Source organism: Thamnophis elegans, chromosome 14 (genome assembly GCF_009769535.1).
Source record: "Thamnophis elegans isolate rThaEle1 chromosome 14, rThaEle1.pri, whole genome shotgun sequence".
Classification (NCBI taxonomy): domain Eukaryota; kingdom Metazoa; phylum Chordata; class Lepidosauria; order Squamata; family Colubridae; genus Thamnophis; species Thamnophis elegans.
In genome coordinates this window covers 45,164,891-45,297,390 of record NC_045554.1, presented here as the reverse complement: position 1 = coordinate 45,297,390, position 132,500 = coordinate 45,164,891, and the positions used below count along the sequence as shown (strand labels likewise).

Here is a 132,500-nt window from a genome sequence, read left to right as displayed (position 1 = left end):
AGGACATTGTAGCAGACAATTTTGTGTACTACACTTAGGTCTACCTGTAGACGGCGTAGTTCCAGGTTTTCCAAGCCCAAAATTTCAAGCCTGGTGGCGTCAGGGATTCTGTTGTGAACAGAGGAGTGGAGAACTCTTCTCGTGAAATGCCTCTGGACTCATTCAATTGCATTAATGTCTGATATACAGTTTGTATGCACAATATGAATATGAAGTCGGGGAGATTTGGCCATGTAGATGATAAACCTGAGAACGGAGCTCGCTTGGGAAAGCGTTGCCGAGAACTTCCCATTCTTTCCTTCCTTGATAATCTTGGTGGTCGTAATGTTTTTTAACAGAACCATAAAATTAGTGGCGCATGAAAGCAATCTCCTTTCCTGAAAGTTGGCGGAATGTTTTTAATCAAGTTTTGCTATTTTAAAAAATAATGAGCTAATGTCTCTTCTCATCTAGCCGAAGACTCACACAACTGAAGGCTGCTTTAGATCTGAGATTTCAACGCAAATTTGTTCAGTATCTGCTCACAGGCTGAGTTACCAATAATTGCAAGTGGGGAGCAGTTACTGGGGCTTCTAATGCAAAACTACACAATAGCGGCACAAGGCACAAGGGACAGAATCAAGATCACGCGAAGCATTAATACCACTTTATAATGCCTTGGTAAGACCACACTTGGAATACAGCACCCAGTTCTGGTTGCCACGACGTAAAAAAGATGTTGAGACTCTAAAAAGAGTGCAGAGAAGAGCAACAAATATGATTAGGGGACTGGAGGCTAAAACACATAAAGAATGGTTGCTGGAATTGGATTTGTTGTTGTTAGTTACGAAGTCCTGTCCAACCCATCGCGACCCCATGGACAATGTTCCTCCAGGCCTTCCTGTCCTCTACTATCCTCTGTAGTCCATTTAAGCTCAGTGACTCCATCCAGCCCCCTCATTCTCTGCCGTCCCCTTCTTCTTTTGCCCCCCATCTTTCCCAGCATTAGGCTCTTCCCCAGGAAGTCTTTCCTTCTCATTAAGTGGCCAAAGTATTTGACTTAAGAAATTGGACATGTCTAATTTAATGAAAAGAAGAACTAGGGATGATATGCTAGCAGTCTTCCAATATCTCAGGGGCTGCCACAAAGAAGAGGGAGTCAAGCTATCCTCCAAAGCACCTGAAGGCAGAACAAGAAGCAATGGATGAAAAATAATCAAGGAAAGAAATAACCTAGAACTAAGGAAAAATTTCCTGAGAGTGAAAACAATTAATCAGTGGAACGACTTGCCTTCCAAAGTTATTGGTGCTCCAACACTGGAGGTTCTGAGACCATTTGTCTGAAATGGTATAAGGTTTCCTGCTTGAGCAGAGGGTTGGACTAGAAGACCTCCAAGGTCCCTTCCAACTCTGTTATTCTGTTAAGGCTCCCATATTATCATTATTATTTGACCTCTATCGATTTAGCCTGCGTTTAAGTGGTGGTGTAAATAATCCACAAATCTTAAAGCCCGCCGGAAGTTTCAACTGGTGAGGCTGCTCGATATTTAACTAAGTTACTTATTGGAAATAACAAAAGAACTACTTGGCCAACGATTTCAACCTTGGAGGAAATTCTTATTCAGTGAACTAAAAGATGTAATCCTCTCACTTTCAGGGTTTTTTTCTTCTTCCCTGATTAAGATTCTTCTCCCAAAGGGTTGAATTAAGTATGAAGACACAAGCTTTTCTCCAAGTTCAGTGCCTGACCCCGAAGCCTTGAACTAACTTTATAGAACTTCCTTTCTCGCAAAGCTGGATTATCTTCACAGAAAAAAAGGAAGGCTTTCCAGGACAAAAGAAGCTTTCTTAAATCAGAGGGGCAGCAAGTACAAAACTCTGTGGACATCGGGGGACTTCCAAATTGAGTGAGATCAAAAAGTCACCCCCACACCTCTTTCCCACCCTCCACCCCAGTTTTTGGAATAGAAATTACCAATGATAACATGGATTTTCTGAGGTAAAGGTAAAGGCTCCCCTCACACATATCTGCTAGTTGTTCCTGACTCTAGGGGGCTCCTCTCCGTTTCAAAGCTGAAGATCCAGCGCTGTCTGAAGACGTCTCCATGGTCATCTGGCTGGCATGACTAAATGCCGAAGGCGCATTGAATGTTGTTACTTTCCCACCAAAGGTGTTTCCTATTTTTCTATTTGCATTTTTTACGTGCTTTCGAACTGCTAGGTTGGCAGACGCTGAGACAAGGAACGGGAGCTCACTCTGTTATGCGGCGCTAGGGATTCGAACCACCAAACGGCTGACCTTTCTGCTCAACAAGCTCAGCATCTTAGCCACTGAGCCACCACGTCCTGGATCTTCTGAAGGAGGTGTTAAATTGGCCCTTAAAATTCTAAATATCCCTCCAAATTGTATGCTGATCTTTCTCCATTCACAGTAGACCTCAAGCCAACAAGGATTCTGCTCCCCCAGCTTAAATGCCTCTTATTGGTCTTCCTTTAGCCACTGAACCTTTTCCATGTTTTCTGTTCATCCTGGAGCGCTATGCGTTTTATCCACATTTCCCCAGGCACAATTCTTCCATTTTTATGGCCTTGTTTACCTTAAGCTCCCATTACTTTTAATGAAGACTGTTTTCCTCGAAACTTTTATCTGTTACAAATAATCAGGAAAATGCTTTTGGAGCCAACCAATAAATCCCAATGTTGCCTAAAGCTTGTGACGTCTTTGGATTGCAGTAAGCTTTTTTTTCCGGATCAGTAGAAATTGAACGTGTGTAAATGCTCAGGTCTTCCTGCACTATCAGCACTGTTGAGGTGTCAATAAAATGTTGGCACCTTGAAACGTTCCCAGGGTTATGTGAGAAGACAGTATTGGAAGAAGGAGAGAAATAAGGAGCAAGATTAAGAAGGATTTGTCTTCTGTCCTCTAGGTCGATTCGATTTTAGCTCTCGTCAACCTCAGTCAGGTGCAACCCGTGACAACTATTTGTGGAAAACATTGCATTTGTAATCCCATCGATTGGCCTCGGTTGCCCTGCCATCTGCTCAATCTCATCTTTGGTTGATCTAAATCAGTTTTGTCCCTTTGGCCAACAGTTCAGTTGGGGCAATTCCAGTCCTACTCAATTACAAATGGCTTTGAATTCTTCATATCTAACATGGACTGGAGAACTTGCCTCTTCTGCCTGCTCTGAAGTATAATATATAGGAAGCTCATCCAAGCAGGAAAAGTGGTTGGTTTCCTTCTTAAGTTGTGGCAAGGGACAAAAGAAGAGGCCATCTTTGCTTGACTTAATAGTGACATCCGGTGGACAGTTGGGTGGCTAAGGAGTTTAATTTTAGGGAAAACAGAATTTGATTTGCAATAGCAATAGCAATAGCAATAGCAGTAGACTTATATACCGCTTCATAGGCCTTTCAGGCCTCTCTAAGCGGTTTACAGAGAGTCAGCATATTGCCCCCAACAATCTGGGTCCTCATTTTACCCACCTCGGAAGGATGGAAGGCTGAGTCAACCCTGAGCCAGTGAGATTTGAACCGCTGACCTGCTGATCTAGCAGTAGCCTGCAGTGCTGCATTTAACCACTGCGCCACCTTGGCTCATACGTTTGAAAGCAAGATTTCTTGCCTTTGTGATCAACAACTGGTTGTGTGGATAGCAAAGGCCTAAACCAGTGGCTGTCAGACATTCGAGACATGTCAAGGAGACCTTGTGTGCTTCTCCTCAACCTTTTGAAAACCCTCTCCTAATTCATCAGTTATCTTATGGACATGTGACTGAATCATGAAGTGTTACAAATAACAGAATAGCTGACCTGGCGGTCTTCTACTCCACCCTCCGCTGAAGCAAGAAACCCTATAGCATTTCGGATAAATGATTGTCCAATCTCTCCTTAAAAAAACTCCAGTGTTGGAGCACCCACAACTTCTGAAGGCCAGCTGTTCCATTGGGTCATTGTTCTCACTGTCAGGAAATTTCTCCCTAGTTCTAAGTTGGTTCTCTCCTTGATTAGCTTCCATCCATGGCTTCTTGTCTTGCCTTCACATGATTTGGAGAATAGGTTGACCCTCTTTGTAGAAGCCCATCTGTTTTCAGAATAGGTTCCTCCATTAGCATCAGCTCCAAGTCCTTTCCTATATCATTTTTGTTGTTATTCCTCTAGGCCTTCCTGTCCTCTACCATCCTCTGGAGTCCATTTAAGCTCACGCCAACTGCTTCAGTGACTCCATCCAGCCACCTCATTCTCTGTGGTCCCGTTCTTCTTTTGCCCTCCATTGTTCCCAGCATGAGGCTCTTCTCCAGGGAGTCCTTCTTCCTTCTCATTAGGTGGCCAAAGTCTTTGAGTTTCCTCTTCAGGATCTGGCCTTCTAAAGAGCAGTCAGGGTTGATCTCCTCTAGGACTGACCAGTTGGATCGCCTTGCAGTCCAAGGGAGTCGCAGGAGTCTTCTCCAGCACCAGAGTTCAAAGGGAGTCTTTCTCATTAGGTGGCCAAAGTCTTTGAGTTTCCTCTTCAGGATCTGGCCTTCTAAAGAGCAGTCAGGGTTGATCTCCTCTAGGACTGACCGGTTGGATGGCCTTGCAGTCCAAGGGACTCGCAGGAGTCTTCTCCAGCACCACAGTTCAAAGACCTCCATTCTTTGGCTCTCAGCCTTCCTTATGGTCCAACTTCCACAGCCAACTGGGGAAACGATTGCCTTGACTATACACACTTTTGTTGGGAGGGCGATGTCTCTGCTTTTTAGTATGCTGTCTCGATTTGCCATAGCTTTCCTCCCCAGGAGCTTTCCTCCCTATATCATATAGCACAGAACAAAACCCAACATTTGTTTGGAATTTCAACTGGACCATGTCTTCTCTTAATTCAAGTATGAGAATATCTTGAAAGAACTAGAGCGGGGTGAATTCTAGCTGCCAGCATCCTCCACCCATGGCCACTCAGGAAGTTGAACAAGCTCTGGAGAATGTAACCTTCCCAGCCCATCTTTAATTCAGTGTTAGTTTTGGAGCCGGCAATCTCCCTGGTTTAGAAGGTCCCAGGGTTGTCTGGGAGAGGCATCCAATTAGTTAAAGCTGATCAAAAGAGCTTTATGTATGGCTAATTAAATCACAATGGAGGGAAACAAGCAAAACAGGCAAACAAATCAACCCCACCAGGGTTTTCCCTCAGCTTCTTCTGAATATATATATAGAGAGAGAGCGAGCAGCACAAGTGACTCATGCTTTAACTGTAATCATTTTAAAAACCCTTGCATTCATCTTCCACTAATTTAGCCTTCTTTATAACCCACGGGGCTTCCAACGCCAAAGCAGAGCAAAAAGCTTCCAAATTGTAACCCTAGGGCATCACATCAGATAACCAGCAACTTCCTGTAATGTTTTATTTAAAAGGAAAATATATATATATATATATTTTGCTCCCGCCTTCCCCCGTTTCTAAGAAGGAGGAGACTTTGCTCGACAGATGCTAATCACTTGAGCCTTGGTCAGAATGGCGGGGAAATTGAAACTGACAATATTGACGGTTTCATCCATTTAAAGTCTCCCCTGGAAGATAAGGGATCTTGTCAGCTGGAAATGCTGGGGTTTTTTCCCCCCCAGTGAGGATTTATTTTGAGTCTTACTAATGGTGAGCTTTAGAAATGCAAACTTTGCTTCCCACAGTACAGTCCCACTTGTGAGCGGGGGGGATGGGTGGGGTAAGCCCAAGGAATATTTCATTTATTTATTTATTTATTTTGTCAAACATGTACCAGATAACAGGGATAAGTATAAGCATGGGCATGGACACAGGAAATGAGTGCGGATAATTGGGGACAGTAGGACAGGGACGGAAAGGATGCTGGTGCACTTATGCACGCCCCCTTACAGACCTCCTAGGAATGGGGTGAAGTCCACGGTAGGCAGTTTAAGATTAACGTTATGGGGGTTTGAGGATGTAACAACAGAGCCAGGGAGAGCATTCCAGGCGTTGACCACTCTGTTGCTGAAGTCGTATTTTCTGCAATCGAGTTTGGAGCGGTTTACCTTGAGTTTGCCTCTATTGTTTGTCCATGTTTTATTGTGTTTGACGCTGAAGTAGTCATTGATAGGTAGGACATTGTAGCAGACAATTTTGTGTACTACGCTTAGGTCAGACTGTAGGCCGTGTAGTCCTAGATTGTCCAAGCCCAAAATTTCAAACCTGGTGGCGTAAGGGATTCTATTGTGAGCAGAGGAGTGGAGGACTCTTCTCGTGAAATACCTCTGGACTCGCTTGATTGTATTAACATCCGATATACGGTGTGGATTCCAGGCAGACGAACTGTATTCGAGAATTGGTCTGGCAAAGGTTTTGTATGCCCTAGTTTGCAGCACAGCATCAGAGTTTGGAGCATCTTCCCTTTTTAGTGGTTTGCTGGGGGGGGGGGAAATGTGTAGATTCGAAGGAAGAAAGAATGAATGGTACAGATTGGGTTCCACTACGACATGCAAATCTTATGATCTCATTTACTGCCTGCAAATATTCAAGAATCGGTATGAAACTATTTGAAATCTGATGATCTCATTTACTGCCTGCAAATATTCAAGAATCGGTATGAAACTATTTGAAATCTGATGATCTCATTTACTGCCTGCAAATATTCAAGAATCGGTATGAAACTATTTGAAATCTGTTTCACTGTGTCTTGCTTTTCGGATTCATTCAGCATTGCCTTCCAAGCCTCCTTCGGAATTAATCCTCTCCACTGTTCATTTATTTCCATAACTGTGATCCCAACGTCACAAAGCCGAAGTCAGCAGGAAAAAAATAAGATTTTACAAAGGCCTTCCCTGGGCCTGTTAATTGTTTTCATTCAAGGTCCGTTGACAGTTTCTCATCTTTAGTGTTAATCAAGGTAAGAAGCATAGGAAAACCTCTGTTCCTGCGAGGTTGACAGGATTTCTAAAAAAAATTTTTAAAAAAGAAACGATCAAATCTCACCAGGTTGATAAGGTTTGAAACTGATTCCACAATAAAGGAGCAAATGAACAATTCAGGCCACAATCCAAATGCAATCGTGGGCTAAGTTGAAAGAACTGAAATGGCAAAGGTCTGTCATTTCCTGATTTGATTCCGGCTCATTGTAATGCCTTCCCTCAACCCAAGAACAAATTAAAACCACAATTATTCTCTAGATTGAATGTAAAGGAATGCAATGTAAGATTATGTATTTTTCATAAGAAAGAGGTAAGGAGAGGAGGGTGGAAGGGAGAGAAAGAGAAGCAAAGAGGGGAGGAAAGGGAGGAGGAAGAGTAGGAGTAGGGCAGTGATAAGGGAAGAAGGAAGAGGAAGGAGAGGAGGGAAGGAAGAAAGAGGTAAGGAGAAGGTGGAAGGGAGAGAAAGAGAGAGGGTAGGAAGGGGAAGAGGAGGAGTAGGGCAGTGATAAGGGAAGAAGGAAGAGGAAGGAGAGGAGGGAAGGAAGAAAGATAAGGAGAAGGTGGAAGGGAGAGAAAGAGAGAGGGTAGGAAGGGGAAGAGGAGGAGTAGGGCAGTGATAAGGGAAGAAGGAAGAGGAAGGAGAGGAGGGAAGGAAGAAAGATAAGGAGAAGGTGGAAGGGAGAGAAAGAGAGAGGGTAGGAAGGGGAAGAGGAAGAGGAGGAGTAGGGCAGTGATAAGGGAAGAAGGAAGAGGAAGGAGAGGAGGGAAGGAAGAAAGAGGTAAGGAGAAGGTGGAAGGGAGAGAAAGAGAGAAGGTAGGCAGGGGAAGAGGAAGAGGAGGAGTAGGGGAGAGGTAAGGGAAGAAAGAAGGGGAAGGAGAGGAGGAAGGAAGGAAGTAGAGAAGGGAGGGAGGGAGAAAAGAAAGAGAAAATAAGGTGGTGTTACAACGGGCGGAAAGGATAGTAAATAAAGCAATCCAAACTCTATATTACAACCTATTAGATGGAATAACAAATGTATAAGAATGACAAATGTAAAGAAGAATAACAATTATGTGAATGTATATTTAGTATGTAAGAGAATAAAAAATAAAGATTATGTATTTTTCTCACGGGGTGAGGAGCAAAAAACAAAAAAAAAGAGGTGAGAAAATCTGTTATATTTATGTGTTCTGCAGTTCAGACAAAGAGGTAGCGATCAACAGTACAAGTCAAACACGGCTGAAATATCAGGAAAAGAATATGGCTAGAGATGTTGCCGATACTTAGTTTGTGAAGTGGGATACTATTTGGGCTCTTTGAGAAGGAAACTCAAGTAAACTCTACCCTTGGATAAGAATATAAGAGAGAAGGAAGAGAAAACATTGTCAAGCTTTCAAGTTACTGTCATTATATCCTACTTTAATTTTCCAGTTAAATCTGTGTAGACTATATCCAGGTCTGGTCTATCCCAAGCATAATCTTGAATGCCTGACCACATTTCCCTTGTCTCACTCATATATCTCAGGGTTACTATACCCAGGAAGCCAAATTAATTTAAAAAATTAATTGATACACCCCCTTTAAACAACTCGAGGTGGCAAACATGTTGTGACTCAGCAGCAGTCTTCTGTGAGTCTTTTCGGAATGCAAGATTAACGATGCAGCTGGGGCTCGTTAGTGGGGTTTTGGAGATAAAAGGACGGATGCTGCCACGCCTTAGTTGCAGGAGTCAACGTTCCTTGGTTCGTTCAACATTGATGATCAGTCGTGGTTTATGTAAGATACACTTGGATAAGTGCTTTGTTTTCTGTAACCCTGATTCGTAGAGACTTTGGGAGAAGTGCATTGCTTGTAAGAGTTTTGTTTTGTATTCTGTTATCTAGTCTGAGACTTTATTTATGTTATTTTTGGGCTCGCAGCCAGTTTGAGCCGAGAACTGATAAAGAGAGTCCTTTTAAGTTTGTCTGCCTGCCGTCTGTTAACAAGCGGAGAAGGGGGGACAGAACAGAAACATATATAATGTTCCTCTCTCCTCTTATTTCCCTCACAAAGTTGTCCATTGGCAAAAAGTAAGAAATATAAGGCCAAAATCTCCCAACCAACTTTCATGCCTAAGAAAGCACTAGAACTCACCACCTCCTAGTGAGTGGCCCAAAGTCACCCAGCTGGCTTTTATGCCTCAGGCGGGATGAGAATTCACTGTCTCCTGGGATTGGCCCAGAGTCAACCAGTTAGCTTTCATGTCCAAGGCAGGGCTAGATCTCATTGGCTTCTGTTTTCTGGTATCTTCCCCAATAATGTCTTCCGATTAAAGACATATTTTGCACAGATTGTTGTCTCTGTGGCTTTCTAATATTTTGCATCAGGGAGTAATTGATACCAATGACATCGTTTGCTTCACTTGTGGAACGACATCATGATGCAGGCAACATCACTGGCTATCCCTTAGCTCTCCACTCCAGTATAATCTCGGGGAGTCAGTGTGTCTACACATGTAGAAGATGCCAAGGTTAGAAATGATGCCCTCCAAAATGCAAGGAATTAAGGTCAAAACTAAGCGATCTCCAAGCCATCTCCGGCTTTGGTTGCGCACCAATGTTGAGGCCATTAGTAGACTTGACTTCCCTTGGAATAACCTCCGGGAGCTCTCCAAGGTCCTGACAAAAGCCTCATTTTAGCCAGCTGCTAAATCCCCTCACCTCTCCTCCTCTCTGAATACATCATTTCTTGCTCGCTTTCTCAAAGTTAGCTGGACCAGAAAAGTAATTTCCCCCGAATGTAGTAACAATTTTGTGTCCAAATAACTAATTTGCGGCAGGTGAACTACTTCCATTAAGAAGATTAATAGCTACCTAGCTCTGTTAGATTAGCACACAGACAAAGGATTGCAGACCTATGCAATTAGAATATTTTGAGTCAAGGGATATTCCAATCAATTAGGACTCTCGGCTGGCATTTCCAGGACAGTAGTTTTGTTTGATGTGTCTTTTTTTTATCCCCAGTTGCATTTTTTCCCCCTTTTTAAACCTTGTCAAAAGCTTCCCTGGCCTTAATTATGTCTAGCTTTGAAACCACTTTCAAGCAGTCAAAAGGAGGTTTGTAATAGTGTGACCCAGGTTGCAAGTTCTTCCTTCTTTGGGCATCATCCCACTCCAGATTGCCATATTTTTCAGAGTATAAAATGCTCCGGAATATAAGATGCACCTAGCTTTTGGGGAGGAAAACAAAGGGGGAAAATCTGCCTCTCAACAATTTGCCTCCTTGCAGCAAACAGCAAACTGTACAGACAATATACACTGCTTGAGGTGTTACACTTCAGACTATACTTATACATATGCTGTTAAAATTTATGTGGCTTTCTGGAAGTATACGTTATTCTCTGCTATTTAAAAGAAAATACAATAGCACTGGGCCTCTTCAGATCAAGCATTTATTTTAAAAAGCTTCTTCATTTTGTTAAGTTGTCTAGAACAATAATAAAGAAGTCTTCAAAAAAATAAGTCTAATAATTTGAATATTCTATAGGCATTTATAGTTAATGACTAACCTCCTTGCAGCAAACAGCCTGTTTCAGTTTAGCCTGATTAGCATAAGAAAAAAAAAATCTGCCTCTGCCTCCCAGCAATTTGCCTCCTTGCAGCAAACAGCAAACAGCCCGTTTCACTTTCGATTTCCGTTTCAGCACGGACCTCCAGTTGATCAGCCGTTTCAGGCTGGAGGGATTGTCATAGTCTATTGCCACCTCTGCAAGCCCCATTTTCCCAGTTTGCTGCAAGGAGGTAAATTGCTGGGAGGCAGAGGCTAAAGGGTGGGTGGGGCTACATTTGGTGTATAAGACACATTCAAATTTTCAAGGAAAGTGCATCTTATACTCTGAAAAATACAGTATATTGTATTCCTCCTTAAAATATGAAGGCCCCTGGCAATTTCTGTTTCTCCCCAAGTTCTGAGTGCTGTACAGTCGCTGAAATACATTGCTCTTGATGTACTAAAAGGAACAGCGGATTTGTTTGTTACAGTTGTGCAGCTTCTAACAATTTATCTGCGGGCTGAATTAGACGAAGGAAGAGTATACCAGAGATAAAGCAGAACAAGCGTGGCTGGTTTAATTAAGGCTGGAGCTAAATCTTTATTTGGGAGAGCGGTCATCAGTTCCTTCCACTCCAAGTTAATTCTGAATTTGGCTTCTGTGGTTCGACAATTTAGAACGAATGTGACACGTAGTTTTGCAGTTTCCCTGCTGCTCTTTGAAAAAGTGTTCTAGTATGTTTTAGATCTACTTGAGACCTTGGCATGGGGAGAAAAATAATTGCTTCCCTTCCCAATGCTTTCAAATCACAGGACAAATTAAAACGGAGTTATCGTCTGCTAAAATGTACCCATCCCTGAATTTGCGAAACTTGTAGAAATGTGTTGTGCCCAAATATATCTTTTAAGGAATTGCATTAATGAAAGTAGTCTACTGAAAGCTGTAGGAAACGATCAGGCTAAATCTGAGGGAGGGGTCAAACATGTCATAAGTCATGAGTCCCTGCATGTCCACCAGAGACCTAAGCCCAGCCCACTTTGATTCTTAATCCCTGCTCATTTCCCTTGACCGTTAGTAGAACACAATTCATAGAGAGCTTAAGTTGGCCATAAATCTCTATACTTGTTTGAGCTGTCTTTTTTCTCCTGATTTCCCTGATGCTTGACCAAAACAAAAATATTAGAAATACAAGCAGAAAGTGAATTTGCGAAGGCACACAAGAACTCTACAAATTATAATGGGTTACAATATAGTCCCCAATCAATTATGAGATGGATGGGATATATATTTAATTAACTAACTGATAGGTAACACAACTGAGAGGAAAATGGGTGGACAAATTACTAAAAATGTAAGGCCCCCTATATAATAATAGTTACATTTCTATCATATTGTATAATTATATTATTTTCTTTCTTTTTTTTACAATTTTACAGAACATGCGAGGGGAAAATAGCATTCCGATACAGTCGATTTTCTTTTCAGAATATATTCAGAACTATGTCATAAGTACTAATAAAGGAAAATATTTGTAGCTCAGGGTTCTAGCACTGATGATGTTACCTACTTGGGTAATGAAACATCTGCAAGAAAACAAGAAAGCTCAGAGAGCACCAAGGATCCAACAATCCTCCTTGTCCTCCTCATCCTCCTCTCCTCGAATCCCACTCCCTTCCAGCACTGATGATGTTACCCACTTGGATAATGAAACATGTGCAAGAAAACAAGCAAGATCAGAGAGCACCAAGGACCTTACAGTCCTCCTCCTCCTCCTGCTCCTCCATCATCACTTCCTCCTCCTCTTTCTCCTCCTCGCCTCCCCATGAAACCCAGTTCCTTCTAGCACTGGCGATGCTACTTAGATTGGGTAATGAAACATCTGCAAGAAAACAAGCAAATTCGGGGCATACTAAGGACCCTTAATGTCATAAGTCTTTGGGCTAGTATTTATAGCTAGATATTTTTTTTCCCTCTTTCTCTACCCATCCATCCATATCATGTTTTCCAATGGCTCATCTCCTTCCAAACATCTAGTGAAGCACTTCCATTAACAGGAAAGCAATTTCTGGCTTCCATCAGCCACGTTTGCTCCTCCTTGAATATTAAATGGATGGATTCGCCTCCTCTTCTTTCCCACTCAAAATGCATACCTTGTGTTTCTTTCCTTCCCCTCTTCGCTAATCAGATCCGTTGGATTATCGAAACAAGATAGGACTTGCCTCACCCCCCATTACACAAACACACCCCTCTCTGTTCCCAACGGAGGAACAAAATCCATTAATCCAACTTGGGTTTTGTTTGTTTGTTGACTGCAGATCGGTGTCGAGCATTGTAAAACTTCCCCAGAGCTTCTAACGGGATTTTTTTTTAAAGCAGCAAAAGGCACATTAGTTTCAACTGAGATGTTAATTTGAGGCTTTATTTGACTTGTACAGCTGGATAGTTGGACACCTGGATTAGGGTTTTTTTGACAACCACAAGCTCTGGAAATATTGTTAATCTCTAAAATCAATATCGCATCTAGGAGGCTGCGGGCAAAGTCTGCGCATTTGCAACAATTTGGTCTTCTCCACGTACCATTTTGTGAGTTATTTAACCTTCTGCGATCCTCCCACCTATCAAATGAATTTATTGCAGACCTACGCCAGCATAAGGAAAACGGGACACAATTAATATTTTTTTTTAAAAAAAAACTAAAAACATTAAAACAAAAACGACAAGACATTAATAAACATAAAAAATACAGACATACAATTTTCCATTGGCCGTTCTAGGTTGTCATTATTCTTTGGTTTTATGCTATCTGTTCTATTTACTCTGATTAAAGTCAAGGTTTTTAAGAGGGAAATGCTTCACAGTGAAGTCAGAATTATGAGCCAAGTGCTCGTTAAAAGATACTTTAATTCATGTGATCAATAATGTATATTATTCTCCATATTTGTCTGCTTGAGTAACACTGGAGAAGGAGGATGAGAATTAAAATAGATTTTTAATACCCCAAAGAAAACATAAGTTTGAAAGAGATAACTGCCACTGGCTCGCCATGCGTAGACCTACAACTATTCTTAACAATAGTTAACACACCCACACTCGCAAAACTGTGGAAAATAAGATCATGTCCCTCAATTCTCCTATCGATAAAATGACTCTTTATCACAATCTTTGTTGCCTTACTTAATGCAGAGGAATTAGGCGATAAATGTGGAGATGGTAAAATTGACTGTTCGAAGGAAAGAGAAGAATTGAGCCCGTTTTGTTTCACCGAGGACAATTAACCAGAGGAACAACTTGCCACTAGAAGTTGTGGGAGCTTCATCCCTGGAAGCTTTCAAGAAGAGGCTGGGCTGCCATTGGTCAGAAATGGTGTAAAGCCTCCTGCTTGGGTGGGTGGGGGGTTGGACTAGATGACCTACAAGGTCCCTTCCAACTCTGTTAATCTGTAATGTGTTTCCATTTGGAAAGCACTTCTGGATTTTTTACTTAAAACTAAAATAATGAAGATTAAAAAATGAAACTTTGATTTCAGGTTTTGATGACTGGAATAACCTTGTTCTTGTAGAAGTGGCTTGAAACATTCAGAAAAGCATAGCCAAAACTGAAGGTTGTAAATTTTTTTATATTCAGCCGCATTAAAAAAAAAATCAGAAGTTGCTACTTTTTTTTTGTTTCCCTTTCTTTCTGCTCTTCTTTCTTCTCTAACTTACTCAATTTTTTGTTTCTACTTAAATTGGATCTTATAATAAGTCTTAGTCCGGAGTCCAGAGTCGTCAGATTACTGAGATGAGTCTTGTGTAAATTTAAATAAAATTTAACTAAACAAATACACTTTAACAACATATTTTTTTAAAAAAACATATTGCAGAAAAATTGATTTCTCTTCTTGAAGAGCTAAATATATATATATATATATATATATATATATATATATATATATATATATATATATATATATATATTTATATTTATATTTATATTTATATTTATATTTATATTTCCTCCCATGATTGGGGCTTACCAGGGGTTGTAAAAATCTAATAGATACCTTTCACCCTGGCTTCGCTGATAATGGATAAGAGCCTGTGGCCTAATGGCTAAGATCTCTGCCTAATGTGCCTAGTATGCCATATAGCCCAGGTTCATATAGCTTGAAATAGATCTACACTAGTCTCCCTTTATTTATTTATCAGCACAAATAAAAACACAAATATATATATATATCCTTAAAATAATTGCAAGATACTTGCATGATACTTCAGTTGCAAGAGCTGAAGAAGCTTCTTGGATGAGAAGCAAAACATCTTCAAGGAAAAACCAAGGAAGTCCAGTCGCCTTTTGAAAAAGCACCTTTGGGACCATTGAGCCATAGTGGCGCAGTGGTTAAATGCAGCACTGCAGGCTACTTCAGCTGACTGCAGTTCTGCAGTTCGGCAGTTCAAATCTCACTGGCTCAGGGTTGACTCAGCCTTCCATCCTTCCGAGGTGGGTAAAATGAGGACCCGGATTGTTGTTGGGGGCAATATGCTGACTCTGTAAACCGCTTAGAGAGGGCTGAAAGCCCTAGGAAGCGGTATATAAGTCTAACTGCTATTGCTATTGCATTGCAAGATACATGTGACACACACAAAGATCTATGGTTTAGATTTCTTTAGCTGAAACTTCTAGGAGAAGAAATGATGGACACTGTTGCCTGATTAATTGGGTTATCTTTTAGTACAGCAAAACTTTTTTTAAAAAAAACTCAAGCTTTCAATTAATTTAGGAAGTCCCCCTTTTAATAGAAATTGGACTTATACAAGAGATAAGGGACGCGGTAGCGCAGTGGCTAAGGCACTGAGCTTGTCGATCAGAAGGTTGGCGAAAGATTTATACGATCTGAAGAGAAACCAGAGTATAGAAGAAGGTCGGTCAGAAGGTCAGCAGTTCGGCAGTTCGAATCCCTAGTGCTGCATAATGGAGTGAGCTCCCATTAGTTGTCCCAGCTTCTGCCGACCTAGCAATTCGAAAGCAGGTAAAAATGCAAGTAGAAAAACAGGAACCTTTGGTGGGAAAGTAATAGTGTTCCGTGCACCTTTGGTGTTTAGTCATGCCAGCCACATGACCACGGAGACATCTTTAGACAGCGCTGGCTCTTTGGCTTTGAAACGGAGATCAGCACTGCCCCCTAGAGTCGGGAACGACTAGCACACATGTGCAAGGGGAACCTTTACCTTAGATCAGTGGTTCCCAAACTTGGCAACTTTTAAGACTTGTGGACTTCAACTCCCAGAATTCTCCAGCTAGCTCTTCTGGCTGGAGAACTCTGGGAGTTGAAGTCCACAAGTCTTAAAGTTGCCAAGTTTGGGAACCACTGCCTTAGATTTATACAGAGGTCATCATTAGCAACATCCCCTGAACACATCAACATTTGTTTTCCTCCATACACTCCTAGAAGTGACGCAATGGGTTGAGTGAAAGTTACTCTTAGTGTGGGGGGAAAAAAATAATGATTACCAGCATCATTTGCCTCATTAAGTGGGCTACTTACTAGCTTGTTTGCCCTAATTGACTGATGGGTCCGATTGAACAATTACACTCCCTCGTTTGATGGAAACCAACTGCGTGCAACTAATAATAGTAGTAGTGATCATGATAATCTGATTTCCTGATATATGTTCTTTTTTTTTAGCCCCCGTCCATATGGAAACACCGCTTAGAATGTCCTTCAGGAAGTAACTGTCCGTTGTGCTGGATTTATTATTTCTTGTCTTGGAATTATGTCTGAAAGCTTATTTGGGCTGAGAGCTTTTAGACACAAGTGTCTGACATCATTTTTTTAAAGCTCATCATGCCATTACCCATAATGAGAAAGAACTTCTCAACATGGCGATTGCTTTTCCCTGGTGAGCCATTCCGGAGGCACCAGCAGCATTTATTCGCGGCTACTTGGGTTCAGAAAGGAGATTCAAGACAAGATGACCATCCTCAAATACTTAGAGAAGAGGCTAATTGCTCAGCCCAAGGCAAATGATATGTCTTGAATTCCGGGTGCGATTCAAGGTACTAATTATGACATTTAAAGCGCTCCATGGCTTAGGCCCAGGATACCTGCGAGACCACCTACTGCCACCGGTAGCCTCCCACCGTCCAGTGCAATCCCACACAGTTGGCCTCCTCAGGGTGCCGTCGGCCAGACAGTGTTGGCTAGCGACCCCCAGGGGGAGAGCCTTCTCGGTGGGAGCACCTTCCCTCTGGAATGAGCTGCCCCCGGAGGTTCGTATAATCCCTGACCTCCGGTCCTTCCGACGTGCCCTAAAAAGTTGGCTTTTCCAGCAAGCCAGCCTGGCCTGAACAAAACAAAATAAATTATTGATTATTGTTAATTTTAATTTGATTTTTTTTTTAAAAAAAATGTCATTGTCAATTTTAATTGGGTTTGGGATATTCTATTTAATTTTTTTTAAAACTTTTGTATTATGTGTTTCTTTTAATGTTGTACGCCGCCCTGAGTCCTTGGGAGAAGGGCGGCATATAAATCTAATAAACCTAAACCTAAAATAAAGGTAAAGGTTCTCCTCGCATATATGTGCTAGCCGTTCCCAACTCTAGGGGGCAGTGCTCATCTCCATTTCCAAGGTGAAGAGCCAGCGCTGTCTGAAGATGTCTCCGTGGTCATGTGGCCGGCATGACTCAATGCCGAAGGTGCATGAAGCACTGTTACCTTCCCACCAAAGGTGGTCCCTATTTGCATTTTTTTACATGCTTTCGAAATGCTAGGTTGACAGAAGCTGGGACAAGTAACGGGAGCTCACTTCGCTATGCAGCACTCGGGATTCGAACCGCCGACCTTTCTGATCAACAAGCTCAGCATCATAGCCCCTGAGCCACTCCGTCGCTGACTTGAATTGTGCAGGGATTCTAAATTCCGTTCTTTTGAACAACCCTGCATCACATTTCTTTGTTCCCCCACCTCCCATCTTCTCAAACAAGCATCTTCGCTTTTTTCTCCCTTCTATCTCCATAGCTACAGGGTACAAGAAGATGCAAAATAACATTTCAGTTAATAAAACTTGATTCCTTTAAAAACACACACACGCACACACTCACACTCACACACACCTTCATGCAAACTACTTATAGACCTTAAGAGCTGGGTTTCAGACTCCAACAGGTAACCATGATATACTGATTTATTTATTTTAATATCACATACATGTGATACATGGGAACTGTGAGTCCCAGAAGGGTGCACTAGACTGCCATGTGTCAGAAATGGTGTAGGGTCTCCTGCTTGGGTGGGGGGGTCGGACTAGATGACCTCCAAGGTCCCCTCCAACTCTGCTGTTAAAATGAATAGGGTGACTAAAGTAGGTGCAGGAAGATCCAGAGTCGGCTTTTAGCCATGAAAGGCAGTTTGATCAGCAACAGGCTCTGCCACAAGCCAGCTTCTGAAAAGAAACACCCTTCTAGCATGGGATGTTGATAGCTTCGCTGTGTGAATGAAGCCAAGGCAGGGTAGACTACCAAAATTTGGTAACCCTGCAGCATGCAATGCTCTCGTTTGCTAAATGCTATTTAAAACATACCTTTTCCCCCAATAGAGGGGGAAATTCTACAATGTTTTTTTCAAACTGCAAGATTTCTTTTAATAATACTAAGTTTTGAAGGGGGAGGGGGTTTAGAGCAGGCAAGGCATTCTAGGGATGGAAAAGGGAGAGGGAGGGAGGGAGGACGGGAAGGGAAAGGAGGAAGGAAGGAAGGAAGGAAGGAAGGAAGGAAGGAAGGAAGGAAGGAAGGAAGGAAGGAAGGAAGGAAAAGAAGGAAACCAGAGGCAGAGGAGCCTCTCATAGATAGAATAAGATTTTTAATAAAACTATATAGCAAAGCGATGAGGAACTCAGGTGAATTTAAAGAAGGTGGAACAGTGTGTTAGGTCAAAGAAAAAAAAAACAGGACATTAATAAATAGATTTATCTGGTTTTATAAAACCTACATGTTACAGCTTTCGCTGCCTGGCATCTGTGTTTTATGCTCGCTGAAAATCAATTCAGATTCACAATTCAGATTGGGCAAGCAGTGAGGAAAGTAAATCTGAATATGTCTACAAATATTAAAAGAAAATCACATTTCAGCTTGTCTATGTTTGCATCTCACTTGTTCTGTCTTTCAATGTTTTGGGGAGTGAAAACTTCATGGAAAACGTCCAGACTGCTAGTCAAGATTTCTACTGCACTTGCTTGGGATGGGACCACTAACAAAATTACAGCGGAAAAAGAAGGAGAAATATGGATAGTTTGTTCAACAAGCAGAGGACTGATTCTATAAGGATAGAGAGAGATTGATGTAGAAACAAGTCCTTCTGAATCAGATGGACTGAAAGGCTGTATAAACAAATAGCATGCTGAAATTCACTCTCCAATTTCCTGAAAGCTACCTACCTACCTACCTACCTACCTACCTTCCTTCCTTCCTTCCTTCCTTCCTTCCTTTTAAGGTGAGTGCAACATAGATTTTTGTATGCTAATATAATATGACAAAGATCTCTCTCAAGAAACTTCATGGAAGAAATCTTTTCATGACCTCTGGAACAATATATAAAAATGCAATTAGGAACTTCCATAAAGTCTGAGGAGGAGGAGAAAAAGGAGGAGAAGGAGAAGGAGGAAGAGGAAAAGGAGAATAGCAATAGCAGTTAGACTTATATACCGCTTCATAGGGCTTTCAGCCCTCTCTAAGCGGTTTACAGAGTCAGCATATCGCCCCCAACAACAATCCGGGTCCTCATTTTACCCACCTCGGAAGGATGGAAGGCTGAGTCAACCCTGAGCCGGTGAGATTTGAACAGCCGAACTGCTGAACTGCAGTCAGCTGAAGTAGCCTGCAGTGCTGCATTTAACCACTGCGCCACTGAGAAGGAGAAGGGGGAAGAGGAGAAGGAGAAAGAGTAGGAGAAAGACGAGGAAAAAGAGAAGGAGCTGCTGCTGCTTCTTTCAATATATACAGAATAAATCAAACGAGTAACTTGAAGAACAAAACAAACCAGGTTTGTTATCTTTCTAAAACAAAGTGCAATCATTTTAAAAGTAGTGCTGTTAGCAAATCATATCCTTTGCTCATTAACCAATTGTTGCATCTGTTTCCAGACAGACAACTCGACTAAAGAATAATTATAAATTGATTCAGCTTTCTTTTCCTGTATTGTTTCAAACACCACCAAATAATTTAAGAAGAGATTATTTCACTCCGGATGAACCCTCAGACATAATAGCCAAATCAGTAACTCTGATTCTTCCATTGCAGACAACACTTCTGGAAATGATTCTGCATTATCAAAATGAGGTTTTCGAAATGAGCTATCGTGCCTGTAAAAAAAGGAGGCATAATATTGTTTCACCAAAGCTAATTGGAAATGTAGTTTTGACTAAAGCAGTTATTATTTCCATTAAGAATAGGAAATTCACCTTTTATCTTTCTTCCAGGCTGCTGTCATGTGTTATTTGTTTAAGGTGAAATTAAAAACTTGACAAATACCAGGAAGGTAGTTCATAGCAGTTAAAAAAAATATATTCTTCAAGAATGGCGCTCTTATATAGAAATTCATTATGTTGTTAGAGGTGTATTTATTATGTAAAAAGGAATGAATAATTCAAAGGTGCCTGCTTTATGCTTTATGGGAATATGCAATCAGGGGCTGTGAATGTTATACAATAAAATTGCTATGATCTCAGAAGCTACCTGGGGGGGGGGGTGTTCCCTTCGCCATCATCCACAGCCAATGCATACAATAACCTATTTGGCAGTGTTTATTCATCGATCAGGTCACTCACTTTGCTATTGTATTTTGATCGTGATCTGGATTACTTTAGGATCTTTAACCACAGAGGATCCTAAAGTAAAACTTTCAAAACTGGGCTTCAAATTATTCTAGAAGAACTTCTAGCTGGGTTTGGGAGCTGAGCATTCAGGACAAAGGATAGATCAGCCGACAAGTTATTTTTATGTAATACAGGTGGAACTCAATTTACGACATAATTGAGCCCAGTGTTTCTGTTGCTAAGCGAGACAGTTATGTTTACTCCATTTTACGACCTTTCTCGCCACAGCTGTTAAGTATAATCGTTGCAGTTGTTAGTAACCTGGTCGTTACGTAAATCTGGCTTCCCCGTGGAGTTTGCTTCTCAGAAGGCCACAAAAGTGACCCTCAAAGTTTCCATCCATTACTCCTTGTCTGGCCTTCGGGTGCTTTGGAAAACAGCTTGACCCCCTCCTCTCTGTGGCAGCCCCTCCAATATTGGAAGACTGCTATCATGTCTCCCCTGGTCCTTCTCTTCCCTAGACTAGCCATGCCCAGTTCCCAGTGGTGGGTTTCAGAAATTTTTAGAACCTCTTCTGTAGGTATGGCCTGCTTTGTGGGAGTGGCTTGCCAGCCATGTGACCAGGTGGGAGTGGCTTGCCGGCCATGTGACTGAGTGGGAATGGCTTGACAGTCATGTGACTGGGTGGGCATGGCCAACTTGTAAAATGTGGTGAAACTCACTTAACAATGCTCTTGCTTAGCAACCAAAATGTTGGCTCAGAAACTCTGGCATTGAAGTGTGCAACTCTTAAAGCTGTCAAGTTACAAGACCCTTGCACCCCTAACCCTTTTAAAAAAAAAACCAGGGGTGTTCAAAGTTGACAGCTTTAAGACTTGTGGACTTCAACTCTCAGAATTCCCCCTTTTTTTAATGTGGTGCGTATGCGCAGATCTTTGTAGCTATAAATGTGCATGTGCGTAGAGCGTGCACAATTTTTCAGATGCCGAACCGGTAGTAATGCTGGCAGGAACCCAGAGCCGAGGTGGCACAGTGGTCAAGGTGCAGTACTGCAGGCTACTTCAGCTGACTGTTATCTGCAGTTCAGCGGTTCTAATCTCACCGGCTCAAGGTTGACTCAGCCTTCCATCCTTCCGAGGTGGGTGAAATGAGGACCCAGACTGTGGGGGCAATATGCTGACTCTGTAAAACCGCTTAGAGAGGGCTGAAAGCCCTATGAAGCGGTATATAAGTCTAACTGCTATTACTATTGCTATTGCTAACCCACCTCAGGCAATGTAGCAATCTGCAAATCCCTCTTGGAAGCTGCGGAAGGGGGAAAAACACAAATGTGGTTCGTATAACAAGCGACGGGACCAACTTGGCCTCCGTTGAAAGAAAGAAAGGGGGGGGAACCTGGGATCGGTGCCATCGGCTTAATGGGTTTTGTCCCAATTAAACTTCATTAGCAAAAAAACGAGCGAGTTTGGGTACATTTAGATCTAGATGAAACGTTTCTGCAGAAAAGAGCCAACACATTGGCGGATGTCTTGAAAAGCCTGTCGGAAAATCCCTTCTCCCCCCACCCCCCGCCCCCCAGCTTTCCTCTCTTTTCACCGTACTGTTTGCTGCACAAGAATGGAGGAGCAGGCTGAGAGCGACAGATAACAATGAGTGGAAATTAAAAGTTTTTTTGCTATTAATGATGGCCGAGCTGCCTGCCCAATCAATGGATCCGTACATATTTTAAGGCGAGGAAGAATGGGCATTTGTTCGCGTCAATTATTTTTTTTAAAACGAGGTGCAAAATGGATTTTTTAGGATGGGCAGGAGAAAGTCTGCCACGTCTGATGGTACTTCGGCTTGTTCCATATGTTTGCTGGATCCCTTCCATGTTTGCTAGTGAAAACGATTTTCTGAATCGAAATTCTGAACCTGTTGAATAGGCAAGTGAGCCCTAAATTTTTCTCACTAAACAGTTGTTAAATGAGGTGTACCTCATTTTGTGACATATTTTTTTTTTGGCCACAATTATTTTCAAAAAGGTTCACACCAAGGTCCTTGGGAAGGATTCAAGTGTCAAATCCAATCTAAACATCTGGCTGATGGTGTAATGGATCATAATACAATGCAATTTCATTTTGATGCATGTCGATTAGTCTACAAAGTGACAATATATTCTATGTATGTATGCATGCATGCATGCATGCATGCATGCATGCATCTATCTATCTATCTATCTATCTATCTATCTATCTATCTATCTATCTATCTATCTATCTATCTATCTATCTATCTCCTCTGTCTGTATATCTGCTTCTATTAATCAATCATCTGTCATTTACCCACCCACCTACCTACCCTATTTTTTCTTTCTTTCTTTCTTTCTTTCTTTCTTTCTTTCTTTTTCTTTCTTTCCTATCTATCTATCTATCTATCTATCTCTATTTCTCTATTATCTATCTATCTATCTCCTCTGTCTGTATATCTGCTTCTATTAATCAATCATCTGTCATCTACCTATCTACCTACCTACCTACCTACCTACCTACCTACCTACTCTATCTATCTATCTATCTATCTATCTATCTATCTATCTATCTATCTATCTATCTCTATTTCTCTATTATTTATATATCTATCTCCTCTGTCTGTATATCTGCTTCTATTAATCAATCATCTGTCATCTATCTATCTATCTATCTATCTATCTATCTATCTATCTATCTATCTATCTATCTCCTGTCTGTATATCTGCTTCTATTAATCAATCATCTGTCATTTACCCACCCACCTACCTACCCTATTTTCTTTCTTTCTTTCTTTCTTTCTTTCTTTTTCTTTCTTATCTATCTATCTATCTATCTATCTATCTCTATTTCTCTATTATCTATCTATCTATCTCCTCTGTCTGTATATCTGCTTCTATTAATCAATCATCTGTCATCTATCTATCTACCTACCTACCTACCTACCTACTCTATCTATCTATCTATCTATCTATCTATCTATCTATCTATCTATCTATCTATCTATCTCTATTTCTCTATTATTTATATATCTATCTCCTCTGTCTGTATATCTGCTTCTATTAATCAATCATCTGTCATCTATCTATCTATCTATCTATCTATCTATCTATCTATCTATCTATCTATCTATCTCCTGTCTGTATATCTGCTTCTATTAATCAATCATCTGTCATTTACCCACCCACCTACCTACCCTATTTTCTTTCTTTCTTTCTTTCTTTCTTTTTCTTTCTTATCTATCTATCTATCTATCTATCTATCTATCTCTATTTCTCTATTATCTATCTATCTATCTCCTCTGTCTGTATATCTGCTTCTATTAATCAATCATCTGTCATCTATCTATCTACCTACCTACCTACCTACTCTATCTAGACCCCTTCCAGTCTGGCTTCAGACCCGGTTACAGCACAGAAACCGCTTTGGTCGCATTGACCGATGATCTCTGGAGGGCCAGAGATGGAGGACATTCCTCCATCCTGGTTCTCCTCGACCTCTCAGCGGCTTTCGATACCATCGACCATGGTATCCTTCTGCGACGACTGCGGGAGGTGGGAGTGGGAGGCGCCGTGTTGCGGTGGTTCTCCTCCTACCTCTCGGACAGGTCGCAGTCGGTGTTAGTGGGGGGGCAGAGATCGTCCCCTAGGCCCCTAACTTATGGGGTGCCTCAGGGCTCGGTCTTATCCCCCCTACTATTTAACATCTACATGAAACCGCTGGGTGAGATCATTCGCAGGCACGGGATTAGATACCATCAATATGCGGACGATACTCAACTGTATCTGTCCGCCCCGTGCCAACTCAATGAAGCGGCAGACGTGATGAACCGCGGCCTCGAAGCTGTTATGGACTGGATGAGGGTTAACAAGCTCGTGCTCAACCCAGAAAAGACCGAGTGGCTGTTGTGTTTCCCTCCCAGAGATTCGACCAATATTCCATCACTCAGGCTGGGGGGTCAAATTTTACACCCCTCAGAGAGGGTTCGCAACTTGGGAGTCCTCCTGGATTCACAGCTATCGTTTGACCACCATTTAATGGCTGTGACCAGGGGGGCATTCGCCCAGGTTCGCCTAGTGCGCCAGTTGCGACCCTACCTGAATCGGGAGGCTCTCACAACAGTCACCCGGGCCCTTGTGACCTCTAGGCTGGAATACTGCAACGTGCTCTACATGGGGCTGCCCTTGAAGAGCATCCGGCGACTTCAGCTAGTACAGAATGCAGCCGCGCGAGTGATTGTGGGTGCACCTCGGTTCACCCGCATAACACCTATCCTCCGCGAGCTGCGCTGGCTACCTGTCGATCTCCGGATGCGCTTCAAGGTGCTATTAGTCACCCATAAAGCCCTACATGGCAGTGGATCTGGATACTTGAGAGACCGCCTTCTGCCAATTACATCCCTGCGACCAATAAGATCACATAGATTAGGCCTCCTCCGTATACCATCGGCCAGCCAGTGCCGGCTGGCAACTACAAGGAGGAGGGCCTTCTCAGTAGTAGCCCTGACCCTTTGGAACGAGCTCCCCGTAGAGATTCGCACCCTCGCCACCGTCCAGGCCTTCCGCACAGCCTTGAAGAACTGGCTCGCCCGTCAGGCCTGGGGACAAGGATAGTTCCCCTCCCGAATGATGAATGTATGTTGTCTACTATTTTATTATATGTCTTATCTTAATGTCTGTATTCCCCTTCCCGATTTTATGTGAGCCGCCCTGAGTCCCCTCAGGGAAAAGGGCGGCCTACAAATATTAATAAAATAAAAATAAATAAATAAATAAATAAAATCTATCTATCTATCTATCTATCTATCTATCTATCTATCTATCTATCTCTATTTCTCTATTATTTATATATCTATCTCCTCTGTCTGTATATCTGCTTCTATTAATCAATCATCTGTCATCTATCTATCTATCTATCTATCTATCTATCTATCTATCTATCATCTACCTACCTACCTACCTACCTATCTACCTACCCTATTCTATCTATCTATCTATCTATCTATCTATCTATCTATCTATCTATCTATCTATCTATCATCTATCTATCTCTATCTATTTCTCTATTATCTATCTATCTCCTCTGTCTGTATATCTGCTTCTATTAATCAATCAGCTATCTATCTATCTATCTATCTATCTATCTATCTATCGTCTATCTATCTATCATCTAATGTGGGGAAAATAATGTATCTGAGTAGAAAAGGCTTTGCTACTCGTACGACAATCCTTCTCATTTTTATTTTTAGTGCTAAATTGCCTTAATATAATCCAATTAAATGTTAATCAGGCTGGCTCTGTCAAAATTCCGTGTTAGGTAAAGAAAAAAACACAGATTCCCCCCCACCCCCCGAAAACTTCCATTTGTCTGGCATCGGAAGAGATGCTTCTCACACCTCAGATTGGGATTTGGAAGCCGATATGACAGCCTAAACAACGAGTTGCGGGGCTGCTGAAGAGTCATTTTTAATTATCGCGGCCCTTTGTTGCTATTAATCATAAGTGATGTCTTAAGTTCTCGTGCTCTCCTTTTTTTTTTTTAAAGCCCGCAAGGAACAAACAATAACTTCATTACCATCCCTGTAATGATTTGGAGCCACAGCGCAGAATAAGGTGCCAGGTGTTGCTTCTGGAACTCGTCCCCACCTTGGCTGGGAATCAAGACTTTGAATTAAGGAAGACGGGAGGGGAGTGAAAGATCTGAAGGTTTTAAGCTCAGAAGATGAACAAGGTAGGTTGAATCGAATTGGTTTGTACATGGCTCTGAATATTTAAATACGAGGGATCCCATTGGAGGCGATACAAAGAATGTCTTTATCAAAGATGAAAGTGACATTGGGTGGTGATAGCGTCAATCTGCTAGCCTTTCCAGCAAGTCCAGAGAAGACGTTCAGTATCCTAAGACAATGTTTCTCAACCTTGTCAACTTTAATGATGGGTGGACTTCAACTCCCAGAATTCCCCAGCCAGCATTGATGGCTAGGGAATTGAAACCCACCCATCTTAAAGTTGACAAAGTTGAGAAACAACAGAATGGAGCAGCGATGGATAAACTTTTGTCACTGCATGACAGCGTATGAGTGTGACCACACCTATAACGCAATGCATGTGTCACCTCCCTGTGCCCCGTTTTGGCCCTGGAAAGCCTCCTGCACCAACCTGGAAGCCAAAACGGGCTGCAGAGGTGCTGTGCGAGCAGTGGTGGGTTTCTGCCAGTTTGCACCGGCTCGGGAGAACCGGTTGGTGAAATTTACTGATCCGGTGAGAGGTTTGACCGGTGGACCCGGATGTAACTAAAGAATTCAGTGACATCGTCTTGGCCACTCCCTCCCGGTCACATGGCAAGAAGCCACTCCCACCCAGTCACTGGCCGGCAAACCACTCCCACCCGGTCACATGGCTGGCAAGCCACTCCCACCCGGTCACATGGCTGGCAAACCACTCCCACCCAGTCACATGGCCACCAAGCCACTCCCACAAAGCAGGCCACACCCACAGAGTAGGTTCCAAAATTTTTTGAAACCCACCACTGTGTGCGAGGCTCCAAAATGCAATGAAAGCTCCCACCTGTGCAAGCGCCCCGCCCCGTACATGCCCCCCCCCGGTGCATGCACATGTTACTAATTTAACGCTGCCATGATTTGTTTAACAACAGTGACAAGAAAAGTCATAGAACAGGACAAAATTCATTTAGCAGCTGCCTCACTCAACAACGGAAAATTTGGGCACTCTTGGGGGTTTCAGCCGATCCCTCTGTTTATTTTTATTTTTTTTTAAAAAGAGAAATCTCTAACTGGAGTTTTCTTTTCATTTCGTCTTGTTTCCTAACCTCCTTTCAATTTGCTGTAAATTGTCGATTTGCATGGGTGGGGAAGTGTCCCCTGGGCCTCCTATTACTGAGAAGGAAAACATGCTGCATTTTATTTTTAATTTATTTTCACCCATTTGCAAGGCTCTCCCTCCTGCGATGTAGGAACATTGGATGGCCAGCAAGGTTCAGCAACTCAAGACTACCAACTGCCAAAAACACAACAGCAATAAATATATTCATGCAACACCCCGATACCCATTAATTTGTACCTTTTTTGTCAGATTTTTCCAACAACATCCTCATTATCCATCCCAGAAGAACAGAGGAACGCTCTGCCGCTGCTTAATGAAAGCTAACCTTGAGTTAGTTTTGTTTTATGGCAATACGATTGCTACAACAGGGAGGGGGGGGAGAGAAAAAAAATCCATTAAGTTGATTAGAAGTTGCTTTTTTAAAAGAATAAACCCCCTTCCCTGTCACCCTTCCCCGCCCCCAAATAAAAACCCAAAGACTCTGGCTGCAATTTCCAGAGCCTCTAACTAGCCAAGCGTTAGCAGCTACAGGATTTGCCATGACAGATCTGAGCCGTGATCCATCATAGTGTCTCGCTGCGGTAGTTTTCACATTTAGTAAAGCCGTGTAGTGCAACATCCAATCAATTTTTTTTTTCCCCACAGCAGAAGCTTAGAAAAACAGGAAAAACCGGTGCTCGGTAAACTAGCTCGGGCAACTTAGTTAAAACTTTTAATGCCTTTTGGGGTACCTCTTTTTGGCAGAGGATCTGGATACTGAATCAAAAAGAGGGCTGTGAAAATATCTACAGCGTCAGGGTTCCAAATAACATCCAAAAGTAAATCAGAGTCCGAGGCAAAGTATTGCTCAAAGTTCCAATTTATGAAGAGAGACATGTTGGCACATCTGGGAAAACCCAACTCTGAAAGCTTCCTGGTTTTTCGCCACCCAGTTGAAAGTTCAAGATCTCGCCCTCACACCCACAAGTCCATCCCATGGTTCAATCTCCCACTGTCATGCTGGCAGTTCCACCCATCCAGTTCCGGTCAGGTGCAGAGACAAAGGATGACCTTGGCTTTCTAGAAAGAATTTTGTTATGGCTACGTAGCGTCTAACTCAGTACAATCCCCAAGGCATAGGAGAAGAATAGAAAGTGTGCTAGGCCAAAGATCCAATAGAAATATGGCTGCAGGCCTGACATACAGACTCTTCAGAATGGCAGAGGGTGGGACATGTGACCTGACCGAGCTGAAAGCCCCCCCCCTCCCAAAACAAGGTGAATATAATTAAGATGATTAAAGACTGCCAGATCTGGGCTGCAAATATCTGGATGTCCACTAGATAACAGCATAATGAAAAATTCTTATTCACAGCTTGGATTAGGGTTGTTGTTTTTTTTTGTCTTGCATTCCTTCAGTTAAAAATTATCTGCTGGCTTATTTTCACCAAAGCTGTCTTTTTTAAAACAAACTGCATGGTTAAAAATTCCAGAATTTGATATATATTTCAGTGACTATGGTAAAAACAACAGCACACAAGCGCAACCCCCCAAAAAAGTGAGACAGGGAAAAAAATGACAATTTAATCAATCAGCCCCTATTCCTTCAGGGAGGGAAAATACTTAAAATAACCTATAAACTTTAGAAGCTTCCATCACTCTGAAATAAGCCTGCAGCACCAATGTTTATTAAAGTGACAAACGCAGTGTATTCACTGTAGAAATTGCAAAGCCAGTGGGGCTGAATTCTGGATTGTCCTCAGTCTTAAGGTCAAAAAAATATCTACTTTTCCCCCAATTTAGGATCCCTCCCGAGAAAGATGGCTAGGAATTAAAATAGTCTCAGACCGAAACAGATTGTGATTTTTTTCCCCTCCATCTCTTTTAATATAGCTAACATTACTTGCGCAATATCCTTGAACGATATGAGCAATCCCAGATTGGCTGGAACGAAACCGAAAGAAAGAAGGGGGATTTTAGATTCTTAAATTCAAAAAGGAGCCCTTGACAAAAAGAGGGAGGGAAAAAAAGAAGAAGGAAACACAAAACGAAAGAAATTAAACAAAGGCCATTTATCCATGCAGGGGTTCATTCCTTTATCCATAGCAGTAGTCACCAAACAGTGGTCTATGAGAAAATTTTGGTGGTCCACCGAAAAAATTATTCGCATTTTTTATATTGTACTAAATACTATTTATCTTTTTTTTTTAAAAAAAATCATATTAATGGTCCGTGGGATTTAAAATTATGAATTTAGTGGCCCCTGAAGTCGAAAAGGTTGGTGACCCCTGATCCACAGAATAGAATTCTTCTAGAATAGAATTCTTTATTTATTGATTGATTATTAGGATGACAGCTGTGCTTTTTATAGAATAGAATAGAATAGAATTCTTTATTGGCCAAATGGGATTGGACACACAAGGAATTTGCCTTTGGTGCATATGAGAATTGGGCATCACTTGGATATATTGAGTATGCTCTATAGGTGCCAGCTGTAACTTTTTTTTGCCAACTTTTTTTTTTAAAGGTTCTCCCCCAGGAACATTTTTCATTTTTCATCTGCATTTTACATGCCTTTTTTTAAAGGTCTCATTTACACTTGACTTCTAAGGTAAAGAAAGTAAGGGGCATGTGCCAGGAGGGAGGCATCAGTGGGGACTACTGAGCATGCGCGGGGTATCGCGCATGCTCAGTCACCACCGCCGCCATAAAGTGGCGCTTTCACGACGAGGGACCGCGGCCCGGTGAGCGACAGAAACCCGTGAAAGGCGCTGCGCTTTGAGCGGGATTTCGGCTTCACCTCGCCATGGCTCGGGACGTGAAGAGCAAACTATCCAAGAATCTCCTCCGCATGAAGGTAAGCGTCGTCTGAAGGTACTCGCTCGCTGAGGAGAAAGCGTTCGGAAAAGGGAGGGCCAGCACGACTCTTTCCGAACCGTTTCCGGCGGCCAACTAAGGCAACCCCGATTGGCTTCGGCTGGTGACGTATGTGGAAAGAGCCGCCAATTGGAGCCGGGAGGCGTGGCGCCGAATGCCGCCGAAGAGCTTCGGATACGGACGGCAGGGAGTCGGGGGGAGGAAAGCCGAGGAGCCTCGCAGACGATTCGAACAGAGCCGAGACGCTTCGGGCTGAACGCGTGGCGAACTCCTTCGCCCTCTGCGCATGCTCAGACCTAGAACTGATGCTTTCTAATCTTTTAAAAGAATTAAATTGGATTCTCGGCAAAAAAAATCCTTGTAGGAAAAGAAAGTTTCCACCCCAAATCAACTTTTGCTCGCCTGGATTTCTTAAGGGTGCAAGGAATGCTTACAAGCCTGCAATACTCCCATAGTTTTGTAAGGGGGATGCATGCACGTGCTTAAGCCTGCATTTTAACATTTTATTTTTTACTTTTACATTTTATTATGTATTACTATTAACATTTTTTTGCAGCCTCAAATGAATGCAACGGGGTGGATGCATCACTTTAAGCCAGCGTTTCTCAACCTTTGAGTTCTTTTAAGATGTGTGGACTTCAACTCCCAGGAATTCTGGGAGTTGAAGTCCACAAATCTTAAAAGTGTCCAAAATTGCAAAAAAAAAATATTTAAAAAGCCACACCCTGGTTTAAGCATTGCAGATTACTTAAAAAAAAGTTCACAACCCTTCTCAGGGGTTTTATGTTGCAAGTCCCTCTTTCCCCCAAAGTAGTTGGAGACTTTGCTAAATTGGATCTGTTGTTGGTCTAGGCTAAATTTTTGCTGGGTGGGTGGGTAGGGGCGAAAACCACACTATTTCTCTGTGCCTTTGGAAGTCTCTTTCACGCTTTCTGCTTTTTCCATTTGCTCCTTATTTATTTGTTTGCGTAGTACATGCACGGGGGCCCTGCAATTTGGAAGAAGGACTCTTGGTGACTTCCAGTTCAAAAAAGCATGAAATTACATAGCCAGGCCAGCGAAGAGACTAAAACTGTTTGAAAAGGAATTAAAATGATGCACATAGAGATGAGCCATAATCACAGAGGTCCAAGGCGCACTTTAAAAAAAATTAAGTAGAAATTAGCAGTTGGAGGGATGAAAAAATAAGGGTATTAGAATGTCCCCCCCCCAATTTTTAACTTTCTTGTTTATCTTACCTTTAATTTATTTTTTATTTGCACTTCAGCCTTCGTTCTCGTATAATAAGTATAACTTTGTCTTTGTTTTTGCTTTTTATATGTTTATTTGCCTAGTAAAAAAGAAGAAGCATGAAAACGAGGAATTTTAAATGCAAAGCAATTTAAACAATACAGTAAAACTTTCTAAGGGTTAAGGCACCCAGGCTGGAAACTAGGAAAGAGTGAGTTCTAGTCCTGCCTGAGGTATGAAAGCCAACTGGGTGATTTTGAGCCAATGGCCAGGAGACGGAGAGTTCTAGTCCCACCTTAGGCATGAAAGCTGATTGGGTGACTTTGGGCCAATGGCCAGGAGACTGAGAGTTCTAGTCCCACCTTAGGCATGAAAGCTGATTGGGTGATTTTGAGCCAATGGCCAGGAGACTGAGAATTCTAGTCCCGCCTTAGGCATGAAAGCTGATTGGGTGATTTTGGGCCAATGGCCAGGAGACGGAAAGTTCTAGTCCCACTTTAGGCATGAAAGCTGATTGGGAGATTTTAGGCCAATGGCCAGGAGACTGAGAGTTCTAGTCCCGCCTTAGGCATGAAAGCTGATTGGATGATTTTGAGCCAATGGCGAGGAGACCGAGAGTTCTAGTCCCACCTTAGGCATGAAAGCTGATTGGATGATTTTGAGCCAATGGTGAGGAGACTGAGAGTTCTAGTCCTGCCTTAGGCATGAAAGCTGATTGGATGACTTTGGGCCAATGCCCAGGAGATGGAAAGTCCTAGTTCCGCCTTAGGCATGAAAGTTGATTGGGTGATTTTGGGCCAATGGCCAGGAGACTGAGAGCTCTAGTCCCACCTTAGGCAGGGAAGCCTATTGGGTGATTTTGGGCCAGCCAGCCACTGTTTCTCAGCCCAACCCACCTCACAGGGTTGTTGTTTGTGAAAAATAGGAAGAGGAAACTGTGTTGGATATGTTTGCCACCTTATTTGTAAAAATAATAAAGGTGGGATACAAAAAAATTAAGATAATGCAGTAGCTGAAATAGTAATACCTGAAGTAACCGGGACTATCCAACATAAACCTCATTCAGGTATTTTACATTATACACGGGTTCATCCCATGACCTGGTCCCATTCTCCAGGGAAGAGCCTGCCCTTGTGGAAGGGGGGAAGAATCAGGGCCATCCAAACCTACCCTAGAAGAGAATCTTGGTAGCTCAGAGTTCGACTCTGGAGTCTTTGGTGCTCTCTGAGCTTGGTTGTTTTCTTGCAGACGTCTCATGACCCAACTAGGTAACAGCATCAGTGCTAGAAAAGAATGGGAATTGCTCTGCAGATTACCTACTTGGGTTATGAAATGTCTGCAAGAATACCACCAAATTCAGAAAGGGACCACCAAAGGCACCCCACAAATCTGCAATTTTAAAAATAAATTGTTGGTAATCTGCAAATGAGGTTGGTATGATTTTTTTTCATTGTCCATTGCAAATGCAGGTAATCTTCAATTTAGGACCACAATTGAGCCCAACACGTATGTTGCTAAGTGAGACATTTATGAACCGGGTTTTGCCTCTATTTTATGACTTTCCTTGCGAAGTGGCACAGTGGTTAAATGCAGCACTGCAGGCTACTTCAGCTGACTGCAGTTCGGCTGTTCAAATCTCACCGGCTCAAGATTGTCTCAGCCTTCCATCCTTCTGAGGTGGGTAAAATGAGGACCCGGATTGTTGTTGGGGGCGATATGCTGACTCTGTAAACCGCTTAGAGAGGGCTGAAAGCCCTATGAAGCGGTATATAACTCTAACTGCTATTGCTATTGCTATTGTGGGTTAAGCGAATCACACGGCCGCTATTAAATAAGTCACACGGCCATTAAGTGAATCCGGCTTCCACACTGACTTTGCTTGTCAGGAGGTCGCAAAAGGAAATCACATGACCCCGGGACACTGCCACCGTCATAAATACGAGTCAGTTGTCAAACATCCTAATGTAAATCACATGAACGTGGGGATGCTGCCACAGTCATAAGGGTGAAAAATGGTCGTAAGTCCCTTTTTTCATTGCTGTTGTAGCTTACAACACTCATTAAGCGAACTGTTGTAAGTCGAGGACTGTCTGTATACCTGTTCCTACCAAGGCTTCTCGAGAGCATGAAGCAAACTCCTGGTCCCGACAAAAACCCCTTTTATTAATTGACTGTGAATTCTGGTCAGTCACATCCAGCAAAGTCTTTCAAAGGAGGATTTACAGTCACAGACCTTATCTGGTTTGGAGAGCTGCCAGGCCGATCTCTGCAAAACTTGGCAAAGAGTCTCGGAGAGTCATGAACCAATGCATTGAACTAATTGTCTCCTGCAAACTCCACTCCCCTTTCGCTCCTCTTTTATTTCCTCTGGGAGGGGCCATTCACCGTCCACCTGTGGCCTTACTCCCAAGTCGACTCCTGTTCTTTAGCTGTTCCCTTCGTCTGGCCACTCTGCGCATGCACACACTGGGAACAGGCTCCAGTTGTTCCTCTGCCTCACTGATGTCTGACTCTAAAGGCAGCTGATAACTGTCAGACAGCCCTGGCCCCCTCTCTACCTCCGACACAGAGCCCTCATCAGAGCCTTCCCCAGACTCCAGGACTGGCCCAGGTTCCTCCCCAACCTCCTCACTGTCTGAATCTGCTGCCAGCTTCTCTGGCGTGCCACAACAATACCTTCCCCTCTTCTCCAACTTAGCTATGCAGCCACGTTGCTATTGGGAGCCAGTGAGCGGGGTGTGTTTTAATAAAACCCCGACCTGGCAGTTCTCCTTGGATATGGGAATTCGGTGTTGAGTTCAAAGCCGGATTAATCTCGGTTCAGTGCCTAATGAACTCCACTCCTGCTCTGTAATGTAACACATCATTCAGCCGAAGACACGGCTCTGATCGATGATGGCTCCGTTGGCTTTTTTGTTTTTTTTCCTTTTTCTTTCAGGATAAGAACATCTGAGCCACATTGCCATTAATTTTTAAAAAATATAAATACTCATCAAATATTTACAACTCAATATCGCCGGCCCTTCATGGTTTGTTAGCTTCAAGTTGATGTCGGAGCCATTACATTTTTTTTTTAAATCTCTGTCTCCGAGGCTGCCATTAAGTTGTGGGTGGTTGTTGTTGTTGTTGTTATTTCTTTTATTCCTGAAACATGAAACTCAAGTCAACTGAACATTCAAAAACACATCACAAATACCAGTGACTGGTGCTAATAGTTGATAGGGGTTGCTGCCAGCGTCCTAGGTATCAACCAAGTATCTTCTTAAAATATACGATGTTCCGAGTAGCGCAGTTTTTTTTTGCAGTTCCGCTGGTGTTATTGCAAGAAGCTGCAATTTGTGGATGTGTTTTGCAAAATTCTTGGACATGGAGCCAAGTGCCCCGATAAGAATGGGTATCAGTGTTACACGTTTCATCCGTAAGCGTGTAGTTTTGATGGTCAGGTTGCGGTATTTAGTGATTTTTTTTTCCCCAGTTCTTTTTCTTCGACTCGCATCTGCTGGTGCAGTAGACTGTACGCTTCGGCCCTCTACAACTGTGATATCTGGTGTGTTTTGTTGTTGTTGTTATTACTGGAAGAAAAGGCGAAAGATTTATACGATCTGAAGAGAAACCAGAGTATATGAAGAAGAAAAAAACCAAGGTTGAGAGGGATTTAAGGGGAAAAAAATAAAAATAAACCCCACCATTTATTTATTTTGCTCTCCCTTCTTGGCGGTTGCTTACTTGACGAGACATTTGCTGGTAGATCTGACAGGTGATTTAAAAGGAGTTGTCTGCAAAATGATCCGGGGGGGTGGAGGGGGTTTGACAAAAGGTTGAGAGGCTCAAGTGCTTGGAATTAGCCCTCTCGGAGGGATTTATTCAGGATTGCAGCCCTAATCCCTTTTCCATGGAAGAGGATTTCATTCTGTCCGATCAATGGGTCTTCTGGATAGCCAAGATCGATGAGGATATTCCAGGCTGAGCCACAGAAACATAAAAAGCTGATGCCGGAAAAAGACCTAGGACAGGCAGTCCCCAACTTACAACAGTCCATTTAGTGACTGGTCAAAGTTACACTGAAAAAAAGGGACATATGACCGTTTTTCACACTTACAACCGTTGCAGCATCCCTTGGCAGCTGGTTCATATTTATGATGGTTGAAGTGTCCCGGGGTCATGGGAACCCCCTTTTCTAACCTTCTGACAAGCAAAGTAAATGGGAAAGCCATAGTCATTTAACAATAGTGTTACTAACCTAACAACCCCAGTGATTCACGTAACTGTGGCAAGAAAAGCCACATAATACAACCATGAGAATAGAATAAGGTAGGGTAGGGTAGAAGAGATTTGAAGAGAAGAGAACCATGAGAATAGAGTAGAGTAGAGAAGAGATTTGAAGAGAAGAGAACCATGACAGTAGAGTAGAGTAGAGAAGAGATTTGAAGAGAAGAGAACCATGACAATAGAATAGAATAGGGTAGGGTAGAAGAGATTTGAAGAGAAGAGAACCATGAGAATAGAGTAGAGTAGAGTAGAGAAGAGGTTTGAAGAGAAGAGAACCATGACAATAGAGTAGAGAAGAGTAGAGAAGAGATTTGAAGAGAAGAGAACCATGACAATAGAGTAGAGAAGAGTAGAGAAGAGATTTGAAGAGAAGAGAACCATGACAATAGAATAGGGTAGGGTAGGGTAGAAGAGAATGAAGAGAAGAAAACTATGACAGTAGAGTAGAGAAGAGAATAGATTTGAAGAGAAGAAAACCATGACAATAGAATAGGGTAGGGTAGGGTAGGGTAGAAGAGATTTGAAGGGAAGAGAACCATGATAATAGAGAAGAGATTTGAAGAAGTTTGAAGAGAAGAGAACCATGACAATAGAATAGAATAGGGTAGGGTAGGGGAGAAGAGATTTGAAGAGAAGAGAACCAAGACAGTAGAGTAGAGCAGAGTAGAGTAGAGAAGAGATTTGAAGAGAAGAGAACCATGAGCATAGAGTAGAGAAGAGATTTGAAGAAAAGAGAACCATGACAATAGAGTAGAGTAGAGTAGAGTAGAGATTTGAAGAGAAGTGAACCATGACTATAGAGTAGAGTAGAGTAGAGAAGAGATTTGAAGAGAAGAGAACCATGACAATAGAATAGAATAGGGTAGGGTAGGGTAAAAGAGAATGAAGAGAAGAGAACCATGACAATAGAGTAGAGAAGAGATTTGAAGAGAGCCATGACAATAGAATAGAATGGGGTATGTTATAAGAGATTTGAAGAGAAGAGAACCATGACAATAGAGTAAAGAAGAGATTTGAAGAGAGCAATGACAATAGAATAGGGTAGGGTAGGGTAGAAGAGATTTGAAGAGAAGAGACCCATGACAATAGAGAAGAGATTTGAAGAGAGCCATGGCAATAGAATAGAATAGAGTAGGAGTTGAAGAGAAGAGAACCATGACAATAGAATAGAATAGGATAGGGTAGAGTAGAAGAGATTTGAAGAGAAGAGAACCATGACAATAGAGTAGAATGGAATAGAATAGAATAGAATAGGAGTTGAAGAGAAGAGAACCATGACAATAGAGTGGAGTGGAGTGGAAGAGAAGAGAAAAGAGAGGAGAGGAGAGGACGGAGAAAAGAAGAGAATTCTTTATTGGCCAAGTGTGATCGAAAACACAAGGAATTCGTCTCCGGTGCATAAGCTCACAGTGTACCTCCAAACAGCAAGTCATAGGTCACAGGCCATAAACCACATTTGCAATCATAAATCATAAGAAATCTGCTTAGGGCAGCGGGAGCGACTTGTCTGTTTTTCAAATCCATCCGGCATGCAAATGATATGAAAATGAGCAGTAGCCTTCTGCTCCAGGCCCAGATTCTTCCTACCGCTGCTGATTGCTCGCTGGCGGCTCCTTTCCCTGCAAAAATGGCACCTTGTGTCAAAAGCCAGAGGCTGCAACAGCAACAGCTGAGCTGCGGTTGCAGCACCCCTGGATGGGAGCCTTTGCCAGGACAGTCTTTCCTTTTTCACAGCTTGCGAGGCCGTCTCTTCCTTGCCCCAGATTATGCAACCTCCTGGAAGCACAAACAAATCATCATTTGTTATGTTCTTTCCCCCTCCCTCTCGCTCTTAATCCTTTGCCTCGCAGCTGTTCAAATCAGGAGCGACATATTTTTATCGCAAGGTGTTTTCACGTGCTTACTAATCTTTTTCAGGTGATTATAGCCACTGTTAACGGGATTTTTTTTTTCCGTTGGCGGAAAACAAATATTCACCCAGAATTTTAATTGAACGTGTAAGAAATTCCTTTGCCTTTGCTTGGCATCTTGGCATTTTCTCCCCTTTCCCTTTTTTCTTTTCTCCGGATAAGGGCCAGATGTCTTTAGGGGAAAAAAAGAAAGCTATGTGGCTGTTTTAGTATGTCATTCTTGTCATTCGTCGTGTGTCACCTTCTTGTTCTAGGGGTTTATCATGTTGTTGCGTGATGAATAACGTAACAATGCAGTAGTCCTCAATTTACGACCCCAATGAGAACCAGAATTTTCGGTTGCTAACCAAGGCAGTTGATTTTTTTTAATGTTACTTGTTTGGCAAATCAGTTCAGTGTCAACCCTGAAGCTGACTCGAGCTGTATTGGAGCTTCAATCTTGCCACACTGGAGCGGAGAGATAGGGAGGTGGGGATTAGAGATAGAAGGGGTTGTGTAGCCAAAGCAAAATACTTTCTCTTGAGAACCAAGGACATTCTCACACCTGGAAGGAGGAGGGCATGTCTTGGTCTTGGTTGGGCCGTGTGACTAATTGTTTGGGGTTTAAGGAGAAACTTTATCTTTTAACTACCATATTTTTCAGAGTATAAAGGTTAAAGGTTTATTGCATTTAGATGCCGCCCTATTCCCGGAGGGACTCAGGGCGGCTAACAAACTCGGGGGGGGGGAGGGGTAGTACACACAAGGTAACACAACAAACAAATACAGAGAAAAGTTTAAAAACAATCAACAGTCACACAATTTGAGCGGGGAAGGGAACTCGTCAACCCCAGGCCTGCCGGAACAGCCAGGTTTTAAGGGCTTTACGGAAAGCCTGAAGGGAGGTGAGGGTCCGAATCTCCGCGGGGAGCTCGTTCCAGAGGGCCGGAGCAGCCACAGAGAAGGCCCTCCTCCGGGTGGTCGCCAATCGACATTGGCCTGAAGATGGAATCTGGAGGAGGCCTAATCTGTGGGATCTAATGGGTCTTTGGGAGGTAATTGGCAGCAGGCGGTCTCTCAAGTACCCAGGTCCAATACCATGAAGGGCTTTATAAGTGACGACTAAGACGCACCTTTACCCCCCTCCCTAAAAGAGGGTGAAAATTTGGGTGCGTCTTATACACCAAATGTATCCCCACCCACCCACTGGCCCCCACCCTTTGGCCTCTGCCTCTCAGCAATTTACCTCCTTGCAGCAAATGGGTGATCGGGAGCCCTGTGCTTAAACTGAAATTGAAAATGAAACTTGCTGTTTGCTGCGAGGAGGCAAATTGCTGGGAGGCAAAGGCAGATTTTTTTTTTCTTGTGCTAATCAGGCTAAACTGAAACAGGCTGTTTGCTGCAAGGAGGTAAGTCATTAGCTATAAATGCCTATAGAACGTCCCAGTTATTAAGCTTATTTTTTTAAAGACTGCTTTATGATTGTTCTAGACAACTTAACAAAATGAAGAAGCTTTTTAAAATAAATGCTTGATCTGAAGAGGCTCAGTGCCATTGTATCTTCTTTTAAATACCAGAGAATAATATATATATACTTCCAGAAACCCACATCAATTTTGAGAGCATCTGTACAAGTAGAGACTGAAATGTAACGCCACAAACAGTGTATGTCTTCTGTACTGTTTGCTTTTTTGATGCAAGGAGGCAAATTGGTGGGAGGCAGAGGCGGATTTGTTTTCTCTTGTTTTCCTCCCCAAAAGCTAGCTGCGTCTTATACTCCGAAAAATACGGTAGACAGGAGCCTTAGAGTCGGTTTTCACCAGATATGTGCCGATGTGATTTTTCCACTAAAGCTATCCTTTGAGGAATCTACCTGCCTCGGAGTTTTGCTTGCTACAGATCTATTATTTCGAACCCTGACTTGCAGTTGTTAATAGCAATAGCAATAGCAGTTAGACTTATATACTGCTTCATCGGGCTTTCAGCCCTCTCTAAGCGGTTTACAGAGTCAGCATATTGCCCCCAACAACAATCCGGGTCCTCATTTCACCCACCTCGGAAGGATGGAAGGCTGAGTCAACCCTGAGCCGGTGAGATTTGAACCGCTGAACTGCAGATAACAGTCAGCTGAAGTGGCCTGCAGTACTGCACCCTAACCACTGCGCCACCTCAGCTCTTAAATAAGTCACATGGTTGTTAAGCAAACCTGGCTTCTTCCCCCATTGGCCTTGCTTGTCATAAGCCAGCTGGAAAGGTCTCAAATAGGGAATCCTGTGACCTTGAGAGGCTGCAGCCATCGTAAATTAATCCCGTTGTCCAATGCCTGAATTTTGATCGTGTGACTTTTGGCATGCTACACCAGATGTAAGTGCGAGGCATGGTCCCAAGTCACTTTTTTTCACTGCCGGTGTAACTTCGAACGGTTGGAAAACGGAATGTTTGTAAGTTGAGGGCTACGCTCCCAGAAAGTCCGCTTGATGGTAAGACGGGCAGCCTACAAATTTAATAAATACATTTTTTTAAAAAACCGGGGTGCCTTTTGTATCTTGTCTTTCAGTTCATGCAAAGGGGCTTGGATTCAGAAACCAAAAAGCAGCTTGAGGAAGAGGAGAAGAAAATAATCAGTGAAGAACATTGGTTTCTGGATCGACCGGAACTGAAAGAAAAAGAGTAAGTTTGCTACCCTTTTCGTCTTTGCAGGGTGTGGGAGGAGATGGGAGATGGTGTGGGAGGAGATGCTCAATAGTAGCAACTGTGAGATGGATCTTGGAGTCCTAGTGGACAACCACTTAAATAGGATCCAGCCGTGGGCAGCAGCTGCCAAAAAAGCCAACACAGTTCTAGGCTGCATCAACAGAGGGAGAGAATCAAGATCACGTGAAGGGTTGATACCACTTTATAAGGCCTTGGTAAGGCCACACTTGGAATATTTGCATTCAGTTTTGGTCCCCACGATGTAGAAAAGATGCGGAGACTCTAGAAAGAGTGCAGAGAAGAGCAACAAAGAGGATTAGGGGACTGGAGGCTAAAACATATGAAGAACGGTTGCAGGAACTGGGTCTGTCTAGTTTAACTCTGCTATTGTATTGTATTAAAAAGCAGAATTAACAGGATTACAGCATTGGAAGGGACCTTGGTGGTCTTCTAGTCCAACCCCCTGATCCAGATGGAGACCTACTACAGACAAATGGCAGTCCAGTCTCTTCTTAAAAACCTCCAGTGATGGAGCAGCTACAACTTCAAAACAAAACCAGAAACAAGCTTTGCCTTTTCCAATTGGAGATCAGTCTGGAGTTGTTGTTTTTTTAAAATAACCTGCCAAGTGATTGGCTAAGCTCAACTTTCTTATTCTATCCTCTTTTTAAAACAATGGTTTCTTCACAGGAGCCTCGTCATAGAGGAAAGAAGCTTCACCATGTGTGAAGATCTTCTGTACGGCAGAATGTCCTTCAAAGGGTTCAATCCTGAAGTCGAGGTATTATTTTCTTTGGGCCTGTAGCATTCCTGCATCCTCTTGGGGATTTGGCTTGTAAAGGCAGTTGAAGGTCGCTGAAATCCCTCATTCAGTTTGTACCATATTGAAATAACTTGGTGGATGGATGATGAATGGATGGATGGATGGATGGATAGATGGGCGAGTGGATGGATGGATGGGCGAGTGGATGGATGGATGGATGGATGGATGGATGGATGGATGGGCGGGTGGATGGATGGATGGATGGATGGATGGGCGAGTGGATGGATGGATGGATGGATGGATGGGCGGGTGGTTTGGCGGACATGGATGGATAGAATGATGGATAGATAAGTGGATGGATGGATGGATGGATGGATGGATGGATGGATGGGCGGGTGGATGGATGGGTGGGTGGGTGGGTGGGTGGGTGGGTGGGCGGACAGACGGATGGATAGAATGATGGATAGGCAGGTGGATGGATGGATGGATGGATAGATGGGCAGGTAGATGGATGGATGGATGGATGGATAGATGGATGGGCATGTGGATGGATGGGTGGGTGGGTGGATGACTCGATGGATAGATACATTCATACATAGAGTGGATGGGTGAATGGATGATAGATACATATGAGTGGATGGATGGATGATAGATACATTTATACATACATTGAATGGGTGGATGGCTGAATGGATGGATAATAGACACATGCATACATTGGAGGGAGGGATGATAAATCCATACAATGGATGGATGGATGGATGTTACTTTTGGTTCTGATGAATTCACTAGGTATAAAAGCAGAGATCCTTCATGAGTAGTTCAGAAGGAACCCCTTCCGGACCAGTTGCATTCATGCAACATGCTTGTCCCAGTTCCTGAATTAACCATTTTCTGAGTTTGGGCTCCACATGAAATATTTGCCGCACTGATCTGTTCAGAATTTACCCGGAGAGCTGAATTAGAGCAATACCTCTCGATAGTGACTCTTAGTGTCTTACATCCTGCCATCCATTGACTGGTTAACAAATAGAATGTGATCAGAAGCTTTCATCTTTCCTTCATCTGCGGAAAAGAAAAATCCAAAAGCAGTTTTCATCTTGATCCGTCAAGATTAACATATTTTTGACGATACCAGAAATAGCATTTGTGTGGCATTCCTATTGGGGCATGAGCACCTGTGGACTGGAGGGCCTTCGTAGGCTATAAGCCACAAAGAAAGATGCTACAATTGAGCAGTTAGCCATAATAACATGCTCCGAGGGTCAGTGTGATATCAAAACAGCCCCAAGTCCTTCAGCTAGACAGAAAATATCGAGGTACTTAATGTTCGCATTGCTTGTCTATTCAACTCCCTCATTCTTGCCAAATCGGTTTCCTTGAGTTTTTTTTTTTTCAAGGAGCGTAACACCTAAAGTGATATTCCAGGTTTTTTCATTTTCAGAAGTTAATGGTCCAGATGAACTCACGGTACAAGACAGAAGAGAACGAAGAGGAAAAGAATGTGAAGGAAACTGATGTATCGGATGAGGAAATGGCTAGAAGGTACTTCTTCCCCATTATAACACAAATAACGTTGTCGAAATGTGTGGGTTTTTTTTCTGCCTTTCCCCCCCCCCTTTCAGTCTAAAATGAAAGTTCTCCCAAATGACCAGGCTTTTGATGCTCAAAACACTTGTTTTGCAAGAGAGTATTTTATAAGAGAAATAAGCTTTTGACCTGATGAGCTCCTTTCTTTAAAAAAAAAAAAAAACTCCAAATAAAAACGCTTTGTTTGCTTTCTCTAGGCTATCTCAGTCAGACATCAACCCCAGTACTTTCTTCCTTCCTTTCTTTTTTTATTGGGTTCACAGCCAGCAAAAACATTAGAGGAAATATTTATAGGTGTTCCTAGAGAAATCATTTGAAATCTTCTTTAACGCATTTGGCTTTGAGGGGGATGCTGCAGCCGGAGGCGGGAAGAAGGGTTTTAAATTAAAAACTAGATATCTTCAGTGGAAAATAAGAGAGCTGGCTAGTTGTAATAGTGAAGGTGTTGCCGTAACTGGGAGATTGTGAGTTCTAGACTTACTTTAGGCATGGAAACCAGCTGGGTGACTCTGGGCCAATCACCAGGAGAGACAGTGAGTTCTAGTCCCGCCTTAGGCAGGAAAGCCAGCTGGATGATTTTGGTCCGGCCTAAAGTCCAGTCCAACCCTAACCCTCCCACAGTCCAACCTCACAGGGTTATTGTGAAAAAAATGTTTGCCAAAATTATCCATCCAAATTTGGCAGGAAATTGTAAGGCTATTGACGCCATGTTCATAGTTCAAAGACACCAAGTTAGGAGAGGATGGTTGAGTTAATTTTTCATTAGGACTTCCTTGCAAGGTTGATTTTATCTCCTTTTGGGCTGTTTTTTTTATTGAAAGTTTTATAGAGTTTTACAAATATATACCTTCCAGTGGTGGGTTTCAAAAATTGTTTGAACCTTCTCTGTGGGTGTGGCCTCCTTTGTGGGAGTGGCTTGCCGCCTATGTGACCGGATGGGAGTGGCTTGCCGCCCATGTGACCGGATATGAAGACGCCGACGACACTTGTCAGAACCACCTTAAATCACCTCACACACAGCACTGGCATGCATAAGAATAGGATGTAAACTTGTTTTTTAAAAGGCATCTTTGGTTTGCGTTAAAACAACTTCAACACACGCAATGTTCTGATTGCACCACAAACGCAGTCGTCATCCTTACCTTTCACAGAGGCACTGAGGTTTATAAATAGGAGCATGATAGTGTAGAATAATCATATCCAAGGACCAGTGGTGGGTTTCAAAAAAGTTTGGAAGCTCTTCTGTAGGTGTGGCCTGCTTTCCGGGTCCACTGGTGGAACCTCTTCTAACCGGTTCGGTAGATTTGACGAACCGGTTCAACTGAATAGGTGCGAACTGGTAGGAACCCACCTCTGATACCTTCCCTCACCACCCCCCGACCCCACATCCCCTCCCACCCACCCACCCCACAACCTCCCAGGGCAAATGCAGGGTATAAGCATTTAACAACCATATTCTAAAATAAACTAACTAACTTTAGCATCATCCTTCGCTTGTACTAACTCCCCTTTTATGAAGCTAACTTTAAGCAAGTTGTAACATTCCTTACTCATTCATTCATAAGCTATCTGGAGTTTCTTAGTCCCATACCTATTTTGAATGTAGTCAATCCATCTTCTCCATTCCAGCTTGTATTTCTCATCTGAGTGGTCCTTGAAATGTGCTGATATTTCAGCCATCTCTGCTAAGTTTGTTACATTTAACGTCCATTCTTGAATAGTAGGCAAATCTTCCTTCTTCCAGTACTGCACCACCAGCGGTCTTGCTGCCGTTGTTAAGTTCAAAATCAAATTAATCTCCATGTTTTGTTTTGTTTTTATTGTGGGAGGAAACTTTTTATCTACTGCAGGTGCTGAAAACTTTTACTTTTTTCTCCTTGCTGCTGCGCCTCCTGTTTTCACGTCATAAACCTCCATTTTCTCTGGGTTGATGTTCAAAACTATGTTAAGGGCCAAAGAGAAGAACTTTTGAAACTAAACGAAGTTTTCTCTGTTTGAATTGACGGGACAGTCAGGGCCTTGGAGAGTTTGACATGGGAAGCACGACTTTGTCTTCCCTCTCTGTCATCGGAGAAAAAAGAGAAGGAGAAACAAAATAAGAAATCTAGAAATTGAAGTCTCTATATTTTGGGAGGTGCCAGACCAGATAACGTTTGCTTCAAAAGAGCATCTTACAATTATTTCGTGATCTTCTCGAGGGCTACAACCATGTTTGAACATTTCTCTCACATTTGCAATGATTGTTCACAGGTATGAAACGTTAGTGGGAACCATCGGGAGGAAATTCCTGAAGAAAAGAGACCGCCATGTTTTGCAAGATCCTACAGAGGTGGAAAGCAATGAGAGGAGGCCCATCAAAGTGAGAAAAGAATTTTTAAAACCCCAGGATTAATGTCGGATATTGTGCGTATTCCTTGCAAGGAACAGAAAGTTAGAAGGCCATTTATTTTTGTAAATTGCTGGCGCTCCTGGACAGGCCTGGTCTTTTATTCTCCCCCCAATACATAATGGATGTTATATATCCTCTCTTCCCCATGCACAGATTTTTGAGGAACACAAAAGCAGATCGGTAAATAGTAGGGAAATCGTTCCTTTTTTAAGAAACAGAATTCAAGACTTGGTTTTTATCTGCTCTGTTTTGAAAAACGCATTCTTAAGGGGGCGTGCGTTTTTAATTTCTAAAGATGTTCTCCGGGTGCCTTAACGTTATTTTTGTTGAGGAAAAACACAGCTCCCCAAAAGAAGGGTTAAAGCAGTGTTTCTCAACCTTGGCAACTTGAAGATGTCCAGACTTCAACTCCCAGAATTCCCCAGCCAGCATTCGCTGGCTGGGGAATTCTGGGAGTTGAAGTCCGGACAACTTCAAGTTGCCAAGGTTGAGAAACACTGGGTTAAAGCAAAGAGGGGGAAAAATGCACCGTTTTTGCTGTAGCCTCTTCGGGGTTGGGGGGAGGGGGAGGAAAACCTTTCTTTATCAGTTCTTTCATCTAACGTATCAGCCAAATGGGCCTATTATCACTTAGAAATAAATACTAATGATGTTCTGTTGCAGGTGGGGGCCTATGTGGGTTTGTGTATATCCCAAATGGAAGAAAATTCACTGCCCAAAATCAAGAGAGATACATTATTCCCACAGTACGGCTGGTGTTTGAGCAATGACCACAATTTAACTCAAAAAGTTCTGCTACTAAGGTTAGGGGAGTTGCACCACTTTTTACGACCTTCCTGGCCACAAACGCACTTGTTAAGTGAATCATGCCGTTATTAAGCGAATCTAGCTGCCTCCGTTGACTTTGCCTGTGAAAGGGTCATAAACACATGGCAGTTGCCAACGCCTGGATTTTGATTATGTGACCATGGCCAGGCTGCAAGGGTTATAAGTATGAAAACCGGTCACAAGTCACTTTTTTCAATGTCACCGTAACGTCGAACAATCACCAAACGAAGGGTTATAAGTGAAGGGCTACTTGTAGTCTCTCAGTCATATTATTACGTACTAAGATAGCAGAGAGAAACTCTGTGAAGGGCTGTTCAGTCTTCACCCATGTTGTCCTTCAGATCTGTTCAGACGACAGCTCCCAGCCCCATCTACTTCTCCTCCTCTTCTTCTTCCTCCTCCTCCTCCTCTTCCACTCCTCCTCCCTGTCCTCTTCCTCCTCCTCTTCTTCTTCCTCCTCCTCTTCCTCCTCCTCTTCCACTCCTCCTCCTCTTCCTGTCCTCTTCTTCCTCCTCTTCCTCCTCTTCTTCCACTCCTCCTCCTCTTCCTGTCCTCTTCCTCCTCTTCTTCTTCCTCCTCCTCCTCTTCCTCCTCTTCCACTCCTCCTCCTCTTCCTGTTCTCTTCCTCCTCCTCTTCTTCCTCCTCTCCTTCTCCTCTTCCTCCTCCTCTTCTTCCTCCTCTCCTCCTCCTCTTCTCTTCCACCCAGGAGTGAGTTGCTGCTGGTGGTTCACTTCGTGCACGCTTTGATTATAAATTGTTCTGCACATGCATAGAACATGAAAAAAAAATACTAAAAATTGCTAAAAAACACCAGGGAATCGGTTTGGGGGCGTGGCCAACCTGGGTCCTCTCCCTCTTCCTCCTTCTCTTCCTCCTCTTCCTCTCTTCTTCTTCCTCCTCTCCTCCTTCTCTTCCTTCTCTTCCTCCTCTTCCTCATTCTCTCCTCCTCTTCTTCATCTTTATCTTCCTCTCCTCTTCTTCCTCTTCCTTCTCCTCTTCCTTTCCTCCTCCTCCTATCCTTCCTGCTCTTCCCCTTCTCTTCCTCCTCCTCCTCCTCCTCCTCCTCCTCCTCTCCTCCTCCTCCAGTCCTCCTCCTCCTCCAATTCTTAACACCCCCAGATATTTATGCCTCAATCCTTTGAATCTTTTGAAACGATGATTTCTTTGTTTGAATATACAAGCTGCTCAACCGCAACGGACTCTTCCAGTGATGCTTTTCTATTTCACTTATACAAACGAAGCGAAATGTGTCTGCTTGTCATCCTTGATCCTTACGTTCATTGCAGAAACTGGATTTTTAAGATCCAGTTTCCACGGAGGTGGATTCCAGGTCAACCGTGCCCAGTTTTAAACAGCCCTCGGAATGGCCTTTCTGCATTTTGACCTCGGTGTGCCGTAAGCAGCAGGTGAAGAAAAGAATGGATATGAAAGAAAGCTTAGGAAATTTCAAGCATTATTTTAACAATTCAACATTAAACGCACAGTCACACACAAACACAGAGACACAAACAAACAAACAAACACACACACTGTTGTTGCTCGGTGTGGCTTTGTTACAATTAATTCTCCCATGTCTTACCGAAATATGTATAAACAGAAATTAGTGGAGATTGGAAATTAAGTCTTTGCAAATATTGGCACTTTTAATTAAACTGATATCGTTCTTTCTCCCCCTCCTCCCAGTTCAGGATTTAACGGGATTTTCATTCCCTGCTCAGTTTATTAAACGTGCCCTTTGCCCACTATGTGCACACAGAAAATCAGAATTGAAATAATAAAGAAGTTTTCCTTTTGCAATAACCACAAAATGTTCCAAAAATAGGAAGGAAAAAAGAAGAAGGGATCTTTCAATGTGAAGGTCCTGCTAAATATTTAGGGGTTTATAATTTCTCCAAATTAATTATCATCCTGTGTTACTACACATTCCAGTCCTTGGTGGTATGTGTGCTGGATAATATTCCTATACATTTAAGGTAATAAATATATTATTTCTGATCAGGAAAACAAATGAACCAGAACAGTAGCACTCCATCAAGTCCATCATTCACAGACTTGGTTGATATAACATTCCCCTTTTTTCTTTTGCTTCCCCCCCCCCCGCCTCTTTTAAGGTAAAGATTCCCCTTAGACATATGTGCTAGTTGTTCCCGACTCTAGGGGGTGGAGCTCATCTCTGTTTCAAAGCCGAAGGGCCAGCACTATCCAAAGACATCTCCGTGGTCATGTGGCCGGCATGATTCAAAGGTGGTTCCTATTTTTCTACTTGCATTTTTTACATGCTTTCGAACTGTTAGGTTGGCAGAAGCTGGGACAAGTAACGGGAGCTCACTCTGTTATGCAGTGCTAGGGATTCGAACCTCCAAACTGCCGACCTTTCTGATCGACAAGCTCAGCATCTTAGCCACTGAGCCACTGAGCCTTTTACTTGGGCCTAAAAACATATAAATATTTGAGGGGCTGGATAGAACCTTTCCTGGATACAGAGGTTTTTCCAGGGAAGTCCTAAGCTTAATGTTAAAGAAAGAATTGTTTCCTGCAGCCGTTCCCCCGCAGAATGCATTCAGCTGCATTTTCTCTCTGAACCAAGAGAATTCTCTCTGAATCCCTCTGAAAACCATCTGAACCAATGGCTAATGCTGGGTCTCATAAATCATGAATTACAGCCAAGTGGTCCCTTAATGCCGTGATTCTCAGCTTCCTCTCTGGAATTTCTTTGAAACATCACTCTGAATTCTGTAAGCCGAAGAAGCTTTTCACAGTCCCATCATTTTTAATTCGTTTCTTTTAACATTTGCCTTCCAGGAAGCTCATTCAAGATTTTTTTCCCCCCCACAAGGATATGTTGCGAAGGCTCTCAAATAACTCAAGGTACAAACACAATTTTTACAAGCTGTGCTGCAGTAAAATCCCAACATCCTTAGCGGGAGACCATTACCTTAAGACTTAGAACAGACTCATAATACAGTTGTGGAGAAAAGGCATGAAGAACAACTCACATTCACCCTTATGTGCTGAAAAAGTAGGTTAGAAAAATCTTCAATCTGCTGCACTCCTAAGTGCTATGGAACATCATTGTTGGGTGTAGGGTTTATTCTTTCTATACACAACACTTGCCCTGCCAGTGTAGATGGGGGAAGATGTTTTCTTCTTGGCGATTCCTTGCTCGAGTGCCCAAAACACATCCTCTCCATCAACCATCAGCCAGATAAGCAGGGATTAACACCAGACAAACCACCAAGCAGAAACAATACTCTCATCCAAGAACTCACGGGATGAATACAGTAGCAACCAATACTGGCAGGGCGAGCTACCTTGAGGATTTTAGGAAAGTTAATGAGTTGGGCAGCATCATTCTTTCTGAAGAAAGTGCAGAGAAGAGCAACTGGAGGACTGGAGGCTATGATGATTGAGGGTATGTCAATCATGATGATTGAGGTAGTCTAGGTAAGTCTAGCCTAAGGAAGAGAAGGACTAGAGGTGACATGATAGCAGTCTTCCAATATTTGAAAGGCTGTCACCGCCAAGAGGGTTAGCCTATTCTCCAAAGCACCTGAGGACAGCACAAGGATGGAAACTCATCAAGGAGACATCCAACCTAGAACTAAGGAGGAATTTCCTGACAGTGAGAACAATTAACCAGTGGAATGGGTTGCCTCCAGAAGTTGTGGATGCTCTTAACACTGGACATATTTAACAGATTGGACAAGCGTTTGTCTGACGTGGTATAGGATCTCCTGCTTGAGCAGGGGCTTGGATTAGAAGACCTCAGGATCCCTCCCAGTTCTATTATAGCAATAGCAATAGCAGTTAGACTTATATACCGCTTCATAGGGCTTTCAGCCCTCTCTAAGCGGTTTACAGAGTCAGCATATTGCCCCCAACAACAATCCGGGTCCTCATTTTACCCACCTCGGAAGGATGGAAGGTTGAGTCAACCCTGAGCCGGTGAGATTTGAACAGCCGAACTGCAGAACTGCAATCAGCTGAAGTAGCCTGCAGTGCTGCATTTAACCACTGCGCCACCTCGGCTCTTATTATTATTATTATTCCATGTTCTACATTCTAAGACAGGAAACAGATCATTCCCAGGCTTCAAAATAATTTTCCTTTCACCTGCACCGAAGCATTTTGACATACGTAAGTACGAACTTAGCAGTTGCACCATGTTATCCACCTTATTAGACTGTGACTTGTGTCTTGATCAGTTCAAGTAAGTCTTGATTACAGAGAATAACGGAGAGAGACAGAGAGATTGTACTTTCACGACTCAGTTTCTTATAGCACGTTCTCTGACCCCTTGGAGGTCTCGGCGTGGCTCCTAGCAAGCTATAAAGCAATAAACCCAATACGTTCTAACTCAGTTAAGATTAGAATTTGCTGGGTAATTGGAAAACAAGAAGCAATTTTCAATTTGCCGTTTGATGCAAAGACTATGGTGAGAATCCTACTTCTTGCAGGCGTGATTTAGCAGTTTCAATCGTTTCTGTCTTGGAGAACTGTTACTCTCAACGTTGGCCAATTGTGTGCTGTATTCTCACAGGAACATTATACCAGACCCTTTGGGACTTAATAGTTTCCTGGCTGGCAAGCAAACGCAGGTGCTTTTTAAAAAGGAGTCTGGTTTTTAAAACCCATGCTGAATTCACAAACACACAAACAGAAAACACTTGTAAAATATTTAATTGGGAGAACCATCAAGACAACTTCCTATTATTTTAGTAGATATCTCAATAGGCAAAGCTCCCTGGGCGGGTTTACAATCAAATCCATGTGCCCATGCGCAGAAATCCCAAGTGAAAATATATACAATAAAATCAAATACCATGCACTATTAAAAACACTGTCTAAAATTGGCAGCAGCACTGTGATCATTCAGAAGGTAAGAATCAAAATACAATTAAAAGCCACTTAAAAAGCCCAGGACAAACTGCTAATATAGGTGCTCGGCGATCAACTCTGGGGAAGGAATTCCATCACTGGGGGTACCACCACGGAAAAAGCTGCTCCTCTTGTCCATCTTCGCCTCTTTTGGAGAACCTTATTAAAGGTAAAGGTTCCCCTCACACATATATGCTAGTCGTTCCTGACTATAGGAGGTGTGCTCATCTCCATTTCAAAGCCAAAGAGCCAATGATGTCTACGAAGATGTCTCTGTGGTTATGTGGCCAGCATCACTAAAAGCCGAAGGCTCATGGAATGCTGTTACCTTCCCATCAAAAGTGGTTCCTATTTTTTATGTGTTTTCGAACTGCTAGTTGGCAGAAGCTGGGACAAGTAACGGGAGCTCACTCCATTACATGGCGCTAGGGATTCGAACCACCGAACTGCCGATCTTTTTGATTGAAAAGTTCAGCATCTTAGCCACTGAGCCACCATGTCCCTTTGATTCCGCCCCTTCATATATCCCGATCTAAGGCCTTTCGGACTCCCTATATACCTTAGAGACCAGATAAGGACTGGAAAGATACTGATTTAAAATCTCATCATTACGCTGAAGCTACAGATAGCTAGGACCCAGTTAAAACTCAACACTGATAATCTTGCAAAAGGTTTCTTATCCCTTTTCCTACTTCGAAGTAGACTTAACATTGCTAACCCTGTGGCAAAGCCTACACCCCAGCAAATTCAACTTGCGTAAAGGACTTCATTTGCTCTCTAAATTGACCCGAACCTGCCCAAGAAAATACAGCAACATCTTCCCTAAAGTGTCCGCCACTTTGGATCTTTTTGTGGTGAGCATTCTCCAAAGTTGCTTCCCAATTTCATTTCTTTAGGATGAACCGAAGTGAAGTTGAGCAAAGTTCACCCTTGGCCACCTGAATCAAAACACGGGTCCCGAACAGGTGTTAAGAGGGACAAACGTTTTGTCCAGCCGAATCTTGAATCGCTCCTTCAGGATTTTCTGCACTTCTTCACTTGTCAGGACCGTGCCTACTACTAGATCCGTGTCGTCCTTATAATTATATTTGGTTTCAATCAGCGTCCACCCAATCAAGGCTAGAAATCCATCCGTAGTCTGGAGGCTACAGATGGATTTCCTTAAAAACATAGAACTCGGATCAGTTTGGAGTTGCAAACAGGCCATCCGGAAGTCACCTATCATCTTTGGTTGCAAGGTAAACAAATAAATGTCCTTGCAGGTCACGTTTTCTATAACGTCAGGGCAGGGAATGCTGTTCTCGGAATCCATCCTGAATTTCTTGCGCTTCACTTTGTGAAAATACCACACTCCATCCTTCTCTGTGAAGCAGAAGATTCCTGGGGTCTGAGGTTGGTTCTTCCCAGAAACCAGCTCCATGGGTTCCCACATTTGATAAGCCATTCCGAAACCACCGTCCACAATGTAGGTTTTGCCTTCAAGGACGACTTTGATCAGAAGATGGTTGTCATCTTCACTGTAACCCTTTCGCTCCGGGTTATAAACGCGAGCGCTTAAAAGGCCAACTTTGTAGCCCATGATCTGGAAGACCCACGACAGAAGTTGGTTGTTCTCCATGCACCACCCGCCACGGTGGCGCTTCACAATTTTATCATACGCCGATTCTAAATCCAACGGAATGGTTTCGCCACAGTGGAGGCTGAGATTTTCAAAGGGGACTGCGCGGATGTGATGTTGAAAAACCTCGGTTAAGGTTTCCAAGTCTACTTTTTCCTGGGAACCTTTATAACAAATTCTTTCGAAATAATCCTGAATATTCATGATGGGTTCTCTCTCTCTCTCTCTCTCTTTTGGTCCCTGCAGAGTGAAACAAATAGTTAAACTAATTGTACAAAACTGCCTCCACTGTCGGATTTATTTCTCGATTGCATGAAACCCCTGGAAAGTAAAGTCATATCATTATCCTCTCTGTATTTCTAATTTGGGACGTCATACAGAGCAAGAGTCGTGATTCCGCCTTGTAATGCTTTACCATTAAATTTAATGATGCAAACCCGTGTTTTTCAAGCTTGGCAACCTGAAAATGAGTGAATGTCAACTCCATGGATGTCAATTTCCCAATTGGTTGGGGAATCCTAGGAACTGACACCCAACTTATGTCAAAGATGCCAAGTTTGAAAAACATCGGCTTGCATCACTCCCACTCCAAAGAGACCTTTGTATCTGCAAAATGTGCAGATAATGTCTTGATAACAGATCTCTGTCCTCCCCTGCTCATCCTACTCCCTCCCTCCCCATCTTTCAGTTAGATTCGAATTTTTGCATTTTTATAATATTTTATTTGTCATTCTCTCTGTCTCTCCCTCCCTCTCTGTCTCTCTCTGTCTCTCTCATCCATCCATCCAGCTATCTACTCTCATCCATCCATCCAGCTAACTCACTCTATCTATCTATCTATCTATCTATCTATCTATCTATCTATCTATCTATCTATCTATCTATCTATCTATCTATCTTTCTATCTATCTATCTATCATCTATCATCTATCTATCATCTATCTATCTACCTCTATCTGTCTTTATCAGCCAGCCAGCCAGCAATCTAGTCTCTCTCTCTCTCTTTCTCTCTCTCTCTCTCATCCATCCGCCAGCTATCTCTCTCCCCCTCTGTCTTTATCTTTCTGTCTGTCTGTCTGTCTCTATCTATCATCCATCCAGCAATCTACAGTTCCTCTCTCTCTCTCATCCATCCGTCCAGCTATCTTTTCTCTCTCTCTCTCTCTCTCTCTCTCTCTCTCTCCCTCCCTCCCTCCCTCCCTCTCCCTCTCCCTCTCCCTCTCTCTCATATATAGTTTTATCCTTTTTGAAGTTGTAAGCCCCCCAGAGTTACCCTGGGATAAGATGGGCAGCCGATAAATTTAATACATTAAATTAATAAGGGTAAAAAAAATGAAAACAGAATTCAGAGAAATGTCTGGAAATATACGGGTGAAAACACACATGGTCTTAGAACACTTTGCATGTCTAAAACCACGTTTCTCAGTTTGTCTAGTTTACCTTGATTTTAAGAATGGAGAACAAAAACCTGAAAGAAAAACCACCCTTTACCTTTAAGAGTTAAGAGGAGGCTGTTGGTAGCAAAAAAAAAAAAACCCAGCAGTGTGATTTTTGCAAAATCAACAGCTCTTGTTGCTTTCTCTGCACCTGTGTAAGGCTTCCGTATGGATGAAACGGTATCTTCCCACCCGTTACTTTTGTTTTCATCCCGTGCTCCGAACAGTTCACAATTGAAAACAAACAAAAGAGACTACGCAAATCACCTTTTAATGTGCATTTCTCATATCATACATAATTTAGAGGCATTTAAATAAAGGGCGTTTGGAATCTTAATATTTGCTGTTCCACACATTTTCTGCTACCCTGCCCAGTTTTGCAGGCAGGCATTATTTTCCTTTCTCTTCCTGGGAACACAGCTCGCTTTTGTTATTTACCTCTTAGTGAAACCTGATAACAGTACGTGTTTTGCTGTTCAACTTTGGCTTCCTTTGCTTATCGTTCATTTGCCAATTTTCTGTCTCCTTCCATTCCTTCAGATGTTCTTTTGCCCTCAACAGCTGCACCCACCCAAATACTGGCGGAATTTCGGCTCTTAGAATTTTTTTTAAAGAAAATAAAATGGGCCCTGGAAGTCAGAATTTGTTCCTCCCTTCCTCATATTAATGAACAAAAAAAGTTAGCAAAAACACCCAGGCAGAGCGCCCTGTGGAGTTCAATGAACACTCAAGCCGTGCTGAAACATTTTTTAAATGTTTCCTGGCAATGTTTTACGTGTACGTCAAACATGCCAGGGTTGTGTTAATAAAATTATTGAATGCAAAGCAAAGCAGTGTATATGTCAAAAGATAGAATTTGCAACTTCAGTGCCATGCCACTTTGGGCATCCTCTCTAAAGAAGGAGAGTCTAGATGATGAGGTTGATTTTTTATCTTTCTTCCATTATCCCCTCCAAACTTGTATCCATTAAGAGGAACATGTTTTTGTATTTCGAATATATATATATATATATATATATATATATATATATATATATATATATATATATATATATATATATATATTTGCACGAAGATACAGAGTTATGAACAACAACTCCATCTTTTGACCAGAAAAGCAATCAGCAGCCTGGGTTTTTCTCAACATATTTGAGTTGAAAGAAGCAAGATTTGGCAAGACGGTCTCTAAAACACAGTAACAGTGTTGGAAGGGACCTTGGAGGTCTTCTAGTCCAGCCCCCTGCAAAAGCAGGAGACATTATACCCTTCTGAACAAATGGCTGTCCAATTTCTTTTTAAAAACCTCCATCTTGTGATGGAGTACCCACAACTTCTGGAGGCAAGTCGTTCCGCTGGTCAATTGTTCTCACTATCAGGAAATTTCTCCTTAGTTCTACATTGCTTCTCTCCTTGATTAGTTTAAATCCTTTGCTTCTCCTGCCTTCTTCAGGTGCTTTGGAGAATGGGTTGAGCCCCTCTTCTTTGTGGAAGTCCCTCAGATATTGGAACTCAGCTATCGTGTCACCCTAGTTCTTCTTTTCATTACACTATACATGCCTAATTCCTACAACTGGGAAAATGTGGACTACAAAGATGCAGAAAGAAAATGACATTCTAAATTGAGTAGGTGGGATTTCCCTTGGCAAAGACTGAATCATGGGGCAGCATCTAGATTAAACATTGCTAGTAAATAGTCTCATTTTCTGGATTTAAATGAAACACATTTAGTTGGTATGAGAGATGGAGTAGTATTTGATGGCTCCACCTAATTTTTAACTAACCCAGTTAATTGTACTGTAGGAGAACAGTTTGAGAGTATCTTTTCACCTTCTATGGGAGAGAAAACATTGAATAGCACAAAAACATTAGAGAATTCCTGGAAGTCTGGCATTTGACCAAATCAGCCATCGACAGACACAAAGAGATAAACAACTTCTACATACTATTCAAAAGAGACAATCAAAAAGGAAACAAAAAAGATTGAAACACACTAGCAATCAACATCGAAATGAGCAGAGACTAAAGCGGTAAACCAGGGGTCCTCAAACTTTTAAAACTTGGGGCCGATTCACTGTCCCTCACACTATTGTGGGGGGGAGACAACAGACTGGCTGGGTGGGCATGGCTAGGTGGTCATGTGACTGGGTGGGCGTGGCCAATTTAGCAGTCCATTTCGCCTTTGTCCTTGCTGTACTTGCTCAACCCAAGGAATCTATTTATATTTAAGACTCCTCCTCTCCAAAAGTGAAAAACACTGCAAACTTTCTTGTCCCCCCCCCACCCCAAATACTGGAATATACAGGTATATATAAGCAGAAATATAAAGTATTTCTGTTATAAAACAATATAAACATAAAATGAATAATATATAATATAATAATGCAATGCAATGCAAACAGAAGGCAAACATCATTCACTTTAGCACTGAGGATGCTACCTATCCTGTTTCCCTGAAAATAAGACCTCCCTGGATAATAAGCCCAATCGGGCTTTTGAGCGCATGTGCTAAAATAAGCCCTCCCCAAAAAATAAGCTCTCCGCAAAAATATTTAAATGTATGCACAGCCGGTCCACGCCATTAAGGAGCCGAGGTGGTGCAGTGGTTAGGGTGCAGTACTGCAGGCCACTTCAGCTGACTGTTATCTGCAGTTCAGCGGTTCAAATCTCACCGGCTCAAGGTTGACTCAGCCTTCCATCCTTCCGAGGTGGGTGAAATGAGGACCCAGACTGTGGGGGCAATTTGCTGACTCAATTTGCTAAAAATCTGTAAACCGCTTAGAGAGGGCTGAAAGCTCTATGAAGCGGTATATAAGTCTAATTAATAAATAAATAATAAATAAATAAATTTCCTCTGGTTGCTCACTGCGCAAACAACATGAGGTGACAATGCGAGGCCAGAGGGGGGTGAAGGAAGGGGGGACATGCCCCACGCACCCCACATGCCATCAGGAGCCATGAAGTGACCAAGCTCACCGCTTCCTGCACTTCAAAAATAACAAGACCTCCCGAAAAATAAGGCCAAGCACTTATTTCGGGGATCAGAAGAAAATAAGAGCCTGTCTTTTTTGGGGGGGGTGGGGGAAACACAGGTAGTTGGGTCATGAAACATTTGCATGCAAACGACCAAGCTCAGAGAGCACCAAGGATTCTTCCACAGTTCTAATACCCCCTTTTTTAAAGAGCAGAAGTGCAGGTTCTTGCAATATATTGCACGTCATATGAAGAACCTATGGAAGAGCCAAGGTGGCGCAGTGGTTAAATGCAGCACTGCAGGCTACTTCAGCTGACTGCAGTTCTGCAGTTCAGCTGTTCAAATCTCACCGGCTCAGGGTTGACTCAGCCTTCCATCCTTCCGAGGTGGGTGAAATGAGGACCCGGATTGTTGTTGGGGGCGATATGCTGACTCTGTAAACCGCTTAGCGAGGGCTGAAAGCCCTATGAAGCGATATATAAGTCCAACTGCTATTGCTATAGCTAAGAGGCTGGTGGGATGTATTTCAGGGTAAGATACCCAGTACATCTGGCCTTAGCCAGGAAATCCCAATAGATTGATAAGTGTTAGATGTTACTGTCAGACAGTCCAACAGCACTTTCTCTTAAACTAGCTGAAGCAGAAGGCAAGGCTGAAAGTTTGCATCCACTGAAAAAGCCAAGCTTTAACTCTTAAGAGGTGATTTGGGCTTCCTTCTTCGCAGGGTTTGACTTCTCGCTCTGCTAGATCAGCCCGTGAGATTTGTTTCCAAGACCAGAAGAGAACTTTCCTGGCCAGCAGATGTCACCCTAATTTCACTTGTTAGCTTTTCGGCAGTTTCGAAATTGATGTTTTGCTTCATTCTGGAAGGAATTCCTAGGAGAGGGCAGTTTCTGGGGACCGCAAATGCTTGAATGTTGACCAATGCAGGAATTGTGCAAGACTAATGCAGGACTGCAGCCAAGAAATTAAAAAGACGCTTGCTCCTGGGGAGGAAAGCTATTGCAAATCTAGTCAGCAGACTAAAAAGCAGAGATCTCACCCTGCCAACAGAAGTGCGTATAGTCAAGGCTCTGGTTCTCCCAGTTGCAAACCCTCTGGAAGCCCAAAGCAGAGTTGGTTATCCCAAGAAAATCCTTCAGAAGAATCCTCTTAAGCAAAATGCCTCATCCGCTTGATGAGAATGTTCGTAGTTTGCAGTGAACATGCAGTGAGCATGTTGGCTGCGTTTGCACAATGTGCTTGAAGGAAGGGTTTAAAGTGGGTTGAAGCCTGTGCAAACTTGCTACGGAGTCAGTTGTGGGGGGGGGGGCACATAAGGAATTCAAGTCTCCTAGGGCAGGGAAAGTGGAAACGTTAACACAGAATAGAATACAGAATAATAGAGTTGGAAGGGACCTTGGAGATCTTCTAGTCCAACCCCCTGATCAAGCAGGAGGCTCATTCCGGACAAATGGCTGCGCAGTCTCTTCTTAAAAACCTCCAGTGATAGGAGCACCACAATTTCTGAAGGCTGAACCCACAGCCCTTCCTTACATTTCCCCCACCAGATTTTGATTAACCCGTGATGTCTCCTCCCCACCCCCACATACAAAGGACAGAAAAATGCATTAAATTATACAGCTAAAATCTCCTGCTTCCTGTAGTATGCATTTTTTTCCCCTCTGGAAATCCATTCCTACTCCTACAGCATTCAATTGGGTCTTCATCCCAAATTGCCATCCAGGTCACAGTTGTCCCAAAGGTGCTTCCCTTTCCCACTATCCTGTCAGAGCTGAAGAAGCCCAGGTGCCCCCTGAAGAACCACCTTTGGGGCAACCATGACCTGGAAGGCTGAGAACCTCTACAGACCTTTAGCTATACAATTTGGGATGAACACCGTATGACTAGGGTTTGGTTTGGTTTATTGGATTTATATGCCGCCCTTCTCCCAAGGACTCAGGGCGACGTACAACGTTTAAAAAAAAAAGACATATTACAAAAGTTTTTTAAAAAATAGATAAAGTATCCAAAAAACAAACCCAATTGAGATTAACAATAACATTTTAAAAAATTCAATTAAAATTAACAATAATCAATCATTTATTTTGTTTTGTTCAGGCCAGGCTGGCTTGCTGGAAAAGCCAACTTTTTAGGGCGCGTCGGAAGGACCGGAGGTCAGGGATTATACGAAGCTCCGGGAGCAGCTCATTCCAGAGGGAAGGCGCTCCCACAGAGAAGGCTCTCCCCCTGGGGGTCGCTAGCCGACACTGTCTGGCCGACGGCACCCTGAGGAGGCCAACTCTGTGGGATCGTACTGGACGGTGGGAGGCTACCGGTGGCAGTAGGTGGTCTCGCAGGTACCCTGGGCCTAAGCCATGGAGCGCTTTAAAGGTCATAATTAGTACCTTGAATCGCACCCAGAAGACAACCGGCAACCAGTGCAGGCCACCTAAAAGGGGTGCAACATGGGAGCACCTAGGTGCCCCCATGATAACCCGCGCAGCTGCATTCTGGACCAGTTGAAGCCTCCGGGTGCTCTTCAAGGGCAGCCCCATGTAGGGAGCATTACAGTAGTCCAGGCGAGAAAGGACGAGGGCGTGAGTGACTGTGCACAGAGCATCCCGATCCAGGAAGGGGCGCAACTAGGGTGGGGGTAGGCTTTCCAGAGGGGAAAAAATTGCAGACTACAGGAACCAGGAGCACCACTCAGGTGACCCTGAGGACAGAGATAAACCTCCAAGTGGCAGTAGGTGGTCTCGCAGGTACCCTGGGCCTAAGCCATGGAGCGCTTTAAAGGTCATAATTAGTACCTTGAATCGCACCCAGAAGACAACCGGCAACCAGTGCAGGCCACCTAAAAGGGGTGCAACATGGGAGCACCTAGGTGCCCCCATGATAACCCGCGCAGCTGCATTCTGGACCAGTTGAAGCCTCCGGGTGCTCTTCAAGGGTGCTCTTCAAGGGCAGCCCCATGTAGGGAGCATTACAGTAGTCCAGGCGAGAAAGGACGAGGGCGTGAGTGACTGTGCACAGAGCATCCCGATCCAGGAAGGGGCGCAACTAGGGTGGGGGTAGGCTTTCCAGAGGGGAAAAAATTGCAGACTACAGGAACCAGGAGCACCACTCAGGTGACCCTGAGGACAGAGATAAACCTCCAAGTGCTTCAACGACCCTCTAAAAGGATGCAAATGACCAGCTGCCTGCAAGGAATATCAATCCTTCCATTCGTCACCGTCCTGTCAAAGCTGAAGAGGCTTCTTGGATGAGAAGTGAAAAGTCTTCAAAAAAACCCCAAGAAAGTCCAGTTGCCTCCTGAAAAAGCACCTTTGGGACAACCGTGACCTAGAAGACTGAGAATCTCTACAGACTTTTAGTTATACAGTTTGGGATGAACACCTTTTGAATGGTACGGGAGTAGGAATGGATTTCCGGAGGGGAAAAAAGTGCAGACTACAGGAACCATTTGCACCACTCAGGTGACCCTGAGGACAGAGATAAACCTCCAAGTGCTTCAACGACCCTCTGAAAGGATGCAAATGACCAGCTGCCTGCAAGGAATATCCATCCTTCCATTCGTCACCGTCCTGTCAGAGCTGGAGAAGCTTCTTTGAATGAGAAGCAAAACATCTTGAGCCGAGGTGGCGCAGTGGTTAAATGCAGCACTGCAGGCTACTTCAACTGACTGCAGTTCTGCAGTTCGGCTGTTCAAATCTCACCGGCTCAGGGTTGACTCAGCCTTCCATCCTTCCGAGGTGGGTAAAATGAGGACCCGGATTGTTGTCGGGGGCAATATGCTGACTCTGTAAACCGCTTAGAGAGGGCTGAAAGCCCTATGAAGCGGTATATAAGTCTAACTGCTATTGCTATTGCTATTGCTATCTTCAAAGGAAAAGTGGAGGAGAATCCTTACAGACTTTCCTTTAATGTTACCCAAGAAAGTGGCTTCCTGTTTGACCGGCCATCCTTGGGTCATCTACCACTGCATTTGAGTGGAGGATGACGCCCAATTGAGTCTACTTGATCCGGTGGTGGTAGCCATTGTCTGAATCAGTGCTTCAACGTCCTTTAAAAACAACAACAACAATTATTTGTTTGTTTTCCCAACCACCTACACACTCATTAATATAATTAGCCATTGTGGCATGGATTTTAAAAATTTAAATACCAGGTGTGCAGGCAAGTGTGTGAACTGTTATCAGATCACAATGTGAGGGAAGGTTTAATTAAACCGTCTCTCTCCAGATATGGGGGTGGGTGGGAAATCAACAGCTGTGCCCCATTATATCCAGGAATTCATGTTAAGGGAGAAAAGTCCAATTGGCATCTATGGAAGGGAAGGGTTTGGTGTATGTGGTTTTCCCCCTTCCTCCTCATTTTAATTGCTATTTGGAGAAGGGCAGGTTGCCTGAAGAATGTAGCCCGGGAGAAAAAAAATTAAACTATCTCCTTCCTCCTATTGCACTGTTCATAATAATAAGTGCATGCTCTGGGTGTTTTTGTTTTTAGAAAGTTCTGTAACATGAATGTTAATTATATCATTAAAAGAGCATAGCTTCCAGGCAATGGGTCGCAAATATTTATGTATTTCCTCCCGTTGCAGCTGGGGGGCATTTTGAGGAGGCCTAATGTGGAGATCAAAGAGCAGATAATCTCCCGCAGCCATCTCTGGTTTTTGTTTTGTTTTGTTATTCTGTTAAGATGATAATGGAAAGAAAATAAGGCAAGGAGTTATGGCCAAACAAGGAACTGGACCAAATTTCTGATGGGACAGATGAAGTCCATTGATTAGACATTTTCTAAATCAAGGGCTATCTTGAGCCATGGTGGTGCAGTGGTTAGAGTGCAGTACTGCAGGCTACTTCTGCTGACTGCCAGCTGACTGCAATTTGGCAGATCGAATCTCACCAGGCTCAAGGTTGACTCAGCCTTCCATCCTTCCGAGGTCACTAAAATGAGGACCCAGATTGTTGGGGGCAAGAGGCTGACTCTATAAACTGCTTAGAGAGGATTGTAAAGCACTGTGAAGCGGTATATAACTCTAAGGGCTATTGCTTGGAAAGGAAAGGAAAGGAAAGGAAAGGAAAGGAAAGGAAAGGAAAGGAAAGGAAAGGAAGATGGTGCAGTGGTTAAAGTGCAGTATTGCAGGCTAACTCTGCCCACAGCCAGGAGTTCGATCCCAACCGGCTGAAGGTTGACTCAGCCTTTCATCTTTCCAAGGTGGGTAAAATGAGGATCCAGATTGTTGGGGTAAGAGGCCGACTCTGTAAACTGCTTAGAGAGGGTTATAAAGCACTGTGAAGCGGTATATAAGTCTAAGTGCTACTGCTATCTGTAGCAAGAAAGAAAATAGACATCTGCTCTTCTTTTCCACGTACAGAAAACGTCAAACTCAACGCATACTTTATAATGTATGCTCTCTTAACACATCACCGGGATGTTTTTGTTGCAGAGGTCAAAGCGGCCGTCCTTGGACAAAGGCTATTGTTTCAATCTGATATTGCAGAGTTGGGATTGCCATCACACTATTGACTTACCTTCTCAATGATTAAACAGGGACCAAAGTTCCTTCTCGCCAATCAACCCTCCAATGAATACAAAATGATGTCAAATCCAACAAACCTTCTTGCAGGTAATATTTCCCACTCTTTCAACACCCAGCGTTGCTTTCCTCTTTTCTTATTCCCTTCCTGGGGTTTACTTGAAGGTTTGGGAAAATATTGACTTCATACCCTGGTTGACCACAATAATAATATTCGGGATTAAGTCTGCTCGTCATTTTGGGGGAATTTGAGTCCCATTTTATTTTCCTTTTCTGGATTATTCCATGAATTGTGCCTCTTGTCCATTGCAATTCTGAATGCATGAATGTTGGTGGGAGGGTAAGAAAATCCTTTTTAAAATATATATATATATATATATTTCTTTTATTCAATCCCATTCCTTTTGCTTTAGTTCTCCGCTGTCACAACAATTAAGAAAGATAGATAAATTGGGAGCCTCTCCATCTGCATATAGGTAAGTAGGAACCAACTTTATTTTTTTTTGTAGATTCTAGAAATAAATGGGCTGTCATGAGACATGACATGTCGTGAATGGACGCGGTGGGTCAGTGGCTGAGATGCTGAGCTTGTCGGTCAGAAAGGTTGGCAGTTTGGCAGTTCGAATCCCCAGCGCCGCATAACAGAGTGAGCTCCCGTTACTTGTCCCAGCTTCTGCCAACATAGCAGTTCGAAAGCAAGTAAAATATGCAAGTAGAAAACTAGGAACCTCTTTTGGTGGGAAGGAAACAGCGTTTCGTGCGCCTTTGGCGTTGAGTCATGCCGGCCACATGACCATGGAGATGCCTTCGGACAGCGCTGGCTCTTCGGCTTTGAAACGGAGATGAGCACCGCCCCCTAGGGTCGGGAATGACTAGCACATAGGTGCGAGGGGAACCTTTTACCTTTACATGAGACATGGGATTAATCATATCGATGCAATGCAGCTTTGATCCTTAGGAATTCAGACCCAGTTTATCTTTTGAAGTTTGACTCGCACAATACAGCCATCCTCAAATTCACCCAGCGGATTTGAATCTGTCTGGTTCAGGTGAACCCTTCCCTTATTGTTAAAGTTTAATCTGTCGGCAATCCTGTGTATCCAGTTCTACTATGAACTGTCCCCTGATTTGAAAAAAACAAAAGATCTCATCTGTATCCATCTGGGTGGTAGAAAAAGAATTCAAATAAGAATTCCATTCCAATTTGCAAACCAAATGCACGAAAAAGTAGCAAACGCAGAAATACCTGACATTCTCTGAAGCGATGGAGGAGCTGATCACTGTTAGGAATATAATCTAACGGTTGGGTTGGCAATATATAAATCATATAACAATGTTTGTACCTGTTTCTTTAAATCAAACTGTACAATTCTTACTGAATCATTCGAAGCGCCTGTTTAGAGCAGTGGCTTAATTCATCGCATTTAGTCCGAATCTTCCTTACCGCCTGACCTGGAAAAATTATGGTCCCGTTAACCCTAGATAATAAGGCTGATCCAATGCAGCCGCGTTCCTGTTTTTTCTGGCGCTCTCCGTTAATCTTCTGATAAGCATGCATACCCTGGAGTCTGACGCGCGGCGAAAACCATCCGTGCAAGCTGGGTGAAACGATTCCACAGATGGGTTTCAGCCAGCGGTGCTCAAAAATTGCCACATTAATTCATATCACGTGATCCCACATCATAGTAGCTCTCCTTGGCCCCGTGAAAGGATTGCACATGTGAATCGTGCTCTGGTTTTGCCGGTGTTCTCTCGAATAATAACATCAATGGCTTGAAAATGGAGCGAAAAACTTTGGTCCCTTTGAAGGGTCCTTAAGGGTCCCTGAGTTTGTTTGTTTTTTTAATTGCAGATGTTTCATTACCAAACTAGTTAATATCATCAGTGCTGGGCCATGAAATGTCTATAAAAAAAAAACAGCCAAGCTCAGATAGCACCAAGGGTCCCTATTTTCAACCCTGAACTTCTCAATATTCTCCTTTACACCCCGTTTCTCTGTCCGAAGCAACAAATATTGTTGAAGCAGGTCTGTAAAGAATCCATAGTAATTTCGCTTTCTAAGATATGCTTCATTTCCTTTTCCTTTTAAGCAAACTGACTTAAATGTTTGTTTAAAAGAGTGCATACACCGACAGACAGATATAGGTATTCATAAACTGCATAACCCCACACTTTTCGGATGTTGAGCACTTGAGGTTTTTGAAGTTTTTCCTCTTTGCTCTTTTATTTTGGGGCGTAAAAATTTCAACAATTAATAAGAAACAATTAAGTTGCTTCTTAAAACGAGAATTGAATGTAGATTTAAATATTCCTAGGGTTCCCCTCCCCTGCCAAAGGAAATAAAATCCCTGACTCTCTTAACTTACCTCTTAAAGGAAGAGAGAGGATAGATTTAGAAAAGTAAACTCAACAAACCTTAAATCTTTGAGGATATCTGTACCCAAATCTGTCCTTTTCTCCTGCTGGCTGTTTGAACACAAAGTAGGTTTTCCAAAAATCAGGGAATTTTAAGAATAGTAGGTGTTGTGGGTGTGGCTTTCCAAAGAGGGGTATTCAGGTTGACTAATTAGTACTATGAATGATTTAATCAAAGATCTTCCAGATTATGAACAGAGAAGCTGTTTAGCAGGAAGAGCCTTACTAAGATTACACCTGGAATACTTTGTTCAGTTTTGGTCATCAAGGTATCAAAAAGATGTTGAGACTCTGGACAGCATTCACAGAATAGCAACAAAACATAAAGGCTAAAACATATGAAGAACAGTTGTAGGAATTGTGTATGTCTAGTCTGATGAATTGGGACACAGTGGCTCAGTGGCTAAGTCGCTGAGCTTGTCGATCAGAAGGTCGGCAGTTCAGCGGTTCAAATCCCCAGCGCCCCGTAATGGCTTGACTTCCCGTTACTTGTCCCAGCTTCTGCCAACCTAGCAGTTTGAAAGCACGTTAAAAAAAAATGACTAGCACATATGTGCGAGGGGAACCTGTTGTGACTCAGCAGCAGCTTGCTGTGAGTTGCGTCGGGATGCAGGAATAATGAGCAGCTGTTGCTCGTTAGGGTTGTCTTCTGCAGATAAAAGATGGATGGTGCCACGCCTTAGTTGCAGAAGTCAACGTTCGTGGTTCGTCGTTCGTCGTGTGTGGTTCATCGTTTCGAGATTCAAAGAGGCACTTGGATAAGTGATTTGCTTTCTGTAAACCTGGTTTGCTGTAAGAGCTTTTTGTTTTTGCTTTTGCTGTGTAACTTTTTGCCAGAGACTTTATCTACATTTATTTTTGGGCTCGCAGCCAACTTGAGCCAGGACTGATAAAGATATTTCCTTTGAAGTTCTGTCTGACTGTCATTTGTGAACAAGCGAAGAGGGGGGTCAGAACAGGAACCTTACCTTTTACCTTTAGTCTGATGAAAAGAAGGACCAGGGGTGACTTGACAGCAGTCTTCCGATATCTCAGGGGCTGCCAGAAAGAGGAAGGAGTCAAGCTATTCTCCAAAGCACCTGAAGGCAGGACAAGAAGCAATGGATGGAAACTAATCAAGGAAAGAACTTATTTTCTCCTTACTTTTTCTTCTTACCCTTTTTAAAAATATTTTCAGATGGAAAAGCAGTTCGCTGTCAAGATGACAGATTGTGTCCCCTCCCCTCTCTTCCCTTCCCATCCCATCCCATCCCTATGAAGAACGGTTGCAGGAATTGGGTATTTTTAGTTCAATGAAAAGAAGAACTAGATAGCAGTCTTCCAATATCTGAGGAATATCCACAAAGAAGAGGGTGCGAACCTCTTCTCCAAAGCCTCTGAAGGCAGGACAAGAAGCAACGGATGGAAACTAATCAAGGAGAGAAGCAATCTAGAACCAAAGAAGAAATTTCCTGACTTTGAGAACAATTAATCAGAGGAATGACTTGCCTCCAGAAGTTGTGGGATGCTCCCAACACGGGAAGTTTTTAAGAAGAGATTGGATAACCATTTGTCTGAAATTGTATAGGGTTTCCTGCCTAAGCAGGGGGTTGGACTAGAAGATCCACCTCTGTTATTTTGTTATCCAACAATCACTCATCATAAAATTTCAAAATGCCATGAACTCTCCCATTTTATACATTTCTGAGCTGTCAAATGAAACTTTACTCCAGGTTGTAAATGTAAATGTTCCTTCTTTATTACTCAGCTCTAAAGATCAGGGTTTCTAATATAGGCGTTTCCTTGCAACACTAAGAAACATATTTAAGTCATCATAAATCAACGTTTCACCTCTATGGAATAGTGACAAGTGGCACTTAAGTAATTTTGTGATGATGGCTTGATGGAACTATTACCTAATTTTTTTGCATGTAATTACTTAAGATCCACAAAGACTCTTTTTATTAAAGGTGTGTATTATGATTGCTATCCTTTAAATCAGGAGTGGTTTCTTCATTTGCTTTGGGAAGAATGCTAGTTCACATCGCCATCCTGCCAAGGGATTAAAAATAAACAAGGTGTATTTATCCTTTTTTCAGAAGATTAAAAATAAGTGTTTTCATTCAAGAGGAACAATGGAGAAGGCTTGGCAAGCAGACTTGTCAAGTAGGAAACCAACTGCATAATTTTTTCCTTAAAACAACATGAAAGAGCAGTCTTTTTCACAGAAGTCTCACAACAATCTTACTCTTAACTTTTTATTTACGCACACAGAGAGAGAGACACAGACAGACACACACATCCCATACAAAATCATAACAAACTTCCATCAATTGATTTCAGGAGAATCTGCTTTGTTCTTAATCTCATTTTAAAAAGCTCAGTGAAGCTGGATCCCAAATTAGGCAATATCCCACCACCAGCATCAACAAAAGAAATGCATTGATTAGTTAACTGACCATATCAAACAGCTATAAAACCAATACAGGGAAAACCATAGGACATATAGTGTCCCTAATAAATAGTGAAGGCCAAACTGTTCCAAATAGACTGTCTTCTTCATCTTAATAATGAGACCATCTTGGGTGTGTGTGTGTGTGTGGAATCTAGACCTTTAAGAATCTCTACATCAGGAATTCTCAAAGTTGGCAACTGTTAAGACTTCTGGACTTCAACTCCCAGAATTCCCCAGCCACTGTAGTGCCATAATTTTGGCAACACTGTACCATGGTACTCATCCTTAATTGGTTCCAGGAGGCATGATAAATACCATAAACAAGAAGTACCATATTTTTCGGAGTGTAAGACACACTGGAGTATAAGATGCACCAAGGTTTTGAAGAGGAAAATTTAAAAAAAAGAAGTTTTTGCACTCTGCAAACCTCCTCAAAATGGCCAGTTTTTCGTAAAAACGGGCCCATTTCCCCCGCCCCAAAAAGGCATGAACAGCCTTTAAGGAGTTTACAGAGTGCTCCGGGGGGGGGGGGTACCCCCCCCAAAAAAACAAGCTAAAAATGGCCAGTTCTGGTGAAAATGGGCCCATTTTTTTGTCAAAAAAATTGCATGCATAGCCTTTAGGAGGCTTATAGAGTACTTCTGGGGACTGGGAGGCAAAATTGAGCCATAAAACCAGCCCGTTTTTCACTCATTTCTGCCCTTCCCAGCCCCCAGGAGCTCTCTGAAAGCCTTTTACAGGCTCTACATGGCCATTTTGGTGAAGGGGGTGGGGTTTGGGGAGGCAAAAAATGCTGTATTCAATGTATAAGACACACCCAGATTTTCAGCCTCTTTTTTGAGGGGAAAAAGGTGCGTCTTATACTCTGGAAAATACGGTACCAAACATTTTTTTTTCCCCCGTGAGGACAAATTCTAGGTAATGTGTTAAGTACCAAACAAATGATGAGTACCGCAACAAAATTTTCCCCTCAAAACGCTTTGAGTGCCAAATTTGATGAGTTTCAAAGAAGTTGACTTCCCAGGTACCACTGTGTTCCGTAAAACAACAAGAACCAACGAATGTGGCTTCCAACAGAGGGAATTAATGTGTTGAAATAACACACACTCTGGTGCAATTTTAATAAAGTGCAACCCTGGTTAAACTTTACTTGGGTTCACACACAAGAGTTAAAGTGTAATCAATTGCTATTTTTCACCGGTGGCTATTAACGCCATATTTTATTGTCTTCATCGTGAACAAGCTTGTCTCACTATCCAGGCAATTAACAAGAGGCCGTCCTTTGTTCCGAAATTTCACAGTACATCTTAGTGTTTCATTAGATTCAGGAACTGTAACATTTGTGTGCTTGTGGTGCGTACGTGCTGTAAATTAGGGCCGGATCAAAAGAAAAAGCAGAAAGAATATTATGAGATGTTTCATTTGCATTAGAACATTTAGTGCACGTCAAGCTGGGTTAAGACATCAGGACTGGACCTAGCTAAAGATACTTTCTCCCCATAGCTCCCTCCTTTACATTAACTTTAATTCCTTACAGTTCTGACCTACGCTTCCCCAGCAGCACGAAGCCAAGTCCTTGTCCTGCTAAACCCCTTTTTATTTAATTTACACTGAATTCCTCTCCAGCAAAGTCCCAGCCCACAGTTTTTCAAGATAGTTCACAATTACCGACCTTTCTCAGGCTTGGAGAGTGGCCAGGCTGATATCTTTCAGATGCTGCAATACTTGGCAAGAATGCAGGAATGAACTAATTGTCTAATTGCACATTCCACTCCCTTTTTGTTCCTCTTTTATCTCCTCTGGGAGCGGCCGTTCACAGTCCACCTGTGGCCTCACTCCCAAGTCAACCCCTGTTCTTTAGCTGTTCCCTTCGTCTATCAACTCTGCGCATGCGCAAACTGGGAACAGGCTCCAGCTGTTCGTCTGCCTCACTGATGCCTGACTCCGAAGGCAGCTGATAACTGACAGACAGCCCTGGCCCCCTCTCTGCCTCCAATGCAGATCATCCGTCAGAGCTTTCCCCAGACTCCAGCACTGGCACATGTTCCTCCTCACTGCCCGAATCTGCTGCCAGCTCCTCTGGCCATTGGCAGGTCACCACACTTACATCTTTCATTTCTTCAAACTCTCTGGTCTTTATTCTTTAGTCAATTATTCGTAATCTTCATTCTTTAATCACTTGCCCATATCTTACCATTAATGTCTTGGTCATGTTGGCAAGAATAGAATTTTATTATTTGTATGCCGCCCTTCTCCGGGAGGACTCAGGGCGGCGAACAATTCAAGGGGGAAAAAAGGGGAACATAAAAAACAAAATACAAATAATAAAAGTAAACAACAGTCGCACAACCATACATGTCGAGAGGGGAGGGAACTCATCACCCCCAGGCCTGCCGGCAAAGCCAGGTTTTGATGGCTTTTCGGAAGGCCTGGAGAGAGGTGAGGGTCCGAATCCCTGCGGGGAGTTCATTCCAGAGGGCCGGAGCTGCCACAGAGAAGGCCCTCCCCCGGGTAATAGCCAGGTGGCATTGGCTGGTAGATGGCACCCGGAGGAGGCCGACCCTGTGAGATCGAATTGGTCTGTGGGAGGTAATTGGCAGCAGGCAGTCTCTCAAGTACCCAGATCCAATACCATGAAGGGCCTTAATTCTACATAAAGGCCTGATAATAAGGCCATGCCACATTTTTCTGGTGGGCAAAAATATAAGCCCTCCCCTGCAAATAAGCCCCCTGGACAACCCCATAACTCCGTCCAGGCACAGCACGGCTCTCCAACCTAGTGGTATCCTGAAGGTGCCGAGCCGCGTGAACCGGGGGAGGGGGCAAAGGTGATCGTGTTGCTTGGTGCCTTCGGGATACCACTAGGTTGGTGATCAGCGCTGTGCACAGCCTCAGGGGCAAACGGTTGTGTTGCGCTGTCGCAACAGCACAACACAACAGCCATGAAGCAACCACGCTCATGAGCAGCCACCCGGCAAACCCCCTTTCCAGCCGCCATTCACTGTCCTAGGGGTATCGCCAAGCCGTATGAGTGCCTGTTTGCCGCTTCCCGGCTCCGATGGCGCCTTCGAAATGCCAGTGAATGCCGCTCTGCACGGCTTGAGAGGGGGGTTGCGCGAGCGGCTGTTCTGCTCTCGCTTGCGTGCCTCCCAGCCTCACGATGCCCTGGCCCAGCTCCCCTTGCAGAGCCAGGGCACCGCTGCCGCCACCACCGCCGCCATCCCAGCATGGCTTCCAAACCGAGTCTTCAAGCAGTGTCTGCTCTGGGCGTACGCTCTATGGCTGTACGCTCTGCCGGCAGCTGGTCCACAACCATAGAGCGTATGCTTAGAGGAAGTCTTCTAGTCTTAACCCCCTATACCAGTGATGGCTAACTTTTTTCTGATCGTGTGCCGAAAGCGCATGCTCGCCTGACAGTGCATGCACTCACTGGCACCCCTAATGCAATGTGCACATGACACCCCCCTCCATGCTCCTCTCCCCTCCCTCCACATGCACCCCACCCCCCTCACTTATTTTTGGCTTCCTGAGCTGGGGCAACGGTTGGCGTGCTCTGCATGCCACCTGTGGCACACATTCCATAGATTTGCCATCACAGTTCTATATATTTGGCTATCCAGTCTCTCTTCTTAAAAACCTCCAGTGATGGAGCATTCACAACGTCTGGAGGCCAGTTGTTCCACTGTTTAATTGTTCCAACTGTCAGGAAATTTCTCCTTGCTTCTCTTCTTGATTAGTTTCCACCCATTGCTTCTTGTCCTGCCCTAAGGTGCTTTGGAGAATAGCTTGACTCCCTCTTCTTTGTGGCAGCCCCTCACATATTGGAAGACTGCTATCATGTCTCTCCTCGTCCTTCTTTTCATTAAACTAGACATAGCAATAGCAGTTAGACTTATATACCGCTTCATAGGGCTTTCAGCCCTCTCTAAGCGGTTTACAGAGTCAGCATATCGCCCCCAACAACAATCCGGATCCTCATTTCACCCACCTCGGAAGGATGGAAGGCTGAGTCAACCTTGAGCCGGTGAGATTTGAACAGCCGAACTGCAGATAGCAGGCAGCTGAAGTGGACTGCAGTGCTGCATTTAACCACTGCGCCACCTCGGCTCCAATTCCATACCCAGTTCCTGCAACCGTTCTTCCTATGTTTTAGTCTTTATTTCAGATGTGTCAATTTTCCCCATTGGCACATAGCAGTTAGACTTATATACCGCTTCATAGGGCTTTCAGCCCTCTCTAAGCGGTTTACAGAGTCAGCATATTGCCCCCAACAACAATCCGGGTCCTCATTTTACCCACCTCGGAAGGATGGAAGGCTGAGTCAACCCTGAGCCGGTGAGATTTGAACAGCCGAACTGCAGAACTGCAGTCAGCTGAAGTAGCCTGCAGTGCTGCATTTAACCACTGCGCCACCTTGGCTCTTGGAGGCAGGATGAAAGTAGTTTCCAGTGTTTTTGAATTCAGAGAACGTTCATTTCTTCCCTTGGCTGATGATGATTCTAAGTACTTGAAAATCCTAGACATGGGACGATACGTTCTTGGCTGCGATTACTGGCAAGTGAAATTCTTGAATGGTAGGACATGGGATTCCTGTTATGCTTGTTTGGGGCCATGTGTGTTTTGCAAGCCAAACAATGCAAGGGTGTACTCATAAATCCGACACCTAGCACAGCGCTTCCAGCCCTACTTCTCTGTAGTTCCGAGCCAGCAGAGAAGATGACTCAGGCTGTACAAATGTGGCTGAAAAAAAAGTGTTCTTTGGAGCCCCCAATCCCTACCTTCCCCTGCTTGATGAACACATAAGTGACAAGGCTGACTTTTCCTCCCTTGTAGTAGGTGTTACTGAGAAGATTGTGGCTAAAGTGATGATGCAAGTTTAAAAAAAAAATCAAATTATTTTGCAGGTTGATCTTATTGAAACCTGAGCTTTGACCATATTGACCGGCCAAAGATCAGCTATGCATAAATAATTGACTAATGCTTATAAAATAATAGTCTCTTAGGCACCAGGAAGAAAGACCAATTAACCAACCAATCACCATAGAGCTGGAACTAACCCCCTTCTCAAGCAGACCCCCTGCAACATTTCAGACAAGAGACTCTCCAGTCTCTTCTTAAAAACCCTCCAGAGATGGAGCACCCAGATCTTCTGGAGGCAAGTTGTTCCACTGATCAATTGTTCTATCAGGAATACCTCCAGTGGTGAAATGCAGTTTTTTTACTACCGGTTCTGTGGGTGTGGCTTGGTGGGCGCGGAAGAGGAAGGATACTGTAAAATCCCCATTTCCTCCCGATCAGCTGGGACTCAGGGGGCAGAGAATAGGTAGGGGCGAGGCCAGCCAGAGGTGGTATTTGCCAGTTCTCCAACGACTCAAAGTTTACACTACCGGTTCTCCAGAACCTGCTGAATTTCACCCCTGAATACTTTGTAGGTATTACTGGGAAGATTGTGGAGATCAACTGGACTTCTGAGGTTCAGAAGGAAATGCATTGCACTCTTCCTTAGTCTCGTTAAAATATTGTGCAAAGCAACACTCCTAATCCATTTTAGAAAAATGACTGTCCAATCTCTTCTTAAAATCTTTTTATTTATTAAAATAACCTACCTTCTATCTATCTATCTATCTATCTATCTATCTATCTATCTATCTATCTATCTATCTATCATCAGCACTATCATCTGTTTATCATCATTATCTATTTAACTATCCATCTATCAATCTATCCATCCATAATCATCTTTCTCTAGCTATCTCTAGCTCTTCTGTCTGCCTGCCTGCCTATCTATCATCATTATCTATCTATTTATCCATCCATCCATCCATAATCATCTTTCTCTAGCTAACTCTATCTATCTGTCTGTCTGTCTGTCTATCTGTCTATCTATCTATCTGTCTATCTATCTATTTATCTCTATCATCTATCTATCTATATCTATCTATCATCTATCTATCATCTATCTATCATCAGCACTATCATCTGTCTATCATTATCTAGCTAACTATCCATCTATCAATTTATCCATCCATAATCATCTTTCTCTAGCTATCTCTAGCTCATCTGTCTGTCTGTCTGTCTGCCTGCCTGCCTGTCTATCATCATTATCTATCTATTTATCCATCCATCCATAATCATCTTTCTCTAGTTAACTCTATCTGTCTATCTATCTAAATATCTATCTATCTATCTATCTATCTATCTATCTATCTATCTATCTATCTATCTATCTATCTATCTATCTATCATCTATCATTATCATCTATCTGTCTGTCCACCTGTCTGTCTATCCATTTGTTTGTCTGTCTGTCTGCTTGTTTTTGCCCCTCCGCCAAAGGTGGAACCAGTTTGCCCATGACAAAGAAATATGTTCCTCTACCAACTCAGGAGAAAGGTTAGGAAACCCAGATGCCTGGAGTTTCCAGCTCCTCTGAAATGCCAACTCCACGTTTTCTAACCTCTCATCTTCCCAAATAGGAAGAGACAATCTGTCAGCAAGGAAGGAGCAGATCTCATTTCTGTGCTGCTCATTGTGTAATTTCCAAGAGCCCCTTTTTAACTTTTCATGTCTATCTACCTGAGCTGGTAAATTCACTCCTTGATCTGACAGAGACTGTAATTACTCTGTACAGTAGAAAATGAAGTGCCACCGAAGCTGTCGCTTAAAAAAAAAAACACCCCAAAAACCAAACAAAACTCTCTTTTCTGGGTCTCTTATCTGCTTTTCACGGTGAAAAAAGAAGAATGGATAACTCAATTTAAGACCGTTCATTCCTTTCAGTTCAGGGTTTATACCAGCTCTTGAGATTCAAATGCACTTCATGCATTAGGGCAGATGTCTACAGCTTATTAAAGTAGCCACCTCTTTTCCTTCAGCTCTTCGGAAGAAGCTTCTCAGATGAGAAGCGAAACATCTTCAAAGAAAAACCAGAAAGTCCAGCTGCCTCTTGAAAAAGCACCTTTGGGACAGCCATGACCTGGATGACGGAGAAGCACCATAGGCAAGAAAAGAAACCGATAAGCACCAGACAGTTTTTGCTCTCAAGATTATTCTTTATTGGCTCGAAAGCTAAGTTGTCTCTTCATTCATGGGTCAGCTTTCTCCAAAGGAAACCTGAACTTGAAAAACCGCTTCACTGCTGCAGGATCTTCTGAGATGATACGAGCAGAGCAATCTAACAAAATTGCATGCTCACCACATCTCTTTTCACAGATTAATGGAGTTGGAAGGGCCCTTGTAGGTCATCTAGTCCAACCCCTCCCTACCCAAGCAAGAGACCCTACACCGTTTCTGACAGAGGGCAATCCAGTCTCTTCTTGAAAGCCTCCAGTGATGAAGCTCCCACAACTTCCGAAGGCAACTTCTCTTCCATCGGTTGATCGTTCTCACTGTCAGAACGTTCCTCCTTATTTCTCGGTTGAATCTCTCCTTGACCAGTTTCCATCCATTATTCCTTGTCTGGCCTTCAGGTGCTTAGGAAAACAGGTTGACTTCCTCTTCCTTGTGTCATCCCTTCAAATATTGGAAGACTGCTATCATGTCTCCCCTGGTCCTTCTCTTCACTAGGCTAGCCATGCTCAATTCCTGCAACTGTTTGTTGTATGTTTTAGCCTCCAGCCCCCTAATCCTCTTTGTTGCTCTTCTCTGCACTCTGTCTAGAATCTCAACATCTTTTCTTTATAGTGTGGTAACAAAAGCTCAATGCAGTATTCTAGGTGTGGTCTTACTAAGGCTTTACAGAGTGATATTAAGACCTCACTTGATCTTGATTGTATCCCTCTTAATGCAATTTAGGATTGCATTGGCTTTGTGCGTGTGTGTTTAAACAGGGCCATTCTGTTTATTTTTGGAAGCCTAGTTTCCAGTTTAACCTAGAGTGTTTCCTTGTTTGAATCAATCAACAAGTGACAATATTTGTTAGGGCTATTTATTCAAACCCGGTTGGGTCACAGTTGCCCCCATGTCACTTCCCTGCTTCTAATGGTGCCGGTGGCACCATTTATTTAGACGTACAACATAGCAAACTGGAGGGTGGGAGGAAACCTATGTTAAAGTCAGGGGAAATGTAAAGCAACAACAACAAACTAAAATTTATTTTATAGTCTGTAGAGAGTCTCCGTCATCCAGGTCTCGGTTGTTCCAAAGTTGCTTTTTCAGGAGGCATCTGGAATTTCTTGGGTTTTTTTTCCCTTTTGAAGACGTTTCGCTTCTCATCCAAGAAGCTTCTTCAGTTCTGACAGGATAGTGGGGAATGGAAGGATTGATATTCCTTGCAGGCAGCTGGTCATTTGCATCCTTTTAGCGGGTCATTGAGGCCACCTGGAGGTTTATCTTATTAAAACTTATTAAAACTTTTAATAAAAAGAAAGAAAGAAAAACCACAGAGCTCAAAGAGCACCAAGGACCTTAAGATCAGCTCATTTTCGGTCCCACCTTACACAGGAGAGACAAGATGTCCTATCTCTTGGGTTCCGTTGCCAACCTTACTCCGTCTTCCTTAATGGTGTCCAAAAGGTGCTTTTTCAGGAGGCAACTGGTCTTTCTTGGTTTTTCTTTCAAGACGTTTCGTTTCTCATCCAAGAAGCCTCTTCAGCTTTGACAGGACGGTGACGAATGGAAGGATGGATATTCCTTGCAGGAAGCTGGTCATTTGCATCCTTTCAGAGGGTCGTTGAAGCACTTGGAGGTTTATCTCTGTCCTCAGGGTCACCTGAGTGGTGCAAATGGTTCCTGTAGTCTGCACTTTTTTCCCCTCCGGAAATCCATTCCTACTCCCGTACCGTTCAAAAGGTGTTCATCCCAAACTGTATAGCTAAAAGTCTGTAGAGATTCTCGGTCTTCTAGGTCATGGTTGTCCCAAAGGTGCTTTTTCAGGACTTCCTTGTTTTTTCTTTTGAAGACATTTCTCTTCTCATCCAAGTAGCTTCTTCCGCTCTGGCAAGATAATGGGGAATGGAAGAATTTAAATTGTACAGCTAAAAGTCTATGGAGATTCTCAGTCCTCCAAGTCATGGTTGTTCCCTTTTTTTTGTAGACTTGGTGAAATATTTACTAGTCCTCTCATGGGCTGTTATCTTTAACAGAGACGTCTAAAGTTTGGACAGTAAATCGGGTTTCCGAATTTACACTTCCAAAGAAAGGCGTGGAAGACATACAGAAAATAGAACTGGAAGCTGGATAGAAAGAGAAGTTGGTGAATTTGGAGCTCCTCAGGAGCATTTCTTGGAAGCAACGTAAACCCAGACAACTTCCCTGGTCATCAGCTATGGAAGAGACCTAAGAAAGCAGAATTTATTTATTTATTTTTATATATATATATATATATATATATATATATATATATATATATATATATATATATATATATATATATATATAAAATATTATATTTATGCTGATAAATAAATAAAGGGAGACTAGTATAGATCTATTTCAAGCTATTTAGCTCTCATCAGCTAGCCATACCCAAGTTTGGGAATCGAACCTGTGCTCTATTGCCTCCCAGGCGGGGAGTTAACCATTTGAGCTACAGAGAACGACTCCTTATCAGCCAGCCAGGGTGGGAGGTATATACTTAAAGTCACAACCCCTGGTATGCCCAATATATATATATATTCATCTACATTTCATAATAGGTCAAAGTGACCTAAATCCTCCTCCCCCTCCTCCTTGTCTCTTTGATCCTTAAATTTCTGTGACTCACTTTTACCTGGGCCAATGCTACCAACAATTTAAAAATGCAGTCTCCGGATACGCTTCAAGGTGCTAGTCGTAACTTATAAAGCCCTTCATGGTATTGGATCTGGGTCCTTGAGAGACCGCCTGCTGCCAATTACCTCCCACAGACCCATTAGATCTCACAGGGTCGGCCTCCTCCGGGTGCCATCTACCAGCCAATGCCACCTGGCTATTACCCGGGGGAGGGCCTTCTCTGTGGCAGCTCCGGCCCTCTGGAACGAACTCCCTGCAGGGATTCGGACCCTCACCCCTCTCCAGGCCTTCCGGAAAGCCGTCAAAACCTGGCTGTGCCGGCAGGCCTGGGGGTGATGAGTTCCCTCCCCTCTCGACATGTATGGTTGTGCGACTGTTGTCTACTTTTATTATTTGTATTTTGTCATTTATGTTCCCCCCTTTTTTCCCCTTGAATTGTTCGCCGCCCTGAGTCCTCCCGGAGAAGGGCGGCATACAAATAATACAATACAATACAATACAATACAATAATTATGCAACCTTCTGTCAAACTAGCAGTTTGAAAGCATATAAAAATGGAAGTAGAAAAATAGGAACCACCTTTGGTGGGAAGGGAACAGTGTTCCGTGCACCTTCGGTGTTTAGTCATGCCGGCCACATGACCAAGGAGACGTCTTCAGACAGCGCTGGCTCTTTGACTTTGAAACGGAGATGAATACCGCCCCTTAGAGTTGGGAACGACTAGCACATATATGCGAGGGGAACCTTCACCATTAATTATGCAATATCTGCTCTGCTTTGTCCATGCAGATATTAAGATATTATTTAATTGAAAATTATTTTGCGGTAGCTTTTTTCTGTTTTTTTAACCAACCCTATCACTTACTTTTACCAAAAAGTATGCTGTTGATGTCCTTAAATTTCCTTAAAACAGTTAAATATGAACCAGCAGTGTGCAGTGGCAGCCAAAAAAGCCAACACAATTCTAAGAGGGATACAATCAAGATCAAGTGAGGTCCTAATACCACTCTGTAAAGCCTTAGTAAGACCACACCTAGAATACTGCATCTAATTTTGGTCACCACAATATAAAAAAGATATTGAGATTCTAGAAAGAGTGCAGAGAAGAGCAACAAAGATGATCAAGGGACTGGAGGCTAAAACAGACAATGAACAATTGCAGGTACTCGGCATGGCTAGTCCAGTGAAGAGAAGGACCAGGGGAGACATGATAGCAGTCTGCCAATATTTGAGGGGCTGCCACAGAGAGCAGGGGGTCAACCTGTTTTCCAAAGCACCTGAAGGCCAGACAAGGAATAAGGGGTGGAAACTGGTTAAGGAGAGATTCAATCTGGAAATTAGGAGAAATTTTCCGACAGTGAGAGCAATCCACCCATGGAAACAGAAGTTGCCTTCAGAAGTTGTGGGACTTCATCACTGGAGACCTTCAAGAAGAGATTGAACTACCATCTGTCAGAAATGGTGTAGGGTCTGCTGCTTGGATAGAGGTTTGGACTAGATAACCTTCAAGGCCCCTTCCAACTCTCTTAATCTGTAAATCCCTAAATATATCGGATCTTCAATCGGGATTTGCAATTCTTGTTTTCGATGTTTAAAGAATGCTGAAATATTTTAGGTGACAACCCATCTTTCAACTGAAATTGCTTCTTCTCAATTGCAAGCAAGTCTGGATCAGCCTTCCTGAATCTGGTGCTTTCATCAACTTGATTCACTTCAGCTTCTATAGATATTGAGCAGAGGTGGGTTCCTACCAGTTCGCACCTATTCGGTAGAACCGGTTCGTCAAATCTACCGAACCGGTTAGAAGAGGTTCCACCAGTGGACCCGGAAAGCAGGCCACACCTACAGAAGAGGTTCCAAATTTTTTTGAAACCCACCACTGGTCCTTGGATATGATTATTCTACACTATCATGCTCATATTTATAAAACCCAGTGCCTCTGTGAAAGGTAAGGATGACTACTGCGTTTGTGGTGCAATCAGAACATTGCGTGTGTTGAAGTTGTCTTAACGCAAACCAAAGATGCCTTTTAAAAAACAAGTTGACATCCTATTCTTATGCATGCCAGTGCTGTGTGGGAGGTAATTTAAGGTGGTTCTGACAAGTGTCATCGGCACCTTCATATCCGGTCACATGGGTGGCAAGCCACTCCCACAAAGGAGGCCACACCCACAGAGTAGGTTTGAACAATTCTTGAAACCCACCACTGTAATTGAGGTATTGGACTATATACAGGTAGACCTCAACTTAATGACTACAATTGAGCCCAAAATTTATGTTGCTAAGTGAGACATTTATTAAGGGGATTTCCCCCACCCTCATTTTATGACCTTTTCCTTGCCACAGTTGTTCAATGAATCACCGCAGTTGATAAGATAGCAACCTGGTTGTTAAATGAATCTGGTTTCCCCATTGGCTTTGCTTGTCCGAAGGTTACAAAACGGGATCAACTGATCCCGGGATCTTGCAACCATCATAAATATCATAAATATGAATCAGTTGCCAAGAGTCTGAATTTTGATCACGTGACCACGGGGATGCTGCAATGGTCATAAGTGTGAAACACAGTCATAAGTCACTTCCCCCTGTTGTGTTGTAGCGTTAAACAGTCACTAAATGAACTGTTGTAAGTCGAGGACTACCTGTATGGTTAGAGGGTCCAAATGATACTTTAGATATAACTGCTCGTCCCGAGTGGGGCCTAGATATTGTAGTGTGAAAATATTCAAGTAAACCCAAGTCCCCATTCAACTGAAGATGACCTTGGGCCAATTCTGTAGTCTTGGTCCAACTTCTTTCATAGGATTGATGAAGATGCAATCTAAGACACCCCAAGCTCCTGGAGGAAAAAAGTAGGATATTATGGGATCTGGAACTTTCAAGGCAGGTATGGAGAACCTGTGCCCTGAAAGATGACTTCAGCTCCCAGCAAGAAGACTGGTATCATCTCAAAATTGTAAGAACCAGAGATGTTTCTATGGCCCACTCTCCTTAATATCAGACTTGATTTCCCCTTTCACATGCCCGTTTGTCTCTCCCAATCTCATCCGTGTTGTGTGATTTAAAGTTGGCTGGCAAAGGGATACAGGCAGGGGTGAAAACCAGCAGGTTGGACAGGTTCTAGGGAACCGGTAGCGGAAATTTTGTGTAGTTTGGGGAACTGGTAGTGGAAATTTTGAGTAGTTTGGGGAACCGGTAGCGGAAATTTTGTGTAGTTTGGGGAACCGGTAGCGGAAATTTTGTGTAGTTTGGGGAACCGGTAGCGGAAATTTTGTGTAGTTTGGGGAACCGGTAGCGGAAATTTTGTGTAGTTTGGGGAACCGGTAGCGGAAATTTTGTGTAGTTTGGGGAACCGGTAGCGGAAATTTTGAGTAGTTTGGGGAACCGGTAGCGGAAATTTTGAGTAGTTTGTGGAACCGGTAGCGGAAATTTTGAGTAGTTTGGGGAACCGGTAGCGGAAATTTTGAGTAGTTTGGGGAACTGGTAGCAGAAATTTTGAGTAGTTTGGGGAACCGGTAGCGAAAATTTTGAGTAGTTTGGGGAACCGGTAGTGGAAATTTTGAGTAGTTTGGGGAACCGGTAGTGGAAATTTTGAGTAGTTTGGAGAACCGGTAGTGGAAATTTTGAGTAGTTTGGAGAACTGGTAGTGGAAATTTTGAGTAGTTCGGAGAACTGACAAATGCCACCTCGGGCTGGTCCCAGAGTGGGGTGGGAATGGAGATTTTGCAGTATCCTTCCCCTGCCATGCCCACCAAACCATGCCCACAGAACCGGTAGTAAAAAAAAATTGAATTTCACCACTGGCTGTAGGACTTGCTATTACCTCTCAAGAAGCTGAAGATCAAATTAAAATGTAATAAATATATCTTTATTAGGATGTGGACCAAAGGAACGCTTGTTATGGAGGCCTCGTGCTCTTCTTCTACGTCGTCTCATTCCGTACAACCTTAACGATATTGGCCACAATCCGAACGAATGGACGATGTCCCAAGCAGCAGAAGCGTCGCAACTCCTTTTGTAGGCACGCAATCGTCTCAATCGTTACACTTAGGATTGTGAGCACAAAGCCTTTTGCCAACGGAGCATTCACAGACATTCTCTGAGCAAATCTGGGAAGCTCTTGAAGTTGAGTGATATTTATTTACGCATACAGGATTTGAACAGAGGAACACAAAAAGTACATGTAACCCGTGGCCTAAAACGATGACACTTAAAGAGATAACTGCCTGCAGCTCCTCCTCCTGTGCAGGAAAACCCATTTCTACTTAGCCACTATTTGCAAAGTAAGCATGTCTATGTCTCTTCCTCCCCCCCCCCCCCCCCCCCCCGCTGCTTATCCTGGTTCTTGGCACTGGACACTTGGAACCGGTCCAGGCACAGTATAACCTTTGACTACGGCTGCTGTTACTGTTAATGACAAACTTTTATGATCTCTTAGATTTTTCTCATTTGTGGTTTAGCGATTCAATTAAGTAATTTAGGAACCAGGTCAAATGTCAGTTCTTTCTTCTCATCAGCTCAGGTCAGGTTGACCCAGGGTAGCGCCTTAAGCATGTACTGACACAAAGGACAAACTCACTGTTGTCCTAAAATGCAACAAGATGATTGCAGATTCATTGTATATCTACATATATACAAATGGCTCTGTGTATGTGTGTGTGTGTATTTGTGTGTGTGTGTTCCAGCATAACTCTGGAACGCCTGGAGCAATTTCAACCAAACTTGATACACAGATGACTTATTCCCTGGAAACAAATACTGTGGTGGTAAGACACCCTTAACACCCCTCCGGGGGCGGGGGGGATGTTCTGTTAGGATACAGAGATGGTATCGGACCTGGGTACTTGAGAGACTGCCTCCTGCCAATTACCTCCCTACGACCAATTAGATCCCACAGATTAGGCCTCCTCCGGATACCATCAGCTAGCCAATGCCGACTGTCGACTCCCCCGGGGGAGGGCCTTCTCTGTGGCTGCTCCGGCCCTCTGGAACGATCCCCCCCATGGAGATTCAGATCCTCACCACCCTTCAGGCTTTCCGCAAAGCCGTCAAGACCTGGCTGTTCCAGCAGGCCTGGGGCTGATGAGTTCCCAGCCCCACTTGAATTGTTACAATTGTTGTGTAGTTTTTAATCTGTTTCTTGTATCTTGTTTTTGTTTTGTTCGTTTTTTTGTATTCCCCCTTCCCCATTTGTTTGTTAGCCGCCCTGAGTCCCTCGGGAATAGGGCAGCATACAAGTATAATAAACATACAACATACATACAACATACAGCCTGTTGTGCCTTAAAGTGGCTTCTACAGTACTGCCTTAAAATGGCTTCTACTGTGGAGTTTCACAGTGGAGTTTCCATGGTAACGGCTTCACAGTACTCCACAAGGGGGCTTCCTCTGGTAAGGGGGAAAATCCAACATTACAAATTACATTTGGTCCAGACATATACATATACATATACATATACATATACATATACATATACATATACATATACATATACATATACATATACATATACATATACATATACATACATACATACACACACATACATATACATATACATATACATACATACATACATACATACATACATATATACACACACACACACACACACACACACACACACACAATCCATTCATGTTCCTCCCCTAAAGTTTTCAGAAGATTTCAGGTGAGTACGGTTTTGTTTTCCTTTTATATAATCCTGAGCAAAATCATGAGTGGAAAATATAGTATACGTATAATAGGTATTGATTGAGTGAGGTCAAACAGAAGATGGGGGGGGGGGGGGAAATAGATATGAATCTTTGGAAAAGGGAAGACTTTTTCTTCAGCACTGCCCCAAAACACAAAATACAATCCCAGAAAAAGCTAATCTCCCTCTGAAAACAAAGGCGTTATTACGAAATGTTCGCCATTATAAGCTTCAAACTTCCTCCTTTACCGTGCTAAAATCTACGCTTATATTGTTACCTCCCTCTACCGCCGTCTATAGTTTACTGGTTTCCTAGGTGGCGAAATTAGCTGAACAAACTTATCAAATAAAGGGCACGAACCATTGAAAAATTTGAGGGGCTACCGACTTCCATCTGTTGAAGGGCGCGGCAGAGTTCTCGCTCAATTGACCAACTGCTTTTTCCCCTCCGCCGTTCGGAGCGCGTAAGGCACGTGAGGGCTGCCCATTATTTTGCTCATCAAAAAGTCATAAAACCGGAGAGGAAAATAACAGAACACGAGGAGGAAGGTGTAGCTGTTTTTGCCTGGAGTGTATAAACCTTTGGGTTGCTCGGCCAGTAAAGCATGCAGAACATCGACGAAGAGAGGCGAGAAGTCGGATGAGGAAATCGTATCCATATTACCGAAGAACATCCGCAGGTTGTGGATGTAATCCTCGCCATAATCTTTCTTCACATCTGGAGCTAGGCCGTCCATAATCATCTGCTCTTCCTTTTTCCAGTCTTCGGGATTCCCCCCGATTGCTAGAAAACCAACAAATTCATATGTATGTATGTATGTATGTATGTATGTATGTATGTATGTATGTATGTATGTATCAGGGGTGGATTGCTAATCCCATTCCAACCGGTTCGGTTGGAACGGGGCTGGCGGCGTCCTCGTGCACGCGCGCAGTTCACGCATGCGTCTTAGCACCTACGCGATGCTCCAGCTGCTCGCGGAGACTCGTGCAGGCGCTGTATGTGCCATCCAGCTGCTCACGGAGAATCGCGCAGGCGCTGTATGTGCCATGCGCCTGCGTGGAAGCGCAGAAGCCTTCAAAGACCGGTAAGGAGCGCGGGCGGGCGGGCCCTTCGCAGTTCCCGGAAGCTACTTACTTCCGGGTTCGCCGACAAACCGTTTCGCGGGGACCGCCGCGAACCGGTTGAAACCCACCCCTGGTATGCATGCATGCATTCCAACAGATAGTTAAGACTGCGAGAAGAACAATTGCAATCTAGGCTACCTTCCAGAGAAGACCGGTGTATTGCACAGGTCAGAAGGAGGGCTGGGAAAATATCTGTTGACCAGAGGCAGGTTGCTACCGGTTCGGCCCAGTTTGGCCGAACCAGTAGTGGAATTCAGGCCTGGGTCACAGAACCGGCAGTGACCCAGACCTGCCATGTCTCTTTACTACCCTCTCTTATTGGTATTATGATGATTATGATGATTCTATGGTTTTGCGTGTACAATGAGAACTTCTGCACCAGAGACAAATTCCTTGTGTGAAGCCTGATGGAGAGAGAACCTAAATGTTTTGAAGCCTGATGGAGGAGAACCTACATGTTTTGAAGCCTGATGGAGGAGAACTTACAAGTTTTGAAGTCTGGTGAAGAAGAAATTACATGTTTTGAAGCCTGGTGAAGGAGAACTTACATGTTTTGAAGCCTGATGGAGGAGAACCTAAATGTTTTGAAGCCTGATGGAGGAGAACTTACATGTTTTGAAGCCTGGTGAAGGAGAACTTACATGTTTTGAAACCTGATGGAGGAGAACCTAAATGTTTTGAAGCCTGATGGAGGAGAACTTACATGTTTTGAAGCCTGGTGGAGGTGAACTTACATGTTTTGAAGCCTGATGGAGGAGAACTTACATGTTTTGAAGCCTGGTGGAGGTGAACTTACATGTTTTGAAGCCTGATGGAGGAGAACTTACATGTTTTGAAGCCTGGTGAAGGAGAACTTACATATTTTGAAGCCTGGTGGAGGAGAACCTAAATGTTTTGAAGCCTGATGGAGGAGAACCTACATGTTTTGAAGCCTGGTGAAGGAGAACTTACATGTTTTGAAGCCTGTTGGAGGAGAACTTACATGTTTTGAAGCCTGTTGGAGGAGAACCTAAATGTTTTGAAGCCTGATGAAGGAGAAATTACATGTTTTGAAGCCTGGTGGAGGAGAACTTACAAGTTTTGAAGCCTGGTGAAGGAGAACTTACATGTTTTGAAGCCTGATGGATGGAGAACGGAAACTTTGATGCCCCACATGGACAGCTCCTGCCTCATAACGCCAGAAAACATGGAGAGGGCTGCCTTGGAGGCGCCATAGGCAGCAAACCGTGGCATTGGGATTCCTCCTGCGAGACAAATCAAAACAGTGACTCACCGATGAAGGACAAAAAGCTTCAGGAAAAGCTAAACACTAAGCTGAAGTTAAATACAAAATTCTTAGCAGCAAACAAGTTAAAAGGTCTAAGTTCTTGCTGGCTAAATATAGTTCTGAAATGCTTGTCTTATTTTTTTCCCTCTCCTCCTCCTTTTTTCTTAAAGGATATTGGAAAAAGAACATTGCCAGGTTTTACGTACCCCATGCCTTCAAGAAATTAGTCAGTTATTCAGTGCTTTAGACCAGTGATTCTCAACCTTGGCCACTTGAAGATGTCTGGACTTCAACTCCCAGAGTTCCCCAGCCAGCGAATGCTGGCTGGGGAATTCTGGGAGTTGAAGTCCAGACATCTTCAAGTGACCAAGGTTGAGAAACACTGCTTTAGACCATCATAGGATAAATAAAATTTATCTGCTTATAATTTTGATGGTTTGCAATTGTCCATTATTGTTGTTCTGTCTTCAGGTGCCTTGGAGAATAGTTTGACTCCCTCTTCTTTGTGGCAGATCCACAAATATTGGAACACTGCTATCATGTCACCCCTGGTCCTTCTATTCACTAGACTAGATATACCCAATTTCTTCAACTGTTCCTCCAGTCCCCTAATCATCTTGGTTGCTCTTCTCTGCACTCTTTCCAGAATCTCAACATCTTTTTTTACATTGGGGCAACCCAAACTGGATATAGCATTCCAAGTGTGGTCTTACTAAGGATTTGTAAAGCGGCACTAGTACTTCATGTGAACTTGATTCTATCCTTCTCTTAATGCAACCTAGGGTTGTGTTCAGAGGTGGTAATTCAGCCAATTCTAACCAGTTCTGGAGAACCAGTAGCATAACTTTTGAGTAGTTCGGAGAACCGGCAAATAGTCTGGCCCCGCCCCTGCTTCCACCCAGCTTCCCAGCTGATCTTCTTTTGTTGCCCTGAACAGGAGAACGGAACTGGAAAGCAGGTTAGTGGGGTGGGGAGGGAATGGGGATTTTGTAGTACCCTTCCCCTGCCACACCCACAAAGCCATGCCCACAAAGCAGTGGCGGGATTCAAATAATTTAACAACCGGTTCTCTGCCCTAATGACCATCTGGGTAGGTGGGGCTTGGTGGTCATGTGACTGGGTGGGCGTGGCCAACTCAAGGTCACTCAGGCCGATGGGCGCTTCGCCTTAGCTGTTCCAATCTAATAAGGGTCAACCGGAGAGGCAGTTTCTGTAAGCAGGTCAATAAAGATTAGGCTAGAAACAACACTAGAATGTTTCCTTCCTGCCTTCCTTACAGGATTAGCCCTGTAAAGTGGGGAAAAACAAAAGGAGATTTCTTCCAACAATCGGTTCTCTGAACTACTTAGAAAGTTACCAACCGGTTCTCCCGAATAGGTGCGAACTGGCTGAATCCCACCACTTCCACAAAACCACATCACACCCACAAAGCCTTGCCCACAGAACTGGTAGTAAAAAAATTGGATCCCACTACTGGTTTTGTTAGCTTTTTTTGCTACTGCTAATATATCTCCATCTCCAACTCCATATCTATCTATCTATATCTATCTATCTATCTATCTATCTATCTATCTATCTATCTATCTATCTATCTATCTATCTATCTATCATCTATCATCTATCTATCTATCTCTATCTATCTATCTCTATCTATCTATCTCTATCTATCTCTATCTATCTATCTCTATCTATCTCTATCTATCTATCTATCTATCTAATCTATCTCTATCTATCTATCTATCTAATCTATCTCTATCTATCTATCTATATCTATCTATCTATCTATCTATCTAATCTCTATCTATCTATCTCTATCTATCTATCTCTATCTATCTAATCTATCTCTATCTATCTATCTCTATCTATCTATCTCTATCTATCTATCTATCTATCTATCTATCTAATCTCTATCTATCTATCTCTATCTATCTAGCTCTATCTATCTATCTATATCTATCTATCTATCTCTATCTATCTATCTCTATCTATCTATCTATCTATCTATCTATATCTATCTATCTATCTATCTATCTATCTATCTAATCTATATCTATCTCTATCTATCTATCTATCTCTATCTATCTATCTATCTATCTATCTATCTAATCTCTATCTATCTATCTCTATCTATCTCTATCTATCTATCTCTATCTATCTATCTCTATCTATCTCTATCTATCTCTATCTCTATCTATCTATCTATCTATCTATCTATCTCTATCTATCTATCTAATCTATCTCTATCTATCTATCTCTATCTATCTATATCTATCTATCTCTATCTATCTATCTATCTATCTATCTATCTATCTATCTAATCTATATCTATCTATCTATATCTATCTATCTATATCTATCTATCTCTATCTATCTATCTATCTCTATCTATCTATCTCTATCTATCTATCTATCTATATCTATCTATCTCTATCTATCTATCTCTATCTATCTCTATCTATTTCTATCTATCGCTATCTATCTATCTCTATCTATCTATCTAATCTATCTCTATCTATCTCTCTCTATCTATCTATATCTATCTATCTCTATCTATCTATCTATCTAATCTATATCTATCTATCTATATCTATCTATCTCTATCTATCTCTATCTATCTATCTATCTATCTATCTATCTCTATCTATCTATCTATCTATCTATCTATCTATCTATCTAATCTATCTATTGCTAGCGCCTCATTTCTTTTGCTCAGATTCATCCATCCGAACTGAAACTCTGCTACCTGGATTTAATAAAAAAAACATACCACCCAATTCTTTAGCTACCAGACAAAAGAGCCTCAAGCAATTCATGTTCCTCCTGTAAGAAATACTTTTCACAGTGCAGGGAATGAGAATATTACATCATATTTCATTGCATTATCCAATCTTTTCTTTGGGACTTTTCTGAAGATGGGATTTAATAGACAAGGGGGGGGGGGGGGAAGGGGCCCATTTTAATTGATAGATCTGATCCGAAGTCTGCACTGTGTTTATTAGAATCCATGGGAAATCGTAAGCAATTTGTTAACGTCAATAAAATGCAATTCTGGACATTCTTTTCTCGTGAGTAAGTAAATAAGTACTCATGCCTTTCTTTAATACAGGTTTTATTTTTGCCTTAAGGAAGCTCCATTGCAATACTCAGAGAAGTACAAATTTCGAAAGATAAGTGAGCCGTTGGTTTGCATAGAAGCAAAACACACACAAAGAGAAGTGCATGTGCATACACACACACACACACAGAGGCCAGTCCACATTTCCCCTGCATTTTTGGCCTTGGCATGGCTATAAATACTTCGAGATTAGAGATGTGATAGTGCCCTATTCCTATGGTGCCAAACTAAATCTTCTTGGATGTTAGATAGCTCAATTGTTTAGCATTGACAGATCTGTTTTTTTCTGCCGTCTGATTGTTAGATCCGTGATTCATTTGGAAGCCTCCCGCAACAGCAGCTTGAAAGGTTCAGAAAAGTGGCCGTTAAGGGAGCAGAATCCAACCCAGGTGACGGCCTATAAATTTACAACTTGCTAGGAAACATGAGCATAACTCACCTGCCATGCTCGAGACGTTAATAATCCTTCCCTTGGATTTCCGGAGCAACGGTAAGAACACTTTGGATATTTCAACAGGGCCAAAGAAATTTACTTCCATGCACTGCTTGTAAGAACTCATGGGGAGCAGTTCTCCGTCAGCAATGAAGCCCAGGATCCCTGCATTGTTGATAACAGCCCAAAGCTCTGGAGAAATAGAAAGGAAAGGCCAACAAGTGAATTAATGAATTCCCGTGGGAGGAAGGATGCAAACCCAGAGCCTGCCTGCCTGCCTTCTTTCCTTGTCTGTTTTTCCTTCCTTTATTCCTTCCCTCTGTTGCTCCTTCCCTTCCTGTTTTTCCTTCCCTCCCTCCCTCCTTCCATTTTTCCTCTCTCCTTTTTTTCTTCCTCCCTCCCTTCCCTCCCTCTCTCCTTCCCTCCCTGTTTTTTCTTCCTTCCTCTCCCTTTTCCTTCCTTCCTGCCCTCCTCCCTCTCCTTCCTCCCTTCCCTCCTTTCCTTCCTTCCTTTATTCCTTCCCTCTGTCCCTCCCACCCTGTTTTCCTTCCTTCTCTCCCTCTATTTTTCCTTCCTCCTTTTTCCTTCCTTCTCTCCTTCCCTGTTTTTCCTCCCTCCCTCTCCCTCTGTCTCCCTCCTTTTCTTCCTTTCTTCCTTCCTGTCCTCCTCCCTCTCCCTTCCTTCCTTCCTTTATTCCTTCCCTCTGTCCCTCCCTCCCTGTTTTCCTTCCTTCTCTCCCTCTATTTTTCCTTCCTCCTTTTTCCTTCCTTCTCTCCCTCCCTGTTTTTCCTCCCTCCCTCTCCCTTCCACCTCCCCCTCCTTTTCTTCCTTTCTTCCTTCCTGTCCTCCTCCCTCTCCTTTCCTTCCTTCCTTCCTTTATTCCTTCCCTCTGTCCCTCCCACCCTGTTTTCCTTCCTTCTCTCCCTCTATTTTTCCTTCCTCCTTTTTCCTTCCTTCTCTCCTTCCCTGTTTTTCCTCCCTCTCTCCCTCCATCTCCCTCTTTTTCTTCCTTCCTGCCCTCCGCCCTCTCCTTCCTTCCTTCCCTTCCTTCCTTTATTCCTTCCCTCTATCCCTCCCTCCCTGTTTTCCTTCCTTCTCTCCCACTATTTTTCCTTCCTCCTTTTTCCTTCCTTCCTTTCCTCCCTTCCTCCCTGTTTTTCCTCCCTCTCTCCCTCCGTCTCCCTCTTTTTCTTCCTTCCTTCCTGCCCTCCTCCCTCTCCTTCCTTTCCTTCCTTTATTCCTTCCCTCTGTCCCTCCCTCCCTGTTTTCCTTCCTTCTCTCCCTCTATTTTCCCTTCCCCCTTTTTCCTTCCTTCCTTTCCTCCCTCCCTCCCTGTTTTTCCTCCCTCTCCCCCTCCGTCTCCCTCTTTTTCTTCCTTCCTGCCCTCCTCCCTCTCCTTCCTTCCCTTCCCTCCTTCCCTCTGTCCCTCCCTCTCTGTTTGTTATAAAGTGCTTGTATTAAATACTGTGAATAAGCAACAACTCTCTGCAACGTAAAGGGTTGCGAACAGGCATGACTCAAGTCTTGATGAGATGGAAGGAAAGGGGGGAGGGGGAAACCCCCAAAACCTCATGTCTGACAAGTAGGGTCGATTGTGTTTCAGACATTAGGTGGACCATTGATTTTATTGTTTTTAATAGCAGCATTTGAATGTCGCAGTGTTGAGATCTGGCAATGTTTTGATGGGCAACCGCATGGGGCCACAAGGCTTTCCATTATCTAGATTGCAAATATTGGGCAACCGTCCAGCTTGTAGCCCCCCACCCTTGAGTTGACCGCGTGCAACTGCGTTAAGGTAGATCTTTGATCTCAATTCTGTTCATTCCATCGGGCCGCTCAGAAGGAGGTAAACGTCAGACTCTGATTTTGAAAGATGATTAGGCTGCTCAGGCCAATATCAACATGCCTCCTTTCTGGATCTTTGCAAAAAAAAAAAAGTCACCTCGGCCAGAACGAGGCTCACAGAGGGTGGGAGGAGCGCAAACAAGCCCTACCTCCTTGTTGCAACTTCCGTCTTATTTCGAGATAAGCCTCCTGGATTTGCGCAGAACTGGTGATATCCAGCTGCAGGATGGAAAGTCTTTCGGAGGAGGCCTCCTTCAGCTTTCTGGCCCCGGGCCCCGATGCATTTAAGGCGCCGGCGAAGACAGTAAACCCTAAACTGTCAAGGTGCTTGGCGAGTTCATGGCCGATCCCACAGTCGGTTCCTATCAAAGAAGCCATTAAAAATATAAGTATATGTATACGTATGTGTCTGTGTGTGTATAATATTCATTCTTATTAAAGAAGCCATTAAAAATATAAGTATATATATATACATATGTATGTGTGTGTGTATGTGTGTGTATAATATACATTCTTATTAAAGAAGCCATTAAAAATATAAGTATATGTATATACATGTGTGTGTGTGTGTGTGTGTATGTGTATAATATACATTCTTATTAAAGAAGCCATTAAAAATATAAGTATATGTATACATCAGTGGTGGGATTCAAATAATTTAACAACCGGTTCTCTGCCCTAATGACCATCTGGGTAGGCTTGGCTCGGTGGTCATGTGACTGGGTGGGCGTGGCCAAATCAAGGTCACTCAGGTCGATGGACACTTCGCCCTTAGCTGTTATAATGTAATAAGGGTCAACCAGAGAGGCAGTTTCTATAAACAGGGCAATAAAGATGAGGCTAGAAACAACACCAGAATGTTTCCTTCCTGCCTTCCTTACAGGATTAGCCCTCTAAAGTGGGAAAAAACAAAAGGAGATTTCTTCCAACAACCGGTTCTCCAAACTGCTTAGAAAGTTACCAACCGGTTCTCCCAAATAGGTGCGAACCGGCTGAATCCCACTACTGGTATGTGTATGTGTGTGTGTATGTGTGTTTGTGTGTGTGTGTGTGTAATATACATTCTTATTAAAGAAGCCATTAAAAATATAAGTATATGTATACATATGTGTGTGTGTGTATAATATACATTCTTATTAAAGAAGCCATTAAAAATGTTAAGTGTACAGTATGTATATATGCATATAAGTGCATGTATGTATGTGTGTATGCCAGGGGTGAAATCCACTTATCTTTGCTAACCCGTTCAGAAGCAATGTGAGGGCTCGCCTCAGCCCATGCGCAGGACCTTCCGTGCATGCGCAGAGTGTCAAAATGACATCCAGGTGGGGTGTGGGCAGAGCCTGCTACCAAGGTCGCCTGCAAAGGTAAGTACACAGCGAGGGGACAGAATCCGCTGCGCCACACGATTTAGATTAGCTAGAACAGGGGTAGTCAAGCTTTTTATACCTACCGCCCACTTTTGTATCTCTGTTAGTAGTAAAATTTGCTAACCGTCCACCGGTGCCACAGTAATGGTGATTTTATGAAAACCTAATGAAAATGTTTTTAAATAATGCTATGAATTTTTTTTAAAAAGTCAATTAAATTAAAAAAAAGGAAAGTGCTTCAGTATCGGACAAAAGCCCTACGGTCCACCATGAAAGCTGGAACGCCCACTAGTGGGCGGTAGGGACCAGGTTGACTACCACTGAGTTAGAAAGCAGGAAATCCTACTTTCTAGCTGATATAAATTGTGCGGCACAGCTGATCGTTGGGAAAAACAGTTCGCCTGAAACCGTTAGCATTTTTTTTTTTTACTACCAGTTCAGGCAAACAGCTGGCATCTTTACTACTGGTTCGGGCAAATCGATCTGAACTGGTAGCATTTTACCCCTGGTGTATGCATATATGCACATATACATATACTTATATTACTACACATACGTACATATGTATATCTACATACATTACTATTAAAGAAGTCATTACATATATATGTGTGTGTGTGTGTGTATGGTATGTGTCTGTGTGTATCAACATACATATATTCCTGTTAAAGAAGCCATTCAAAATGTGTGTGTGTGTTTGTGTGTGTGTGTGTGTGTGCGTGTGTGTGTGTGCGTGTGTGTGTGTGTGTGTGATGTAGTATATATAGATTCATATGTACATACATACATAAAAAATGTAAGGGACCAGTTTGGACAAAACTCAACAGCATTTTTTAATGCAGCTGTTGATAACAATAGTATCGCCAACATGATTGACAATATCCAATGATGGATATGGAAGAAGAAGGAGGAGAAGAAGAAGAAGAAGAAGAAGAAGAAGAAGAAGAAGAAGAAGAAGAAGAAGAAGAAGAAGAAGAAGAATAGGAGGAGGAGGAGGAGGAAGTAGAAGAACAAGAAGCAGTAGTAATAGTAACCTTTGATATAGCTAGGCTGAGAGGTAGCAACTTAGGTGAATGAAGGTTTGAATGTTGATCTCCTTGGTACCCGCCCAATGCCTTAATCACTACATCTGCAGAGTTGAACCAAGTCCCCTACACACCATCTAATTCTGCTTGATTTTTTTTTTACTCCGGTGATATGGACACAACAGCATATTTTGTAGCTCAGAGTTGAATTTGGGGTCCTTGGTGCTCTCTGAGTTTTTCCATTTCTAGTGGCTAATAGACAATATGAGAGTGGGACAGCGAGAGAGAGGCAGGCAGAGAGAGGGAGAGGGAGGGAGAGAGAGAGAGAAAGAGAGAGAGAGAGAGAGAAGTACATCTAATCTTTCAGCACATCACCAAAGGGAAAGAAAATGGAGCACAAAAGTACCAAAGCAAGGATGATCAATCTTCTAGGCTCTTATTTTTCTGTTTCTCTGTCCTTCATTCTCATTTTGGGTTGTGTGAGAGAGAAAGAGAGAGAGAGAGAGTCAGAGAGAAGGGAAGACACAGTGAAAGAGTGAGCGTGAGAAAGAGGGAGATTGAGAGAGAGAAGGATGAAGTGGGAGAGGCAGATTGAGAAGAGAGAGAGAGAAACAGATATTGAGAGAGAGAGAGAAGAAAAGGGAGGGAGGAGAGAGAGAAAGGAAGAGAGATTGAGAGGAAAGAAATGGAGATATAGTGAGAGGGAGAGAAAGAGGAAGAGAGAGGGAGGAGAGAAAAGGAAGAGAGATCGAGAGGAGAGAAACAGAAGGAGATATATTGAGAGAGAGAGAGAAAAAAGAGGGAGGGAAGGAGAGAGAGAGAAAGGGAGAGATAGTTTGAGAGGAGAGAGAGAAACAGAAAGAGAGCCAGTGAGAGAAAAAGAGAGATTTACTATTATTTTCAAAGTCCATTGACGAATTTTCCCCCTTGCTCCAGCCCGCCTATGACATGCTCTTCTTGACAAGCTGCTGTACCGGCAATTCAACAATTTGTGTCAAGGTGCGATGCACACCCACTGCCACACATTCCTGGACTTGGTCTGTCGCCATTTATCACCGGCCGTTTTAAAGCCACCTGTCAGGTGCGAAGAGCTGCCCTAGTTAACCCTTCTAAAAGGAGGCTTTGGAAAAGGCTGCCCCTTCCCTTTTTTGCACGGGATGAAAAGGGAGAAAAGGCCAGGTGGCAGGCTCAGAAAACTGTTTCCCTAAATTATTTCCCAGTTTACAATCAATAAAAGAGAACATTTGGAACTCAGGGTTGAAAGGAGGACTTCTTGGCGCTCTCTGAGCTGGGTGGTTTTCTGGCAGACGTTCCATGACCCAGCTAGGAAACATTGTCAGGGCTAGAAGGGAGGGGTTTTGCAGAGAGGAGGAGGAGGAGGAGGAGAAGGAGGAGGAGGAGGATGGTGGTGTCCTTGGTGCTCACTGAGCTTGGTAGTTTTCTTGCAGACATTTCACGACCCAACTAGGGAACACCATCAGTGCTAAATCATCAGTACTAGTTCATCATCATCTAGCACTGATGATGTTCCCTAGTTGGGTAATGAAACATCTGCAAGGATGTTTTCTTTCTTTTTACAATTTTACAGAACATGCGAGGGGAAAATAGCATTCCGATACAGTAGATTTTCTTTTCAGAATATATTCAGAACTATGTCATAAGTACTAATAAAGGAAAATATTTGTAGCTCAGGGTTCTAGCACTGATGATGTTACCTACTTGGGTAATGAAACATCTGCAAGAAAACAAGAAAGCTCAGAGAGCACCAAGGACCCCACAATCCTCCTCCTCCTCCTCTCCTCGAATCCCACTCCCTTCCAGCACTGATGATGTTACCTACTTGGGTAATGAAACATCTGCAAGAAAACAAGAAAGCTCAGAGAACACCAAGGATCCCACAATCCTCCTCCTCCTCCTCCTCCTCCTCCTCCTCCTCCTCCTCCTCCTCCTCCCCCCCCCCTTCTAGCACTGGTGATGTTCCTAGTTGGGTCATGACATGTCTTCAAGGAAACAACCAGTTTCAGCAAGAACCTCACCATTTACAGCTCCTGCATCCGAAAGCATCCTTACCCAAAAGCCCATCCCAATCTTCGCACCACCTAAGAAGTCCAAAGTATCCTCAGATTTCAGTCTGAGGAGGGGAAGAATATATCTTTATTCACCTTCATGAAAGAATTAGAATTAGAATAATAAGAGTTGGACCCTTGGAGGTCCTCTAGTCCAACACCCTGCTTAGGCAGGAAACCCCCCACACCACTTCAGACAAATGGTTATCCAACATTGTCTTAAAAACATCCAGCATTGGCGCATTTACAACTTCTGGAAGCAGGTTGTTCCACTGATTAATTGTTGTAACTGTCAGGAAATTTCTCCTTAGTTCTCAGTTGCTTCTCTCCTTGATTAGTTTCCACCCATTGCTTCTTGTTCTACTCTCAGGTGCTTTGGAGAATAGCTTGACTCCCTCTTCTTTGTGGCAGCCCCTGAGATATTGGAAGACTGCTATCCTGTCTCCCCTGGTCCTTCTTTTCATTAAACTAGACATCCTAGACATAAACTAGACCTCCAAGAAAAGATGTTAGCTCCAAGCCTTCTAGGAAAGTTCTTTTAGCCAATTCCAACTTGGCCCATCCCACCCAAGAAGGTGCGATGGCTAACCCATCCTTAGACATTCAACCTCCCTTACCTGTGATCAGCACCGCTTTACCGCCGACGGGCAACATTGCTTGCGCTGGAGTGTACAAGCAAAACACCAGACATGCCAGGGAGAAAAGAGCCAAGCCCAGAGAGCTTCTCAAGGTGGCGAAGCAGAGGACCTCCAGGGTCAAAAGCAGCAGGAGACCCCAGCGGAAAGGAGGGGCTTTCTCCACCCGGTTCTTCTTCGCCCGGTAAAAAATGGTCCCGCCGTAGAGCACCGTGGCTCCCATGTAGAAGAGCAGCGAATGATCCAGTTCAGCCTGGTGCAAAAACATGACCGGATTGCTCAGAGAGGCACTGAGAAGAGAAAAAAGGAAAGGATCCTTGGTATAAAATAAGAAAGAAAACTCCCGAGGACGATTCACAGCCCAGGCAAAGGGATCCGATGTCTACGAGGACCAGAGGAACATCTGAAAAAGGCAGTGAGGCAGCAAACCTTGAACTGGAGTGAGTTTTATCTTGCCACGCCAGGGTGGTTAGTGGGGGAACTCCGGATATTTGCATTCACTTCATTTTAAGTTGTTATTCTCCCCCTCCTTCTTTTATTGCAAAAGGGCTCCACCTTCAGAAGGATATACACACGCGTGCAGAGAGAGAGAGACAGAGCGACACAGAGACAGAGAGAGAGACAGAGCGACACAGAGACAGAGAGAGAAATAGAAAGGCAGAGAGACAGAGAGAGAGAAAGACAGAGACAGAAAGGCAGAGAGAGAGACAGAGACACAGAGAAAGAGAGAGACAGAGAAAGAGAGAAAGACAGAGAGATAGAAAGGCAGAGGGAGACAGAGACGCACACAGAGAAAGAAACAGAGAGAGAAAGAGAGACAGAGAAAAAAGGAGAGAGAAAGAGAGACACAGAGAGAGACAGAGAGAAGGAGAAAGAGTTAAACCACAAACAAGTTTTGGATAATATTTGACGGAGCCAAGACCAAGCAAGAAGCAGCAAGTTTTGTCCTAAGGGAAGTTAGAAAGGGTGACATAATAGACAGGTTTGCAGCCGAGGCACTTCAGGAAAAAGTGTGTGTGTGTGTGTGTGTGTGTGTGTGTGTGTGTGTGTGTGTGTGAGAGAGAGAGAGAGAGAGAGAGAGAGAGAGAGAGATGTGTGCACCACCGCACTCCAGAGCTGACCGGTTCCCTTTGATGTTCAGCCTTCCAACTGCGCGCCGCCGATTTAATGAGGACACACGCTTCTCTTTCATCAATGTGTTGCTTAGCTGGAAGCCGAGGAACTTAATTAGCACCAATGAACACACTCCAAAGCACAACTCCTTGGAAGGGCAACACCACAGACCTTCCACTTTGACCAAGGGGGCAAAGAGGCTTTTGTCAAGTTGCCTAGGCTACAGAGAAGGTGCAGAGTTTTTATTTTATTTTATTTAGTTTGTCAAACGTGTACAAGGTAACAGGTATAAGTATGAACATGGATAGGAACAAGGGACATGAGTTGTTGTTTTGTTCCCCCGCATCTCCTGCGGTTCTAGAATTGTTCTAGAATTCGTGGGTTCTAGATCCCATGAAGGTGACAGTTGAGGGATATTTTTTTTAGGAGGGTAGGAGATGTTTAGGAGGAAAAAGAAAAGAAATCCTTACTCAGCAATAAATGTATGCCTTAACGCAAAATAAAATCGCCATCTCTCCACTGGACGCAGTTTGAAAAGTGGAGGAAACTTTTCCTTGGGTTCCTGTAAGTTGTCTACCAGCCAATGCCATCTGGCTACCACCCGGGGGAGGGCCTTCTCTGTAGCAGCTCCGGCCCTTTGGAATGAACTCCCCGCAGAGATTCGGACCCTCACCTCTCTCCAGGCCTTCCGGAAAGCCGTCAAAACCTGGCTGTGCCGGCAGGCCTGGGGTTGATGAGTTCCCCTCCCCTCTCGACTTGTATGGCTGTGTGACTCTTGTGTATTTTAATTACGTGTTTGTATCCCCTTTCCCCTTTTGAGTTGTTCGCTGCCCTGAGTCCCTCCCGGAGAAGGGCGGCATACAAATAAACTAAATCTTAAATCTTTATTTCAAACACACACACTCATTGAGGCATGAAGATGACCATCCAAAAATACTTAGAGAAGAGGCTAATTGCTCAGCCCAAGGCAATTTATACGTCTTGAATTGTAAAGGTAAAGGTTCCCCTTGCACACATGTGCTCGTCGCTCCCGACTCTAGGGAGCGGTGCTCATCTCTGTTTCAAAGCCGAAGAGCCAGCACTGTCCAAAAACGTCTCCGTGGTCTTCTGGCTGGCGTGACTCAATGCCGAAGGCGCACAGAACACTGTTCCCTTCCCACCAAAGGTGGTTCCTATTTTTCTACTTGCATTTTTACGTGCTTTCGAACTGCTAGGTTGGCAGAAGCTGGGACAAGTCACGGGAGCTCTCGCCGTTAGGCGGCGCTAAGGATTCGAACCGCCGAACTGCTGACCTTTCTGATCGACAAGCTCAGTGTCTTAGCCACTGAACCACCGTGTCTCCCTAATTGAAAGACTAGATAAGTTTAGTGGAGGCTTCAGAGCAGATAAGCAGAACAATGTCCGGGGTGGGGGGGGGGGAGGATTTCTTAGGGATAGTTTAAACGGAGACACTAGAGCCCAGATCTTAGTTAGAAAGAAACACACAGCGCACAGAGAATTAACCCGTCACAGCTTTATTGGAGTCAATTTGTAGACCAAATACCTTTACTCACGGTTTTCCCCCCACTGCAAACTGGGCTGAGGAAGAGGAGATGCCAGAATCCAATCAGAACTTGCAGGAATAGCGGAGTTGATTGAAGCTTCCCGTTTCATCCCTGACAAGGCTCATTCCGTTGGCCATTAGACCTTCGGTTGCGTGCCTAGTTCTTATCTTTTCGTAGTTGTCACTCCAAGTCAGTTCTAAATGGATTGCTTCCTGGTAATAAGCCTCCTGCCCAGCCGTTCTTATCTCCAGACCTGATCTGGTTGTCTCCTTGCTTTCCACCTTCCTCTGCGAGTCTAGATTCAGATTCAGATTCATTTTATTTGTATGCCGCCCCTTTTCCGGGAGGGACTCAGGGCGGCGAACAACTCAAGGGGGCAAAGGGAACATAGAACATAATACAAGTGGTTAAAATAACCAAGAATCACACAGCCATACAGGTCGAGAGGGGAGGGGAACTCATCACCCCCAGGCCTGCCGGCACAGCCAGATTTTGACGGCTTTCCGGAAGGCCTGGAGAGAGGTGAGGGTCCGAATCTCTGCGGGGAGTTCGTTCCAAAGGGCCGGAGCTGCCACAGAGAAGGCCCTCCCCCGGGTAGTAGCCAGATGGCATTGGCTGGTGGACGGAACCCGGAGGAGGCCAACCCTGTGTGATCTAATGGGTAATTGGCAGCAGGCGGTCTCTCAAGTACCCAGGTCCAATACCATGAAGGGCTTTATAAGTTACGACTAGCACTTTGAAGCGTATCCGGAGACCGATCGGTAACCAGTGCAGCTCGCGGAGGATAGGTGTAACGTGGGTGTACCGAGGTGCACCCACCATCGCTCGCGCGGCTGCATTCTGGCTGAGTTGAAGTCTCCGAATACTCTTCAAGGGCTGCCCCATGTAGAGCGCATTGCGGTAGTCTATATTTGTCCCCGCTCAATTTCCAACCATCTCTTTCCTCCGTTTTCTTTCCACGTTACTAGACCTACAGCGAAACCTGGTCCAAAGGGACTCTGCCCACTGAGGGGCCCATTCCTGGGAAGAAAGAGGGACCTGGCCATAGTCCCCTCTGCAATTCCCAGAAGCTGCTATTGATCCCCTTTCAAAGGTTGACCTAGAATGGACATTGGCTAGGAAGTACTGCCTGTAACAACTCAACGTCTAGAGAAAGAACAATGTGAGCTCACTGACCGAACAATCAATGTTTTGTTAAACAGAGGCTCAGGGAATGCCCTTGTTGATGCTGAATCGCAATGGGCAAGTTTATACTTTTGGCTAATATTTGAACAATGGAGATGGAGCCTTGTTTTCAATCTTTTTTTAAAAAATTTGTATTTTATTTTATCAATTTCATATATACATTCACAATTATATGATCTCATAACTGTTATTAATAATATGTATTTATAACAATTTTTCCCTACAGTTGACAATATACTTGAAGATTGCTTTTTTATCATCCCATAGATCCATCTTATCTTACAACGGTCCTACTTCTTCCCTCCCTCCCTCTTTCCTTCCCTCGTTTCTTCTCTCCTGCTCTCCTTCCTTCCCTCCTTCCTTCCCTCCCTCCTTCCCCCTTCCCTCCTTCTCTCCTTCCCTCCTTCCTTCCCTCCTTCCTTCCTTCCCTCCTTTCTTCTCTCCTCTCCTTCCTTTCCCCCTTCCTTCCCTCCCTCCTTCCCCCTTCCCTCCTTCTCTCCTTCCCTCCTTCCTTCCCTCCTTCCTTCCTTCCCTCCTTTCTTCTCTCCTTCTCTCCTTCCTTTCCCCCTTCCTTTCCCCCTTCCTTCCCCCCTTCCTTCTCTCCTACATTCCCTCCTTCCCTCCTTTCTTCTCTCCTTCTCTCCTTCCTTCTCTCCTTCCTTCCCTCCTTGCTTCCCTCCCTCCTTCCCTCCCTCCTTCCTATCCCCCTTTCTTCTCTTTCTTCTCTCCTTCCTTCCTTGTTTTCAATCTACAGCTCATAAAAGATTTTATTTTATTTTTTAAAAAGGAGCACTTCTGGATGGAGAAAAGGGAATTAGCCGGGGCACTGCGAAGATATTGGGACAGGAAGGGCTGATGTAGAATTAAAGTGGTATCGGGGCTTGGAAGGATGGTTTTCATGACACCAAAAACTGACCCATAGGTAGAATTCCATCTCTATAGAACCGTGATGGTGAAGCTATGGCATACGTGCCAGAAGTGGCACGCAGAGCTCTCTCTGTGGGCACGTATGCTGTCACCAGCTGGTTTTCACATGCTCCAGAATGCAGAAAGTGGCCTGAAAACAGCCAAAAAACTAGCCAGAAACAGGCACTTTTTGGGTCATTTTTCTGGCCATTTTCAAGCCATTTTGGGGCCTGAAAATGGCTCCAAAATGTCCAAAAAACAGGCATGCATGTGCTGGCCAGCTTCGGTTTCTGATGCTCCAGAGCGCGCACTTCTATGCACATGAACACAAGTTCTGGTTTGGGAACTCAGTGCTGAAAAAGTTCGGCATCACTGCTATAAGGAAAAGAGGGGGACGAAACAAAGGATTTGGGGGTACAAATAATGCTTGGCTGCCTGTCCCCACCCCCGCCCCAAGGGTGTCATCCAGAAGAGATAAATGACCTGTTCCCACAATTTTGGCTTAATTCTCTGCCTTTGTCCAAGGCTTTCTTCGTTGTCAGTCAGTGGGAATGACACAGGCCAATTTTCAGGGAAACCAAGCGATTGGAGAGCAATGACCGACATCTTTGTCTCTCAAGGACCTGCTTGACTAAAGAGGAATGACCTGTTTTCATGAACTGCTGGCATCAATAGTTCTCCGTTGGAGTCTCTGCTTTCATGCGACAACTGGCAGCTTCAATTATCTTGAAGTTATTCCAGACAATGTGTCATAACGCAGAGGACTGACCCTGCCTTACCAGCAGAAGGAGAAGAAGCCTCCAGGTCTGAGGTCACGCCAAAGACGTCCAAGTGAAGGAAGGTTAAACCCATGTTCCTCCAGAAAGGCAAAACAGGTTATTGGGTTCTTCTTCAAACGGAGCACAGAGACAATCAAAATGTTTAACCCATCTTGATCCCTGCACGGGAAGGAGCTTCAAGCATGTCAGATGTCGGCATGGACAAATATTAAAGCCAGAGACCCACTGAACTCTTCCCTCCCCTAAGTTTCAAAGACGTGGCTTGCAGTGAGATATCAAAACCAATATCAAATCATTTATAAAGGTAAAGATAAAGGTTCCCCTCACACATATGTGTCCTAGTTGTTCCTGACTCTAGGGGGCGGTGCTCATCTCTGTTTCAAAGACGAAGAGCCAGCGCTGTCCAAAAACGTCTCCGTGGTCATGTGGCCAGCATGACTCAATGCCGAAGACGCATGGAATGCTGTTACCTTCGCACCAAAGGTGGTCTCTGTTTTTCTACTTGCATTTTTACGTGCTTTCGAACTGCTAGGTTGGCAGAAGCTGGGACAAATAACAGGAATTCACTCCATTAGGCGGCGCTAAGGATTCGAACCGCTGAACTGCCGATCTTCTGATCAACAAGCTCAATGTCTTATCCACTGAGCCACCGCATATATATATATATACACACACACACGCATGCTTTATGCTGCGTATGAAGCAGTGCTATCACAGTTCGTGATCGTGATGCTATCCCTCAGTTGATGTAGCTGGCTCATCCATATAAATGGTGGTCCACCAGGACACCTAGATCTGCTGAGGTATGCCAAAGGATACACAAAGAATAGCCGGGGTAGTCAGGACTAAGAGGTGGACAGAGACAAGGAAAGATAAAACTGATTTCGCTGAAATTTATAATGAATGAACCACACATTCTACCGCGGGAAATATTTGGCAACCAGTTCTGATGATTTCAAGGGAGGCCTATCTGTGAGGCTGGGCCTTCTTGGGTGTTGACATGTCCAGGAAGAGCACTACAAGTTTTCTTTCTGCTAGGATGAGATCCTAGTGTTAACTGTTTTATCTGGGACTACAAAGCTCTCCGGATTGGAAAGCATGCAGGCATTCTTCCAAAGCACTAAATCTCCCATCCCTTATCTGGTTTCTCATGGCAGCTTAACTCCCTCTGGTATTTTCTTATTAGTTGTGCAGAGGACCAAACAAAGACTCTAAATTACAGATTGTTCCCTTCCTTCGATGGTGAACATCACATTAAAAATACAGGAGAATGGCTTTGACTTTCCAGGAACATTAACACAATTGTCAGTTTTAATTCTTGGCCACCTTCTTTGTCATACAAATTAACTTCTTTTTCCCCAGAAACTGTCAGAAAAAAAGTCCAGATAGAGGATAGATGATAGATAGATAGATAGATAGATAGATAGATAGATAGATAGATAGATAGATAGATAGATAGATAGATAGATAGAAGAGCCGAGGTGGCGCAGTGGTTAGAGTGCAGTACTTCAGCTGACTGTTAGCTGCAGTTCGGCTGTTCAAATCTCACCGGCTCAGGGTTGACTCAGCCTTCCATCCTTCCGAGGTGGGTAAAATGAGGACCCGGATTGTTGTTGGGGGCAATATGCTGACTCTGTAAACCGCTTAGAGAGGGCTGAAAGCCCTATGAAGCGGTATATAAGTCTAACTGCTATTGCTATTGCTAATATGATCTGCTTAATGGCAGGCTAGGTGGTCATGTGACTGTCTGGGTGTGGCCAACTTGATGTCACTCACATTGAGGGCCACCTGGCTTTCTACAGATTGCTCCCAGCACTGAAATGATAAACTGATTCCATTTCCCCCCCCCAAATCCAGTCAGTTGATCAACCGGATTTTGCCTCATGAACCTAGGTGTCTTTGGCTCTATCCATGGTACTGATGTCTAGCATCAGGATTGATTTGTTAGATTTATATTTCTTTTTATCTCACCATTATCATTTTTACCAATAAGTCAAGGTGGCGAACATATCTGATATGCCTTCCCCATCCTATTTTCTCCCCAATAATAACCTTGTGACATTGGGCTGTGAGACAGTGATTGGCCCAAAATCACCCAGTTGGCTTTCATGCCTGTCAGAACTAGAATTCTCCGTCCCCTGGTGATTGGCCCAAAGTCATCCAACCAGCTTTCATGCCTAAGGCAGAACTACAATTCACGGTCTCCCAATTTCTAACCTGGTGGCTTATCCACTAGACCAGTGTTTCTCAACCTTGGCAACTTGAAGATGTCCGGACTTCAAGTCCCAGAATTCCCCAGCCAGCATTTGCTGGCTGGGGAATTCTGGGAGTGGAAGTCAGACATCTTCAAGTTGCCAAGGTTGAGAAACACTGCACTAGACTAAATTGGCTCTCCTTTCTTGGGAATCTCTGGGAGATTTTATTTTTACCCTGCATTGGGTGGAAACACAGGTTTTACATATATATACCCAGCAAAGTGGATTAGGAATTTAATTCCATTCTTCCTTCTTAACTACATGTGACGTTTGTTTGACTTTTGCTAAGATTCCTTGAACAGCAGAAAAGTGACACCCTACACTTTAAAAAAAAATCCACCCAAAATAAATACACACCTCACCCACTTAGCTGTGATTAAAAACCTGTCTGCCCACCTGAACTTCAAGCAGTGGGTGTGATTATTTATCCTCCCCAATCAGGATATTTACCTTGGCAAGATTAAGAATTTGTTGCGAGGGATTGTTGTAATCAAAGAAATGTCAATAGCACAACTCCTGTTCTCCCAGCTGGCATGAAAGGCACCATGTTATTATACTGGCAAGAAGGCTTTTGTCAAAGCGGAAAGACGGTCTTTCCATAGCTTTCAAGGTTCTGCTTCCTACTTGCCCCACTCAGGATCTCCGCTTTCAGTTCTACACTATAGGGCAGTGTTTTTCAACCTTTTTTGTGCAAAGGCACACTTTTTTCATGAAAAAAATCACGAGGCACACCACCATTAGAAAATGTTTAAAAAAATTAACTCTGTGCCTATATTGACTATATATAAAGTAATTCTCTTGAATCCTCTGCGATTGTTGCTATGGGCGCACGCATGGGACGTCAGTGACGTCCCTGCGTGCACTACCTCCCGGCGGTCCCCACGTTTTTAAAGTAAACGCGGGGCCGCAGGGACTTAATAGAGGCATCCCTGTGTCCCGAAAGCAACTTTCGGGACACAGTCACAGAGATGTCCCGAGGCAAAAACACCCGGTGGGTATTTTTCCCATGGCACACCTTACACTATGTCACGGCACACTAGTGTGCTGCGGCACAGTGGTTGAAAAACACTGCTATAGGGCATGGCATGGGTCCTCAAACTACGGGCCCCGGGCCACATGTGACCCACCAAAGTCATTAATCCGGCCTGTGCAGGACCGCAAGGCTGACCCGCCCACATTTATTTATTTATTTGTTTGTTTGTTTGTTTGTTTGTTTGTCTTGTATGCTGCCCACTCCCGAAGGACTCCGGGTGGCTCACAGTAGACAAGGGAAGGGGAAATAGCTAGACATTGCTCTGCCCACCCTTCAGCCAAGGACAGGACTTACCTTCATGAGCCCCATGGGCTGGAACTGAAAGATAGAGACAGAGAGACAGAGAGAAAGGGAGAGAGAGAGAGAAAGAAAGAGAAGGAGGGAGAGAAAGAGACAGAGAGAGATTTAGATTAGATTAGATTAGATTAGATTAGATTAGATTAGATTAGATTTGATTTAATAAATTTATAGGCCGCCCAATCCCGAAGGACTCTGGGCAGCTTACAACAAATACATTTTAAAAAATAAAAAAGTTAAAACAAAGAAACACAGATTAAAAAAACCACATCATACACCCAGTCTAATCGGGGCTGGACCTCAGTCATGAGGTCAACAGCCCGAGGCCTGCCGGAATAGCCAGGTTTTAATAGCCCTTCGGAAGGCCCTGAGACCTTCCGAGGCCAAGCACCTTGGGGCTGAGAAGAATTGCTGCTAAACTGAGTTTCCTGAAGTGGACCACTAAACTACTAAACCACTGAAAAAACCAATCTAGTAAAAAGAAAAGTCAACCAAAACAGCAACATGGAAACAAAAGTTTGCAAGTTTAATAACATTTATATCCCTTAGGACTCCGGGCGGCTTACAGTACAAAATGAATTAAAAAATAAACAAAAAATAGAGAGAAAGAAAAGATAGATTTAAAAAACACACAATGCACTCCGTTCTAAATGGGGCTGGACCTTATTTTGGGGTCAACAGCCCCAGGCCTGCCGGAACAGCCAGGTTTTAATGGCTTTCCGGAAGGCCAAGAGAGTGGGAAGGGTTCGGATCTCTGCGGGTAGATCATTCCACAGGGCCGGGGCAGCTACAGAGAAAGACCTCCCCCGAGTAGTCGCCAACCGGCATTGCCCGGTCAATGGTACCCAGAGGAGGCCCAGCCTGTGAGATCTTATGGGTCGTTGGGAGGTATGTGGCAGGAGGCGGTCCCGCAGATAAACAGGTCCCAAGCAAAAGCAAATCAAACACCCTCGGGAGCAAAACAAATTCAAGTTTAATTTGTGTGCATTGTTCAATGTTAAATTGGACATGCCCACCCAGTCACATGACCACCTAGACATGCCCACACAGCCAGTCCACCCCCCACCCCACCAACAGTCTAAGGGAACTCTGAATTGTCCCCCTGTTTAAAAAGTTTGAGGACCCCTGCTCTAGGGGAAGAATTTGGCAAGCTATCCTGTAGATTTGGGTTAGCAGGAAGTTCATAATGAAGAGAACCGAACTCCTCCAATTGACCGGCATATTAGCAACATCTGGGATTCCCGCCCTGATTCCGTGTTATCTGAATGGCTTTTAAAGACAACGGAATAAACCAATGAAAAAAAAGCCTGCAAGACATAGAAGATACAGATCTGACGGACGGTTTGAGGCCCAGTTTCCTTCAAGTCCTCACCACAAAAATCTTAAAAAGGACTCTCAGATGAAACATCTATGGTTGACCCACAAAAGAAGGAAAATTAAATACCGTATATAGGGAGATGCACTACAAAGTGGATTTATTGAACCGACGCCCAACTCAATGTAAATGAAATCAGATTAGCATCTGTCAAGACCCCGTTCTTCCCCACACACACCCCTAAGGAGGGGCCTCTAAAGAGGCCTCCAGATCAAAGGCAGCATCCCCATCTCCTGCATCCCACCTGGCTTAGCCAGCCCTCTCAAAGCAACTTCAACAATGTTGGGGGTTTTTTTTTTAGGTGTTGACCCACAAAGAGGTTAAGCATCCCACAACGCACAGAGACGAAAGAAATTTATCCATCTCAATAAATTACTTCCCTATGGATTTAATGGTAAAAAAACAAAACAGGAAAAAATCTGGCCCAGTCACAAGAACGAAAGATTGGGGGGGGGGGGGAAACGGGCATTAATTTATTTGCAAGCGATCAAAGATAATATCTCCTCTACCTTCAAACGGCAAAAGGATATTCTTGCCAGGATATCGCAATCCATCATCCGAAGAACCGAAGACTGGAAAACATTCCAGGAAGCAGCCTACCAAATCTTCAGAGTATGATCCAGAGGTGGGTTCCTACCAGTTCGCACCTATTCGAGAGAACCGGTTCGTCAAATCTACCGAACTGGTTAGAAGAGGTTCCACCAGTGGACCCGGAAAGCAGGCCACACCTACAGAAGAGGTTCCAAATGTTTTTGAAACCCACCACTGGTCCTTGGATATGATTATTCTACACTATCATGCTCCTATTTATAAAACTCAGTGCCTCTGTGAAAGGTAAGGATGACGACTGCGTTTGTGGTGCAATCAGAACATTGCGTGTGTTGAAGTTGCTTTAACGCAAACCAAAGATGCCTTTTAAAAAGCAAGTTTACATCCTATTCTTATGCATGCCAGTGCTGCGTGTGGGGTAATTTAAGGTGGTTCCTACAAGTGTCGTCGGCATCTTCATATCCGGTCACATGGGTGGCAAGCCACTCCCATCCGGTCACATGGGCGGCAAGCCACTCCCACAAAGGAGGCCACACCCACAGAGTAGGTTCGAACAATTTTTGAAACCCACCACTGGTATGATCCCATATCTTAGCTACCTAGGGCTAAACTCTCGGATGAGTAAACATTGGATTTCTATTGTGGCCATAAGTCAAGAGCTACCCATTATTAAGGGTAGCTCATCCGTGGTTTTGGGGTACAGTATCATCAATATGCTGATGATACCCAACTTTTCATCTCTAGTCCAGACCACCCAAACGATGCCCTCGATGTGATGTCCCGATGCCTGGAGGCTGTACGGATCTGAATGGGGAGGAACAGGCTCAAGCTCAACCCCTCCAAGACGGAGTGGCTGTGGTTTCCGTCATCCCGATTTGTGCATCTTGTTCCATCTTTGATGATAGGGGGAGAAACGTTAGCTCCCTCAGAGAGGGCCTGCAATCTGGGCGTCCTCCTGGATACGCGGCTTAGTTTAGAAGAACACCTGATGGCCTTGACCAGGGGGGGCCTTTTACCAGGTTCGCCTGGTACGTCAGTTGCTCCCCTTCCTGGATCGGGATGCTCTGTGCACAGTCACTCACGCCCTCGTTCTTTCTCGCCTGGACTACTGTAACGCTCTCTACATGGGGCTGCCCTTGAAGAGCACCCGGAGGCTTCAGCTGATCCAGAATGCGGCTGCGCGGGTTATCATGGGGGCACCAAGGTGCTCCCATGTTGCACCCCTTTTAGGCGGCCTGCACTGGTTGCCGGTTGTCTTCCGGGTGCGATTCAAGGTACTAATTATGACCTTTAAAGCGCTCCATGGCTTAGGCCCAGGATACCCGCGAGACCACCTACTGCCACCGGTAGCCTCCCACCGTCCAGTGCGATCCCACAGAGTTGGTCTCCTCAGGGTGCCGTCGGCCAGACAGTGTCGGCTAGCGACCCCCAGGGGGAGAGCCTTCTCTGTGGGAGCGCCTTCCCTCTGGAATGAGCTGCCCCCCCGGAGCTTCGTATAATCCCCGACCTCCGGTCCTTCCGGCGCGCCCTAAAAAGTTGGCTTTCCCAGCAAGCTGGACTGGCCTGAACAAAACAAAATAAATTATTGATTATTATTAATTTTAATCGATTTTTTAAAAAATGTTATTGTTAATCTTAATTGGGTTTGTTTTTTGGATATTCTATCTAATTAAATTAATGAAAGTTAATTTTTTAACTTTTGTAATATGTGTTTTTTTTTTAATGTTGTACGCCGCCCTGAGTCCTTTGGGAGAAGGGCGGCATATAAATCCAATAAACCAAACCAAACCAAGGGAGCTTTGCTCCACCTTACAACCCAGCTGTTCAACGAATCATTGCTGTTAAGTTGTTCAGCACATCTGGCTTCCCCGTTGACTTTGCTTGTCAGAAGGTCGCAAAAGAAGGACGCACTTCGACCCTCATAAATATAAATCAGTTGCCAAGCGTCTTGATGTCACAAAAGCATGGAGGTGCTGCAGCCGTCGTTAAATGTAAAAAAATGGTCATTAGTCACTTTCCTCTGTGCCGCTGTTGCTTTGAGCAGTCACTATATGAACTGTCATAAGTTGAGGACTACCTGTATTTGAGAATAATTCCCACCCCGGTTTTGAGTCCTCACCTCTTACAGCTGGGGGCACTTTCTGAATTTTTATTTTATATTATTTTGGATGGAAAGGAAGGAAGGAAGGAAGGACATGTTAAAGCTTAGCACAGCAGGATAAACAATGATCTCCAAGGTGGAACCAACCCAAATACTGCAAAGATTTAAGATCCAAGGCAAATATCAGACACCGGTTCTCAAATTATGCCCAGCTTTGCTCAGTTCGGGGATTCAAACGTTTCTGCAGGGAGTTAGCTTGCTTTTTTCCCCCTCTTTTAAACTTTGCAGTACAGTAATAGATTATTTGCACCCTATGACTATCATTAAGTGCTGAACCTTATAAGTCTTGACGAATGTATCTTGTCTTTTTATGTACACTGAAAGCATCTGCACCAAAGACAAATTCCTTGTGTGTCCAATCACACTTGGCCAATAAAGAATTCTATTCTATTCTATTCTATTCTACTCTACTCTACTCTATTCTACTCTACTCTACTACTCTACTCTACCCTACCCTAATATATTCTATTCTATCCTATTGTATTCTACTCTATCTACTCTAATTCTACCCTACTATATTCTATTCTATCCTATTCTATTCTACTCTACTCCTCTACGCTACTCTACGCTACTCTACTCTACTATATTCTATACTATCCTATTCTATTCTACTCTACTCTATCTACTCTAATTCTACCCTACTCTAGTCTAGTCTAGTCTACTCTACTCTATTGCTCTACTCTACTATATTATATTCTATCCTATTCTACTCTATCTACTCTAATTCTACCCTACTCTACTCTACTCTATTCTATTCTACTCTACTCTACTACTCTACTATATTCTATTCTATCCTATTTTATTCTACTCTATCTACTCGAATTCTACCCTACTATATTCTATTCTATTCTATTCTACTCTACTCTACTCTACTCTATTCTACTCTACTCTACTCTATCCTAGAGGCAGCAGGGGGCGAGGCCAGCCTATTTGCCGGTTCTCTGAACTACTCAAAATTTCCACTACCGGTTGGTTTTCCAGAACGGGTCAGAACTGGCTGAATACCACCTCTGATCCAGACCTGGAGGGAGGAGGTGTTGTATCTCTTGAGGAGACTGATCACCAGATGTTTCACAACAGAGCGTGGTCTGGGAAGAAGGGGAAAGAACCCCAAAGCCATCGAGATACAATGCAAACCTGAAACGGCTTTCAAAACAAAGATTAGGGCACCTTATCGTTTTAAAAAAGGGCCTACTTCCCCTTTGAGGGGTGCCAGGACTCTTTCAAACCAGGAAATAATTCCTGGTAGAATTCACACCAGGCCAACAAAACAATTGCAAAAGGACAGTAACTTTAAAAATGCAAATAAAAGAACTAGTTTTGTTTCATTCCTTGGAACTTGGTCCTCCGGGGGCAACATTCTACAGGAGTTTTGGCAACTTTAAGATAGGCCGATTCTAGGCGTTGAAAACCAGCTATCATTTGTCAGGGTTGAGAAACGCTGTTCTCTACTCGCTTACAAAAAACAAGTAGTTGTGACTCGGTGCAATATCGCCACCTATCGCAAGAAAATATGGGGAGGAAAGCACCTTGAATAGAGTTGAAAGGGACTTTGGAGGTCTTCTAGTCCAACCCGCTGTTCGAGAGGAGATTCTATACCAGTCTGGACAACTGGCTGTGCAGTCTTCTTGAAAACCTCCAGCGATGAAGCACCCAAAACTTATGGAAGGTCTACTGATTAATTGTTCACACGGTCAGGAAAACAGAACAGAAAACAGAATAACAGACTTGGAAGGGACCTTGAAGGTCTTCTAATCCAATCCCCTGCTTAAGCAGAAGACCCTACACCACTTCAGACAAATGGATAGCCAACATCATCTTTAAAATTTCCAATGTTGGAGCATTCACACCTTCTGAAGACAAATTGTTCCACTGATTAATTGCTCTTCTCTCCTTGATTAGTTTCCACCCATTGCTTCTTGTTCTACCCTCAGGCGCCTTGGAGAATAGTTTGACTTAACCCTAACCCTAACCCTAACTTCCTCTTCTGTTCTGTTCTATTCTATTCTATTCTATATGTTCTATTCTATTCTATTCTACCCTACCCTATTCTATTCCATATATTCTGCTCTGTTCTATTCTATTCTATATGTTCTATTCTATTCTACCCTACCCTATTCTATTCCATATATTCTGCTCTGTTCTATTCTATTCTATTCTATATGTTCTATTCTATTCTACCCTACCCTACCCTATTCTATTCCATATATTCCTCTCTATTCTGTTCTATTCTATTCTATATGCTCTGCTCTGCTCTGCTCTGCTCTGCTCTACTCTACTCTACTCTACTCTACTCTACTCTACTCTACTCTACTCTACTCTACTCTACTCTACTCTACTCTACTCTCTTATACCCATTCCTATGCCATTATTCCGTTCTAAAGATTTTGGAGAAAGGTTGAAGGAGGGTCGGGAAATCAACCAGCCTCTCCGAAACGGGCGGGGGACGGAAGGAGGGCAACCTTTAGGATTGCAAGTCCAGATCGCGAAAGGAGCGGAGCCCACGCGGCATTTCCCTGCAAATCCTTCGGCCGTACGGCTCCCGGCCTGCGCGCTCCGACATCTTGTTGTACGGAACGCCACGCCTGGCAGGCGCCATGTCGGAACCCACCCACCCACCCCCCGGCCGCCCCCAGGTCTTAAAAAAAAAACCACCTCGGAAAGCGAGAGAAAGGGGGAGTCGGGTGCGCGGAGCGAAGTTTCTTTCTTCCGATGGATCGGCGCCCGCGGGGTTGTCTGTGTGTGTGTGTGTTTAACTCGGAGATTTCGCTGCGCTGAAGGCAGGAATGGGCTTTGGGTGCCCCGCAAACGGGGATGGGAGCTGTCCAGCCTGTAGCTAGAGATACGTAATGTGGGGCGAGCGACGGGATCCACCTCTCACCAGGCGATGGGGAGATGGGGCGGAGACAGTCCGTGGGAAAGCGAAGAGAAACGTAGGAAGGCCGGCGCTCCGGTTTCACCAAAGCGCGGCCGACTGCAACACCTATCATCCGCAGCCTGGGGAAGGGAAGAGCCCCAGCATCTTCCAGGTCCATATCCACAGGTGCCATCACCTCCAGTGTCCAAAAGGTAAGCCCCTTGTGGTTGACACTGATGATAGGGCTGGAGAAAGAAGATACTTTGATGTTCTCCAGATGTTTGGGACAGATTAACAGAGTTGGAAGGGACCTTATAGGTCATCTAGTCCATCACCCCCCTGCTCAAGCAGGAGACCCTACACCATTTCACACAGAGGGCAGTCCAGTCTCTTCTTGAAAGCCTCCAGTGATGAAGCTCCCACAACTTCCAAAGACAACTTCTGTTCCATTGGTTGATTGTTCTCACGGCCAGAAAGTTCCTCCTTATTTCTAGGTTGAATCTCTCCTTGGTCAGTTTCCATCTGTTATTCCTTCTCTGGCCTTTGGAAAATAGCTTGACCCCTTCCTCTGTATGGCAGCCCCTCAAATATTAGAAGACTGCTGTCATGTCTCCCCTGGTCCTTCTCTTCACTAGACTAGCCATGCCCAGTTCCTGCAACTGTTCTTCATATGTTTTAGTCTCCAGTCCCCTAATCATCCTTGTTGCTCTTCTCTGCACTTTTTCTACAGTCTCAATCTTTTTTATAGTGTGGTGACCAAAACTGGATGCAGCATTCTAGGTGTGGTCTTACTAAGGCTTTATAGACAAGGCCCTTCTCTTCGTGGATTGTTAAAGGCAGCCCAGAGCTCTAGTGAGAAGAGAAGAGAAGAGAGAATATAGAATGACGTGACGTGGTGTGGCGTGAATTGGAGTAGAATAGAATAGAATAAAACAATGGAATAGAATAGTAATAGAGTAGAATAGAATAGAATAAGGAATAGAGAAGAGAATATAATAGACTTCTTTATTGGCCAAGTGTGATTGGACATACAAGGAATTTGTCTTTGGAGCCGAGGTGTCGCAGTGGTTAGGGTGCAGTACTGCAGGCTACTTCAGCTGACTGTTATCTGCAGTTCAGCGGTTCTAATCTCACCGGCTCAGGGTTGACTCAGCCTTCCATCCTTCCGAGGTGGGTGAAATGAGGAACCGGATTGTTGTTGGGGGCAATATGCTGACTCTGTAAACCGCTTAGAGAGGGCTGAAAGCCCTATGAAGCGGTATATAAGTCTAACGGCTATTGCTATTGCTATTTGGTGCATATGCTCTCAGTGTGCATAAAAAGACAAGATACACTCGACAAGAATCGTAAGGTACAAGGCTTAATGATAGTCATGGGGTACAAATAAGCGATTAAGGAACAATTAGTACCTCACTTGATCTTGAGTGGATCCCTCTGTTAATGCCATTTAGGATTGCATCGGCTTTTTTGGCTGTCGCTGCACACTGCTGGCTCATATTTATCTGGCTCTGCAGCTGCAACTCTCAGGGTTGGTGTCATTTCAAAACACTGCGGGGGGGCACCATGTTGGCTTATTCTGGCCCACCCTGCCTTCCTCCCAAATCAGCCTCTCCAAACGTGCTGGACTACAGCTTCCATCATCCCCCAAACCTGCCTGCTTGTGGAGAACCAGAGGAGATTCTGGCTAGACTCTTTTTCCTATCTTTTTTTTAGTGAAATGTGAATTGCTTGGCCAAGGACAGAAGAATTTGGATCTCCCCCAGGTAGATCATTAAACAAGAATGTTTGAGGCACATGCAAAATAGGCCCCAGAGAGCGATTCGTGTGCTTGGGGCATGTAAACATTGAACAGGTGAGGTTTTATGTAAACCTAAACAACGTGGCCCACCCCAGTAGGAGTCGAGTCCAATTAAAGTTTGGGAAAAAGTTGGCTGAAGGCAGGATTTTTAAGACCAAAGAGGCATTTTAATGCTTGCTAAAATGCTTTGGATTAAAAAAAAACACTCCACATAAACCTAAAATAAAATTCAGACAAACATGTTATAGCTTGCATGTTGTGTGCACCAAGGTTATATCATGCTTTCTCTTTCTTTATAGCTTAGGATTGTGGGCGGAGACATGGAAAGAGAGAATCCCAGCAAGGAAGCTGTCCTCATTACGGGTGGAAGTGGATATTTTGGCTTTCGGTGAGTATTTGTTCCACGAAGAATCGCACTTGTTTGTTTGGGAATAAATTGCAGTGTTAGTAATTATGCCCTTTGGAAAATGGTATTTATGCATCCAAATTGGCTCATATTCTGTACACATACAAACTGTCTGTCTGTCTGTCTATTTAGCTATTTATCTATCTATCTATCTATCTATCTATCTATTATCTCTCTCTCTTTCTATCTCTCCATCTTGCTCTCTCTCCCCATCTCGCTCTCTATCTCTCTCCATCCATCCATCCATCCATCCATCCATCCCATAGACCGATTAGATCTCACAGGTTAGGTCTCCTCCGGATTCCATCTGCCAGCCAATGTCGGCTGGCGACTCCCCGGGGGAGAGCCTTCTCTGTCGCAGCTCCAGCCCTTTGGAACGACCTCCCCGTGGAAATCCGGACCCTTACTACCCTCCCGGCCTTCCGCAAAGCCGTTAAGTCCTGGCTGCTCCAGCAGGCCGGGGGGCTTGTGAAATATCCAGCCCCACGGAAACTGTGAATGTTGTGTATTTTAAGGTGTTGTCTTGTTTATTTATCCCCTTCCCTTGTTTATTGTAAGCCGCCCGGAGTCCTTCGGTAATGGGCGGCATACAAGATCAATAAACTCAAGCTCAAACTCAAACTCAAACTCATCCATCCATCCATCCATCCATGTCTGTCTGTCTCTCTCTTATATCTATCATCTCTCTTTCTCTCCATCTCGCTCTCTCTCCCCATCTCGCTCTCTATCTCTCTACATCCATCCATCCATGTCTGTCTGTCTCTCTCTTATATCTATCATCTCTCTTTCTCTCCATCTCGCTCTCTCTCCCCATCTCACTCTCTATCTCTCTACATCCATCCATCCATGTCTGTCTGTCTCTCTCTTATATCTATCATCTCTCTTTCTTTCCATCTCGCTCTCTCTCCCCATCTCGCTCTCTATCTCTCTACATCCATCCATCCATCCATCCATCGTCTGTCTGTCTGTCTCTCTTATATCTATCATCTCTCTTACTCTCCATCTCACTCTCCCTCCCCATCTCACTCTCTATCTCTCTACTTCCATCCATGTCTATCTGTCTGTCTGTCTGTCTGTCTGTCTATCTATCTATCTCTTCCTTCCTCGCCCTCCCTCCCTCTCTCTCTCCCCTCTCTCTTCCCCATGTGTGTGAGGCTCCATTGATGTGGGAAGGAGCTTAATAAACGAGAACCACCTCTACAATTTTGGCCTTTATTTCCTATCAGAATAACATGCCAGCCCTGCCCTCTTAATCAACTGACGCTTCCGTTGATTGATCTGCTGCTTCAAAGTTGCAAGCCTCCTTCTTGTCCTCGGCAGCTGTACTAATTCCTTGTTGTGTTCCAGGTTGGCTTCAGCCTTAGCCAAGAGCCAAGTGGATGTGATCCTGTTTGATGTTTCCAAGCCTACCCAAGAGATGCCCAAGGGTGTGACATTTGTGCAGGGTGACATCTGCGCGATCCATGAAGTAGAAGAAGCACTCCGGGGTGTGTCCTGTGTCTTCCATGTTGCTTCCTATGGAATGTCTGGCCGGGAGCAGCTCAACCCAAAACTTATAGAAGAGGTGAACGTCAAAGGAACCGACAATATCATCGAATCTTGCAGGAGAGTTGGAATCCCCAAACTTATATACACAAGCACGTACAATGTAGTCTTTGGAGGCCAAGTCATAGAAAATGGAGATGAATCTTGGCCTTATCTACCCCTACATCTTCACCCAGACCATTACTCAAGGACCAAAGCTTTGGCTGAAATGAAAGTTCTGGAGGCCAACGGGACACTCCTAAGGGATGGCCGGGGAATTTTGAGGACCTGCGCCATAAGGCCTGCTGGCATTTATGGACCAGGAGAGCAGAGGCATCTTCCAAGGATTGTCAACTACGTTGAGCAAGGATGGTTCCGGTGTGTCTACGGGAATCCTAGCAGCCTGGTGGACTTCGTGCATGTAGATAACCTGGTGCAAGCTCACATGTTAGCGGCAGAGGCTCTGGGTGCCACCAAAAACCATACGGCTGCTGGCCAAGCCTATTTCATTTCGGATGGGAGGCCGGTCAATAATTTTGAATTTTTCCGCCCTTTGGTGGAAGGTTTAGGCTACACCTACCCGTCCCTCCGCCTCCCCCTGCCCCTGGTTTACTTCTTTGCGTTTGTTACGGAACTGGTCCACCTCGTAGTGGGACGCCTGTATAACTTTCAGCCCCTCCTCACTCGCACCGAAGTTTACAAAACCGGCGTGACTCATTTTTTCAGCCTAGCCAAAGCTAGAAGGGAACTGGATTACAAGCCTCAGCATTACAGCCTCCGTGAAGTGGTGGAGTGGTTCCGGAACCATGGTCACAGCCGAAAGTTTAGCAAGTCCTCCGAAAAACACTTCATCAGAAATGCAGCTCTGGTCTTCCTTGCGGCAGTGATGGCCCTTTTGTGGTCTTGGAGTTTCTTTTGAAGCCCCTCAAATAAGAAAATACAACAGAGATAGAAGCGGAGCTCTCGCCTCACACTCGGGAAGCTATGAGTTCCCTCCTAGGCAGCGACAGATGCTTACGTGTAATTGTCTGCTGCTAACTCTGTGTAGGCATCAGGAAGGGCATCTGTCCAGTAAATACCCAATAGGTTTGAGGTTTATTCGATTTATATGCCGCCCTTCTCCCAAGGACTAAGGGCGGCGTACAACATTAAAAGAATAGCAATAGCAATAACAGTTAGACTTATATATCGCTTCATAGGGCTTTCAGCCCCCTCTAAGCGGTTTACAGAGTCAGCATATCGCCCCCACAGTCTGGGTCCTCATTTCACCCACCTCGGACAGATGAAAGGCTGAGTCAACCTTGAGCCGGTGAGATTTGAACCGCCGAACTGCAGATAGCAGTCAGCTGAAGTGGCCTGCAGCACTGCACCCTAACCACTGCGCCACCTCGGCTCTTAGAAACACATACTACAAAAGTTAAAAAGAAATTAAATAGGATATCCCCAAACCCAATTAAGATTAACAATGACACATTTTTTAAAAAGAATTCAAATTAAAGTTAACAATAATCAATACTTTGATTTGTTTTGTTCAGGCCAGGCCGGCTTGCTGGAAAAGCCAACTTTTTAGGGCGCGTCGGAAGGACCGGAGGTCGGGGATTATATGAAGCTCCGGGGGCAGCTCATTCCAGAGGGAAGGGGCTCCCACAGAGAAGGCTCTCCCCCTGGGGGTCTCTAGCCGACACTGTCTGGCCGACGGCACCCTGAGGAGGCCAACTCTGTGGGATCGCACTGGACGATGGGAGGCTACCAGTGGCAGTAGGTGGTCTCACTCATTACGTCACGGGATGGCATGCCGGTTTGACAGCCGCAGATAAGAAAATATCATACAACCAGGCTTGAAGTTTTAGGCCTGGATAACTTTGAATTATACCGTCTACGTACCGAACTGAGCTTAGGGCACGAGATAATCTGCCATAACACCCTACCTGTTAATGACTACTTTTACTCCAACCACAATAACACAAGGGCTTTCAATAGAGACAAACTAAGTGTAACCTGCTCTAATCTTGATTGCAGGAAAAACGATTTCAGCAATGGAATAGTAAATGTGTGGGACACCCTACCTGATCCTCTTGTTAGTTCCTCTAACCCCTGTAGTTCAGTAACTTCTCTGATGCAATGGGATGAGTATGGGATACATCTGGCAAGACCCAGAACAAGGGCCTTCTCCGTGGTGGCTCCCTTCCTTTGAAACATCATCCCTACCGAGATTAGACTGGCCTCCGTTTTGACACTCTTTCGCGAGGCCCTGAACACCTGGGTCTGCCAACAGGTCTGGGAAATCCAGAGCGGGATGGAGCCCATCAAGTGGCTCCTTTGATTGTTTTTCCAGAGGAGTGGGTGGGTTATTGTTCTTTATTCATTTAGATTTAATCTTAGATTGTTTGTAAGGGACGCGGCAGCTCAGCGGCTAAGACCCTGAGCTTGTCGATCAGAAAGGTCAGCAGTTCGGCGGTTTGAATCCCTAGCCCACCCCCCCGTGACGGAGTGAGTTCCCGTGACTTGTCCCAGCTTCTGCCAACCTAGCAGTTCGAAAGCACGTAAAAATGCAAGTAGAAAAACAGGGACCACCTTTGGTGGGAAGGGAACAGCGTTCCGTGCGCCTTCGGCATTGAGTCATGCCGGCCCCATGACCACGGAGACGTCTTCGGACAGCACTGGCTCTTCGGCTTTGAAAACGGAGATGAGCACCGGCTCCTAGAGTTAGGAACAACTAGCACATATATGCAAGGGGAACCTTTACCTTTATCTTTATTGTATATAAGCTGCTCAGAGTAGGTGAGAACTGATTTTCATTTTCAGGAAAAGTCCGGATTATGAGTTTGTTGCTATTTAATGAATAAAGCACCTGCTTCTTTGTGAACCCTGACACAAAAAGATGGTGTCATCATTCAGCCACTCAACTCACAACTGCTGAGTTTCTTACTGGAAAGGCGCTAGTCGTCACTTATAAAGCCCTTCATGGTATTGGACCTGTGTACTTGAGAGACCGCCTGCTGCCAATTACCTCCAATAGACCGATCAGATCCCACAGATTAGGCCTCCTCCGAATTCCATCCGCCGGCCAATGCCGGCTGGCGACTACCCGGAGGAGAGCCTTCTCTGTGGCTGCTCCGGCTCTCTGGAACGAGCTCCCCGTGGGGATTCGAACCCTCACCACCCTCCAGGCCTTCCGCAAAGCCCTTAAAACCTGGCTGTTCCGACAGGCCTGGGGCTAAAGAGTTTTTGCCCCCCTTCTCGAATGGTATGGTTGTTGTGTGTTTTTAAATTTTGTATTGTTATGTCTCGTCTTTTTATTCCCCTGTCTGTACCCCCTTCCCTGATTGAATTGTGAGCCGCCCTGAGTCCCCTTCGGGGAAAAGGGCAGCATATAAATGTAAAAAATCCAATCCAACCCATTCTTGCAAATACATTTTCAGACCTATTTTACTGTGACCCAAGCATAGCATGCATAGATGAAGGTCTTCCTTCTTTGGTCTTCCTTCTTTAGCCACCACACTATTAAAAAAAAGACATTGAGTCTCTAGAAAAAGTGCAGAGATGAGCAACCAGGATGATGAGGCTAAAATATATGAAGAACGGTTGCAGGAACTGGGCATGGCTAGTCTAATGAAGAGAAGGACCAGGGGAGATAGGATAGCAATCTTCCAGTATTTGAGGGGCTGCCACAGAGTGGAGGGGGTCAAGCTATTCTCCGAAGCACCCGAGGGCCAGAGAACGAATAATGGATGGGAACTAATCAAGGAGAGATTCAACCACGAAATTAGGAGACATTTTCTGACAATGAGAACAATCAACCGGTGGAACAGAAGTTGCCTTCAGAAGTTGGAGCTTCTATCATATATGGTGGACTTGTAAGAAAGTCAAAGCATTTTGGATAAAAATATGGTGGATTATTCAAAATATCCTTAAAAAGAGGATAAAGTTTACTCCTCAGTTATTCTTGTTAGGTATAATCACAGATTGTACGGTTACAGAGACTAATTTGATTCTGAACTTAACAACGGCAGCAAGGCTGTTGGTGGCGCAGTACTGGAAGAAGGAAGAATTGCCTTCTATTCAAAAATGGACCTTAAAAGTAACAAACTTAGCGGAGATGGCTAAAATATCAGCATACCTCAAGGACCATTCAGATGAGAAATACAAGCTGGAATGGAGAAGATGGATTGATTATATTCAAAAGAAATATGGGACTAAGAAATTTCAGCTAGCTTATGAATGAATGGACCAGGAATGCTACAACTTATCTAAAGTTAGCTTTACAAAAAAGTACAAGCGAAGGGACGATACTAAAGTTTGTTAGTTTATTTTAGTTTATGATTGCTAATTTTTTATACCCTGTATTTGCTCTGGGAGGTTGGTGGGGGGGACGATGGGAGGGGAGGTGGGTTTGGGGGGGAGGGAGGGAAGGGGAAAGGTATATAATTGTAAAACTTGTTAAAACTTTTAATTAAAAGAAAAAGTTGGAGCTTCATCACGGGAAACTGTCAAGAAGAGACTGGACTGCCCTCTGTCAGAAAGGGTGTAAAATCTCCTGTTTGGGCAAGACGGGGTGGGGGTGGAGTTGATGACCTACAAGGTCCTTCCAACTCTCTTATTCTGTTATGTTTTATTGCAAATGTTTCATTATCCAAACTAGGCAAAAAGGTTGGCTCATATAACATCTGCAAGGCAAAAAGCAAGCTTGGGGAGCACGAAGGGCCCCTCGTTTCAACCCCGAGCTACAAATGTTCCCATTTGCCACATGAAAGCCCTAGTAAACCACCGTGACCCGACAAAAGCGCGCATGACAAAAGCGCACCGACAAAACCGCGTTGCTAAAACCGCGATGCCATCAACGCGCTGACAACAGCGCGTCGACAGAAGGGCGATTTACAACAGCGCGTCGACAGAAGGGCGATTTAAGTTAAGGTAAGGGTTAGGTTTAGGGGTTAGGGTTAGGGTTAGGGTTAATGTTAGGGTTAGGGTTAGGTTTACAGTGCGCTTCTGTCGGTGCGCTGTTGTCGGCGCAATTCAGCGCTCATTCATCAGCGCGTTTTAGAACTCACGGTTTTGTCACCATGGTTTAGTCGGGCACGATTTTGTCAGTCGCCCTTTCGTCGGTGAACCGTAAACCACCACCTTGTTTCTCTGTTCCATTCAGAGAAGATTTCCATAGGATTCCGAGATCTTGAGAAAACCAAGCTGAGAAAGATCAAATTGTAAGCAGCAAGCCATAGCAGAGAGAGAGAGAGAGGGAGGGAGGGAGGGAGGGAGGGAAGGAGGGAGGGAGGGAAGGAGGGAGAAAGAGAAGGAGATAGAATGTATATTCTTCCTAACATGGGAAGATGTAGAGTGACATCTACTGTTTTAAAGCTGAATCAACTTTTCGAACACATTTTCCAAGAGCCTATAATGTCAGCTTTCCTTTCATTAATAAGGGACTTAATCTCCACTAGCTGCTTTTCCTTAGAGCTTTGGTTGTAAAAAGATAAAGACTCCGTCAACTTGAGCTCAACTCTTGGTGACTGGGGACACGGCGTCAAATTTTGTTGGCTGCGATCCAGACAATGGTTCTGTTTGGCACTGCTGTCTTTCAAAAAGTCCTTTGACCTCCTTGGCAAAAGCTATAGAATCCCCTGGTCTCTTCCCAGCACTTTAGCATCTGAAGACAGATGTATATATAATTTAGAAGCACTCCTTGGAGGTTTTTTTTAATAAAAGAAGCTATCCACACTATCCTTCCTTGGACCAGATTTTGGTTCGTTATTTGGTATAAATCTTAGGCAGGTTCTAACATCCACCCCCCAAGGTCATTCTTACATACCATTTTTTTAATTAAAAGTTTTTTAAAAAGTTTTACAAATATATACCTTCCCTCCCCCCCCCCGAACCCACCTCCCCCCCCAGCCTCCCCCCCCCAACCTCCCAGAGCAAATACAGGGTATAAACATTTAACAACCATATTCTAAAATAAACTAACTAACTTTAGCATCATCCCTCACTTGTACATTAACTCCCCTTTTGTAAAGCTAACTTTAAACAAGTTGTATCATTCCTTCCTCATTCACTCATAAGCTATCTGGAGTTTCTTAGTCCCATATTTATTCTGAATATAATCAATCCATCTTCTCCATCCCAGCTTGTATTTCTCATCTGAGTGGTCCTTAAGATATGCTGTTATTTTAGCCATCTCTGCTAAGTTTGTTATTTTTAAGGTCCATTCTTGAATAGTAGGCAATTCTTCCTTCTTCAGTACTGCACCATCAATAGTCTTGCTGCCATTGTTAGGTTCAGAATCAAATTAGTCTCTATAATTGTACAGTCAGTAATTATACCTAACAAGAATAACTGGGGAGTAAACTTTATCCTCTTTTTAAGGATATTTTGCATAATCCACCATATTTTTATCCAAAATGCTTTGACCTTTATACAAGTCCACCATATATGATAATATGTAGCATCAGCACATTCACATCTCCAGCATTTGGGTTGTAAATTCAAATACATACAAGCCATTTTTTTAGGATCTAAATGCCATCTATAAAACATCTTGTAGAAGATACATACCATTTTAGTACATGATAGTGAAGAAAAAGGACAGATCTTGTAGGACACAAAGATTCCTCAAAGGGAATGACCCAGAGGTGGTATTCAGCAGGTTCTGACCAGTTCTGGAGAACCAGTAGCGGAAATGTTGAGTACCCTGTTTCCCTGAAAATAAGACCAATTGGGCTTTTGAGTACAAGCGCTAAAATAAGCCCTCCTCCCCCAAAATAAGCCATTCCCAAAAATATTGCAACCCAGTAGCAACCATGAGGTGACCACGCTTGCTGCCTCCTGCACCTCAAAAATAAAAAAGACCTCCCTGAAAATAAGGCCAAGCACTCTGTCAAAAGAAAGTAAGACCCTGTCTTATTTTTGGGGAAACACGGTAATTTGGAGAACCGGTAAATACCACCTCTGACTGGCCCTGCTCCCATCTATTCTCTGCCTCCTGAGTTCCAGCTGATCAGGAGGGAATGAGGATTTTGCAGTATCCTTCCCCTGGAGTGGGGAGAGAATGGAGATTTTGCAGTATCCTTCCTCTGGAGTGGAGAGAGAATGGAGATTTTGCAGTATCCTTCCCCTGGAGTGAGGAGGGAATGGAGATTTTGCAGGATCCTTCCCCTGGATTGAGGAGGGAATGGAGATTTTGCAGTATCCTTCCTCTGGAGTGGGGAGAGAATGGAGATTTTGCAGTATCCTTCCCCTGGAGTGGAGAGGGAATGGGGATTTTGCAGTATCCTTCTGAAGTGGGGAGGGAATGGTGATTTTGCAGTATCCTTCCCCTGGAGTGGGGAGGGAATGGAGATTTTGCAGGATCCTTCCCCTGGATTGAGGAGGGAATGGAGATTTTGCAGTATCCTTCCCCTGGAGTGGGGAGGGAATGGAGATTTTGCAGTATCCTTCCCCTGGAGTGGAGAGGGAATGGGGATTTTGCAGTATCCTTCTGAAGTGGGGAGGGAATGGTGATTTTGCAGTATCCTTCCCCTGGAGTGGGGAGGGAATGGAGATTTTGCAGTATCCTTCCCCTGGAGTGGGGAGGGAATGGAGATTTTGCAGGGTCCTTCCCCTGGAGTGGGGAGGGAATGGAGATTTTGCAGTATCCTTCCCCTGGAGTGGGGAGGGAATGGAGATTTTGCAGGGTCCTTCCCCTGGAGTGGGGAGGGAATGGTGATTTTGCAGTATCCTTCTTCTGGAGTGGGGAGGGAATGGAGATTTTGCAGTATCCTTCCTCTGGAGTGGGGAGGGAATGGAGATTTTGCAGTATCCTTCCTCTGGAGTGGAGAGGGAATGGGGATTTTGCAGTGTCCTTCCCCTGCCACGCATGTATTCTTCCCCTGTTAGCCATGCTCACAAAACCCATAGTAAAATTTTTGAATCCCACCACTGAATGACACCTTGCAAAAGAAAGAAAAGCTACATTGATAGCAGTTACACAGCTTAGAATTTGGGGTGAAACTATGACACTAAGACACGATTGACCCCCACATTAAACCATTCTCTTTGATCCTTTCTTTTCTTGCCAAGAAAATCTGATGTTTATCCCTAGGAACGTTCCAGGAATGGCGTTCAACCTGAGAAGGCTTTTATATTTTACTTTTCCTTCTGTTGGGACTTAGATGGACCACTTAACGGAACCATTTCCACATGACCTGCCTCCCTAAAATACTGAGGATTCGATGCAGAAATGGATAGATCAACCCTCGCTATTAAGGACAAATAAGAAACTGAGTATTTTTTTTTAATATGGGATGTGTTTTATCCATGCCTACACAGCAGAAACAGAAGTCAGAAGGGAGGGGACATAAAAAGAAGACCCATTAATGTGGATAACTGTTAAATAACAAAGAAAACTCTTGAATAAGATTGTGCTGATTGTGTCACAAGGTGGCAGCAGAGATACAAGATTGGAAAAAAAACGGAGGTTTGTATCACAACAGTTATAAAATCTTAGAGAGGAGCCATTTAAAAACTGAGTCCAACTTTCTGATGAAGGAAGAAATTAAGAGTAAATACTTTTTGGCAGATGACTCCTCTGGCCTTTCCTTCCATTCAGAGCAGGGAATTTTACTGTCTTTTCTGCAGATCGATTGCCTGTATCATTATGAAGTCCTTTCTATCATTGACCAAGAATCTGTTTCTCCGCAACATAAAATACTTACATTTCCTGAAGACTAAACAAATATCGTGATAAAAGTCAGTTCCCCATCCTCTGACTCTCTCCCTTGCCACCCTTTGCATCTTCTCCCAGTTTTAACTGCCTCATTTAGTGACCAACTGAAGATGCAGTGGTGCTAAAAACAACTTTATGGCCAATGTCTACACTGACCATTAGTCAGATGATGGCCGGTATAGTCAGGAGATATTTTCCTGCACCGGATTTGTTGATTTTTCTCTCACCCATCCTTGCAAAGGAAAGAGACTGGAGAGGAAGGGATTGTAAGAGAGTAAGCAGGAGCACACACACACACACACACACAACTATTGGACTGCTTGCATAGTGCATTCTTGGCTGCTGGCATCTGCACATTGTCTTCTATGTGTATCCCTTACTGTGGGCCGAAGTACTCTCTTATGATCCTTTCCTCTCCAATAAATGTAAATACACACATTATTTCCCTTCTTGTTCTGTCAGCCTCTGCTTTGCTGCTGCTTCGGCTGCCATTGAAACGGGGAGGGAGGGCATGGTATTTGGGAGGGGTTTACTAATTGTGCTGGAGGAAGATTCTGGAGTTATGCTGCCTGTCTTACTGCGCATGCGGAGGAGGTTTCCCGCCAAGGCCAACGGCACCGACATTCCATCTGGGTGATGCCTTTCGAAGTTATCTCACACCTGACACTTGGGAGAATTATGATTGGACTGCAACTGGGATGCCAAGGGGTGGGGAATGGGTTATTTTATATATCACTCGCTTTCACGCCTAAATAATCAGTCTTCGCTTTGCTACGCTTCTAATCATTTAGAATTAGTAAAAGTACACTTGATTTCTATCAATGGACTCTCGTGGTTTTCTTTCCTAATTATTCAATGAAGAGGTGCTGACATGTTCATTATCCCAGCTCCGAGGCAGGGGTGGCTTCTGGCTTGCTGCTACTGCCGGTTCGCTCAGAGACGCATGGACAGTACAACAAAAATTGCTCTGCCCATGCGCGGAAGATAGCGGCGCCTACGGTGCACTGAGAAAACTGGTTCAGGGGCATGGCAGGCCTGGGTTGTTGCCGGTTCCAGCGACCCAGGCCGCCAAATTACTACTGGTTCGGCCGTACCGGTCTGTAGGAAACCCAACCCCTGTTTCGAGGTAAGAATTTGAAATTGGTAACTGTAGGAAGTGGAGAAAAGAAAAGCACCGTCATGTTCACACGATTTCCCACTTAGTGACTATTTTGCTCAGGGACAGAGCTGCCGATTGCAATTGCGGTTGCTAAATGAGGACTACCTTTATTGCCAGGGAAGGATGGCAGAAGCCCATCCTGTAGGATTATCTTCGAGAAACAATTAAACATGGCAAGTAGCTCATGAGTGTTACTAAACAGTTGCACCAGGCCAAAGAAATTGCCTATTTAGATAATAGTGTTCTGGTCATCTATCTCTTCCCAGGGTAGAATTTATATTTTGCACAGCTAGAATCCAAATAGAATAGAATAGAATAGAATAGAATTTTATTATTTGTATGCCGCCCTTCTCCGGGAGGACTCAGGGCAGCGAACAATTCAAGGGGGAAAAAAGGGGAACATAAAAAACAAAATACAAATAATAAAAGTCGACAACAGTCGCACAACCATACATGTCGAGAGGGGAGGGAACTCATCACCCCCAGGCCTGCCGGCAAAGCCAGGTTTTGACGGCTTTTCGGAAGGCCTGGAGAGAGGTGAGGGTCCGAATCCCTGCGTGGAGTTCATTCCAGAGGGCCGGAGCCGCCACAGAGAAGGCCCTCCCCCGGGTAATAGCCAGGTGGCATTGGCTGGTAGACGGAACCCGGAGGAGGCCAACCCTGTGAGATCTAATGGGTCTGTGGGAGGTAATTGGCAGCAGGCGGTCTCTCAAGGACCCAGATTGGAAGAAATTGCTTGGGTTCCTATGGTGTCACTTTACTACATGGGGCTGCCCTTGAAGAGTATTCGGCGACTTCAGCTAGTCCAGAATGCGGCCGCGCGAGTGATTGTGGGTGCACCTCGCTTCACCCACATAACACCTATCCTCCGCGAGCTGCACTGACTACCGGTCGATCTCTGGGTACGCTTCAAGGTGCTACTTGTCACCTACAAAGCCCTTCATGGTAGTGGATCTGGGTACTTGAGAGACCGCCTACTGCCAATTACCTCCACCCGACCAATTAGATCCCATAGATTAGGCCTCCTCCGAGTCCCATCTGCCGGTCAATGTTGACTGGCAACTACGCGGAGGAGAGCCTTCTCGGTGGCAGCTCCGACCCTATGGAACGATCTCCCCGTGGAGATTCATACCCTCACCACCCCCCAGACCTTCCGCACAGCCCTTAAGGCCTGGGGTTAAAGACTGTAACCCACCCGAATAGTATGAATGTTGTGCTTTTAATGATGTACTGTCTTATGTGTTAATTGTTTGTTTCCCTCCCTTTTCGAGTTGTAAGCTGCCCTGAGTCCCCCCAGGGAAAAGGGCGGCATATAAATAAATTACTCAATACTCAATACTGTAATCAAAGAGATACCAGCAACTGCTTTCATCCACAGTGGGTCACGATGATACACAACAATAGACAGTGATGCTTGTTCTGTCTTATCAAGCACTGGGATAGGTCTAGCGGGCCGCATGTACCTGGGGCTCAAAAATGCACATTTGTCTGGCTGCCGAACAGAAAACCTCTAAGGGACCATGTCTAGCTGGCATGCTTTAGGCAAAACAGCTTGCTTCTTGGTAACCAATTCTTATTTTGCTCAACAATCTGGGGTGGGGGTGGGGAGTCAAAATCCAGCCAACAGCAATATAAGATGCACTGTGCACTGGGTTGCAGACCGAAGCATTTGAAATAAGGAAGGAGCTCTCTGTGAGGTTTGCTATTTGGAGAAACATCTGAGATCTGATGCTGAAAGCGCCGTATCTTTTGGGTAATTGGAAATAGACAACCAGAACCACTTATCAATAGCTAAAGTCAGTAGCTTTATTGCCTACCACCTACGTTACAGGAATCCCCTTGGACTGCTTGCCTTCCCCTGGGAATGATCAGATAAATCTTCCCGGAGGCCACGCTTATGTAGCTCGCAGCTGCGCAAGGATTCTAAGCTAGACTCTCTCTTGACCTCTCCTTCTAGCCTAGCTGGCAGCTTAGCGGCTCCGACCCTGTGGGAACGACCTACCCGTAGAGATCCGGACCCTTCCCACTCTCTCGGCCTTCCGAAAAGCCACTAAAACCTGGCTGTTCCGGCAGGCCTAGGGCTATTGACTTCATGAATGAGGTCCAGCCCCACCTAGATTGAGTGTATGGTGTGTTGTTTTTTAAATTGTTTCTTTTTATTTTTAACTCCTTATTTTAATTTGTTTCTGTAAGCCGCCTGGAGTCCTACGGGATTGGGCGGCATATAAATTTATTAAAAGTTAAAGTTAAGTTAAAGTTCCCAACAAGATATTTAGCTGCATCCTTAACTCCTATTTCTTCAAAGCAATTGACGTTGTTGCTTTGTGTGAGTTGACAATTTCTAGGGAAAGGGACACAATAAGAACTTAAGTATGGTTGAACCATAATAAGCTCTACTTTTTACTTTGTGCTGTAAGAACCCATTGACTGTCAGGCCTGCAATTATATTCCTTTTAGAATTTTGGCCTGCCACACTTTCTCTTATTTCATTATGCTGTTTCTTTAGTATAGTCGATGGGAGGGGGGAATAGAAAGGAGTAGGATTGTGGAATGTATTGTTTTCATTCCTTTCTAGAAGCTCAAGGTCATCTTTTGTCTCCGTACTTTTACACCTGACCGGAAGCAGCTGGGTGTGAATGCCAGCGTGGAAGTTTCTGGATCACTCTCTCTTGTCTCCTCCCCACTGGTCCAAGGCTCAGGCGCCACCTGGTGGCCAACCAGCCTCTCTGCGCCCTGCTCGGAGTCGGAACCCTGTCCAGGGTCCTCCACATCCTCCAGGGCCGACTCATCGGGCCCCTCGCTGTCGGAGTCTGGTGGCAGCTCCAACATCTCCTGCCGGGCCGCAACACTCTTTTAACAGATAGTTCTTTCCTTCTTTTTAATTAGTTAGGCATGAGGACTTTCTGGACATATTTATTGTAAAAACAGAAGCTATCGTGCCCTTGAAATGGCATCGTAACTCCTGCAAAATACATGTCTCTTCCCCCCTTTAATAGCCAGATTTTTCTTCGGCACGCAAGGCCGGGTTGCGATTGGGTGGCCCTGAAAAACAAATCAGCAATGGCTGCTTCATTATAATTAGTCAGCATATTTAAGGCAATAATTTTATACCTGAAGAACACAAAGCGCATAAGAGGGAGGTTTGCTTTATGCGCCGGGAAATATCAAAAGCAAGCATTAAACAGGCTGGCTTGGGAAGGAGCTCAGTGCCTTTGAAGGATCCTAGTTTGGAGAAGCATTTTTTTAAAAATATTGTAGTCTTTGAAGAGTACTTTTGTTTTATTTCTCCATGCTAAATCTACTTACCTCCTCTGGAAAAAAAATCCCAGCTACTTTGTACTGCTATTGTAGTCCCCAGGCTAATGTAACATCACCTTATGTTAAATAAATAGAACAGAACGAAGAATAGAATAGAGTAGAGTAGAATAGAATAGAATCAGCGTAGAATAGAATAGAATAGAATAGAATAGAATAGAATAGAATAGAATAGAATAGAATAACAGAGTTGGAAGGGACCTTGGAGGTCTTCTAGTCCAACCCCCTGCCTCGGCAGGAAACCATAAGCCATTTCAGACAAATGGTTATCCAATCTTTTAAAAACTTTTTGGAGCATTTGCAACTTCTGGAAGCAAGTTGTTCCACTGATTAATTGTTCTCACTGTCAGGAAATTTCTATTTAGTTCCAAGTTGCTTCTCTCCTTGATTAGTTCCCACCCATTGCTTCTTGTTCTACCCTCAGGTGCCTTGAAGAATAGCTTGACTCCCTCTTCTTTGTGGCAACCCCTGAGATATTGGAAGACTGCTATCATGTCTCCCCTAGTCCTTCTTTAATCTAGACCTACACAATTCCTGCAACCATTCTTCATATGTTTTAGCCTTCAGTCCCCTAATCCTCTTTGTTGCTCTTCTCTGCACTCTTTCCAGAGTCTCAACATCTTTTTTACATAAATAAATTGTCCCTCTTGTTTTTCTTTTATTTCAGGGGCAGAAAAGCTGGAACAGAAAACATTTATTTCCATAAATGCATTTGACCCACCAACCTAAGGGCATTTGAAGCCCATACTAACAATTTCGGTAGGTATCTGAACCCTTTCGCTCTGACATTACATGACATTTGCCTACCTTAGGGCTATGGTGGCATTTAATCCCTTCCTATTGACTTATGTGTCATTTATTTAAAATACCAAGCGTTTACTTTTTAGCTATGATCACTACGATACACTGCGTGAGGTTCCAGTAAGGTAACAATACCGAAGCATCTTGAAACTGTATGGGCCCGATTAACATTATTCTGTCTGGGATTTAAATTTTGCCTTTGGGGGGAAAAGCTTCAAAAGTCAGTTATTTTTAGAGATCCAGAAAGGTGACTTGGTCACTGTTGACATTCTGAGCCAAGAACTCAAAGGGTTTGTACAATCAGAGGCAATTTGGTTGTTAGTTCCAGAAAGAAATTTTGTTGGTGGTTGGAAGTGTCAATACACAGAGAACACGGAGAACATTTAGCCAGAGAGTGAGCTGTTTGTTTGTAGGATCAAGGATTTTCTGAACATGTAAAGTCATGTTTTAAACCCGCCATCCTGGGCCCAAACGTTTGGGAAGCCAGGCTCTGCCTGTCACAAGCCAGGACTAAGGGTGAGTGATGGAGGAATAACACCTCTTTAAAAAAAACCTTGGTCCAGCTGGTCCGGCTGGGAGCACCTCGTAAGGGCCCCTTTCCAGGGTTACAGGAGAAGACGGTCAACGGTTCTGAAGGAGGAAGAGGGCTCTATGCCCCAATGGCAGATCAAGCGGCAGAAGCGTCTTCTAGAAGAAGGGAAGCTCTGGTTACAAACCTCCACTGCCTTGTGGCTGCATCCACTACTGGAAAAGGCTTCAGGAGTCAACCTCCAGGCAAGATCCGGAGCCGGAGTCCTGGAAGCAGTTCGTGACTGTGTACAACCACGTTCTGGTAACTCCTGCGACGCAGCTGGAACCCATCGTATCGGCTCTGCCTTTCCATTGAACTAATTCAGCCATGCGGAGAGAGGGGATCTGCTGCTTGGGTAACAGCCTATCCTCCATATGAATCTACCCAGGCCTCGTGCTCTGGAGAGGACACTCCAGCTTTGACCTCATCCAGAGCACGATTCCATCGTCTTTGGAGACTGAAGGATGCCAATGTAATTTTCCACCCATTACTTCTTGTCCTCAAGTGCTTTGGAGAACAGGTTGACCCTCCTTTTCTTTTGGCAGCCCCTCAAGTCCTGGAAAACTCCATCTAATTCACCTCTCGTCCTTCTCTTCATTAGGCTAGACAATAAGGTTGCCTGAGAGACTCCAGCTTTACCTCTTTCCAGAGCATGTTAACCATCGTCTTTTGGGACTGAAGGATGCCAATGCAATGCAAACCTAGTTCCCTCAATAGTTCATCCTACGTTTTAGCCTTCAGACCATTTATCATCTTTGCTGCTTTTCTCTGAAGTCTACCATCGTCTTTTGAGACTGAAGGATGCCAATGAAAGTCATGTTTTGTTCCGTATAGCATCAACCTTGTGAACTCCCAAGTTTCCTCTTTCCGCTACATATTCAAAATGGATGATAGATAGATAGATAGATAGATAGATAGATAGATAGATAGATAGATAGGTAGGTAGGTAGGTAGGTAGGTAGGTAGGTAGGTAGGTAGGTAGGTAGGTAGGTAGATAGATAGATAGATAGATAGATAGATAGATAGATGATAGATAGATAGATAGATAGATAGATAGATGATAGATAGATAGATAGATAGATAGATAGATAGATAGATAGATAGATAGATAGATAGATAGATAAATAAATACAGAGGTGGGTTCCTACCAGTTCGCACCTATTCGGTAGAACCGGTTCGTCAAATCTATCGAACCGGTTAGAAGAGGTTCCACCAGTGGACCCGGTAAGCAGGCCACACCTACAGAAGAGGCTCCAAAAAGTTTTGAAACCCACCACTGGATAGATAGTATTGGATTCGCTATTAATTGAAGAGGCGTGAGGCAGCTGAGGTAAGAAGAACAGCTATTTATTCGATAGAACGGCAGCAACTGACTATGTACAGAGATTCAGCACCTCGCCCTGCTTGACAGCTATTTATCCTAGAGATGCCAAGCAGGGCAACCAATAGGAATGCTTAGACAGTCCACACTCAGCCAGCCACGTCTTAGCCAATCAGGCGCGGCTGAGCTGTTGCCAGCTGTCAGTCGTAAGTCGAGGACTTGCAGCCGGTCGTAAGTTGAGGACTTTAGGACTGATCTCAAGTTGAGGACTTAGTAGATAGATAGATAGATAGATAGATAGATAGATAATAGATAGATAGATAGATAGATGCTAGATAGATGCTAGATAGATGAGAGAGAGATGAGAGAGAGATAGAGAGATAGATAGATGCTAGATAGATAAATAGATAGATAGATAGATAGATAGATAGATAGATAGATAGATAGATAGATAGATAGATGATAGATAGATAGATAGATGAGAGAGAGAGAGAGAGAGAGAGAGAGAGAGAGAGAGCAGGTACATATTTATGTATGTATATAACGTGTGTGTGTGTGTATGTGAGAGAGAGAGAGAGAGAGGTAGGTGTATGGGTAGATATACACTTTCTCTTGAGAGCAGACATCAGAATTTCATCTTTAATGTGAGCCAGTGTGCTCACAGTAAAAAAATAATGACATTTAAAAATGCAGGTTTCTCCTCCAAAGAAATAAATAAAATGCATTTTAAAACATAGCTTGAAATCTCTGATCAACAGAGGGACCGGAGGCTGGCATATTTTCCCCTCTGAACCTCTGATCCTTTGTGGGTTGCTAGCATAAACGCCTGAAGAAGCCCGTGATCAAACGACCTAAATTTAGCCTCACTTTAAACATCTCTTACTTCGGTTAAGTTAAGAAAAAAAAATAGCGGCGAATTTGGGGGTTTTAAATGTATGGTTTATGCTTCTGTGTTTGCAAAACTTGGATGGCTTTGCAAAAAAACAACAACTGGCTGGGTTTAGAGCAGTCAACGGTTGACTTGTTCCTCTTTTATTTATTTGCGTTTTAAAAGTCATTTAGCTGTCCCCGTTGCAATCTTCCCAATGCTAACTAACAAGTGCCCGGCATTTAAAAGGAAAAAAACAGTCAATACTTGTCAACAGCCGCTGCAGAATTTTCACATTTTAATGATCGGTTCAGAAACATTTGTTGAATTGTGCCATTTAAAATGTCCCTCCAGCAAATTACACAGAGTTTTTTTTAGCCTGTGTTTGTTTTCTGTTGCTTTGTGATCTCCTGGCTTCTATAATTCTTGTGATAAGGAAGAGAGGGCTGCTTTGAAAGGATTATAAGCCTTGTTTGAAAGCTGGCCCAATGATATTTTTTTAAAAAAAAAAATAACTAAAACAAAACAAAATAAATAAAAATAAATGCAGGTAATGCCTGTTGAATTTGAGGAAACTTAACTACCAACAGGTAAATTATAATAAATTATATTAAAATGCAAGCTAAGGAATTTGACCATCAATTGTGGAAGTGTTGAGTTGGATTCTACAGTATTTCAGCAAAAGAGTTTTCAGTGACAAAAAAAACATGTGATGTGCCCAAAGTGACTGGCTATTCCAAATGTACTTTATCCAACTTTTTAGCCAATCTCTTTTCCAAAAATGGCAATCCTATATTTGGAAAGAAAGAAGAAAAGAAAAGGAAAGAGAGAAGCAAGCAAGGAAGGAAGGAAGGAAAAGAAAAATGAAAGGGAGAAAGAAAGAGAAA

The 132,500-nt window shown here is 43.8% G+C and overlaps 4 protein-coding genes across 22 annotated transcripts; 2 read left to right on the top strand and 2 right to left on the bottom strand.

Moving 5' to 3' along the window:
• The first annotated feature begins 29,677 nt into the window (after positions 1-29,677).
• On the top strand, positions 29,678-44,788 carry MPHOSPH6 (M-phase phosphoprotein 6). Its single transcript, XM_032231391.1, has 5 exons — positions 29,678-29,860; positions 39,826-39,938; positions 40,653-40,743; positions 42,170-42,270; positions 44,566-44,788. The coding sequence occupies exons 1-5, from the start codon at positions 29,810-29,812 to the stop codon at positions 44,705-44,707; spliced, it is 498 nt and encodes a 165-aa protein (XP_032087282.1). The 5' UTR covers positions 29,678-29,809; the 3' UTR covers positions 44,708-44,788.
• Positions 44,789-51,093: 6,305 nt separating this feature from the next.
• LOC116517305 (arylamine N-acetyltransferase, pineal gland isozyme NAT-3-like) lies at positions 51,094-64,772 on the bottom strand. Of its 5 annotated transcripts, XM_032230179.1 has the most exons (3): positions 64,373-64,407; positions 63,301-63,409; positions 51,094-52,269 (listed from the first exon to the last, which is right to left on the bottom strand). In XM_032230179.1, exon 3 carries the CDS (start codon positions 52,231-52,233, stop codon positions 51,355-51,357), a length of 879 nt encoding a protein of 292 aa, XP_032086070.1. In that variant the 5' UTR covers positions 52,234-52,269; positions 63,301-63,409; positions 64,373-64,407; the 3' UTR covers positions 51,094-51,354. The 5 variants fall into 5 exon arrangements, with proteins under 5 accessions (XP_032086070.1, XP_032086068.1, XP_032086069.1 ...); XM_032230177.1 differs by having other exon boundaries at positions 63,301-64,772; XM_032230178.1 differs by lacking the exon at positions 63,301-63,409 and having other exon boundaries at positions 64,373-64,772.
• SDR42E1 (short chain dehydrogenase/reductase family 42E, member 1) lies at positions 61,958-115,994 on the top strand. Of its 14 annotated transcripts, none has more exons than XM_032230166.1 (6): positions 61,958-62,047; positions 62,371-62,433; positions 80,391-80,798; positions 88,026-88,211; positions 113,247-113,335; positions 114,701-115,994. In XM_032230166.1, the coding sequence occupies exons 5-6, from the start codon at positions 113,268-113,270 to the stop codon at positions 115,794-115,796; spliced, it is 1,164 nt and encodes a 387-aa protein (XP_032086057.1). In that variant the 5' UTR covers positions 61,958-62,047; positions 62,371-62,433; positions 80,391-80,798; positions 88,026-88,211; positions 113,247-113,267; the 3' UTR covers positions 115,797-115,994. The 14 variants fall into 14 exon arrangements, 12 of the variants coding, with proteins under 12 accessions (XP_032086057.1, XP_032086061.1, XP_032086066.1 ...); XM_032230167.1 differs by lacking the exon at positions 61,958-62,047 and adding an exon at positions 62,053-62,122; XM_032230165.1 differs by lacking the exon at positions 61,958-62,047 and adding an exon at positions 62,054-62,297.
• HSD17B2 (hydroxysteroid 17-beta dehydrogenase 2) lies at positions 82,522-98,088 on the bottom strand. Of its 2 annotated transcripts, none has more exons than XM_032230163.1 (6): positions 97,752-98,088; positions 95,078-95,385; positions 90,149-90,361; positions 88,161-88,346; positions 84,446-84,583; positions 82,522-82,995 (listed from the first exon to the last, which is right to left on the bottom strand). In XM_032230163.1, exons 2-6 carry the CDS (start codon positions 95,361-95,363, stop codon positions 82,634-82,636), a joined length of 1,185 nt encoding a protein of 394 aa, XP_032086054.1. In that variant the 5' UTR covers positions 95,364-95,385; positions 97,752-98,088; the 3' UTR covers positions 82,522-82,633. The 2 variants fall into 2 exon arrangements, with proteins under 2 accessions (XP_032086054.1, XP_032086053.1); XM_032230162.1 differs by lacking the exon at positions 97,752-98,088 and adding an exon at positions 95,525-95,689.
• Positions 115,995-132,500: the final 16,506 nt, after the last annotated feature.

Coding starts and splice junctions, on each gene's coding strand:
- MPHOSPH6 (XM_032231391.1), top strand. CDS start 29,810: ATGGCTCGGGACGTGAAGAGCAAACTATCCAAGAATCTCCTCCGCATG. Junction 29,861..39,825: donor AGAATCTCCTCCGCATGAAG/GTAAGCGTCGTC, acceptor CTTGTCTTTCAG/TTCATGCAAAGGGGCTTGGA. Junction 39,939..40,652: donor CCGGAACTGAAAGAAAAAGA/GTAAGTTTGCTA, acceptor GTTTCTTCACAG/GAGCCTCGTCATAGAGGAAA.
- LOC116517305 (XM_032230177.1), bottom strand. CDS start 52,233: ATGAATATTCAGGATTATTTCGAAAGAATTTGTTATAAAGGTTCCCAG.
- HSD17B2 (XM_032230162.1), bottom strand. CDS start 95,592: ATGCAAATATCCGGAGTTCCCCCACTAACCACCCTGGCGTGGCAAGAT. Junction 88,347..90,148: donor ACGGAAGTTGCAACAAGGAG/GTAGGGCTTGTT, acceptor CTATTTCTCCAG/AGCTTTGGGCTGTTATCAAC. Junction 82,996..84,445: donor TCCATCAGGCTTCAAAACAT/GTAAGTTCTCCT, acceptor TTGGTTTTCTAG/CAATCGGGGGGAATCCCGAA.
- SDR42E1 (XM_032230175.1), top strand. CDS start 113,268: ATGGAAAGAGAGAATCCCAGCAAGGAAGCTGTCCTCATTACGGGTGGA. Junction 113,336..114,700: donor AGTGGATATTTTGGCTTTCG/GTGAGTATTTGT, acceptor GTTGTGTTCCAG/GTTGGCTTCAGCCTTAGCCA.